Here is a 137,129-nt window from a genome sequence, read left to right as displayed (position 1 = left end):
TAAAAATCTTTTTGTCGTGCCTATCTGCGACTCACCATCTCCACTATATGGTGAGTAGCAACTTTGCTTCTCATAATATTGTTACATTCCATCCTGTATTTTCCATTGTTTGATTTGTACTAAGGTGTAGAGGAGACGACCTTGGGCCTCTTGGTGATTGGATATTGCCTTCTGTGAGTACGGTGTCAAACTTGGCTTTAGGAATAGCCACACGATTGGGTGCCAAATGCTGAGGTCCGTATGATACTGGTGGGCCACCAGTTGTTTTAATATGGTGCACTGTGTTATTTAACACTTGTTTGTAAGCACTTGGAGGCCTAGGCAAAGCGGGAAATTGCTGTAACAGAGAGGCAGACTTACAATCATTTGCTTGTATTAGCTTTATGCTGTGCACTGCCATGAAATCCTGTAGTCGCCGGTTGGTAATGCTGTCAATGAGATGAGCATTTGCCTTGCCTGGAAGTGGATGTAATAAGCCAGAAGATCAGCACCTATTATTGCTTCTGAGCCGTCAATGATGGTGATGTCTGAGATGAAGCTGTGATGCAGTGCTAAATCCAATTCTGTTGAGATGAAGCTGTGACGCAGTACTAAATTGAATTCCGTTTGCTGGGTTCCTTACGTCAATATGAAAAAGTTGTCCAGTGCTGACAAATAGAACTCCATCGGTGCTCTGCAACGATGCACTGAATTTCATGGCAGTATACGTTTTTAAATCAGAACCATTGTCCACCAGATGTTTTTGGCCTGATTTCCTATCGCAGATAAGCAGACACTGTGATGTTGACAGGCAGTCAGCTGCCCATGTGACTGATTGCACTGTTATTTGTGAAAGAACGTGGCATGGTACACTTTTGGGCCTGCTCACAAGCGATGGTACTAGCACTTGGAACACTCTGCATTAGAACACACAGTATTAGTCAATGAATGGCTCCTTGATCTTCTACAGTATCGGCCTGTATCATTTCTGGCAACAGCTTGCTGGTTTGTACAGACAACAAATCAACCTTTGGCACTAGAGAGTCGTTCTCAGCAAATGCTACTGCTGCTGTTACTGTTGTACTGCTGCTCACCTCTGTTACTGCGCTAGCATGAGCAAGAATGATGACTTCTTGAATTCTGTGTGCAAGCTTTGCAGCAGCATGTAATGGCATCTCTGTTTGGGATGCAGCTATCATCTTGACTTGTGGTTGTAGCTGTCTGCTCCAAATGGTGCACAGCAAATTATCAGGAACAGTGCCTGTGCTTACCTTGGTCCTTTGCTGAAGGTACTGTGATGGCTTGTGGTCTCCAGTATCCTCCTGCATCAGCGTTTCATGAATTCTGTTTTCCTCCAAGGCTGCAACTCTTTGAATTAATTCTATCTTGAGCTTCTTGTAAGAATTTGTTGCCAGTGGCACAGTTATGACATCTTGTACTTCTGTGGCAAAGCAGTGATCTACATAGCTCACTGCTAGGGCAAACTTTATTGCATCAGCTGTGATGCCGATGTAGTAAGAACTTGTGCGAACCACAGTACAGGATTATATGGCCATAATGGACTTAACTTCTAAGGTCATCAGTCCCCTAGAACTTAGAACCACTTAAACCTAACTAACCTAAGGACATCACACACATCCATGCCTGAGGCAGGATTCGAACCTGCGACCGTAGTGGTCGCGCCGCTCCAGACTGTAGCGCCTAGAACCGCTCGGCCACCCCGGCCGGCTCTGTCTCTATGTACACATTACAGTGCAAGAAGTACGTAACGCAAAAAGTCAAAGAATAAACTGTCACTGCAGGTGCTGCATGCAGTGTTGCTGGCTGGTGCATAATTAAATCTCACAGCCGCAACAACAACTCACAACACACATAGCAGTGATGGCAATCTGGTGCTATAAATTCTTTGAAAATGTGATGATTTGATTCTCTGTTGTCCGTAGCCTTATTGCTTGTATTTGATGCTTAAATGTTTATGTTCAAGCCTGCATCTCCCAGAACAGTTTACTATACATAAACAAACTATGCATATTTTAATACTACGCAGATCATACGGTTTCAATGTTACAGCAGTGTTTAAGCATTTGTAAAGCATTATAGAATTCGCACTATATTTCTTTCCAATAGTTCCATTTGTTCTCATCTTAAAAACGACCTGACAACACCCTAAAAGTTTTATCTAACATATTACCTTCAGGCGGCAGCAATATATTGCTTGTAATTTTTGTTGTATCTCTAAAATTTATGCTGTTTTTGTGGTTTGTACACACAACAAATCAACCTTTGCCACTAGAGAGTCATTCTCGGCACATGCAGAAATAACTGTATAAAATTTCTAGGCTTCAATAACTCAGTACAGTTGTCTCTTGGAATGTTACTAACATGGTTTGAACATTGTCTTTTTCTTCTTGGTAGCACATAAATTTGTAGTCTCCGCACCTAAAACTGTTGGGTTATTGAACAATGCTATACAATAATGGATACAACATCATTGTTTTTTAGTGTTACTTGATCACACATTTATTAATTAAAACAAATTGATGCCAACTGTCCAGTGACAGTTTCAGTGGAGAGACTAATCATGACACTCATCTCATAATACACTTTTTATGAAAATACAGTCAGTTGAACACGATCAGTGTTAGTGACCATAAAAATTTAGTGTGGCACAAAACAAAAACTTTTATGGACTACAATATTGTAAACACAGTCTGTGCTTGCAACAACCAATGAAGTTGTACATTTATTTCATACAACAATGTAATTAACAAGTGAAGTGATGCGAGAAAGTTAAATATTCCAACTAAGATAATGGAAAGACTTTTCTACATTTCATTGCAGCACTTGATTCAGATGAACACTCCATTGACATGTTAACTGAATACTTTTTATATGAATGCGTGGTGTCTGTTCTTTCGGACATGTCCAGAAGGACACCATGTGGAATCCGCAGCTGCGTTACATTATATGTAAATTGAAGGTGAAGGGGAGGAGAAAGGAAAGCTGATATCAGTAATCCAATTTCCTGTCCACCTACAATTTACATATACCACCTTTTAGGCATCAACTTTATTATATGATTGCGGATACCTACACAGAGATGTTAGTTGACAAAGTTAAAAAGTTTACAGAACTATTTTGTGTACCTATGCTGGGAATTGCCAATTTATGAGTACTGTTGCCATATCTGAAATTATAAATTATATAAATTCTTAATTAGTGGTTTTATTGACTAATGATGTGTTTAGGGCAAAAAAGTATAGTGTCAGGTTTGGGAATTAAATGGGTATAATGGCACAATAGGCAACACTAGTTTTGGATGTACTCAAAATTCAGTGTTAATTACCTGTTAAGTTAATTATTTTCTGAAAAATTAAAACATATTACAGTAAAGTCTCGATTTATCGCTTTCTAATGGTGTATGTCAATATTTCCAAAACTATGGGTTAGGTCAGTTGAAATCTGCTACAACATGCTACAGCAACATTTTCAGTTATTAGTTATTCTTCATTAACATGACTTTTAGAGACTCTAAACATACTACTGTGATTAACATATTGACAATTAACACCTGGATGATGAAGTTTGTATGGTGTACGTTCTGAATAATATTTGGACATATTTGGGCATGTACTACATACATATATTGTGGATAACTAGATTTATATGAAAATTAAGAAAAAAATACTTCGTTATTAGTAGGAGTGCAATAAGAGCAGATGGGAATCTTTTCGCATACTCCATTTCATCGTGAATATGTCACAGAGATATGTCAATTGCACTACAAATTAGCTTCACTACATCTTTTAACCTTTTATCAAAAAGGCTGATGTTTTCTGCAGATAACACTGCTCATGCCTTTTCAAAATAATAAAAATGAATAATAACTAAGAACCTAGTTGGTCATACTTGTAACAGTGTAGAAGATGATAAAAGAGAAGTGTAAGATGCTAAATTTTGTCTTCTACAGATGCACTGTTTTTGTTCAAGCACAGCCACCCAGGTAGCAAGGAACAAGTCTAATGAACTGAACTCAAGAACACAGTTTCTTTGGACGTGAATCACACTCCTTGGTGAAGGCTGAAAAGTCAGACATTGACAATAGCACTGGAATGTTCTCACAGAGATGAAGTCCTTGAGCCTGTGATCGACTGTGGCACTGTGGTGGCTGCTGGAGGCGTGGTTGAAACTAGCTCAGCATGTGTATGTTGATATGGACTGTTTTCATCTGATCTCCAGAGAAATTTTCATTTGTGGGCAAGAGCTGTGGCAACTTGAAGTGCACAACTGTATAATGGCTGTGTGATATGCAGTAGACTGGGGATATGACACAAAGTCACTCAGCACAGGATCTGATGGAATACACATCGTATTCCATACCAGGTTAATGGAACAACTTGGTCCACCTCTAGCATCAGTCTGGAGTAGTAGTGTTCCACTAATCGGTTATATAATGTACCCACCTAGTCTTCAGCATTCCTCTCTAACACCTCATTTCAAAAACTTTTACACTTTTCTTGTTTATATTGTTTCTTGTCCAGGCTTCACAGCCACATAACACCACGCTCCAAACAAATACTTTTTCTGCTATGCATGGTATATGAGATAGCCAAAAAGCACTCACACATCAAGAAAAATGTGAAAATCCTAATACCAAAGAAAGCTTATAAATATTAATAAACTATTATTTGTATAAGTCATGGTTGCAAAGTATTAACATGTATTATTTACAGAAGACTTGAACCACTGATAGAAAATCTGTAGGAGGATCAGTCTAAGTTCAGAAGAAATGTAGGAACACATGAGGCAGTACTGATCCTACAGTTGACCTTAGTAGATAGGTTGGAGAAAGAAAAACCAACATTCGCAGTATCTGTAGATTTAGAAAAAGTTTTTGAAGATGTTGATTTGAATGTACTCACTGAAATTCTAAATTTGTCATGGACAAAATATGTTGTTGTTGTTGTGGTCTTCAGTCCTGAGACTGGTTTGATGCAGCTCTTCATGCTAATCTATTCTGTGCAAGCTCCTTCATCTCCCAGTACCTACTGCAACCTACATCCTTTTGAATCTGCTTAGTGTATTCATCTCTTGGTCTCCCTCTACGATTTTTACCCTCCACGCTGCACTCCAATGCTAAATTTGTGATCCCTTGATGCCTCAGGACATGTCCTATCAACTGGTCCCTTCTTGTAGTCAAATTGTGCCACAAACTTCTCTTCTCCCCAATCCTATTCAATACCTCCTCATTAGTTACGTGATCTACCCACCTAATCTTCAACATTCTTCTGTAGCACCACATTTCGAAAGCTTCTATTCTCTTCTTGTCCAAACTGTTTATCGTCCATGTTTCACTTCCATACATGGCTACACTCCATACAAATACTTTCAGAAACAACTTCCTGACACTTAAATCGATACTCGACGTTAACAAATTTCTCTTCTTCAGAAACGCTTTCCTTGCCATTGCCAGTCTACATTTTATATCCGCTCTACTTCGACAATCATCAGTTATTTTGCTCCCCAAATAGCAAAACTCCTTTACTACTTTAAGTGTCTCATTTCCTAATCTAATTCCCTCATCATCACCCGACTTAATTCGACTACATTCCATTATCCTCGTTTTGCTTTTGTTGATGTTCATCTTATATCCTCCTTTCAAGACACTGTCCATTCCGTTCAACTGCTCTTCCAAGTCCTTTGCTGTCTCTGACAGAATTACAATGTCATTGGCAAACCTTAAAGTTTCTGTTTCTTCTCCCTGGATTTTAATACCTACTCCGAATTTTTCTTTTGTTTCCTTTACTGCTTGCTCAATATACAGATTGAATAACATCGGGGAGAGGCTACAACCCTGTTCCACTCCCTTCCCAACCACTGCTTCCCTTTCATGCCCCTCAACTCTTATAACTGCCATCTGGTTTCTGTACAAATTGTAAATAGCCTTTCGCTCCCTGTATTTTACCCCTGCCACCTTTAGAATTTGAAAGAGAGTATTCCAGTCAACATTGTCAAAAGCTTTCTCGAAGTCTACAAATGCTAGAAACGTAGGTTTGCCTTTCCTTAATCTTCCTTCTAAGATAGGTCGTAAGGTCAGTATTGCCTCACATGTTCCAACATTTCTATGGAATCCAAACTGATCTTCCCCGAGGTCGGCTTCTACTAGCTTTTCCATTCGTCTGTAAGGAATTCAACTTAGTATTTTGCAGCTGTGACTTATTAAACTGATAGTTCGCTAATTTTCGCATCTGTCAACACCTGCTTTCTTTGGGATTGGAATTATTATATTCTTCTTGAAGTCCGAGGGTATTTTGCCTGTCTCGTACATCTTGCTCACCAGATGGTAGAGTTTTGCCAGGACTGGCTCTCCCAAGGCCGTCAGTAGTTCTAATGGAATGTTGGACAAAATGCAGCAAGCAAAATGTTATCTATGATGCAGCGATAGTGATTAATAATAAAAGTCTAGCCTCTGAGTGTCCCACACACTCCATGTCAGACACTGGCCACTGCACCACCTCCTCATGCCAGCTTTAATCGTGCCCTGGGAGCAGCAGGAAGAGGCTATGGCAGTGGCACCACATGATCTAATGTTCTCTGGATGACATCGAGAGACAGTATGGTGCTGGGGTGCAAGACTCAATTCAGTTAACTTGCCCATTGTGTGTAACCGATCCTCTTCTCTGGTTAACCGGCTGCATTGATCTCCCAAAATCTTCTTCTCCGAAGATATGGTGCTGGTTAAAGGAATTTACTAACTACTTTTCTGTTGTTGAAATAATTTATATACTCGTAGAATATTTTTCAGTTGAATCACAATATATTTTCAACGTTTATAAACAATGTCTTCGGCAAGCTAACTCACTCTTTGAACATTAGAATCATTTACACTTCTTCAAAATAGCTTACATGTGTCTCACTTCGATCGTAACCAAGACATAGAGTAATTTGAGAATCTCTAGTCTCAAAATGAGTCCAATTCATGAAGGTCCTTAGGAAAACTACTTTCAACTGTCCACTAGTCTTTCTACAATCATCACAGACATTAAAGAGCACAGAATACTACATAAACTTTTTTTGTTCTTCTTTGCCCATACACGAAACTCTGTGGACAGTACAGCAAGTACTTGTCTGCAGCCGTTCGGCCACCGTGTCCATCTTTTTCGTCGTGACTGTTCTTTTTGACCTGCACATACAAATAAACTCTGCATAGTCAGCTGATTCATTTCTCCTACTCATATCTAAAATATCAGGCGTTCGAAACGGTGGAAGGCTGAGTGATTCTACAATTTCCTCCAAAATTCTCAAAGCACTACATATCCCCCCCCCCCCCCCCCCCCCCCCAAATCGAACATGCAATATTTTATAAAATCATTAGGTAAACTTATATCACATGCAATTCCAACAGTATACATTGCATATTTAGAGTAAACTTTAACTAACTTTTCCTTCATTCTATTTTTACACTAAGTTGACATCAAACTCGAATATTTAATGGTTCTCTGATAAGTTGTCCTATATTTGGGATTCATTAGGACTCCATCTCAGTTTCCAATCGTAAACTCCAGGTGTCACATACCCTTAATTATGGTTGATCTTTACACTACCATTCTGTACTGTTTTCTTTTCCTTTCTTTAGTACCTATCCATTTAATTATCTACAGTTTCTCGTAGTCTGGAGGAACTCTGGGCAAATAAAAGTGTTCTTTCAGACACTCTTAAACCTGACACTGATAGTAGAATAGAGAATTCAAACTTACCAGAATAATGTGTGACTTTTTGTCATGATACTACCTTTTTCCTTTTAGGCACAGTACCTATACCTTACCTACGGGTTGACTCTATGAATGCTTTTCCTCCTTTGGTTTTGGTAGGTATGCCCCTTTTAACTTCTTAATATATGGTACAGGTCAATCCCCTTCTTGGTGCCCCTGTCCGCACAGTATAGGTCAGCCTCTCTTGGGTCTGCCTATCTGCCCTTTCCATCCAATAAATGCTGGGTGCACCCTCCTTCCCTTTCCTGAGTAGGCTTCATAGTTCATTGCCCCAGTATACATCTTTATGGACACCATAATTAAATATTATCCGGTAAAATTAAAATCTATTTCACACTTCATACTCACTTCTTTAATACCTCACTTCATATCCTAGAGTCTTCCTTTACGCAACAACTTCTATGCTTCCAGCATACATCATGCCTACATCCGTTATTCAATATACTTTATGCTTACTTGGGTTATAAGAGTCCCATTATCCTACATGTCGTCACAATATTCAATAGACTGACCCTCTTTAATAATTTCTCCTCTGGCTTATGTCCTCTTTCTTTACTCACGTACCCTCCTGATGCATACTTGATGTAGAATTATCCTAGCTTTTCTGCACTTATGTACATATGTGATATGGGGTCATTATTAGTCCTCTACCTATACATAAAATAGGCAGTGTAGAACCGTCACCAATAAGAACGATAGTCATAGTAGTTCTTACACAACTAAATATTTTTCGGTACTTGCGTATATGTGATGTAGAACCATCATCGCAAACAACAATGTGTGCATATTTTTCTATGTGCACATACTTTCCCCTTACAACACTTGAAAGTTCTCACAACATTTCAGTCTGTACTTTCACTGTTTGCATCTTCGTGTTATGTTGTGTGTATGCTTAAGTGTGTTTGTGTAACCAGATTCTTCAGCCGACTTGCTTGAAATAAGTTGAAGGTTATAATGAACCATGGAAATTGAAAAGGACTTCAGCGATAGAAGTATATGCATATGGAAAAAGGGAAAGATAGATAAATACTCTATAGAGAGGTAAGAAAGGAAAAAGTAGACTGTTGCTAAGATCGAAGAAGTGAAAGAAGATAGCCCCCAAGACAGGAAACCCTTCCCAGCCCTGTTCCCCAGGATCCCTACTTCGCTGGTACTTGAGTGAGAAGCCGGAGGAGGTATGATGTTAAACACCTCCTACAGAACGGACATTCTCAACTTCTCCTTTGAAACCCCGCCAAAAAAATCTTAGCAACCCCTATGGAATGGCAAATGTTGAAGAATCAGTCACACTTGTCTGTGAGGGTTGTCTGAAAGGCATGATATGTGCGTGGTATTAGTCATACTTTCACTTACACTACCCACCCCTTTCAAAATCGATACAAACCCTTCCCATCTACACCACATTACATAAAAGGTATAAAATATTCTATAAAAATAGAAAATTTTACACTAGAATCAAATATTTGTCTAGTTATTCAGTTTATATTATACTTTATATACCTAAAGACAAAGATGATGTGACTTACCAAATGAAAGTGCTGGCAGGTCGACAGACACACAAACGAACACAAACATACACACAAAATTCAAGCTTTCGCAACAAACTGTTGCCTCATCAGGAAAGAGGGAAGGAGAGGGAAAGATGAAAGGATGTGGGTTTTAAGGGAGAGGGTAAGGAGTCATTCCAGTCCCGGGAGCGGAAAGACTTACCTTATGGGGGAAAAAGGACGGGTATACACTCGCACACACACACATATCCATCCACACATACAGACACAAGCAGACATATGTCTGCTTGTGTCTGTATGTGTGGATGGATATGTGTGTGTGTGTGTGTGCGAGTGTATACCCGTCCTTTTTTCCCCATAAGGTAAGTCTTTCCGCTCCCGGGACTGGAATGACTCCTTACCCTCTCCCTTAAAACCCACATCCTTTCGTCTTTCCCTCTCCTTCCCTCTTTCCTGATGAGGCAACAGTTTGTTGCGAAAGCTTGAATTTTGTGTGTATGTTTGTGTTCGTTTGTGTGTCTGTCGACCTGCCAGCACTTTCATTTGGTAAGTCACATCATCTTTGTCTTTAGGTATATTTTTCCTTCATGGAATGTTTCCTTCTATTATATACTTATATTATACTTTTATACACATATAATATCCTCTATTCAGTTCATGTCACCTCGACAGCACTAATTCTCAATAGTACCATCATATGATACTGTCCACTTTCCTCGTTTTTTGTGTTACTTATTATCTGTCGCCATTCATCAATACCTCTACACACAGGTTTGTATGGAAAAACTGGTGAAGAGATTATGTACAAAGACTAACATCTTCTATTAATTTAATATTTCTTGATAACTCTCAAAGAATAGCTTAGGCAAAACTAAGACCTAACTATACTCTGATACTGGGATTCGAGATCCTCACTAACTAGAGCGGAGTTCATGGGTAACTTAAATACTCAAGAACTTCTTCTAACTCTATGTTGATGTTGGGATTTAACACCATCACTAATACAAGCAGAGCGTGCGGTCAACTTACATCTACATCGGGCACTAATTGTTATGGATGTAACTGCGGATATATCAAATCTGAATGCAGCTGCTTTTTTAGAGAGCATATAATGAAACCACTAATAAATTCTTCAGTCCTGACTCGATATGACAACACAATTTATTCAGTTGATTACATAACGTGGACCAGAAGCATACGTAACACCTTTGAGACCACGAATAATGATATGATCACTTATTGATATTACTACGAGAAGCAAGTATGGCCTTGATATTAGTGATTTGCAGCGGCCATTACTTGTCAGTCAAGTAAAGACAAGGATGGAGAAGCAGTAGGATAGTATAACAATGCTTAGTCTACTTTGAGATTTGAAGGGTATTCGGTGCAGGAAAAGTAATCTTGGAAGGAACACCGAAAACAACTCGGGAGCCGGCGGTTGTCACTCCGCCCATTAACACACAACGTTAACGTCCCTGGGAGACATATTGACTCCAACCGAATCCCATGGATCTGATATTAACATCACTTGAGCAAATGCAAACTGGTACTTTTCATTAAATTTTGCGTGAAAGTCTACCCACAACAAAACAATCGCCGCTTTACTACATAATACAACATCAGGTAAAGTTACTCTCTTTTCTACCTTGTCATTGGCAAGTTTGAATTCCTCGCCCAAGTCATCTATGATCTTGTTAGTATCATTAGGTTTGGAAAAAGCAACAGTCACAATGTTTTCGGAGATTATACTCTCGGAGATTTCTTGATCTATGATTAGCTCAAAAGGTTTCGCCAGACTACTTACATTTTTAATGTCAGAGTTGACTATTTTTTCTTCGAAATTTTGTTCTACATTATTTACTCACGAACTGACATCTCGTGTAGTAACAGCTCGTATACTAACACCTGGACTTTTTGATTGCATAATTGATATTAATTCCATAGATCGATCTGTGCTCTCTTTCAAAATATTCATTTCCTGTCTTACGGAATTAAATTTAGCATTACATACATTTTCAAAGAATTTTAATTTCCCACTAAATTCAGATTCTACATTATTACATTTATCTTCAATATCAAATTCTAGTTTTTTAGCTAAATTCCAAATTTGCTCATCTTGCTTTTGGTTAAGGTCAGTAAACATTTGATTCATCTGAACAGTTAAGGAATTACTTAATTCATTCTTTAAATCTAATCGCAGCTTCACCCTGTGCTTCTAGCTTTTCACTTAAAGTAGTACTTATTTCATTCCTCAAAGAGGCAATTGGAGCAGTTGAAGTTACACTCTGTGCTTCTAACTTAGCATCTAATCTAGAATGTACTAAGCCTATCTCCTTTTTTAGAGCTTCATTCTGGGCTTTAATTAAATTTACTAATTCAGACAAGTCTGGCATTTCCCTAGTCACCCTGATAGCTGTGACTGGTTCTGCTAGTTGTTGTTCTTGATCTCTGTTCATTTTACTCGCAGCTCTTGTTATTAAAAAAAAATCACCTATACGTATAATAACAGTTTATCGTTCAACAGTCCATTCAACTTTACAAAATAATTATTGGTTTTCTCTCACCCAGCGTAGAGTTCTAGCTGCGTTGGTGAGCGATGCAATGATGACTGGATGTGTAATCAGCACTGGTGGACAGCAATGTTGCCAGCGATGTCAAATGTAGGTTTCAGCATCGGCACCTTCAAGCGGATGCATAGTCAGCACTGGTGAGCAGCAACTGGTGCAGTTGGCGTTGGTGGCTGGTTACGGTGTTGGCTCGATGTACACGTGTGAAAACTGCTTACTCTCCACACCCAATCTCCCTAGTTGAAAAATTGAGGTCTCCCCTCCAGTTTTTTTCCCGCTATTACTTTCTCAAGTCTTTTACTGCATTGCACTCGCAACTTTCTTCCTCTGGTTTATTGGACTCAATACAACTATTAGAAACAGTTCTCGTATCTTGTTATGTCTGGTTGCTATGGCAACTCATAATATCTTCTTCCCGTTTCTGTTGCAAAATTGCCATTTTATTCAGGTTCTGTCACATAGGTTGCAACATTCTAATGATCTCTGGACGACATCGAGAGACAGTGTGGTGCTGGGGTGCAAGACTCAATTCAGTTAGCTTGTGTGTAGCCAGTCCTCTTCTCTGTTAATCCGCTACGTCGATCTCCCAAAAGCTTCTTCTCTGAAGATATGGTGCTGGTTAAAAGAATTTACTTAAGCTTTTCTATTGTTGGCATAATTTGTGTACTCGTAGAATACTTTTCAGTTCAATCACAATATATTTTCAACATTCATGAACAATAACTTCAGCAAGCTAACTCATTCTTCGAACATTAGAATCATTTACACTTCTTCAAAATAGCTTACATGTGTATCACTTCATTCATAACCAAGACGTAGAGTAATTTGAGAATCTCCAGTCTCAAAATGAGTCTAATGCCCATTCACGAAACTCTGTGGACTGTACAGCAAGTACTTATCTGTAGCTGTTCAGCCACCGTGTCCATCTTTTTCCTCGTGGCTGTTCTTTTTGACCTGCACATACAAACAAACTCTGCGCAGTCGGCTGATTCATTTCTCCTACTCATATCTAAAAATCAGGTGTTTGAAATGGTGGCAGGCCGAGTGATTCTAGAATTTCCTCCAAAATTCTTGAAACACTACATTGCCTGCCCTAACAACTGTGCCTCTCACGGGAAAGGCTGAAAAAGTATGGGAGTGATATCATTTAAACCCAGAGATTAAGTGAAAAATTCATGTATCTGGCATAACCAACAGGTAAGTGAATCTGACAGTTGGCCCATACTGAATGAAACCACTCAAACCAGGCAGTGAGTGGAAACATTCATGTAATGGCCGCAGTAGACAGAGACTTGTGTCAGTTGTTGTTTTGTATAATGAAAGCACTCAAATCCCATCAGTAAGTGAAAACATTCATATAATGACCACAACCGATGGAGACTTGTTTTGATCGGTTGTATAAAACACTTAAACCCAGTGAGTGAGTGAAAACATTCATGTGGCTGGCATGGCTGCAGAGACTAGTTTCATTTGGAAAAACAATTGACTGGCCACTCAGTTGTTGAAAACAGTCGGTTGTCCCATCACTACTTTGTGGGGTCAACATCACATTCAAATCCTAATGTCAACTCTTACCAACTGAAATCAGGACTCATCTGATCAGGCCATTGTTTTCCAGTCATCCAGGGTCCAAGCAATGTGGTCACGAGCCCAGAAGAGGTGCTGTAGGCGCTGTGCTGTTAGCAAAGGCACTTGCATTGGTCATCTCCTGCCATAGCCCATCAATGCCAAGTTTCGTCACACTGTCCTAATAGATATGTTCATCATACATCCCACATTAATTTCTGTGGTTATTTCACATAGCGTTGCTTGACTGTGAGCACTGATAACCACCGGCCACTGCTTTGTCTCTGATCAGAGGTAATGCCTGAAATTTAGTACTCTTGGCACACTCTTGACTTTGTGGATCTCAGAATAGTGAATTCCTTAACAATTTCCAAAATGAAATGTCCCGTGCATCTAGCTCCAACTACCATTTTGTGTTCAAAGTCTGTTAATTCCCATCATGTGGCCATAATCACATAGGAAACCTTATCACACAAAGCACCTGGGTACAAGTGACAGCTCCACCAGTTCATTGCCCTTTTATATATTTTGTACTTTAACTACAAGTCTGGTAGATTTAAAATCTTGCTTTTCTAATGATGTCATTATAATACTGTCATCTCATGACGGTATAATTCATTACATTGTAATTATTTGTTGGGTTTGTGGAGATTTATGTTCTAACATATTTGTGTGTTGTATAAGTAAGAGGCTAAAAATAGCTTTTTAATGAAGGTGCAACATAGTGGCAGAGTGCTGAGCACCCAAGTCAAGTGCAGCTTTACATTCTTAGTGTGCAAAAATCCAAGAAACTAATAAGTGCTCCTAAGTTGTTTATTTGGACTTGATGGCCCAGGAAATCTGTTTTTGAACTAGGCTGGTGGGATAATTGTGTGCAGTGAAGGCTGGGGTGACAAAGGTGGTGTATTGCTATTAAGAATTTGCAGCTGAATGAATGAGTTTGCCCTGAATGCCAAGCCAGTATGGGAGGGAATGCTTGATACGGGAAGGATGACAACTGTCAGTATGAAGTACTGCTGAGCAATAGAAAATTCAGGATCGAATAATGACAATATTATGAAAAGATGTGACCTGTGTGCCTGTTCCACCACTCATGCCATCTGGATTCTTCCCCAGTTTCTCAGAACTTTGCTGTTCTGTGCTGCAACATGTCCTTGGTTCTCACCACCAACCTTGCATTATTTTATGCTAATTTCTTCTGTCTCAGAATTTCTTCATATTAATTACTCCTTTCTTCACTCTGTTTCGTTTTCAACATCTTTCGCTTTCTGACATGTCTACTTTTCGCCATCCCCTTCCCACCTCTGTTACATACAATGCACTTAGCTTTTCTCTCTTATTAACTCAACCACAATGTTTTCACAATAATCTCTGTCTTCTGGTGTAGTCCCCAACAACCAGTCTTTCCTTCTCATCCTGTTCAGTAAGTCTCCTGTGACCTGAGACCTGGGTGACTTTTCTGAACTCTGCTCCTTTTCCTAAACCTCTCCAGCTCCTTTCCCCTCCCCCCTCTTCCTTCCCCTTCAACCCTTCTGCTGGAAATAAGAGCCACTGGCTCCAAAAGCTTGCATAAGTAAAACCTTCTTTTATTTATGTGTTCTCCTGCGGCTGTGCAGTGAATAGATTTTTTATCCATCCAGTTACATAATATTATGAAAAGTATCACCATATAGCAGAGATAGGTTAAGCGTATTCACAGTTGCGAGTATGGACCATGATCAGCTGTATAATGGAATGACAACAGTGGGACTCTAATCCAGATTTTCCACTTACCGTGAGCAGTTGCCTTACAATTTGACTATCCAAGCATGACTCACGGTCAGACCCAAACTTCCCACATTTCATCATCCATGTGTCTAAAAAATGTATTTGTATGTCCTTTACATATATTCCTGTACAGGGAAGACAGTTTACTTTGTATATAGTGGAGATGATGTGTCGCAGAGAGGCACAACATCGAGACTGTCAAGCAAGTTTTGCTATGTGTGTAATGAAGATGTTGAGTCACAGATAGGCACAACAAAAAAAACTGGCAAACAGGTAAGCTGTTGCCCAAAAGGCCTTCTTCCAAATTGGACAAAACACACACACACACACAAAAACGCAACTCACACACACATAACTACTGTCTTTGGTTATCGAGACTGAGTCTGGCCTGGGCAGCCGAAGACAGTGGGTTTGTGTGTGTGTGTGTGTGTGTGTGTGTGTGTGTGTGTGTGTGTGTGTGTGTGGGCGTGCGTGTGTGTGTTCTGCCTAATTCGGAAGAAGGCATTTTAGGTGACAGCTTACTTTATTGACAGTTTTTTTTCTGCGACTCAACATACCCACGATATGGTGAGTAGCAATCTATCCTTTTCATAATATTGAAAGTACTGTTGTTTGTATGTTTAATATGAACAGAAGTGTTGTGCTTAGGAAGTAAAACTTATTTTGACAGACTTATTTACTTACAGTCTGTTGTAACAGTTAATAGCTTGATATTTCTCAGTTGTTACCTCTTTTTTTCATAGTTAGCATAATTTTTTAATTCTCTCTCATTTCCTTATCTAAAAATATTTACATTTTAATGTATCAACATTTTTTGTTTCAGGACATTCAGTGAGAAGCTGTTGGACACCTGGAATATAATGGAGTCCTCAGTTAGTTCAGTTTTCTCGGATATGGTGTACAATTGCAAGGGACAAATAGTTCTCATGCTTAGTGAAAGAGAAGGTCTTATTCAGACATACGTTAATGGACATACCTGTGTGTATGCTTTATTTTTCCTGAAAGATTTATATATTTGTGGCACTAATGAAAGAAAATATTCAGAAATTCTGTCATATTTGAGATATACTTCATATATGGTGTCACTTGATGCCAAAAGGATTGTATTTCTCCCATCACTCAAGAATAAAATGGAAGACATTACTTTTGATCGACTATACTTTGCACCTAAGGTATGGGTTGGTGAGAGACCTCACTGTAGTGCCTCACCGACATACTGGGATATTCAGAGTATTTTGCCTCAACTTAAAATCTCACTCAGCCTTGTGTTTAAACAGACAACATTAAACTTTTCAAATGAACTACATCTGCCACCTAACAACTTGAGACATCAGTTGACAGACGTTTCAGGAAGAGTGATTCATATATTGAACAGTAAAGATGCAGTATTAGCAGTTCAAGTAGAGAATTTGAGTCTTAACATAATTTTCAGTATTCATTTTCTTTATATCAATAACCAGAAATGTGATGATAGCAGAGACATAGCAGATTATGTGCAATTAAGGATGTTACTACATTGCAATGCAAGGAGACTACAGAATGATACTGATATTTTTATGGCAACATGTATCTGGAGTGGAACAAAACCTTCACCAGTTGACATATTTAGTGCTTGTGTTCCCAAAGCTTGTTCTGTAGCCAAACTGCGCAAAGCAGTAACTTACACTGGAATAGTAGTTGAACTTTCACCACCTAATGCAGCACTTCTTTTAACAACAGTTGGAAGAAAGAGAGCGTACGTTATCATAGAGGTTGAAAAGCTAAGTCTACAAGAAAATGATGAACCACTCAGTAGGGATAGTTGCATTGATGATTATATGGATCTTACAGATATAGCTTTCTTCCAAGTTAGGCCTGCAAAAAACGCAGAAGAATTCTATTTTGCTCAGCATGCTTGGCTCCCATTAAAAATGGAAATAAATGAGAATATTTATATGGTGTCTGATGACTGTAAATTAAGAAAAGCAGGAATGTTTCTGGAAAAGGCGTACAGAGACTATCGAGCTGCAGTGGAAATAGTAAATGTTAAAAACAAAACTGCCATTGAAATTGCTGCAGAATGGTCTCAAGGAATAGGAGAAAACACTCAAGAAGATGCTATTATTAAACTAAATGAAATTACACAGAATATGCAGATGGACTCCAACATAACTGATGATTTACCAACATTCTGCAAAAACTCAATTATTAATGATAATGCTGCTGAATGGTTACATGGAAATAAGGAAAACACTGGGGAAGTTGACATTATTAAACCAAATGAGACTACACAAAATATGCAAACAGACTCTAGCATACCTGATGATTTATCGATAGGCTGTAAAAATTCATATATTAATGGCAATGTTGCAGAATGGCTCCATAGTAATGAAGAAAACACTCAAGAAGCTGAGATTATTGAACTAAATGAGATTGCACAGAATATGCAGACTGACTCCAACATAGCTGCTGATTTATCAACAGGATGCAAAAACTCATTTATTAATGATAGTGAGAACAGAGATGATGATGAACTAATTTTCTGTGCTAAAGTTAAGGATAATCAAAATGATGAAGGTGAAGATAATTTGGGAACAGAACAGTTCGAAATAAATACTACACAGTGTATCACTGTTGGAAATAGTAGTTGTGCCAGTAACAATGTGTCTGAAAATGTTGTTATGCCTATGAATATCGAAAACAAACCTGGAAATTTAAATTGGGCAAGTGAACAACTCAAAAACTACGCTGGTGTAACATCTATTTGGGAGTCTTCATCAGAGAAACATCAGCAGTTTTCAGATTTCAGAGATTTAGAAAATGGTCCTGTGTCTTTGAATAATGAAAATGTCCCACAAAAGTTCAGCTGGGCTGATGAAGAGCCAGAAGAAAATGATGTGTCAATATTTAATTCTGAATTTTTACCTAATAGCACTCATTGTTCTCCTGTGAATTCTGAGATCAAAGAAATCAGTGATAGGAAAACACATAATGTTTTGCAGCACAAAGACAGTACAAACAGAACCAAAGTACAGGATCAAAGTAAAACGAACTCAGGTAATGGAGATGAATCTAAAAGGGGTGAGTTTACCACATACAAAAATTATGGTTATAAAATCCATGGAGATGAAAATAATTTTAATAATTTCTTAGATTCATCTCAGAAAAAACTTACAGATGTCTCAGCAAACAGAGAAACCTTCAGATCTTGTCCAACTGAGAAAGTCCACTGTGCCAGTGAGAACCTGAAAAATGCCATGAAGTATTTAACCGACTGCAAGAAACTACATTACCTAGGTGTTCTGTGTCGTATGGTGGCTCTGATGACAGACAACAGAGGTGTACTCCTTCTGGGAGATCATTCAGAAGCAGAATTTCTTACTGAAAGTTTCATTGGAATCTCAGCAGATTGTGTGCAAGCTGGGATGGAAATGAAGTGTGTTGCCAGCTGTTCAGGGTATAAGAAGTTCGTTGCATGGTGTGTGTGGTGTGGAGATAGTACCCCGCCAAAAGCAGCAGAAATTTGTCATTTGTTAGAGGCAACTTCAGATGCCCTCAACACATTGGCAGCAAATGGATTATATGGAAGCCATGTAATTGCACTTGCACCAAATACTGCCTTACTTGCAATAAAGATAAGGAAGCAAGACATACCAGTCCTCCTGACTGGTGACATAACAAACCAACTGGGTGATCTGAGTGTGGGAGACTTTCTTGAAGTTAAGGTAAAACATAGTTGTCCATTTTCTCATATATCTAGTTGATGCTTTCAACTTCACATAGTGTGAAATATTCACTAAGAACATTATACCCAATATATTTAACATATCTGAACCATTTTTAGTTTGTGGTATTTTTACAATATGGATATAAGTACTTAAAAATCCAAATGTGCTAAACACCTATCCCAAACTAGAAAAACTTCTAAGCACATGATTAGAGATAAAAGTGTCAAAAACTTTGAAAATCTCCCTCTCCCCCCCCCCTCTCTCCTCTCTCTCTCTCTCTCTCTCTCTCTCTCTCTCTCTCTCTCTCTCTCTCTCTCTCTCTCTCGAGAGAGAGAGAGAGAGAGAGAGAGAGAGAGAGAGAGAGGGGGGGGGGGGGGAGTTTCAGTCAGTCCAGTAACTCTGTGTACATAATTACACCCTCGCTGGAATTTTTCATTGATTTAAAAATATATGTGTTATTATATAATTCTACTAGTAAGATTTTTATATATTTTTCTATGACTTGCACTTTATTCCTCATCCTCTCCCTCACACCTTAATCTTTACTTTCCAAAGAAGGAACATTTGTTTCAGAAGTACTGGATCCCCCTTTTTTCCTTGATCCTGTTCACCCAATTTTAATCAGCTGATAGGTCTTTATATAAATTGTGGTATTTTATAGACCTCTTCCCAAAATTTCCCTGTTATGACCGAATGTTGTACCATTGCAGTCTGTCAGAGTGGTAGCTTTGCAGAGGTGTTACTAGTACATACAAAACATTTTTACTACACTTCACCAGTCCGGTGCAATCCATGAAACCATTTCATGGTGAAAATGTCAGAGAGAATAGGTATCGTTAAGCATTTTGCACAGAGGCTTGAAAGAAAAAAAATCAGTTAAAGAAGCATTAAGTTAGACATATGAGGGAGAGGGGAGTATTCCCCACCCCCCATTCAGAATTACACGTATTGTTTGGGCAATTGAACACTACTCAGAGAGGATTAAAAATAATATTAAATGGTAGAAACTCATTTCAAGGCATGACCAAACAATTTATTGGGTTATAAGACAAAATTTTCAGGCCTAGTCATTTGTCAAATAACTGGTGATTGGAAATATTTGTCAACACTGATGTTTCTAAGCTCACTGGAGTACATTTTTTTGCGCCCTAAAACCAAAACAAAAACTAAAGTACATTTTAGTGATACCTGTAAAAGAGTACTATTGTCACTTAGGAGTTATAAGGCATTGTAGAATTGCTACCAGGCAGTCATATGACCTTCCACCACTAATCGGCAGTGGAGTCATTTGTGTGTACCAGTTGGTTGCACGGAATCAGCACAGTGAGATGAGCATGCATGGAAGTTTATAAGAATGTTAGAAAGCAGCTGTTGTGTTTGGATGTCCCCATGACCATGTTGCTCAGTTTGTTGGTGTATCAACACAAAACGCACACTGTGACTTGCAGCCATGTAAGAGAGGGTGAGAACATTGGACATAAAAAGATCCAACCTACAGGAACCAGAGACTAGTTTCCCACATTGTTAGTGACAGTCGGTTCCAAACTGCATAGGAATTCATGCTGTCAGCGAATGCAGGTTCTTATCAACCAATTTTCTAGTGAACATTGTAAAGGAAACTGAATTCTGTGGACATTCTAGGCAGTTGCCTTACAAAAGGCCATTGCTCACTATTTCATGTTTCCAGTAGGTGAAACAACACAGAAACTGAACAGTAGATGACTGGGTGCCTATAGCGTGCTCCGAAAAACATTATTTTATCTCTTTCCAAATGATGCATGGCATCCAGTGCACCAGTGACCATCTAGTGCACCAGTGATCCAATGACATGTTCAAGTTGCAGTGTGGAAAGAGTTTAGTTCATGCCAGAGATTGAGCCTACAATATTCTGTGGATCAGTGGCAGTTGCTTTGTAAGAGCACGTGAACACGTAAACTTTTGACACCTTGCAGATTTATCGGTTATTTTTCTTTGATTGCTGTTAAACTTACCATAGATGCTGCAGTCTGAAAGATATGGCACTTAAATCTGCTGCGCTGCTGCCCCTCTAGACTCCTTGAAACTTGGCATCAGGGTCACAAGCACACTTTCAATTGTGCACATTTTAAGGATTTGTGCATGCACAACTCACATGATGAAATTGCCTTATGGGACAAATACATATGGATTTGATAAACAATGTGCATGGTTCACAGTGTGTACAGCTAGCCCTTGCCACTCAACTACATGTTTACGTCAGTGCCAAGAGGTGGTAGCAGACTGCGGCAGACTTTTTTCCCCATTCGCTCTTTATAAATCCTGTTAGATGATAGCACACTCCTCAGATATGCTAATTCACTCACTATATACTGTAGTAAAATTAGATCAGACATCAGTATATGTTAAAGTTGTACTGGTAGTAAGCCTATTTTGTGGGTTTCTGAATGAGCTATACTGATTAAGTTATGGATTTTTTCATACAATAATCCATTTGAGGTGAGGTGCTGAGAATCATAAGGGTCTAAAGCACATTACTGTCATTTGTGAGTCTGTAGCATTTATTCATGCTTCTGAAATTTGTTGATCTTACGGTGAGTCAGGTGTAGCTGCACTGTAGGCCCACATTGTACATATGAAAATTCACGTAAAGCTGTATCACTGGTTTCTCTGATATTCACTTAAATGTGGGATAAATAATGATGTGTTTTAGGCCCTTATGGATCTCGGCACCTCATTTGTATTCTAGTCAAATGACCTTGTTGGTAGACATTACTACTTTAGTTTAATTATTTCCACAAATGGCACCACTTTGTGTTTGGAGTGGGTTGTTTAATGTGCAGGAATCGGCTATCGTGTGCAGTGTAAATATGAACTATATGGAATCTATTTTAAATGCTAACAGAAAAGTGAAGCTGTGGAGACGGGTCACTAGTCATGCTTGGGTAGCTCAGTTGGTAGAGCACTTGCCCATGGATGGTAAAGGTCATGAGTTCGAGGCTTGCTCGAAAGTTTTAATCTGCCAGCAGCACACACTCCACTACAGAGTGAAAATCGCATTCTGGGAATAGAAAAGTAAATTACTAGGAAGAGTTAGCCGCAAAGGAACTAGAGCTTCTGAGAACAGATCCTTTGATTGATAGAGTGATGAAATCAAATAAGTCTGACTACAAGTGAACATTTAACCAGGAAGTGTACTGTTACCACAAATTGCTGTGTTGGCGCTGTGTAAAAATATCCAATTTTCACCCTGGAAGTAAATTTGTGAACTGATACACCTGTTAGGAATCTTGAACATTGTCCAAAAAAATTGAAAAGCACAAAAACTCCCATTTGCACAAAAGTCTGAAGTGGAGAGTTGCAAAAGCTTACACATTATTTGGTTATTGCCCTAAACTGATCTTAATTATGTACAAAACAATAAAATTTCACAAAACAATTATTTCTTTTATCACATAATTTATGCAGCATCATATTATTATTATTATTGGCAGTGGCTGTAGTTGTATCAACTTCTTGATAAGCATAACTGTTATACAGCAGATGCTGTTAATTTCACACTCTCAGATTTATCTGAATCTAAAAATTTGTGAACACCCAGAATGTACACACACGAGACACCACTGCTGTCTACTTTTTTTCATACTGTGGCTTGTGCCCTTTCAGTCAGGTTACGATGAAAGTGAACCAGGATGTTTACATTGACATTTTTCGTGACCAGATGTTCCCTTTCCTTCTGCATCTTCATTATGTGGACACTCCTGTCTTCCAAGATGGAAACAGCTGTGTTGAAAGGGCTGCATGCATATGAGATGTGATCTTACAGTAATGAATTTTTTTTTCTTGTGATCTTACAGTAATGAATTTTTTTTCTTAAAGAATCTTTATTTATTCATCAACATATACTTTGTCCCCTTCAAAGTAATCCCCTCAGATATTATACGCTTGTCCCAGGGCTTTTTCCAAACTTGGGAGCACTTCTCGAACTCACTTTTCATTATGGTGTTGAGCTTCTTTACCGATTCAGTTTTTTTCTCATCACTGGTGGCAAAACAACTCTTCAGTTTCTGGAATAGAAAGAAGTCATAGGGGGCCATTTCTGGCAAGTACTGTGGCTGAAGCAACATAATGGTTTTGTTTTTTGCCAAAGAAAATCAAGAACAAGCATTGAGGTGTGAGTGGGAGCATTATCATGATGCAATTTTCACTAGTATGCAATTTTCACTAGTGGTGGAAATTGTCTCTTTCTTTTGGACTGCTTCACAAAAACGGCACAGAACTTTCAGCTAGTATTCCATATTATTGTCTGTACCACCATAAGGCAGGAACCCATTGTGCAGAATCTCATTGTAATCAAAGAAAACAGTGAGAAAAACCTTCACATGTGATCAAACTTGTCAAATTTTTTTCGATCTTGGCTTGCCATGCAATTTCCATTGGGGTGATTGGGTCTTGTTTTTGATGTCATACCTGTACACTCATGTCTCATCACCTGTTATAACCTTTTTTATAAGTTCTGGATCATCAGCGAATCCATTCAGAAATTCGTGAGTGATGTCTACGCGAGGTCATTTTTAATTGAAATACAACAATTTGAAAACAAACTTTGCTCCTATTCATTTCATGCCCAAAACATTCAAAGAAGTTGCTTGGCATCAGCCAAAGTATATGCTGACACCATCAACAAGCTGTATGTTGGTGATTTTCCAGAACCATTTTCTTTACTTCTTCCATTTTGTTGTCAGTAATTGATGTGCGAGGCTGTCCGAGGCGGTCGTCGTTTCCAACATATTTGTGACCCTCTTTGAAATGTTTATACTACTTGCAAACTCTTCTCTTACTCATAGTAGATTTGCCAAAAGCCACAGTCAACATTTCAAATGTGGTGCTGCACTGTATTCCATTTTTCAAGACAAATATGATGCAAATTCGTTGATACATGGGCATAAAAGTTATCTGAAATATCATACCACTTCATAATTTAACCCTTAAGCGGTTGTGCAGGGTGTTCAGAACACCCCAGTCATCAAAATCGATTTATTAGTACATAATGGATAGGAGTATAACATCATGTTCTTTGGTACCTCTCTAGGACATGACATGAAAGTTTTGGGTAACAATATAATCTACAATGGAAGCACAAGTTCCAAGAAAACATGCAACAACATGCTTTGGGGTGTTGTCGGCACTCCGCCTGACTCTTCATGTTGCAGTGCTGTGAGAAAGCGCACAGTTGTGTTCTGTAGCAGATGCTCAAATTTTGTCACTCTGTGCAGTTAAGACAGCTATGGATTGTTACAAAATAGAACAAGAAAGAGTGCAGAAGCTTCTGAAAGAGGTCTCAGGCAAAAATTTTGAAGGAGAAGGAGAGAAGGAAGAGGAAACAGACAGTTGTGAAGATCTCTCTCATAACAGTGACTTAGAAACGGAGGATGAAGACAACATAGAACTGGAACTGCAAGTAAGTGCAGCGGATAATGAAAGCATAGACCTCATTATTCATCTCCCTGGTGCGAAAGCTATCGCAAAATCTGCGAAAACTGCTGTGGACTGTTTTTTTTTTTTTTATATTTATAAATGACATAATAATTAGAACGATTACATGGTGCACAAATATTTACATACAATACATTGGATCAAATTTCACAAGAGACCATGATGCCAAACCAACAAAAGAGGAAGAGATCAAATCTCTGCTGGGTCTGTTGCTATTGGCTGGGCATTACAGGACATGGCACTAAAATCTGTAAGACTTATGGGACATAAATGGTTTTGGAATTGCAATATTTCATTCAACAATGAGTTTAGGGCACTTTCGTTTCATGTTCCATTGTTTGAGATTCAATGATGTTCGAGGCAGACCACAGCGTAGAGAACTTGATCACCTAGCTATGTTCAGAGAAGCGTTTGAATTATTCATGCCAAACTGTGTCAGTGATTATACTAAGACTGAGTATATGACAATGGATGAACAACTGGTCACATTTAGAGGCAAATGCAGTTTCCGACAGTATATACCAAGCAAGCCTGCGAAATATGGTTTGAAAATTTTCACCGTATATGATGCAAGGACGTAGTATACTTTGGGGATGGAAATCTATGTTGGGAAACAGCCAGAGGGTCCCTTTTCACTGTCAAACTCGCCTAAGGAGGTAGTAAATAAACTTGTATGGCCTATCGAAGGTAGAGGACAGAATGTGAAACTAGACAGCTGAATTTGTGCCATACCACTGGCTGAAGAGCTCCTGAAACAGAAACTTACAGTAGTAGGAACTCTTGGAAAGAATAAGAGGTAGCTCCCTCCAGACTTAGTTTGCATGAGAGGTTGTGAACTTCGAAGCAGCCTTTTTGGATTCAGAAAGGATATCACCATAGTTCCATATGTGCCAAAGAAGAGCAAAAACGTTATTCTCCTTTCATCTTTGCATCATGACAGTGCCATTGACATTAATACTGTGGAGGAAAAGGAACCAGAAATTATTGCAATGTACAATAAGACCAAAACAGGTGTGGACACTATAGATGAAATGTGCGCTACTTATTCAACCTCAAGAAAAACTAGATGCTGGCCACTTTGCCCTATTTTTCCGAATGATTGACATTGCTCGCATTAACACTTTCATCACATACACAAATAATAACAATTAGAGGATTTCCTGAAGAATGTTTTTACGTGATGTCGGGAGGTCATTAGTAAATCCCGTAGTGTGCAAGAGAGCAGCCACTCACTCCCTGCCTAAACAAGTTAGACGGAAAGCCACTAAAATGGTGGGAATTGAAGACAGCAACAATGCACCACCTTCTGAACAAAGAATACTTAAGCCCAGGCACTGCACAGTTTGCCCTCAGAGTACTATGCTCGACGTTTAAAAGTTATTTGTATAAAGCACATGAGAAATGTGTGAAAAGTTTTACGACAACGCATCCCTTGCAGCCAGTGATAGTGACTCATTTCATAAAATGTTTGTATGAGTTGACTGAACAAATGTTTAGTTATATGTATAATGTCTTATACTTGTAATACAGTATGAAGAATAACAGAAATAAATAATTAAACAAAATATTGTAAGAAAATGGGAATCATTGCATATGTTTCAAATCACCCAGTTTAATACTAAAGTAATATTAAATAAAATTATAATGTACTGGGAGATAACATTCTACATAGCCATTTGTGGAGTAAACATATTCATATCAGTGATATGCTGCACAACAATGTCATTATAACCACTTTTATTTGGAGTGTTAGCAACACTCCGCATGACTATTAATGTTAAAAAAAGCCGTGTGACCGCTTAAGGGTTAAAAAACTCTGTTGGAGAAAGCAGTGTTTTGGCCACAGTTACAGTCCAGGGTGGTAATTCTTCTGGAAAACCTCAGATTCTCAGGGAATTACATTTTATGTGGAAAAAAATCCGGAAAAGCTCATGGAATTTCAGGAATTTCATAAAATCCCAGGGAATCCTGCATTTTTAACCTAGAATTGAAACAGGATTGTATTCAGTTTTGTAAATCATAACTCTTAAAGTACTTAATATCTGAAAGTGCATTAATTATATGGATATCTATGTTTAAAAACAGCAGTTAAACTACTGCTTGTGGCTGGTATATAGCTCAGCTGAAAGGAAAGAAGAGTCAATGTTGCAGTATGCCCACCTGCCACACCCTCCCCCCTCCTGCGCTCACTATTAATTTATCAGGAGCTTCTTGACAGAGTCTTCCTTCTCACACTTGTAATTCTCAGAGAACTATTTTTTTTTTTAATTTTTTTTTACAAGAAGGAGGTCAAAACGTTGGTTTCTCCAGCATAGTTTTTTACATTATGGTGCAGTACGATACTTTCATGTCAATTGACTCTGGCCATGGAAGCTTATGCAAATTATATCTTTGATCCATCTTTGTCGAAAGAAAAAATTTCTCGAGTACTTGAAAACATGTATAACCTTACCAAATGTCAACAATTAACTAAATATTGAAAACAGCTGGAAATGCAAACATACATTAGGAACATGTATACCAACAAGATAATTTATTTTTGTTTTGAAAATCGGGTGTATGAAGCCCACAAAATTAAAAAAATTCCCATTACTTTTTGATTACACATCATATGAGCTTGGTTTGATGAACACTCAGGCTCCCTACTGTACCTCAGCTGGCCAGCTAAATTGCTTGATATTAATCTCATAGAAAATGTCTGGGAGTGTTTGAAACAGTGGGAAAAATGTAGAACTCAACATCACCCAAGTTGATAGCTCTTCGGGATGTAGTGTCCAATGTATGACTTCAGATGAGCTGTGGCACACCTCTTCTGGACACTCTGCCTTTCTGAATTCAGACCGTCACCAATGTGTGAGGCAGTGTTACACATTGTTTAGTGCGATGTTTCCTAATTCTTTGCCAAGTGTGCTTCCTCAGCTGCCTGCAGTTATCAGTGATATTTTCATAAACTTCAAATATGCATAGAAGTAGCAATCTGTTTTGTACTCAGATAATTTTGGATATGACAGTTATCTCCATTCTTGCATAACAGCTGATACTTGTCTCATTTAAAGTGAATTTTACGAACTGCAAATGGTTTCAGAGATTATAGTTGCTGGGACAGCAGGTTACTCCGTAGGACTGCACTTTTCATAGAATGCTTTTGATCCTGGAACAGACAAAGACCTGTATAGAAAGAAAAAATAAATGTATAGATCTTTATGTGATGTCACATGATGGGACCACATGACATACATTGTTTTGCAGTAACAAATTCTGAAATGGAAAGAATAAATAAAAATTTAGGTAGTTGATGTGTGGAACATAGAAACACATAACGGCTCAATGATATTATTAGCAATCAAGCTACCACTCATTTTCTAGTTTATTCACACCCACACAACCATGTCTGCAACAACACTGGCTGTGAATGATTACTTAGGCTGTCACAGGTGTGAGAGGCATGTAGTAACTGGGAGGGAGTAAGATGAACATGCCAAGAACAGGGTGGGACAGTAATGACAGGCATGACAGAGGAGGGAGACAGGTGGCTCTGAGGGGCAATTGCAAAATGCGAACTGAAAATGGGGATAGTCATAAAACTGAGGAAGTGGGCATTAGTTATTTATTTATTTTCTTTGTGTTAGTGGTTGTGGGGAGGAAAGTTGTATGAAGAATGGTAGTAGATAAGAAGTGAAGCTAAGGGAATTGGTAAGGATTGGGACTGAGAAAGGATTATTGGTGATTTATGGTCAGAGGGATAGTGAGGACGGAGAATGTGATGGGCTTCTATCTACATTGTTCAGAGTGGCTAGTGCTGGAAAAAAAATGTATACTGAAGCAGCTGTATTGGTGTCATGATGTGCAGCCTGTTCAACAATTTGATGATTGAGTCCTCACGTAGTTACAATTGGCGATAGTTATTCACCCAAGAACAGGTCTTAACACCTAGGTCATCCACAGGAGAATGAGCTATGCTTCAGGAAAGGGAGCAGGATTAATATGGAGTTGTGTGGATGATAAGAGTACGCTTTTTGACGGTTTTTGATGGGGCCGGGTAGAATTTCCTTCATCTCTGGACTCCATGAGAGGTACTTGAAGCCCTGACTAAGATTGTGAATGAGATTTTCGTCAATTTCATCTTACAAGGTAGTAGGAGGAATACCGTCCAAGCAGTTCATCACTACTTTTGAGTTTCTTATTGCCATAGGAAGAGATGGTATGGTAAATAAATAATTTATTTGATAATGTTGGAAACTCCACGAGGCTGTTCATGGATGATTTAGATAAAAATTCACTACAATCTGCGGAGATTTAATACTTCGTGCAGGGCTTGCCGTCAGTATAGACCATGGAATGTATTGCACATAAATAGGCAAAAACATGCATTATTGTGCAGTTAGTTACTTGTTCCATGGATCAAATTCATGATGAATGCTATGATGAGGATTCCCATTCTCATCCCTCCTTCGCCGGTCTCCTCTTGTCCCCACTCTATCTGTCTGCCTTCTGTCATCATTCTCCCTGTCCGTTCATCACCTCCTGCCACTTCTTTGTATCCTCACCACATGTCTGCTCATCTCTTCCATCCCCATTTCTCTGTTCACCTCCTCCTGCTCCCACTCTCCCTGTGTGTCCATCTCCTCCTGCCCCATATCCCTATTTCCATCTCCTCCTACTGACAATCTCCTGTGCATCTCCTCCTGCTACAGTCTCTCTGTACACTCCTCATGCTTGCTCTTCCTATCCATCACCTTCTCCCCCTCTACCTATCCACTCCCCCCCTCCCTCCCTCTCTCTCCCACCCTTCTTTTCCCATCTCATTGTTCATCCACCCATGTCCCCACTCTCTTTCCATCTCCTCCCCCCTCTACTCATCTCCTCCTCCCTCCTCTCTCTCTTTATCAGTCTTCTTCTCCATCCTCTCTCTCTACCCATCTCCTCTCCCAAACCTCTCCCTCTTCATCTGTTCCTGACATCTTTCCCTATCCAGTTCTCCCTGCACCCTCTTCCTACCCATCCTCTCCTGTTCCTTCTCTCTGTCTGTCCCCCTTTATCCCTCTCTATCCCCTCCTCCTACCACTCTCTGTCCATTCCCTCCTCCATCCCTTCCACATCTCAGCCTTCACCTGGCCATGCCCAGTTGTTATGTGTAGTTCCTATAAAACAAGTTTATAAAGCTGGCTGATACTACCCGTACAATAGGTTTGTTGTGCAGGGCACCATATGTATCGATGACTTAAAAACAGTATTTTCGCCACTGACTTGCAGGTTGCCAAGCAAAGCTGATTGCCAAATCAGGCAGATACTACTCAAAAACAATACGCCTGCCGCGAAAAGCAGCTTACACATTGGGAGCTCTGTATCTGTTTCTTGTATCTGTCATTCAAAGCAGGTCAACAAGGGAGGCTGATTCTATACCCGCATAACATGCCTCTTGTGCAGGGCGTCTTATGCGGCCCATATCTCCTCATCCCCAGTGTCAGCCCATCTCTTCCTTCCCAACTCTGTAACAATCACTTCCTCCATCTTTCTGTGCCAACCCCTTCCTCCCAACCCCCCCCCCCACCACCACCAAATCTCTTTGGCCACCTCCTCCTCCCCCCTCTATTCATCTATCTGCTCCTATTCCCCCCTCTCTTTTTTCATATCCTGCTCCATTCTCTCTTTCTCTATCTCCTCTCCCCTCTGTCTCTCCATATCCTTTTCCATCCCTCTGTGTCATTCTCTTCCTCCTCCCTTCTTTTTCCATCTGCACACTACCCTTCTACACATTCCACCTCTCTCCTGCATCTCCTTCTCCTCTCCCCTCTCTCTTTCAAACTCCTCCTTCTGCCTCTCTTTGTACACCTCCTCCTCTCTCTCTCTGTCTGTCACCTCCTTTATTCCTCTCTCCATCTATCTTCTCCATCCCCCTCTCCAAGAACACCACCTCCTGCAAACTTTCTCTGTTCATCTTCTCCCCTGTCTGTCTTCTTCTCCTGCCCCCCCCCCTCCCCCCCACCTCTCCATTCCTTCCTCTACCAGTCTCAACCTTTCCCCAGCAGTGCACATTCGCTCATGTAGCCCCTGCTAAACAGTTTTATAAAGCAAGCCAATGCTACTCCAAGACGTATCTCATGAAGGCCAGCCTACAAGTGTGGAACTTGATGACCATTTCTTGCCCGTGACATGTTGGCCACCCTGAAAAGCAAGGATAGTGCAGACCAACACTTCCCACACAGCACCCCTGCCTATATGGTAGGGGCTGAAAAACATGGTTTGATCTTATCTCTGCTTCTATTGGAGCTAAGAGGCTATAAACAGCATAGTGCTGATATTTGTGAAGTTTGCTATTTGTGTGCCAGATTTGGTTGAGTTCAATCCAGGGATTTTGGAGAAGATTCCAGACATGCAATATGTATATACATACCAGAGTGGTGATTCTTCTGGAAAACCTGCAGTTCTCAGGGAATTACATTTTAAAACTTTTTTGTAACCTTACAGGGAACAACAATCTTGTAAGCTACATAAAATTAGTGAAAAACAGTCTAGATCACAATGGTTATTTTATTTTAAATGATCAGTTTTGGCCTAGCCTTACACCTCTTCAGGATACCACTGTGAAGAATAGAAATTGTGCTAGTTAAATAAAGAAGTCAGTGACTTAAAATAAAGTAATTTATGTTATATAGACCTTGTGCAGGCATGTTCGTGCTATGTTACGTCAATGTCAGTCCATAAGGAACGATTTACACAAATTATGTATCATTTAAAGATACAGTTTATTTAGAAGTGAATAATTATAAAAAAAAAGTAATGCCTACAGGACAGAACAGATTGTTAGAAGTAGTGAGTAGCTGTAATAAGATTGTTTAAAAATTATTTCTTGTAGTACCATCTGGTGGAAGTAATTTATTTAACAAGTATAGTATACCCATTGCACCAGCTATTTAATCAATAGAATGTGTGTTTTGTAAAAAAAATTACCACTTATGATAATTATACAGTAATTACACTATGTTGTGAATAATACAAAATTTAGTAGAATGTTGGCGCACTCTTCTGGCATGAACTTGATAACTATAGATGCCGTTGCCCTGGAGGCATTGTAGTAAGAGGGCCAGCAAACATCAAAGATGTATATCACAGGCTCCGTGTGTTACCATAATGACTGAAGTCGATCGCAGCTGTCAAAAATAATCAGGATAGTGTCTTCTGAAGTGGTTCCAGTAGAATTATTGCTATAAGTTGCCAGCAAAAAGCTATTCATACTCATAATACAAAATTTTTTACAAAAGAATAATAGTACTTGGAAGCTAATAAACTTATTTGTGGTGAAATTACATCAATGTATAAAATCTGATTATAAAATAGCATCTGATTGTACAATAAAACTGGAATGCTAGTCATATTGTTTAATTCAGAAATATTTTTTCACAAAAAACAAAAAATTGTTTGTATTAAACAATATGACCAGCATTCCAGTTTTATTAGGTGATCAGAAGTTATTTTATAATAAGATTTTATACATTGATCATCACATATAATGATTTATTGGCTTCCAAATACTATTGTTGTTTTGTAAAACAAGTCTGCATTACGAGTATGACTAACTTTTTGCTGCCAATTTATAGCAAAAATTATACAGGTGCCACTTCAAATGCATCTTGATTATCTTTGATACCTGCGATTGACTTTGTCGTGTCCATGATACACATCTTCGATATTTGCTGGCCATCTTACTGGGATATCTCCATGGCAACTGTCCATAGGCAGCAAGCCATAAGAGTGTGCCAATGTTCTACTAAGTTTTGTATTGTTCACAACAGATGATAATTATTTTACATAAATCCATTTCTTTAGTCTATACACATGTTCTATTGATTAAATAGCTGATGCTATGAGTATATTGTACTGGTTAAATAATTATTTCTGCGAGGTGGTACTACAAGGAATAAGAGAAATAATTTTTATATACTCACTGCTTTTAAAAATATGTTCTGTCCTATAGGCACTACTTTTTATAATTATTCACTTCTAGATAAACTATGTCTTCAAATGATATGTAATTCATTCCTTATTGGCTGACATTGACATCATACAGCATGAACACCTCCTCACCAGGTCTATATAGCGCAATACTGCCAAACCAACAACAGCAGTTTCAGTGACTGAGGTCTACTGACTTTTCTGGACATTGTCAGCTTCAGCTGATGGGTTACGATGCTTTGATTTTAATAAGTATAAATTACTTTGTTGTTAGTCACTGACTTATTTTTGTAATTAACACGATTTCTGTACTTCACAGCGCTATTCTGAAGGTGGCCTAAGAGTAGGCTGAAACCAATCATTTTAAATAAAATAACAATTGTGGTCTAGACTGTTTTTCGCTGTTTTTATAATTACATTTTACCTTGAAAATTCACAGAAATCTTATGGAATTTTAGGAATATCATAAAATCTCAGGAAATTCTGTGTTTTTAACTGTCACTGGAGTTTGATTTTATTGAATTTAATAAATCACAAGTTTTAAAATACTTACTATATTCAAGTGTGTTAATTGTATGAATATTATTCTATATAAATTATCAGTGATTAAAAACTGCTGTCAAGCTACTGCTTATGGCTAGTGTATCTCAGCTGATAGAAAAATTTAATTACTCTGAATTTCTTATTACTTCCGGTACCTGTGTCTCTTCCTCCCCCATTTCTCTATAATACCCTTCCACCCCCACCCAACACCAACTCACCCCTCCGCTCTAACCCATCTTCTCTTTACACTCCTGCCTGACAAACTTTGCTCTCACTCCAATCCGCCTGTATCTTCCTCCTCTCCAGCTCACGGCCAGTCTCCTCCTCCCCACATCTCTGTCCATCTCCTCCTCCCTCCCCTTTTCTATTCATCTACTACTCCTCCTCTCCCATCTATCCCTGTCCATTTTCTCCTACCCCCCTCTCTATGTGTCCATCCCCTCCTTCCCCATCCTCTCCATCCACCTCCTCCTGCCCCACTTTCTGTCCAGTGCCTCCTACCCCCTCTCCCTACACCACCACCTCCACTACCCACCCAATTCATCTTCTCGTTGCCCCCTCCTTCAACACTCTTCTCCTCCCACGCTTCATATCCATGTCTTCCTCCCACACTCCCTATCCATGTCCTTCTCCTCCCCTCTCTTTCCACCATCCATCTCATCTCTCTCTGTCCATCACCTTTCATCTCCTGCTCCCATGTGTCCAATCCCTCCTTCATCCTCTTTCCCTGTCCACCTCCTCCTCTGTTGTCGCTCCACCCATCTCCTCATTTATCCATCATAGCCTCTGAAAAACAGGCCGATCAAGCAAGCAGTTGCTAGTGCAACACACCTGTTATACTGGGCAGCCCACAAATCATGGGATGGAACTCTGTTTTTTGTCCCTGACATGTACACTGCCCTGCAAATCCGGCTGACACAACACATCTGCCATCCAGGGTATCTTCTGTAACAGAGCTTTAAAAAGTGTTATATACCCCCTACGTTGCTCCTTGCGGGGCAAGATTCATCACACTATGGTCTAGGGGTCTGGGAGGAGCTCTTTCACATACACATAGTGGCCCTTATTGTGTAGGCTGGCCTGCAAAGCAAGTCAATACTATTCCCACAGAATACATCTGCCATGCAGAGCAATTTATATGGCTGGGGCTTAAATAACACATCTGTAAATCGGGGAATTTCAAATGTGTCAGGGAAATATTAGTAAAATTTGAAGAGAGAGAGAGAGACAGGAAAAACCTCATTTTTATCTCAGTAGATGAAATGGTTTGTTTATTGAGATGTCATGCATTGTCGTTGGTTGGGCGCAGCTGAGTACATGCACTGCTTCCCTACTCCCTTATTCCTACTACATATCCACTTCCTACGGCTACCCTCAGCTTGCAGTTGTGGCTGCCACACTAGCCTGCTGACGGGAGGCGTGAGGACGGGAGGCGTGAGGAATGGTTTGTTTGGATCTGATTCTCAGAGGCAACTGGAGACAACGGTCATGGGTGCATGATCTGTGTTCGAGTGATTGTGTGACTGTGTGTCTGCTCTCGTTTTCTGACAAAGGCTATGGCCGAAAATTTAGTTCTGAGTGTGTGATTGTCTTTTCTGTGTGCCTATCTGCAGCTCAATGATCATCTTTACAGTGAGTTGCTGCCTATCCTCATTAGTACTGATTCTCAGAGTATTTGCGCAATTTCTCTGTTGCATAGATTGACCACTATGGCCTCATTTCATCAACGTGGTGTCTGTGACACGTGAATAGCTGGCCACATGAGTGGATTTCCAACACAGGCCTAAACTAGTCTCACTGATCTGTCCACAAGCCAGGTCTGCAGCGATTTTCGTGGTGCTGCTTGGCAGGCCAGAGACCACGAACGATGGGTTTCAGGAAATGCAACTGTCTCACCACAAGTACATTGTACAGTGCGGCATTTTATAGACATTTTATTTATTGTAGTACATTTTGGCACTTCAAAAGTAGTTTTATATTACACAATGTGGACAATAAGAAGAAGAAAATAGTGGCAGTCGATGGTGGTTTGTACACTACGTACTCTCACATTTCTCGAAAGAAAAATCACACAATACCTGTAAAATAATAGACGTAACACAGTGGGTAATAACCAACGATAATGAACATAGTACAGGGTGACTCAAAAATGGAAACGTTTCCACAATCCAATAAAACTAGAAGTCATGAATTAAAGAAATTGCATTCATAGTAATTGAAACCTTAAAACTTTGCCATTTATGAATCATTGATGGCATTTATCATTTTTAAAAAATTACGTCCTTTAGATGGTGTCCTCCTGTATGAATACATTCGTGAAATCTGCTGTTGAGATTTCTCATTGACCACTGCAACATCTCAGCTGGGATACTGTGAATTGCATCCCGAATCCTTTGTTTTAACTCATCCAGAATTCTTGGTCGAGTCGTGTAGACTTTTCTCTTGAGGTAGCCCTACAAGAAAAAATCACAATCAGGTAAATCTGGCAATCTAGTAGGCCAGGGAGTGTTATCGAACCGTGAGATCACACAGTTGCTAAACAATTCTCACACATATGCCATTGATTGTGATGTAGTGTTTGATGTCGCTCCATCCTGTTGAAACCAGGCTTCTTGAATGTTTGTAAAGTTGTTCAATGCAGGTGTAACAAAAGTTCATAACATCTCCACGTAATGATTGGCATTGAACGTTATTCGGTTTCCCTGTTCATTTGCGAAAAAATACGGTCCGATAATCCCATGTGATGAAACACCAAACCGTACTGTCACTTTACTTGCCTGGGAAGGGCACTCATGGACATCATTAGGATTTTTGTTTGCCCAGTAACGGTTGTTCTGCTTATTCACATTACCTGTGAGATGAAAATGTGCCTCATCTGACATCCACAACTCGTTTAGAAATTCATTGTCATTGTTTATTTGTGTTATCATTTGTAACTGGTAATTGTTGTCCTTCAATTGTTGCAACATCTGTAGTTTGTACAGATGAAATTTTAAATCAAGATAAAGAATTCTGCGAACACTCTCCCAGGGCATTCCAACCACTGCTGCTTGCTTATGAATTGAACACTGTGGGCTCCATAAGACAGACTCGCGTACGACATTAATGTTCGCTGGAGAACGCACACTTGTTGGTCGTCCAGTTGGTTTCTGCTTGAGGGCAGGTCTAGTTTCTTCAAAGTTATTAATCCAACATTTTATTGTGTGTTTCGATGGAATGACATCATGATGTCCTAAGTTATAAAAATGTAGAAACTCCCTCTGTGTTACTAACAAACTATCATTGTTTTTATAGAACATTTTTATGGCTAATGCATGCTGTTGTCTGGTCTGTTCCACTGATCCATGATTGCTGAAATGATGGACGATTTAGTCGCTAATTATCACAAAGCTACCTGTCCATGGCTGCCACTACTCATTTCAAACATTCCCGTTATTCTGTGTCACCCTGTAGAAGCAACATTTTATTGGTGGTCACCAATAGTGTTGGTTTACACAACTCTTCCTTGCATTATACATGAAGGGGCCTACTTTTTTCTGAGGTTTTTTCCAGAAATAGTGAAGGTATTTTAAATATGTCTCGCGACTCCAAAGAAATGTGTATTTTTGTCACCAAATGTGTTTCGTTTTATTGAATTAAAATAACAACAGTGGTCTTAATGGAACACATGTATCATTTGGCTTGCTTTCTCCATCTAGAAACAGTTCATTACAAAAGATGTTGATGTTAGTACTTAAAATTTTTGCTTACACGGGGGAGAAATGTGGAAGTCCTTACATATTTTTGAGATCTCAAAATTTCCCAGGGAAAATGCTAAAATGTGTCTGGAAATCAGGCAGTTTTACTTGGGAAAACTTGTGGCAACCCTGTCTCTTCACAATCATTGGCGGACTCTGTGTCACTCCATCCATACTCTGTGTGTTACTGCAGTTAATAACGTCTGTGCACAACGTCTTTCCATGTCCTCAGGACATTCCTGCATGTCACAGTTTTTGGCGTTTGGCACAGGAGAAAACTTGACCTATTGGCATGTGCTTTTATCTTGGCATGTTACACCTGTGTATATCATGTGTGTTGCAGCAGAGGAGTAGCGAAGAGCATTTAGGTCTGTTGTCAGGACTTGCCAGTGGCATTCAGCCATTTTACGCAGTATACTACAATGTCCTGGCCAGATACATAAACAATATAGCATTTATCCATAAGTATAATGGGGATGGAACCATGTAGGTATTTCACAACAGATGGACATAGTGGTACGTACCGAAGCTAAGAGCCTGGCTTATGTCCAGTGACCTCTTTGACATAAGGCACACTTGGGGTGTCTCATCAAAATTCATGTTGTGCACTTGCCTTGATTTGCTGGTGGTCATCACTTCGGAAACGATATATTGTTCTCTGTGGAAGGACAGGGGTGCATGGAGTCAAATGACCATAAGGGGCCTGATGTTTAGGCTAGAATTTTGTGTGTCGAATTTGGTATATTTCAGTCCAGGTACCTGGGAGGATTTCCTGGACATACATACATATTCTTAGCACTATATACAGTAAAACTTCATTAACACGAATCCGAAGGGACCGAAAAATCAGGAGTTCGTGTTAAAAAAATTCATGTTAAGTGAAAAACACAGATTTTAATAAGTATACATGTACTGCAGTACACTAATGTGTAATACAGTACACTATCAATCATGTTATTGTAGACTTATAACACTATAAAGTGATTGTAAAATTACAAGTACTCTCAAATTATGTACATTACTTTCTTGGAAAAAATTCGGTCATGGTTCGCTGACATTCATGGGAATGATAATATTTTGTAATTTCACAACCAATTGTAATGATAGCGTTCGTAAACCCAGCAGTGATGTCAGATGTTGAAGCGAACCGTTCTAAACAGCCCAAGGCTGTAAACATTTCCTGACGGGTAGGTGGAATGGTATCTGTATTCTCTTCCTCTTCACTTACTTCTGATGGCCCTTCTTGCACCTCATTCACAGCTTTCAGCACATCCGATTCCACAGAAGTACATACGGCAACATCGTCCTCTACAGTAATTAATTCTTCGAAACTAATCCCAGGGTTCGTAACATCCTGCAGAACTGTCAATTCATCAGGTGAAGTGGCATCTTCTAACTCGTGGACATCTTCAGTGTTGCTATGTCTCCAAGCTCTGTTACAGCACTTCCCTATATGATGTGGCGATACTGAGTTCCAGGCTGCTGCGATGGCTTGTATTGCATCAAGCAGATTCCAATTTGGGGTTGCACTATTGTTTTCAGCAGCATGAATTGCAGCTCTTACAAGTCGCTTACGATAAGCTCTCTTTATGAGAGAGATTATGCCTTGGTCCAAAGGCTGAAGGCGGCTTGTGGTGTTGGGTGAAAAAAACTGAGCCTTTATGTTGGATAGGTTCAGATCATGAATGTTATGGGCAGTACATCTGTCCAATGTAAGAAGAACATGTCTGTTTTGAGCAACCGTTCGACTGTTGAAACGAAGAAGCCACTTGCAAAATGATGCGCCATCGATCCAAGCTTTCTTGTGTTGAGAGTAGATGTAAGGGAAAGTGTCCATATTTATGTTTTTAAAACAACGTGGTTTCTTGGATTTACTGATAACCCAGGGACAAAACTTCTCACTTCCATCAGCATTACAGCACAGTACAACAGTCACATGTTGTTTGCTTTGTACTCCATCTTTTATCCCCAGGAAGTAATTTGGAAAAAGATCATAGAAAAATCCAGTTTCATCAATGTTACAAGGTGCATTCAAGTTCTAAGGCCTCCGACTTTTTTTCTAATTAACTACTCACCCGAAATCGATGAAACTGGCGTTACTTCTCGACGTAATCGCCCTGCAGACGTACACATTTTTCACAACGCTGACGCCATGATTCCATGGCAGCGGCGAAGGCTTCTTTAGGAGTCTGTTTTGACCACTGTAAAATCGCTGAGGCAATAGCAGCATGACTGGTGAATGTGCGGCCACGGAGAGTGTCTTTCATTGTTGGAAAAACCCAAAAGTCACTAGGAGCCAGGTCAGGTGAGTAGGGAGCATGAGGAATCACTTCAAAGTTGTTATCATGAAGAAACTGTTGCGTAACGTTAGCTCGACGTGCGGGTGCATTGTCTTGGTGAAACAGCACACGCGCAGCCCTTCCCGGACGTTTTTGTTGCAGTGCAGGAAGGAATTCGTTCTTCAAAACATTTTCGTAGGATGCACCTGTTACCGTAGTGCCCTCCGGAACACAATGGGTAAGGATTACGCCCTCGCTGTCCCAAAACATGGACACCATCATTTTTTCAGCACTGGCGGTTACCCGAAATTTTTTTGGTGGCGGTGAATCTGTGTGCTTCCATTGAGCTGACTGGCGCTTTGTTTCTGGATTGAAAAATGGCATCCACGTCTCATCCATTGTCACAACCGACAAAAAGAAAGTCCCATTCATGCTGTCGTTGCACGTCAACATTGCTTGGCAACATGCCACACGGGCAGCCATGTGGTCGTCCATCAGCATTCGTGGCACCCACCTGGATGACACTTTTCGCATTTTCAGGTCGTCATGCAGGATTGTGTGCACAGAACCCACAGAAATGCCAACTCTGGAGACGATTTGTTCAACAGTCATTCGGCGATCCTCCAAAACAATTCTCTCCACTTTCTTGATCATGTCGTCAGACCGGCTTGTCCGAGCGCGAGGTTGTTTCGGTTTGTTGTCACACGATGTTCTGCCTTCATTAAACTGTCGCACCCACGAACGCACTTTCGACACATCCATAACTCCATCACCACATGTCTGCTTCAACTGTCGATGAATTTCAATTGGTTTCACACCACGCAAATTCAGAAAACGAATGATTGCATGCTGTTCAAGTAAGGAAAACGTCGCCATTTTACGTATTTAAAAGCGTTCTCATTCTCGCTGCTGGCGGTAAAATTCCATCAGCCGTACGGTGCTGCCACATCTGGGACATATTGACAATGAACGCGGACTCATTTTAAAACAATGCGCATGTTTCTATCTCTTTCCAGTCCGGAGAAAAAAAATCGGAGGCCTTAGAACTTGAATGCACCTCGTAAACACATCACACGAGGCATACTTTTCCCTCAGTCGGCTGAATTCATGCAACCAGCTGTTCGCACTTTTCATCAACTTTATTTGCTTCACCACAAATTTGTACAGATGAAACTGAATGTCTGTTTTGGAACTCATACAACCAACCAGCAGAACAACGGAAGTCTTCGATGCCCACATCTTTAGCAATAATAAAGTAGATTTAGGTATTCCAAACTGCTCTGCAGTTGCTGTTTTCTTCGTACCAGTCCACTTCATGTAGAATCTTAAGCTTTAACTCTACATTTAGAGATTTTGCTCTTTGCCATTTTCGCATGCTACATTACCGGTTGTAACTGTAGTTTTTATTCAGTATTCCAGCTCAATGCAGCTATGACTAACAGAACACCTGTCAAATTTGGCACTGAGTACGTTCCTAAATGCTGCTGCATACATTATTGAATGTCTTACAATGTGCAGCATACACTGATTGTTCAGGTGATAATCATGGCTACCGACCTACAATAAGTTAAAAACGAGTCAACAATAAGTATAATTAGCTTTGTAGTTACATTTCCTACATTCATTTCGGGAAAAAAAAATTACGCTTTAGAATACTCTAAGGTCAGAAGTTTCTATTACAGTGAAATTTAATTACGCTAGGAACTGAAACAGAGTTCGTAATTCGCCTTAACTGAAATTCGTGTTAACCGATAACACATACCGTAAGAACTAATGTATTTGTGGTGGGACCAATATTTTTTCCGTGTTAACCGTGAGTTCTTCTTATGCGAGTTCGCACTAACGAGGTTATACTGTATATTAAGACTTCCTATTTCCCCACAGCTTCGTATGTGTACATGTATGCCATATATAATGCACACATCTCCCAGCCCATCTCCTATACCATTCTCTTTGCCCATCACCTCCTCACTTCCCTGTCTGTCCATTTTCTCCTACCGTCCGTCAGCCCACCTCCTCTCTTTCTGTTCATGTCCTCCATCACGTCTCTGTCTCCTCCTCCTCCCTCTGTACATCCCATCCTGCCCTCTCCCTACCCATTCCTCTTGGCCCCTCACTCCCTGTCCATCCCCTCCTGCCCCACTCCGTCCATCTCATCCATACATCTCAACCTTCCCCCAGGCTTGCCCATTCACACGTGTAGCCCCTGTAAAAGAAATCAATAAAGCAGACTGGCTTTACTCCCCAACACGTATTGTACAGCTCAAGGTATATGACAAAGGGCTTGGGAACCCTTTTTTCCCATGATGTGTTGGCTGCCATACAAAGCAGGCCAACATTACTCCAACAAAACATGACTGTTGTGCTGGGCAGTCTCTGCTGAGCAGCCTACGCATATGGACCTGGAAACCATTTCGTGCCATCTGTGGCATGTAGGATGCCCTGGAAAGCAGGCTGATAAGTCAGATCGGTATTATCATCACACAACACACCTGTTATGCATGGTAGCCTATATGGCTGAGCTTAAAAATATTGCATGTCTGTACCTCCATAAATACTAGAGGCAGAGGGTCGTCTTGGGGCAAGGAGTTTATGTGCCAAATTTGATCTGCTTTGGTCAGGGGCCTGGAAGTAGTTCTTGGACATACATACAAATTCTCAGTTTTCTATATTAAGATTAGCCTTTTCCTTGTGGCTTTGCTTGCGCACGTGTATGTCTCATGTAATCTGCAGATCTCATGGTCCATGTCATCCTCTCCTCTCTGCACATCACCTCCTTGCCTACCTCCTTGCCTTCCTATCTGTCCATTCCTCCCACCTCTCAGTTCATTTGGTTCATCCCCTCCTACTTCCCTTCCTTCTGTCCATCTCCTCTGCTCTATCCCTCTCTGTCCTTCTCCTCTCCCTCCATCTCTGTCTCCACATCCCTGCTTGCCCCCCCCCACCCCCCTCCCTTTGTGTCCCTATCCAGCTGCTCCTCCCCCCTCTCCCTCCATGTCCTCCTCTATCCACTTCAACCCTTCTGTCCCCCCCCCCCCCGCCCCCCATGTCATGCTCAGCCACATGTATACCCCCTGCAGAATAGGTCAATAAACGACGCTGGTACTACTCCCACACATATCTCATGCAGTGCAGGCTATATGCCAGATGCTTGGAAACCCTTTTTCCCCAAGACATGTAGGCTGCCATGCAAAGTAGGCCGATAAAGCAGACTAACACCACTCGACACAACATGTCTTTTGTGCTGGGAAGCCTACATGTTGGGGACTGGAAAATGGTTTAAGGCCTCTGATGTGTAGGCTGCCCTGCAAAGCAGGTTGATGGGGAAGGTTGATACTATTTCCACACAACACATCTGTCATGCTGGGCAGGCTGTATGACAGGGCCTTAGAAACCACACTCTATATCTCCATAAATATTAGAGCTAGAGTCCCCATGTTGGTCTTCAAAGCAAGGAGCTTGTGTGTCAAATTTGAACCCCTTCAGTTCAGGGGCCTGGCTGGAGCTCTTACGCATATGCACATTCACTCAGCTTTAAAAGTATATATACACTGTAGAGCCAAAGAAACTGGTATACCTGCCTAATATTGTGTAGGGCCCCCACAAACATGCACAAGTGCCGCAACACAACATGGCATGGACTCGACTAATGTCTGAAGTAGTGCTGGAGGGAACTGACTCTATGGATCCTGCAGGTCTGTCCATAAATCCATAAGAGGACTAGGGGTGGAGATCTCTTCTGAACATCACACTGCAGAGCATCCCAGATGTGCTCAATGTCTGGGTGCCAGACCAGGGCCAGCGGAAGTGTTTAAACTTGGAAGAGTGTTCCTGGAGCCACTCTGTAGCAATTATGGACATGTAGGGTGTTGCATTGTCCTGCTGGAATTACCCAAGTCTGTTGAAATGCACAATGGTCATCAATGGATGCAGGTGATCAGACAGGATGCTTACATCTGAGTCACCTGTCAGAATCGTATCTAGACATATCAGGGGTCTCACATCACTCCAACTGCACACGCCCCACACCATTACAGAACGTCCACCAGCTTGAGCAGGCCCGTGCTGACATGCAGGGACCATAGAGACATGGTTATCTCCGTACCCGTACACGTCCATCCGCTCAGTACAATTTGAAATGAGACTCGTCTGACCAGGAAACATGCTTCCAGTCATCAACAGTCCAATGACGGTGCTGACAGCCTCAGGCGAGGCGTAAAGCTTTGTGTCGTGCAGTCATCAAGGGTGCACGAGTGGGCCGTCAGCTCTGAAAGCCCATATCGATGATGCTTCCCACTCTCTACCTTTCTCCTCCCCCTCTCCCTGCCCATCTCCACCTCCCTGCCCATCTCCTCCACCCTCCTCTCTGCCTTTCTCCTCTTCTTACCCTCTCTGCCCAACCCCTCCTGCCCCCATCTCAGTTCAACCTGCCCTCCCCCTTCCCCTGTCCATCTCCTCCTCTCTGTGTCTATCTCTTCATCTCCATCTCTCTCTGACCATCGCCTCCTGCCTCTGTCTCACTGTCCATCTCCTTTCCCACCTCACAATTTATCTCCTTCAGTCCCCCACACTATCCATCTTCTGCCCCCTCTCTTCTACTCCTCTCCTCTGCCCCTGTCTCTGTCTCCTCCTGCTGTTCCATCTCTGGCCGTACTGTGCTGCCCTCTCTCTTTGTCCATATCCTGCTGCTCCCCCTTCTCTGTCCATTTTTTGCTGCTCTCCTATCTCTGTACATCCCTTCCTTCTTTCCCTATCCTTTGCCTCCTGCCCACCTCTGTCTTTCCATCCTCTCTCTATCCATCTCAACCTTCCCAAGCCATTCCAATCTGCATATGTAGCCCCTGCACAACAGTTCGATGAAGCAGGCTGAGATAATCCCCCCCAAGACGCCTGTCATACTGGGCAGCCTACACATCAGGGGCTTGAAGACTGTTCCCCACCCCCACACCAAAAAAACATATAGACTACCCTTTGAAGTCCCACAACACACCTCTCGTGCAGGACAGAGTACATACTGGGGCTGGAAAACCATTTTGCTCCTGATGTGTATGCTGTCTGTAAAGCTGGTTGATATGGCAAGCCAATACCACTCTAAAACAGCCTGTTGGGGGACTCAAACACCATTTCTTGGCTGTGGCCTGCAGGCTACCCTGCAAAGCAGGTCAGTAAGGCAGGCCGATACTATTCCAAAATAAGATGGACAAAAGTCACCTTCCAACACACCTCTATCACCACACTCTGCCTCCACTAGTCAGGATTTCTAGTCTGTTGTTCATGCCACGCCATCCTTCCTCTGTAAAAATAACTGTGACTCAATGAATTATTTCCCATGTTCAATCTTTTTTGACCTTCATTGACTGGAATTATTACCCAGACTGCTTAGTCAAGCACTAACAAATTGTAAAATGGCATTCGTGTAAATTTTACCTAACAGTTTTGTAAATTTTAAAAGCGTAAAAAAAGAATTACGTCATTGTATTTGTCAGGCCTTCTGATTATGAAACTACTGTGATTGCAAGGGTAAAGTTTAAATCGAATTGTCAACATAATTAGTTTTATCTTAATGTCTACAACAGTCATTTTCCTTTTATTACCCCCAAGTTCACATTTAAATTAGTACAAGAAATCTTGACTGGTGAGGGATGAGTGTGGGAGGAGGAGGAGGGTGGATTATTGGAAATAGTTTGTGTAGTGGAAAATTTTTATACTGTTAGTAGCCTTGGAAGTTCCATGACCAACATACTACAAATCCTGATTGGTGAGGGGTAAGTAGTGGGAGGGGCGGGGGGGCGGGGGGGGGTTCGTCTGGTTTGAAGGTCACTTTTGTATGTTCTTGTAGAATAACTCAAAAACCGTGGCCTTAAATGAAAAGGTGTGTATTAAACTACATTAAATTTCGTACAAAAAGATCCTGTTCTTTTTTTGGAGAAATGATAGTTTGTGCATAGCAAGCGAGAAATATGAAAGTCTTGCTCGTGGTTTTTGAAGACCAGATATAACATTGTGGGTTGCACAAAATGACATTGGTAGGGACAGCTGAATCAATCTGACAGCACAAGCAGTGGAGTGTATATATAGTGTGATGGGGCAACATGGAAAACATTGCAGTCATTGTCGTAATGCGGAAACAGAGTGATTTATCTTATGTCCACAAGGGCATGATCATTGGTTTTCTGGCCAAGGGTGGAAGCATTTCTGAAATGGCAAGGTTTATAAACTAATGTAAATGGATAGATAAAAAAAAATCTATTCACCAAGCGGCGGCAAGGGAACATGCACAAAAGGATTTAACTTTTACAAGCTTATGGAGCCAGTAGTTCCTTCTCCTTGCAGAAGAGTTGAACGAAAAGGAAGAGGGGTGAAGGAAAAAGAATGGAAAGGTTTAGGGAAAGGGGTACAGTTCAGAAAAGTAATGCGGAACCCCGGGTCAGGGGAGACTTACCGGATGGGATGAGAAGGAAAGCTGTTCGATGGCACCATCGTTAAAGCATTCCGCCCATGGCAAAATGTCACTATCCAAAACTGGTGCCATGACAAGTGCGGTGTACCACATACCATAGATGACAGGGGTGAATGATGACTGCCAAGATGTGTACAGATAATAGACATGCAACTGTTAAGCAACTGACTGTCCAGGTGAATCAAGGGTCTACCAACAGTGTCTCCTCAAAGAACATTCAGTGAATATTTTTGCATATGGGCTTCTACAGCAGGCACCTGATTCATGCACTTATGCTGACTGCTATTCATCAATGATGGAGCCTGGAATTTGCAAGCCAACACTGCTCCTGGGTGTCCACTGAGTGGTGACAGGTGACATTTCAGATGACTCACGTTTTACACTCCATTAGACAGGTGGCCTTTGTCGTGTATAGCCCTGCAACAATCACTGGGAGAGTTAGTACACTAGAAGGGAGCATTATAATCTGCAGAATGTTTTCATGGCATTTCCTGGATGATCTCATCATTTTGAAAGGCCCACTCGATCGACTAAAGTATGCATCTATTCTTGGAGACTCTTACACCCCTACATGCAGTTTGTTTTTCCTTGTCACAATGGCATCTACCTGCAGGTCCAAGCAAAGTGTCACACAGCATGCAGTGTGCATGTGTGGTTCAAAAAGCACCAGGATCAGTTTACCATACTCCCCTGACCACTATGATTGAGGTGCATGTATGGGACCTGATCAAATAGTGTCAAGATAATAGCCCAGAAAACCTCTGTAGTCTCACCCCCTCTTCCCCTTCAGGAGAGGTGGCTCCACAAACTCACTTTTTATTCAAAATGTAAGCCAACATGTAACTCACCTATGGTTCATGAGTTTACTATTTCATCTGTCATGCCAGTTGCTTAAAATGTTGACTGTGAGGATTGCTACACACCATAAAGTAATTCTGGAGAAATAATACTGTATGTCGAATTTCATCTGGTGTTAATGGCAGCACAGGTCCATCCTAAAAAGCACTTTGTGCCTTTGGGAGTCATCAGTGTTTCCTAACAGACTTCTGCAATCCACAGCTTGATGCTAGAGTGGAGTATGCCATTTTGGAATAGTGCTTTGCCTGCTGAAAATGTACATAATTTGGTTGCCTTCTACAGCAGTTATCTACAGATTCATTGATAAGAGATACAAAAAGTTTTCTTCCACAAAGATTACATTTTGTAATATGTACATCCAGCGAGGAGGTGGAATTTTATATTCTTTAAATTGTTGCCTGCATTATATTCTTTGATCTACTCCTAACATTAATCTGATTAAAACAGAGCACAATGTTTGTCGAACATTCTTCCGTGAATCCAGTATAATTCAGAATTTCTGTATTGGCCTCAGTTTCCATGTGGCACTGGTTTTGGTAAATGCTTGTGTTAGTCTATGTATTACAGTGCTATATGTGTCCGGTAAAAGGGGAACAAGAAAAATCTGTGCCAGTACACAAGTTAATCAAAGAAATGGGCAACATAAGAGTAAAGAAAAGTAATAAATGTACCTAATAATATTTTCTTCCTGGTGTCTTGTGATACTTTGCCTCTGGAATGTCATTTCTTCAATGTGACCTATAGGTCTTTAAACAGATGGTAAATTAGGATATTGCACAATTTTCTTTGTTTAGAGCTGATTCCAGTCATTTTTGTCACTCCCAAATAAGTCTGTTGCATTATCTGTTGGTTCCCTCCAAATCGTGGAGAGACAAAAGGCCATGTGATGTGATCCTTTTGACTACCCCATCAGGATTGTAAAACATGTCAAACAGCATATGTGGGGGACCCAGTTCTTGTCTTGGTTACCAACTTTCCACCCAAAAATAACGTTCATTGCATTTTTTTACAAGAGAATTGAATTTTGTTATTGTGATTTCAGAGTTAATTCACCACAGGTGTAACGATTTGCGTTATTTATGTAGGTACAAGGCATCTCTTCTTCTAAATTCGCACAAATCACAAACCTTCATGTATGTACAGCAACTTATTTCACAAAGTCAAAGCTATCTCACTACTGGAACTGAGCAACAAACATAATGCAGTGTGATGCAAAGTGAGTGTGACACATCCTGGCAGTGGAGGATCAGGTTTGGAACTGAAACTTCCTGGTGCATTGAAACTGTGTGTCAGACCTAGACTCAAACTCGGGTCCTTTCCTACTGTGGGCAAGTGCTTTACTGACTGAGCTACCCAAGCACAAGTCACAACCCATTCCCACAGCTTTACTTCCTCCAAATTTCATGTTTATATTTCAATTGCTTATCAACTGTTAATTACTTCTACAAAAAACAAAAGCAACAATATTATGAAAAGGATTGTTGCTACTCATGACATAGCAGAGATGATGAGTGGCAGGTAGGCACAACCAAAGACTGTCACAAAATAAGCTTTGGGCCAACAAGGCCTTGTCAGAAATAGATGACACACACACACACATAAACACGTAAACATACACATACACATCCAGATGCAAATGCATCTCACACATGCAACTGGCTTCAGCTGCCAGAGACTGATAGTGTGTGTGTGTGTGTGTGTGTGTGTCTATTTTTAACAGAGGACTTGTAGACTGAAAGCTTATTTTGTGGCAGTCAATTTTAAGTTATTTTATTCATAGACAGTACTATATCACAAAAACAGAGCCTGATAAGCAAAGACGGATTTATTTCCGAATTCAGTAACCACTACTTAGCTGAGAACACTTGTCTGTGACAAAAATGCTGTTGAATAGTGTTATTTTTATCTGTAGCCTGGAAGGTTTCCGCTTGCTTCCCCAAAATAGCAGCTTGTATTTCAGAATTGAGTGACTATTTGCAAAATAATAGGTCCTGAGATTGTTATATGAGACGCATTGTGTTAGCATTCTTATAATCAAACATGTCTTGCTCAGATTTCTGTTTATAAAATCTGTAAGTATGTCTCACTTCCTATTCTTTTGTATCTACATGCACAAAAATTTTGCATTCTCTGTTTTGGTGATTGTTCATTTGGTTCAGTATTTGGAATTAGCTGGAGTCCTGTCCATGCAACAGCTTTTTTCCAAGTTTACAAATAAGTTGGTTGCCTCAAAGTAATCTACTAAATAATGTGTAATGGCTTTGATGTTTTCGTTCAGTATTTTTATCGTCACTATTTCCAGTTGTTTACATAACAGCAAAAATGTAATTGGCCCCAATATTTATAATTGGTAACACCATATTTGAACACTGATAGATCTGATTTATGGATGTTAACAGCATTATTTTCTTTAGTATTCTTGTGGTCTTCAGTCCAGAGACTGGTTTGATGCAGCTCTCCATGTTACTCTATCCTGTGCAAACCTCTTCATCTCCAAGTAACTTCTGCAACCTACATCCCTCTGAATCTCCTTACTGTATTCATCTCTTCGTCTGCCTCTACAATTTTTACCCCCCACGCTTCCCTCTATAACTAAATTGGTGATCCCTTGATGACTCAGAATGTGTCCTACCACCCGATCCCTTCTTGTAGGCAGGTTGTACCTTCCTCTTCTGCCCAATTCTGTCCAGTACCTCCTCATTAGTTATGTGATCTACCCATCTAATTTTCAGCATTCTTCTGTAGCACCACATTCTCTTCTTGTCTAAGCTTTTTATCATTCACGTTTCAAATCTATATGTGGCTACACTCCTTAAAAATAGTTTCAGAAAGGACTTTGTGACCCTTAAATCTATACTCGATGTTAACAAATTTTTCTTCTTCAGAAACGTTTTTCTTACCATTGTCACTCTACATTTTATATCCTCTCTACTTCGACCATCATCAGTTATTTTACTGCCCAAATAGCAAAACTTATCTGCTCTTTGTCTCATTTCCTACTCTAATGCCCTTGGCATCAACTAATTTAATTTGACTACATTCCATCATCCTCATTTTGCTTTTGTTGATGCTCATCTCATCTCCTCTTTTCAAGGTACTGTCCATTCCGTTCAACTGCTCTTCCAAGTCCTTTGCTGTCTTTGATAGAATTACAATGTCACGGGAAAACCTCAAAGTTTTTATTTCTTCTTCTTCTTGTATGACCCCTCTATTTACACCTTCCACCTTTCTGCTTTCCCCTCTTTGTTTATGACTGGTTTTCCATTTGAGCTCTTGATATCCATACAGGTGGTTCTCTTTTCTCCAAAGGTCTCCTTAATTTTTGTAGGCAGCATCCATCTTATCCCAAGTGATATATGCTTCTTCATTCTTACATTTGTCCTCTTGCCATTCCTGCTTAGCCATTTTGCACTTCCTGTCGATCTCATTTTTTAGTTGTTTGTTCTTAGGTGTTTGTATTCCCTTTTGCCTGCTTCATTTATTGCATTTTTATATTTTCTCCTTTCCTCGATTAAATTCTTTTCTTTATGTGTTATATTTATGACTATTTTCTATGATGGAAATAGGATTTGATTGAGTCATTGCTGCACCCCCAATACCCAAATTCTCTGTCTTCCTAAGTAACTAATTGATGCTGGTGCTACCAAAAGCCATGATAAATCGGGAAATATGCTCGAAACATGGTCCTGCCTACCTATTCAGGGTTGCGACAAGTTCTGGAAATCGGAGAATATCAAGAAATTTCAAACTTGTGTTTTCACCCAAAAATAACGTTCATTGCATATTTTTACAAGAGAATTGAATTTTGTTATTGTGATTTCAGAGTTAACTCACCACAGATGTAACGATTTGCGTTATTTATATAGGTACAAGGCATCTCTTCTTCTAAATTCACACAAATCACAAACCTTCATGTATGTACAGCAACTTATTTCACAAAGTCAGAGCTGTTCATGTTGAGACCCATAGAACTCTAAATGCTTTTTGTAGTGTTATTTACACTACACTGCTCGATGGTCTGACTGAGGCCGAAATCCAAACATATCAGGTGATGAAAAACATAGATGCCTCCTTAGTGCCCACATGCACAGGTGAGTACATGCGCCACTTCCCGTCCTCACTCATTCTTGCTGATTCTCTCCTTCCTACCACTCCCCTCAGCTTGCAGTCAGTGCCACCACCTCTTCTTGCTATTATCCTAGCAGCTGCTGACAAGAGGCAGGCAGGCAGGAGGAGTGGTTTGTTTGGGGCTGATTCTCAGAGATTGTTGACGCAGCGGCCAGAGATGGTGGTCATGTATGCACGAGTTGTGTCTAACAAGGGAACCTCCCCATCGCACCCCCCTCAGATTTAGTTGTAAGTTGGCACAGTGGATAGGCCTTGAAAAACTGAATATAGATCAATCGAGAAAACAGGAAGAAGTTGTGTGGAACTATGAAAAAATAAGCAAAATATACAAACTGAATAGCCCATGTGCAAGATAGGCAACATCAAGGGTACTGTGAACCCAGGAGCGCCGTGGTCCCGTGGGTAGCGTGAGCAGCTGCGGAACGAAAGGTCCTTGGTTCTGTTCTTCCCTAGAGTGAAAAGTTTACTTTCTTTATTTTTGCAAAGTTATGATCTGATCTGTCCATTCATTCATTGACGTCTCTGTTCACTGTAAAAAGTTTAGTGTCTGTGTTTTGCGACCGCACCGCAAAACCGTGCGATTAGTAGACGAAAGGACGTGCCTCTCCAATGGGAACCGAAAACATTTGATCGCAAGGTCATAGGTCAACCGATTCCTCCACAGGAAAACACGTCTGATATATTCTATACGACACTGGTGACGGCATGTGCGTCACATGACAGGAATATGTTGTCGACCCACCTAACTTGTACACTTGGCGAATGGGTAAAAAGATTGTTCTACCTTGCCCGATTTAGGTTTTCTTGTGGACGTGATAATCACTCCCAAAAAAGTGATGAAAACATAAGAGTTTGTCATGTAAACCGAAAATAAAAAATTAAAATTTTCACTCGAGGGAAGGCTTGAACCAAGAACCTCTCGGTCCGCAGCTGCTCACGCTAACCACGGGACCACCGCGCTCCTCAGCTTGCATATTCCTTGATATTACCTATCTTGCACATGGACTACTCAGTTTGTATATTTTGCTTCTTTTTTCATAGTTCCACACAACTTCTTTCTGTCTTCTCGATTGATCTGTATTCAGTTTTTCAAGGCCTATCCACTGTGCCAACTTATGACTAAATCTGAGGGGGGTGCGATGGGGAGGTTCCCTTGTAAGCAATTGCGTGAATTTGTGTATGCTCTTGTTTTCTGACAAAGGCTATGGCTGAAAATTTAGTTGTGAGAGTGTGATGCTTTTCTAAGTGCCTGTCTGTGGCTCAGCAATCATCTTTATGGTGAATTGCTACCTATCCTCATTAGTATTGATTCTCAGAGTATTTGTGCAAGTTATCTGTTGCATGAATTGATCAGCATGGTCTGGTGTCTGTGACGTGAATAGCTGGCCACAAGGGTGGACTTCCACAATGGACCGAAACCGCAGGCCATTTCTGTGGGTATCTTTAACAGGTTGGGGCTGCCAATCTGGAGCCTATTGTTCCCCTCTAATGTGCTAACCCTGCCCATTGGATCTAGTTTCACCGATCTGCCTGCAGTACGGGTCTGTTTGTGTGTGATGTAATGTGGCGGATTTTTGTGGTTTATCCAAGGACCCAAAACGGTGGTTGCTCTCAGCAGGCCAGATGTCATGGGTGATTGATTTCAGGAATTGCAACTGTCTCACCACAAGTACATTGTGCAGTGCGGCGTTTTATAGACATTTTATTTATTCTAGTACATTTTGGATCTTGGAAGATAATGTATATATTAGAAAGTATCAATGATAGAAGAAGATAATTGTGGCAGTCGCTGGCAGTTTGCACTCTATATACTCATATATGTCTTGAAAGAAAAATCACACAATATCTGTAAAATAATAGACATAACACAGTGACTAATAAGTGACAATAAAAACGTAGTAGAACCAACATTTTGTTGGTAGTCACCTATAGTGTTGGCTTGTACAACTCTTCCCTGTCTTAATACACTTCTTTTGAGAAGTTATTTGTGAGATCAGTGAAGGTATTTTAAATCTGTCTTTCAACTCCAAGGTAACACGTATTTTTGCCACAAATGTGTTTCGTTTTACTGAAATAATATAACAACAGTGGTCTTAATGAAACACATATACCATTTGGCTTGCTTTCTCCACCTAAAAACAGTTCATTACAAAAGATGTTGATGTTAGTACTTAAGATTTTTGCTCACACGGGGGAGAAATCTACCATGGGGCCTTTTGCTGACACGGGGGACATATCTACCATGGGGCTCCAGCCTTTGCAGCATCTTTTACCTTCCATGGTGCATGTCTATCCTCTTTCTATTCTTTTTCCCATCCCTTGTGGAACATGTTGTGTGTGTTTTTTGGAATGTTTTGCTATGTCTGTAGCTGACATAAGAGCAGTCTCACAACTGTTTTTCATTCCTTTTCTTCATCCACCTTCTCCTACCCTTCCTCCACTTTGGCATTTGAGGCTCCTCGTTTTTCTTCTTCCTCCCTGTGTGCTCCTGAAGGCCTGCCCACACATCTGACGTCTAACAGGTGACTAGGTAACGCATGATTCCCTGCCCCAGATTGACAGGTAGGGTTTGCATGTACCCCCTGGTACAGGCCAGGCCCAGGGAGGGGTGATTTCCTGGGTTGCTACCTTCCCAAATTGCCAATTGGTCCCTCTGTCAGGTGTTCAGGAGGTGTGACCTGAGGTGTGAACAATCACGTTGATTGTGAAGATGATTGGCTCATTGCGAGAAAATCTCCCATGATTGCCAGTGTCTCCAATGACACATTCCTTCCAACTGGGGGCCCCCTTCACAAGGTGGAACACCCCCCTTGGCAGGTGCGCCATCTTGTGAAGGGGGCCCCAAGTTCGAAGAAGTGTACCATTAGAGACACTGGCAATCATGGGGGATTTTCTTACAATGAGCCAATCATCTTCACAATCAACGTCTACAAAATGTAAACGAAATCAGGCTAATGATTCAAAGACCCTCCCAGCTGCACCAAGGTTCCTAGCAGTTTCACGTACTGAAGACGGTCAGTCCTTCGCAATGGTAAATCCGTTTATTGTTCAGAAAGGTGTTGATGCAATTGCCAGCCCTGTGAACTCCTGCTCTCATTTATGAAATTGCACTTTGCTTTTGGAGACTATTTCTGATTCTCAAGTACAGCAACAGCTTGCCACTCTGCTTCTCCATGGCTATCCTGTTCATGTCGAGACCCACAGAACTCTAAATGCTTTTTGTAGTGTTATTTATGCTACACTGCTCGAAGGTCTGACTGAGGCCGAAATCCAAACATATCAGGTGATGAAAAACATAGATGCCTCCTAAGTGCCCACATGCACTGTTTCTCTCGCTTTTGATAGAGAGGTGCTTCCGTCTGAGTTCAGAGCAGGCTATGGGGTTCTCACAGTCTGAACATCCACTCTGAACCCAATGCACTGCTATCTATGTCATTGTTTCAATCACACTCAAATGTCTTGTCGTCACTTGGCCAAATGTGTAACCAGTGACAGGGATGCGCACGAGAGCGATTGTCCGCCTCCTTCTTCCTGTTGTATCAACTGCAATGGGGACTATGCCACCTCCTGTCGAGATTTTCCTGTGTATCTCAAAGAGTGGGCTATCCAGGAGATACAGGTAAAGGAAAATGTTCCTTAACCCAGTCACTCGCAAGTTACTGGCTAGTTGCAAACTCTGCGTTCCTTTCTCTGGCACTTATAGTACTGTTCTTGTTACATCTCGCTCCATGAAGGACATGGCCACATAGACGTGTGACCTCAAATTCAGCCCAGTGTTATAGCGGCATTGTAGTCCCCTTGTCCAGCTGTGGAACAAGCCATCAAACTCTCACCTCACAGGGCGAAGTCACCAGTTACGCTACAGGCAGGCCAGAAAGGACACAAGGAATACACCCATGAAGACTTTCTATGTCCCTCCAGCCAACCAACACTTGAGTCTTCCTCCGCTAATTTGAAAGGCTCAAAGAAGTCCAAGAAAGGCAAATGGTCTTCTCCTTCGCTGACTCGAAGATCCTCTTCGGTGGTGTCACCCCATGATACCTTCACCTGGCTAGCCTCTATGTCGCCTGTGAGTACATCATCTGTTTTTCTGCGTTGGACTCTGCAAGCCAACAGCAGAAGAAAGCTGAGACTTCTGTGGACCTCATGCAGCAGAATCCTCCTGTCTCTGTGCCCTATAACAGTGAGGCCTTGCAGACTGGCAATCAGCAGCTGCTGAGATGACACCCCCTTATTTTTTTCCTCATCATGACTCTCCTCCAGTGGAATGTTCATGGCCTTCCATCCAACAAAAAGCATTTACGGCTGCTTTTAGAATGACAGTGTCCACTTGTACTCTGCCTTCAGGAAGCAAAATTGTGTCCTCATCACCGCTTTTGCATTTTTCTTGGTCCATTTTGACCTTCTGCCCAAGGTGGCACTCCACCTCATGAAGGAGTCATGCTGCTCATATGGCATGACGTTCATAGTCAAGCCATCTCCCTGACTATCCATCTTCGGACTGTTGCAGTTTGCCTTTTCCTTCCTCACTTGACCTTTTCCCTTTGTACCATTTACATTCCTCTGTCATTCGATGTCACCAGGTCCTACTTCCTCCAGCTTACTGGGCAGCTACCTCACCCATTTGTACTATTTGGTGACTTCAGTACTCACCATCCCATATGTGTTTCTCCCAGAATCTGTCCGAGAGGTGCCATCTTGGCTGACTTTCTTAATCAACTTATCCTTTTCTGCCTTAACACAGGAGCACCCACGTTCCTTTCAGACTCCTTGCACATCTATACAAATTTGGACCTATCCTTCTGCACTGCACATCTTGGCCATCGTCTTGAGTGGTCTGTTCTTTCTGACACCTACTCGAGCAACCATTTCCCATGTGCTATCCATTTGCTGACTCCTACCCCACCCCCGTTCACACCCAAATGATGGCTTCCTAAGCCCAACTGGAGGCTTTACTCCTCCCAGGCAACCTTAGATGAACACTAATTTCCCCAGTTGTGATGACCAGTTGCAATACCTTACAAACATTATCCTTACTGCCGCAGAATGTTCCATCCCTTGCACTTCCTCTTAACCATGCCAATCCCAGTCCCTTAGTGGACCGAGGAGTGCCACAACGCAATTTGTGCACAGAGATGTGCTCTCCGCATTTTTAACTGTCATTCTATGAATGGCAAACTGCATTCATTACAAAGAGATGGTTCACAGTGTTGTCGCATTTTTCGGAATAACAAAAAAGCTAGCTGGATGTCATTCAGTAGTTCTTTTAACAGTTCCACCCGCTCTTCCTCTCCGATGCCTCTGGGACCAAGATCCATTCTCCAGTTTCCAGTCTGACAGTAGCAGACGATGTCATTGTGGACCCTATTGCTATCTCCAACACCGTGGGCCTCCATTTTGCAGAAATTTCGAGCTCCTCCCACTGTCACCCTGCCTTACTTCATTGGAAACAAGCAGAAGTGGCTCGGGCGATACTCTTCTCTTCTCAGAATCGTGAGTCTTACAGTGCAGCCTTTACTATGAGGGAGCTAGATTATGTCCTCACTTCATCCATATCCTCCACCCCAGTGCCAGACATTGTTCACATTCAGATGTTGCAGTACCTTTGTCGTGCGGGCAAGCACTTTCTGCTTAATACGTACAACCACATCTGGTCAAAGGGCACGTTTCCCAGACACCGGCATGAAGCCACTGTGATACCCATTCCTGAACCTGGCAAAGACAAACACCTTCCTTCTAGCTACTGCTCAATCTCTCCCACCAACTGTGTTTGCAAGGTGATGGAACGTATGACTCATGCCTGGCTGATATGGTGGCTGGAGTCTCATAATTTACTAACCACTGCACAGTGTGGTTTTTGAGTTTGCCATTCTGTAGTTGACCATCTCGTCACCACTTTGTCCACCCATGTCATGAATGGTTCTCTGCAGAAATCCCAGACTGTGGCTTGTTTTTTGATTTGGAGAAAGCCTACAGTACCTGTTATAGGACTGGTACCCTCCACACTCTCTACACGTGGGACTTCTGTAGCTGCATGCTCCATTTCCTTAAAATCGAGTTTTCAAGGCACGTACGGGTTCTGCCTTGTCTGACATCTTTATCCAGGAAAACAATGTGCCTCAGAGTTCCATCCTGAGCATTGTCCTCTTTGCTATCACCATTAATCCTGTAATGACCTGTCTCCCGCTGTGCACCTCCGGCTCCCTTTTTATTGATCATTTTTCCATCTATTACAGTTCATCATGGACCTGTCTCAATGAGCAGAGCCTTCAGTGATGTCTCGATTGTCATACTCATGGAACATTGGTAGTGGATTTCTTTCTTCCAATAACAAAACTGTTTGTATGAATTTCTGGTGGTGCAATTGGTTTCTCCCACCATCTTTACATCTTGGGCCTGTTGCTTTTCCAGTCATTGAAACTACGAAATTCCTGGGGTTCCTGCTCAATAGGAAACTCTCTTGGTCTTCCCACATGTCTTACCTGGCAGCCTACTGTACGCAGTCCCTCAGTGTCCTTTGTGTCCTCAATGGTACTTCCTGGGGTGCAGATCGAACCACCCTGCTCCGTTTGTACCTGTCCCTTGTCCATTTGAAAATAGAATATGTGTGCTTTATGCATCTGCATGTCCATTCCTCTTACGCTGTCTCAATACTATCCACCATCACAGCCTCCGTTTGGCTACTGGCGCCTTTTACATTAGCCTGGTTGAAAGTCTGTATGCAGAAGCTGCCGAACTTCTGCTGTCCTACTGCCGTGACTTTCTCTTCAGCAGGTATGCATGCCATTTGTCTGCCATGCATGGCCACCCATCCTGTGCCTCCTTCTTCGATGACTCCTTTTATCGCCAGCACGGGGCGTGTTCCTCTTTCTCTGTTACCTACTGTAGTTCACTTTTGGCTCTTGCTCTGGCAGATTAACTTCACGTTCCCTGCAACTATCATGGCGAATGTGACCCCTCACCATCTTTGCTACATGTGGTGACTCGTGTTCACCTTGGCGTTCATTCACTTCCTGAGAACTCTACACCAGCCTCATTCTATCGCCTTCAGTTTCACGTCCTTCGCACAGAGATTCACGACAGTACCTTTGTGTATACTGATGGCTCTCAGAATGACCGTGGTGTCGGGTGTGCCTTTGTCGTTGGCACTGATATTTTTTGGTATCAGCTTCTGGCACACTGCTCAGTACTTACAGCATAGCCCTTCACCCTGTATTGGGCCACGGAGTACATCCGATGACACATGATTTTCAAATGTGTCATCTGCTCACTCTCTCTCAGTGCCCTTCATAGCCTCTATGTACTGTACACCGTCATTCCCTTAACTTGCCTGGAAATCAGGGAATTTCACTTGGGGAAACTTTTGCCAACCCTGCTATTGTTTGGAGCACCTTGTACAGGAAAGAAAATACTGTTGTTTCATTGAGTGGTTTCTTGTAAATCCATATTAGGATTCTGTCAGTATTTTGTAATTATTTAAAAAATCTGACAGTCTTTTATAAAGAAGGATTTCAAATATTTTGGAAAATATTGATAGTAATGAAACTGGTCTTTAGTTTGTCACCCCTCTACAGCTTCTTTTTTTTATGAAGGGGTTTTACTTTGTCAATTTTTAAGCAGTCTATGAGGATGCCAGCAGAGGACAGATTTATAAGTTAATTGTTCAGGAATTATGGCTGCACATTTTTATAACTAAATCTGGTAAATTTTCCCGCAGAGTGTTTAGATTTATATCTGTTGGCATATGTCCTGTTCTGTTTGTGGCCTCAGGTGTGTGTAATTTTTATAAGTGATATTTTGCTCAACAAGCTTTTCAGCTCTGTGCAGCTACATCTGTGAATTTGGTGATAACTTGGGAATTTTCATTCATCTGTATATAATTACTGTTATTATTTCATGTTTTTTTTTTTTAATATTTCATAAAGCTTTTACTTTATTAGATCGATTTAGTATGAGTCTTTCACTTTCCAGCATTTTGACACTTTTATTACTTTCCTGAACACTATTTAATACTATCTGAATTACCTGTCAAATTAAGGCATTGCATTAACTGTTTTCTAAATGCTATAGAGACATTATTTCTGAGCATATGATCTTTCTTGTATTACAAGTGATTCAGCTGTTTCTCTAAAGCCTTTTTAACTTTCTAGCTTTAAGTGGAAAATACACACATCAAAAAAAGTTTTGCATCATCTCGGTTACAAGAATTCTGGGACCTGTACAGAAAATTGGAATAGAGATCAACATAAACATCATGCCCGCCCTTTTTATTGTTCATGAGAACAACACATTGCATGTTGTACCACCATACAGTGAGACCATCAATGCAAGAGGATGAGCTACTAGGTATTAGAGGTGCAATCTGCCTGTATTCGTCGTGGCATACTATCCACAAGTTCATCAAGGCACTGTTGGTACAGATTGCCCCACTCTTCAGTGGCGATTCAACATATATCCCTCAGAATGGTTGGTAGGTCAGGTCATCCATTAACAGCCCTATTCAATCTATCCCATGCATGTTAGATAGGGTTCATGTCTGGAGAACATGATGGCCACTCTAGTCAAGTGATGTAGTTATCCTGGGCTAACACCATATTGAATTCCAGCATTACCAATGAAGGATGCCATGAGCTTGTAAGTCATTTTCAGCCAGGTGTGCTGATACTTTTGATCACACCAGCCTTTAGATGTTCATCAGTCAAATAAAAAGAAAATGTAAGTAAAATGACCTTAATTTTATTTCTCAGCACATTACTGTACTTCGTGATTTGCTAAAGTTAATTTTGAATTACCACAAATGACTATAGTTTGCTAGTTATTTGCATTTTGCAGTAATGTATTTTATAGGCTTTGAAGGAGGTTTTTTTATGTCTCCATTAGGAGAGCTGCATAAGTATACAACAGTTTTTTGAATGTCAGTATTTCACATTATTTTTCTCTGTTTAATAACTTGAGCTTTTTAATAGCTTGGAAACTGCTCCATTTTTTTTAATGAAGATGGAGTTTTCACCAGACAGAAATTGCTCTCTGCAAGTTTAGTCTTCCAATTCATAATTTTTTATTTACTTATTTTGGTCCCAAAAATCTTATGTTGTACAGTGTGCAAAAGATATAAGTCATGCACACAGAAATACAAAAATATCGCATAGAAATACAATAATGTACAGTAATAAGCTTTTATAATAAAATTATGTAGTAGCACAGCTCATCAAACATGATGTAACTTACATGTCAGACTTATATGCTGTAGTATTCAAAGTAATACAAATTGTAATACCAACAATAAGTATGATAAAGCTTCAAGTAGAGTTAACATTGACCAGCCTTTAGATATTCATCAGACAAATAAAGAGTATGTAAGCAAAATTACCTTAATTTTATTCCTGAGCACATTACTGTTTTCATGAAATGATAAGCATAATTTATCGTAGAGCACATTGTCCATATTTCTTACCCCAGCTAGGTTCTGTATCAGTCTTGGGCTCATAAAATGTATGTTTGCACTGGAACCCAATTGTGAGCAGACTTATTGGTGCTGAACAAATGCAGGTTCTTACTAAGAAGTCAAAATCTCTAATACAGAAATACAGTGAACAGTTAATATTTTTAAATCACTGAATATTGGATTAGTGGACATTCGAGGAGACATTTGTTGCATTACATTTCTGAGCATCCTCTGGATCACAAAGATGTGACTATGTACTGATCCCTAGAATGGGATGCCATAAGAGATAATTGAATATTGTGAGGGTTCAGTTAATTTGCAAATTACCTCATAGCTGGTCTTCAACCCTGAGAATTCTGTGAACCCCTGACCTGTTGAGTATTATTGTTCTATCTGTAGAAAAATTCAACTTCTACCATAACCAGGATTCATCATCTCTTGTTTAGGGAAAGCTTTTATTATATCTTTAATTACAAAATCTGATCTGAGGTTAATCAACTAGGTACAGCTCATTTTTAACAAACTCCAAACTTCTGAAGAAAAAACCAGGTATTAATACATCAGTAGTTACATCATTATTATAATTTTAGAAAACTAAGATCGGTGTGTACCCTTTATTTTTACTGCTGAATAACATTGACTAATTTTTTCTTATGTAAGTCCCTTATCTGTGCGTTACGTAATGAAGGTCACTCAATCCCTATATTTGTGGAGAAGATCCTTTGCCACCTCTGATTATGCTGCACGTCTTAATGCCAAGTACAAATTTAACGTTCTTGGGACAACAAGGAGCTCTTGCAAAATACCTCAGACAATTATAATAAAACATACTAAACAATGCTTGCTCCTTAATAAATCCTCATACATTATAATTAAAATTTTTAAGTTTTGGCTAAACAAACGGATCCTCTGCTAGTAAAGCTTGTTCATTTATATTCAGAATTGGTACAAGTTTCACCCTCAATCAATGAAATGATTTATCTCCATAAACTTTGGCTTCAAAACTTCTAGGAAGTCTCATATTCCCACACCTCCCTCCCCCTTTATTAATGAACAAGTGTTTAACTATTAAACAGGCTCCACCTATAATATCTTAATGTGAAAATAACATTATTTATCTAGATTGTTGTTGTTGTTGTGGTCTTCAGTCCTAAGACTGGTTTGATGCAGCTCTCCATGCCAATCTATCCTGTGCAAGCTCCTTCATCTCCCAGTACCTACTGCAACCTACATCCTTCTGAATCTGCTTAGTGTATTCATCTCTTGGTCTCCCTCTACGATTTTTATCCTCCACGCTGCCCTCCAATGCTAAATTTGTGATTCCTTGATGCCTCAGGACATGTCCTACCAACCGATCCCTTCTTGTAGTCAAGTTGTGCCACAAACTACTCTTCTCCCCAATCCTATTCAATACCTTCTCATTAGTTACGTGATCTACCCACCTAATCTTCAACATTCTTCTGTAGCACCACATTTCGAAAGCTTCTATTCTCCTCTTGTCCAAACTATTTATCGTCCATGTTTCACTTCCATACGTGGTTACACTCCATACAAATACTTTCAGAAACGACTTCCTGACACTTAAATCTATACTCGATGTTAACAAATTTCTCTTCTTCAGAAACGCTTTCCTTGCCATTGCCAGTCTACATTTTATATCCTCTCTACTTCGACCATCATCAGTTATTTTGCTCTCCAAATAGCAAAACTCCTTTACTACTTTAAGTGTCTCATTTCCTAATCTAATTCCCTCAGCACACCCAACTTAATTCGACTACATTCCATTATCCTTGTTTTGCTTTTGTTGATGTTCATCTTATATCCTCCTTTCAAGACACTGTCCATTCCGATCAACTGCTCTTCCAAGTCCTTTGCTGTCTCTGACAGAATTACAATGTCATCGGCGAACCTCAAAGTTTTTATTTCTTCTCCCTGGATTTTAATACCTACTCCAAATTTTTCTTTTGTTTCCTTTACTGCTTGCTCAATATACAGATTGAATAACATTGGGGAGAGGCTACAACCCTGCCTCACTCCCTTTCCAACCGCTGCTTCCCTTTCATGCCCCACAACTCTTATAACTGCGAATAACATCGGGGAGAGGCTACAACCCTGCCTCACTCCCTTCCCAACCACTGCTTCCCTTTTATGCCCCTCAACTCTTATAACTGCCATCTGCTTTCTGTACAAATTGTAAATAGCCTTTCGCTCCCTGTATTTTAGCCCTGACACCCTTCGAATTTGAAAGAGAGTATTCCAGTCAACATTGTCAAAAGCTTTCTCTAAGTCTACAAATGCTAGAAATGTAGGTTTGCCTTTCCTTAATCTTTCTTCTAAGAGAAGTCGTAAGGTCAGTATTGCCTCACATGTTCCAACATTTCTACGGAATCCAAACTGATCTTCACCGTGGTCTGCTTCTACCAGTTTTTCCATTCGTCTGTAAATAATTCGCGTTAGTATTTTGCAGCTGTGACTAATTAAACTGATAATTCGGTAATTTTCACACCTGTCAACACCTGCTTTCTTTGGGATTATGCTGTATAAATTTTGCTGCTGCCATTGTGCTTTTCTTTTTTTATTTCTAGACTGATCAAAAGTCTGTAGGAAGCATATACAAAATCATGTGTAACCACAAGCAGTTTTACTATTTTCTAGCACTGCCAAATGAACTAGGTAAAACATCAGTGCAGCGGTTAGAAACATATAGTTCTTTTTGTCCTGTTTACTTATTAGTTACCAGGATCATTACTATCTACATTTATACTCCACACCACTATCCACAGCTTTAGTATTTTTCATGCAAGGATAACAGGTTTAAAGATCTTCAATACCATGGACAGCCTCTCTCCCAAGTGTTGCTGTCTCCATGTACACTCCAACTTACATCCAATCATTACTTTTTAGATACGCCAGTCCTTTTGAACCAACCTTTAAGGTATAATCAGTTAGTTCACTCCCCAACACAAAATAATATTTGAAAGGTGCCTATGAACACCCAAATTAGCATGTTTAATAGTCTAAGCATACACCACATGCCACCCCTTTCCTAGGGCTTCCTTTCGAAACATCCTCCTTCTTCACGGCCACACAGTGGTGATGGTACTACAGATTATCTCTTCCCTATGGCTGTCTTTCCTCTCATACTTCCATACTGTACAACATGAGAAGATTTATGATCTCACAAAATCTTTTGACTTGTGTAAATGGTAACTACATCCTACCATAATTAATAAATTTCTGAAGTTTTGCAACATACTAATTATACTAGAAAATTTTTGATCTTATTTGGAGTATTATTAATATTGCTCTTCTCTTATTTGCCAATGAATAGTGTCAAAACCTTGAACACTGTGCATACCTTTGTCCTTTCCTGAGTCTGGGTCAGTTAACACTTTGAAGGATGGGCATCTCTGTAAAACCTACCACATATGTAGACGCTTTGAAAGGATGCTGGTCACTGTGGCTAGCCACATTATTTTTCTCAGTTTACCATTCAGGGTTGCTAGTTCTCTAAACTAACCAACTAATTGTCTACTAAAGTTTCACTAGATGGCAAGAAAATCACAGTAGAGTCCTTCTGCCACATATTTATGACACAAGCTGATATTTCATACATTGTTACTATTGTTCGTGGAAGTGTTATGCATTTCTCTCTGTAGCTCCTCTTTATATGGCTATTTTTGGTAAACAATTGTTCATATTTATGTATTGACCTTCCATACATCTACAAGCATTATTACTTTTTTTCCACATAGAATTTTCTATACTTCGCAGGTGGATTTCTGTGTGTTTAGTGGCGCTAACCAACTCTATTCTTCTCCATCCAGTATATGTTCTTCTCCGTCCAGAATGTCTCACCCAAAAAGAATAACAAAAGAAGAATGTTACCAAATATTATTTGATGTAACTCCTTCTAGTGACACCAGTGTTGACAATGATGAAGGTGATGACAGTGACCCAACATTCGCTGCAGATTGTGCAACTTCTAGTTTTGTTTACGGTTGCGTGTCGAGCAGTAGTGATTCTGAGTATAATAGTGAAAGTGGTGAGACAAATGAAAAACAACGCGGTGCCGCATGCTGTTCCATCAGTGGTCACGATAAGCAGGGGCCAAGAAACAAGTGTTAAGATATGTTTGGTTACAGAGTAACTTGCACCTCAGTGATAATTCTATGGCTCCTGGCAGAAACAGTCAGAATATACAAACAATGTCTGTTTAGAGATCATTTGAACAGGAAATTCCAAGATTGCTATACATCACATCAGAATCTCACTGTTGATGAATAAATGGTTAAATTCAAAGGCAGGTCATCTGTCAAACTTTACATGAGTGAGAAACCTATAAAGAGATGGTACAAAGTGTGGATGTAATGTGATGAATTATTATACAATTTGAAGTTTGATATTTATTCAGGAACAGTTTCACTGTCTCCAGTAGTAGGAATAGGATCAAAAATGGTTCTAAATTTAACCAGTGACTTTCATGGAAAGAAACATATTATTTTTATGGACAATTATTTTACATCATATCATCTGTTCAAGAACCTAAAGTTCAATGGTCTGCGTACTTATGGAACAATAAATCCCAGAGGGAAAAAAATACCGAAACTCAGGGAAGGAAAGAAACTTGAGAGAGGGGAATTCAATTACAGAATTAGCAATGATGTAGTAGTTCTATATAGATGAAAAGATAACAGGGTAGTCAACATGATTTCTATGTGTACACACCATCAGGTGTGTCCACAGTAAGTCACAGGATGAAAGATGGAATAATAACGAATATTACATGTTGCCTTGTGTTGAAAGATTTCAATTCCAGTGCGAACTATGTAGATAATTTTGATCAACTCATGTCAGACTAAGCTACGGGCAGAAAAAGTAGGAAATGGTGGCTGAGATTGTAGTTTCACTTTGTAGACTGTTGTGTAGCAAATGCATTCATTACACTCAAGGAGACTCAAATGGAGCAGTTCTCCAATAGAAGATGTGTAGTTTGCAGTTAAGAAAAATGGCGGTCCGAACTGTGTGGATGTCTTCAGTGTGCAAAGTACGTTTGTGCCTGAGAGCAGGCAAAAACTGTTTCAGAAGATACAACAACAATTAAAAGAAAGTTATATCAAAGTTTTTAAACCAGCAACAGTCAAACTTGTGTACTGTAATGAAGTGGTGGTTAGCTGCAGTGACCACATTTAATACTAATATATTGTTGTTGTTAAGGTGAATTTTTACAAACCTACTGTAGAAAACATGTCACAATAATAAAATTAAAGTGTTACAAGTAGATCAAATTTGAGATATGTAAAGTATTGTTCATACCCCTCTAGAGTAAATTTTTGTGGCATTTACATGACCCTCAAAGAGTTAACATGGCTGCTTTTAGGTGCGGCATCTTGGTTATTAAGAATGGCCCCTCATATAAAGGGGGAAGTTAACTTTTTTCTTTTCACTCTTTTTATGAGTCTTGACTAAATCTAAATCCCTACCTTATAATGTAAATGTATGGATAAAAAAATCTACTCAGCAAGCAGCTGCAGGGGGAACATACAAAAAGGGTTTAACGTTTACATACTTTTGGAGCCAGTGGCTTCTTCTACAGGTAGAAGAGTTGAAGGGGAAGGAAGAGAGGTGAAGGAAAAGGACTTCCTTCTCATCCTGTAAGGTAACTCTCCCCCGACAGGGGGCTCTAGGTGGCTTTGCTGAACTCTACCCATTTCCCTAAACCTCTCCAGTCCTTTTCCTTCATCCCTCTTCCTTCCCCTTCAACTCTTCTGCCAGAAGAAGCAGCCATGGGCTCCACAAGCTTGTAAAAGTTAAACCCTTTTGTGTGTGTGTGTGTGTGTGTGTGTGTGTGTGTGTGTTTTCCCCTGTCACAGCATGGTGAATAGATTTTTTGTCTATCCATTTACATTATATATCTGAAAACAAAGATTCTGTAACTTACCAAACGAAAGCGTTGGTATGTTGATAGAGACAATAACAAACACAAACACACACACAAATTTCAAGCTTTCGCAACCCACGGTTGCTTCATCAGGAAAGAGGGAAGGAGAGGGAAAGACGAAAGGATGTGGGTTTTAAGGGAGAGGGTAAGGAGTCATTCCAATCATGGGAGCGGAAAGACTTACCTTGGAGGGAAGAAGGGACAGGTATACACTCACACACGCACACACACATATCCATCCGCACAAAAAACAGACACAAGCAGACATATCACGTGGAATGTTTCCCTCTATTATATTCATTTACATTATATTATCAATAACTGGTTATTTTCATTGTTATAAATCCCTACCTTGTACTGTAGGGGTGTACATTTCTCCTTTCTCTATTTCTGTCTCTCACTCTTTCTCATTAGCAAATTATTCACATCACTGCTCAGCATCTGTGCACCAAATCACCCTGCAGCCATTCAAGCCACTTCTATTCACTCTCCTACTATTTCCATTGAGGATCCTTTGTAATTGACAGTAGCAGCTCATTTAATACTTTTTTGAATTCTATCACCACGTCTCTCTTTCAAATTCTAAAGGTGGCAGGGGTAAAATACAGGGAGCGAAAGGCTATTTACAATTTGTACAGAAACCAGATGGCAGTTATAAGAGTCGAGGGACATGAAAGAGAAGCAGTGGCTGGGAAGGGAGTAAGACAGGGTTGTAGCCTCCCCCATATGTTGTTCAATCTGTATATTGAGCAAGCAGTAAAGGAAACAAAAGAAAAATTCGGAGTAGGTATTAAAATCCATGGAGAAGAAATAAAAACTTTGAGGTTCGCTGATGACATTGTAACTCTGTCAGAGACAGCAAAGGACTTGGAAGAGCAGTTGAATGGAATGGACAGTGTCTTGAAAGGAGGATATAAGATGAACATCAACAAAAGCAAAACGAGAATAATGGAATGTAGTCGAATTAAGTTGGGTGATGCTGAGGGAATTAGATTAGGAAATGAGACACTTAAAGTAGTAAAGGAGTTTTGCTATTTGGCTAGCAAAATAACTGATGATGGTCAAAGTAGAGAGGATATAAAATGTAGACTGGCAATGGCAAGGAAAGCATTTCTGAAGAAGAGAAATTTGTTAACATCGAGTATAGATTTAAGTGTCAGGAAGTCTTTTCTGAAAGTATTTGTATGGAGTGTAGCCATGTATGGAAGTGAAATGTGGACGATAAATAGTTTGGACAAGAAGAGAATAGAAGCTTTCGAAATGTGGTGCTACAGAAGAATGCTGAAGATTAGATGGGTAGATCACATAACTAATGAGGAAGTATTGAATAGGATTGGGGAGAAGAGAAATTTGTGGCACAACTTGACCAGAAGAAGGGATCGGCTGGTAGGACATGTTCTGAGGCATCAAGGGATCACCAATTTAGTATTGGAGGGCAGCGTGGAGGGTAAAAGTCGTAGAGGGAGGCCAAGAGATGAATACACTAAGCAGATTCAGAAGGATGTAGGTTGCAGTAGGTACTGGGACATGAAGAAGCTTGCACAGGATAGAGTAGCATGGAGAGCTGTATCAAACCAGTCTCAGGACTGAAGACCACAACAACAACAACAACACCAACACCACGTCTGTCCATTTCAAATGTCTATCTGTGCAATTAGTCCAACAAAAAGGCATAGTTAAAGCCTTTCCATAAATCAAGAGTTGGTGAGTCCTGATTTTAGCAGAAGTCGAGTTCTTCTACAGACATAAGAAGAATTATCAACAAATCTGGGGTTCACAGACTTCTCGAAGATACAGACCACGAAGAGATAATTTACGAATTAATTGGACCCTCGCAGCGTACTTATGAAATAAATTGTATTGGTGTTGCAATATCACAAGACTGACCAATGATTAGGAAAGCCTGGGATAAACTGCTCAATCTTTTGAGCAGCTTTTTTCTGAGAATATTCCGTTATTAGTAACTGTCTACCCAAGATACAAGAAATTTTATTTCTTTGACTTGATCTGTTGCTTCTATGACTTACCAATGTGGTCCATATCGGTAGGGTGATTCTTGAAGACATTAAATAGCATGTGTTGTGCAGTTTGTCTGATTTTTAATAGTAGTCTGTTATTGTACAACCATAAAATTAGTGTTTCTGTATGTAGTTAATTCAGTCATCATTATTTGAATACACTGATTTTGCATCAATTTCCTAGTGTATGCCTGTCCTTCCTGAACCAGTATTCATTTAGACACATGGTAGAAGGATTTATTATTTCATGTAAAAGCATTATGTCTAATTTATAAATTTACTACAGAGAGAAAGGACATTCTAATGGAACAACATCATTTTTTGAGGATCACTTAGATGAGCACATGCCAGTACTTTGCTTTGGGTCTTGCAAACTTTTTCCTGATGTTATGTCTTGGCTTAGGGCTACCGTTGTTTTTATAAGATCAGTATTATCAGATACTTTCAAATACTTGAGTTTTTACTGTAAGTAACACATACAGCTTATATGTTTTGTCTTTTTCATCTAACACATCTGATTTTTCACCCCCATTAGCTTGTATTAGTTTTACTTGTTTCTGATGATTTCGCAAACCTCAGTAACCATCTAACTTGCAGAATGCTACAGACCCTAGTCTCTTTAGATGCAAACCATCCATTCTTAGGCAGTTTTCACTTAGAAATTTGTTTGGTTCTTTGAATACTGCTTCGTGTCTATCACATTGTTATTTGACTGGACAATTTATATTGCAGACTCATTTATCACTCTCTGACCTCCCTTTTATAAAGCCGCTGTTTATGAACCTAGATCCCATGTTACCACTTCTGGTTGAATGAATCAGGCTTTTGTGGCATTTATAATTTATTCATTGCTGGTTTTTATTGAATTTGTGTGTGAATAAAGGTTCATCTGTATTTGTGTATGAGTTCAGACTCAGCCCCTGCAGTAGCTTATTTTGTATTTTCAGTGTTTTCAAAATATTTGTTGAATTACTGCACTTTAATTCTAGGTCACATATCAGTTTTGAAGTTTGGGACAGTTACATCTTCCAACAGCAAATCGTCTATTCATAGAAATTTGTTTTCATTGCCTTACATAGTTGCAGAAGTATCTTTCCTGTAACTTTATCTCACCAGCTTCCATTTATATTCATTCGCATATTTTTGGCTTTTTAAGTTTTGCACAACATCAGAAATGCTGGACATGTTTTTTTTCCTTCTTCTTTTTGTGGATATGCATTTTCAAAGCCTTTTTTCTCTTATTAATCTTCCTTTTTACTATTTTAGAGTATTTAATTTTTTGAAGCCTCAATGTCATTCTGAAGTCATAATAACTTCGTTTTTGGATGCTTTTGTATGGTAACATGTTGCAAGTTTGGGGCATTTCACCACATAAAATAATCACTTATAAGTTTTATATGTATTTATGTACACTTTTCATGTAGCCAGTAATTGTACTTGAAACATAAGATGCGTTTCATGACTTGCGTATTACAGTCTCTGCTTTTGCCTTTTTAAAGAGAGTGAAATTCCACTGTATTATTCTATCTGTATCATCTGAAGAAAGAAGCTCAGTTTGCCTAATTAGATTTTGTTGTTTTTTTTTTTTTTTTTTTCCAACTTTTATTTGGTCTGCCATCATTTCTTGCTTTCTGCTGAAGATCTGATATTACAACTGATTTATTTCATGTCACTGGAGAGCTCTTTTGTATTTCGAGAGATAGTAGGACCTACACAATTTTGTCAAGTTTGTTTTACCAATAGTGACAGCTGAAAATAACGACTACAAAAACAGATGTGCATTTTACTGTTCAGTTGTGAACAGGTGGCGATAAGTAGTGGACACATGATCATAGTAATTTTTCAACATTTTTGTGTCACAAATTGCAATCTATCCACATTTCAAGTGTTCAAAACATTCTCCTGAATGTATTTTTCATTCTCCTGAATGTTTTGAAAAGTGTGTGCATGGTTTGTCCAACACACCTTGAGTCTCGACTGAAAACATCAGCATGGAGATGCCTGTTGCGGTTTGACTGAAATGCAATGTAGACAATTCCTTTTTGGAAAAAATCATCGCAGTTTATGAGACTTTGTGTTATCAGTACAAACCTTCCACAAAATGACTAAGTGCAAAATTGCACATGGAGGGTCAACATTTTAATGGCATTACTGACAGCCAAGCCAATGACCCAAGTTGAACAACATTCCAAAGAAGTACTTTTCAGACAGTTTTACATGGTTCAGTGAGTGTTCTGTGCGTTCTACTCAGGTTGAGAGGCACTGAGTAGAACAGTCTTGCAACTTTTTGGACTGAAGGAGGATAAGGAGGATAATTGCATGAATGTTAGTGACATCAAAACAATGTATCCAAAGTTTAAAGTAATTGTTCTTTTCTAAATTCCTTATGTGATTTTTGTGTGTGTGTGTGTTTGTGGGGACGAGGGGATTTTGGTAGAGGACCAAATTTCAGTTAAATGTGGAAGGCAATTTAAGCCCTGGAGAATAATGTGGTACAGCAGTTTCAGTCCATAGTCGTATTGTGTAAAGAAAAGGTTACTTCTTTATGTGGTTTATTGTTGGATGTGCTTGGAATGGAGATTTCTTTGTGGACTAGGTTTTAGAGTGACACTTGTCTGTGAATGCCTGGGCGAGACCTTCAACTCGTACAAGAGACTGCTCATTACTGCAGATATGCTATACATGTATGAAGTGACATTTTAGTATGCAAGAGGAGGTAGTGAATTAGATCTAGATATTCTTTTAAGAGACTTGTGTGTTATGTTTTTATAAACCTGGTAGTTGGAATTATGTCAAAACAGATCCTGCATCTATCAAGATGCGAATAAAGTAGCTCCTCCATCTCATTTCATTAGAGGCCAACTAAGGACTATTTTTAAGCCATCAACTTAACATTACACTTTCTCCTATTCTTCTTCATCTTAGTTATGTATGTTATCTAATTCTGTTACAGGTGAGGAAAGTGCCGTTTGGAAATCCACTGTCCAAATGTTTTTACTGGGAAGCGTCTGAAGCAAAGAGAGGCCTTTCATTTGCTGAAGAACTTATGCAGCTAAAAGAGTTTTCTTATAAAGGGTTCCTCCGAAAATCTATTTATAAAGCATCTAAAACAACAAGCAAAGTAAGGAAACATAGTCAGAGTCATAGTGCTTCAAGTCATCTGCCCCAGGATGTGGATGAAAAAACAGTAAATGCATATGATTCAAAAAATACTCCTAAAATCAAAGACAAAAACTGTGATTCTACAGGTATTGTCCCATCTAAGTCATTAAATGCAATAGAAAAGGCTACTGATAGTGAAAAGAATACAGAAAATAAAGAACATTCTGAGCCCAAGAATGAATGTTCAGCAAAGGAAGAATCTAGTTCAGAAGTAACTGGTTTTGTTGAAAGTGTCTGTTGTTGGTATGCTATGATTTCCTTTGAATTATCTGGTAAAACTGAAAAAGCTCTTTGCTATAAGAATGCATTAATCACTAATAGCAGTTTACCTCTTGCACAATTGCTGACTGTTGGAAAATGTGTCAAGCTAAATATTCAGTTATTAAATGCTCCATTTCAAGGAGCCTGTTACCGGGCTGCAAATGTTGAATTGATCGAAGAAGAGTCTGTTATGAGTAAAACAGACTTGAAAATTAACACCACAGTTACCAAGAGAGTAACCTTTGCTGAAGAAGAAAATATGTCAGTGCGAACAAGTGAAACACAAATACTTGGTCGGACCTCCGGAACAAGAAACACGCTAGAGAACAAAGGGCAAATCGCCAAAGTGAAACCGATGATACATCAACAGTCATCATCAGTTTCATTGAGTCAGTCATTTACTTACCACAACAGAGCATATGCCCAGCCAAGAGAGTACACTCTAATGACAAATAGAGGGGGCCGTCAGTATCTTACAACTACAATTAAAAGCCATGCTGCCAAAATTAAGAGCTACATATCAGAAAATGAAGCTGTGATGGAGACTAACATGTTTGGTGTGTTACTGGATGTCAGGTTCACAAGAAACTTGTTTGAACTTCCCAGTTACAGCAGATCATTAAGTCTGCAAGATTTTCTACGCATAGGACAAGACGTATATTTTGATGCCTGTGTAACACGACCCTTGGAGTCGGATTCTCCCAGCCTTTTCACAGTTGTTGTTAAAGGAGTGTGGCAGGGTAGAAGACAACGAAGATTTAATTCCAGGCGGCTCATACCGCTGCCTGTTAACAGTCCCCGACAATTGCGTGAAGGCCCAGTTTACAGAACAACTGTTGTTGAAATGCGACCGCCATTCGCATTTGTTGTTGAGGTATACCAGCAGATAAAACCATTTAATCTCTTGAGATTAATAGCCTATAAGCTATTTCAAATACTTTTGCTCTGTAATATTGTGAAGGTAATGCATAAAAATGTATGATGTAGAAATAGAATTTTGGATTGGGGACTGAGAAAATTTCTGTTGTTCCTCTGAAAATATAAGTGCTTGGTTGCATATTCTGCTTTTCACCTATAGATTGACTGCAGACCTTATATAGACTAGCCTTTTGAACCTTAATGCTTGCTTTGTGTAAGATAATATGAACAATCTGGCAGCAGCTACCTTAAATGCGAGTTGCACAGGACTCTTCTATGACCTCAGGAGACTCACTACAAAAACTCTGACATACTGTTGCCAAGATCAGGACCTTGCATTAGTCATACTAAGTTTTAGTAGCACTTAAGAATATAACACCATTCTCATATAAACAGTAATTTTCCGGTAATTCATTAACAGTTGAAAGACTTCAGTATAATTAAACTGAACAACCTGTTATTAAGCCTGATGGTTCCTGCATTGTTCATCAAAGCCAGATTTCTGTTTGGGTATAATAACTACATAATCTTAGAACAAACATCATTGGAAGCAGTGTAATTACATTTCATTTGTTTGTGCTGAGTTTTACATATGTTACTACTATTACAGAAAAGTCATCTTATAAACAATGACTGGGAAGACACATCACTACTGAACTTCAAGATGAATAACAAATTATGGATAGGCTGTTGTTGTTGTGGTCTTCAGTCCCAAGAATAGTTTGATGCAGCTTTCCATGTTATTCTATCCCGTGCAAGCCTCGCCATCTCTGAATAACTACTGCAAGCTACATCCTTCTGAATCTGCTTACTATGTTCATCTGTTGGTCTCCCTATACAATTTTTACCCCCTCTCCACACTTCCCTCAAATACTGAATAGTTGATCACTCAATGTCTGGCAACATGTCGTATCAGCCGATCTCTTTTAGTCACATTGTGCCACAAATTTCTTTTCTTCGCAATTATGTTCAGCACCTCCTCATTAATTATAAGATCCATTCATCTAATATTCAGCATTTTTCTATAGAACCACATTTCAAAAGCTTCTCTTCTGTTCTTTTCAGAACTGTTTATCATTTTTATTTCACTTGCATATGGCACTACACTCCAAATACTTCCAGAAAAGACTAAGAACACTTAAACCTATATTTGATGTTACAAATTTCTTTTCTCTAGAAACACTTTTCTTGCCATTCTCGGTCTACATTTTATATTCTCTCTACTTTGGCTATCATCAGTTACTTTACTGCCCAAATTGCAAAACACACTACTACTTTTAGTGTAGTATTTCCTAATCTAATTTCTTCAGCATCACTTGACTAAAATTTACTACATTCCATTACCCTTGTCTTGCATTTGTTGATGTTCATTTTCTACCCTGGTTTCTAGATACTGTCCTTCCCATTTATCTGCTCTTCCAGGTCCTTTACTGTCTCTGAGAGAATTACAATGTCATCAGCAAACCTCAATCTTTTTAATTCTTCTTCCTCAACTTTAATTTTTTTGCAGAAATTTTCTGTAGTTTTCTTTACTGCTTGCTTAGTGTACAGATTAAATAACATAGGGCATAAGTTACACTCTGTCTCACTTCCTTCCCTTTCATGCCCCATGACTCTTGTAACTGCCTCCTGGTCTCTGTACAGCTTGTAAAATAGCCTTTCATCCCTCTGTATTTTACCTCTGCTACCTTCAGAATTTCAAAGAGTGCACTCCAGTTGGCACTGTCAGAAGCTTTATCCAAATCCACAGAAGCTGTAAATGTAGTTTGCCTTTTCTCAATATGTCTTCTTGGACATTTCACAGGTTCAGTATTGCCCCACATGTTCCTACATTTCTCCAGAACCCAAGTAATCTTCCCTGAGGTTGGCTTCTGTGTTTCTCCATCCTTTTGTAAATAATTTGTGCTAGTATTTTGCACTCATGACTTATTAAACTGATAGTTTGGTAACATTCTCATCTGTCAGCACCTGCTTTTTTGAAATTCTTCTTGAAGTCTGAGGCTATCTAGCCCGTCTTTTTTATTATGCACACCAGGTGGAATTTTTTGTCATAGCTGGCTCTCCCAAGAATACTGGTAATTCTGACAGAATGTCGTTAATTCCAGTGACATTGTTTCAGTTTAAGTCCTTCAGTGCACTGTCAAATTCTTCTCACAGAATATCTCCCATCTCATCTACTTCCCCTACCCTTTCTACAATATTGCCTTCGAGTTCATTTCCCCTGCGTAGTGCCTCTGTATATTCCCTCCATCTTTCAGCTTGGTACTTGTTTCCCATCTGAGCTCTTCATGTTCCTAAAGCTGATTGTATTTTCTCCAAAATAAAATATATAAGCTAATACAGATGACTGCTTACAATTTGGTACTCGCATTCAGAGAAAAACATAGACATGCATAGGGTAATACAAAAATAATTAGAATTCCTCTCTTGTGGGTGGAAGGGCTATAATGATGCATTCTCTTGCTAAGTTTCTCTGCTACATAATATTTCAAATCAACCAACTACCTGTTGTCTGCATGGAAGCATCAGTCAGGTTCATTTGTTTTGTTTCAGAAGGGCTGTTTCACTTGTTTAGCAGTTTTGCAGTTGCATAGTTGAAGACATGACAAAACAACATTCTGATAACCAGTTTTGGTCGAAAACCATTACAGGCAATAAGCCATGCTGTTACAAAAACCAAGCAACAATGAAGGCAATGAAGAGCCCTTAATTCCAATGATGGAGAAAGCAAAACAAAAGGGGACCAACATTAGGTCAAAGTCCCATCCACACACACACACACACACACACACGTGCAACACAGCCCCCTGTCGTGAAGGGGATAGTCTTCTTCTATTAATTATGCCCCAAGGTACCATAGGTAACATTACTAATTTCAGGTATTAAAATAACTGAGTCAAACACTGGAGTCTGCAGCTCTTGGTCTCATGGTCGCGTCTCACTTCCCGAGCATGGGGTCCTGGGTTCGATTCCCAGCATGGCCAGGCATGTTCACCTGCCTCGAGATGACTGGGTGTTTGTGTTGTCCTCATCATTTCATCATCATTCATGAAAGTGGCGAAGATTGGACTGAGCAAAGGTTGTGAATTGGTACGGGCGCTGATAACCTCGCAGTTGAGTGCCCCACAAACCACAGACCACACATTAAACACTGGAAAATCATCCTGAATTATTGTGACCATAGGATGGATTTATCCTATGCAACTGTGCTGTTCATCTCACAGCACTGAGTGTTGGCTAAGTTTTGGCCAAAAAGAAAATAAGTGTGAAACTTCCTTTCAGATTAAAACTGTGTGCCAGACCAAGACTCGAACTAGGGACCTTTGCCTATCGTGGACAAGTGCTCTATCAACTGAGCTACCCAAGCACGACTCATGCCCTGTCCTCACAGCTTTACTTCCGCCAGTACCTCGTCTCCTACCTTCCAAACTTTACAGAAGCCCTCCTGTGAATCTTGCAGGACTAGCACTCCTGAAAGAAAGGATATTGCGGAGACATCATGGCAATGATGTAATTCTCTCCTGTGAGGAAGTGTGCTGGTGAGAGCACTACTTCTGCACTAAGGGACATTGGCCTTGAGTTGAGGGAGGCTTCAGTATACATGAGCACAGTCGGTAGTTGTTACTAAACCATGCTGGAATGGCAAATACTTTTCAGAGACATCTTTTGATTGAACTGATAATTCTCTCCTACCACCATCCCCACCTGGCTAGTGGTACATATTACTAGCAGAGAGTGCCACCCATAGTTCCATTATCTCTTTGTTGAGTGTGTGAAATATTTGGACATTGTTACTTTTGATCGAGTGCGGAATGCTGCATCTGTCAATAGATATTTATAGTGACAACAAAAATCAATCCATTGTTGCACTGTGGATGAGCTCTGAGTGAATGGCTCTAGTCAAAGTACACATGAACAGTACAACTTTAGCATCCAGTGGCCTTGCAAAGTCAATATCAGTGCCTTGGTAGGGCCTGTGAGGTGTTACCTCTTTGGGTGTGTGTGGAACTTCTGTTCCTTGAGCGGTGACACCCATGCTGTTTTGCATAGGAGAATAACCTGATGAATAACCTTCTTTATGGTATGACCTGTGTGTAGTATCCAGAAAGAGGAATGAAGCTCTGAAATCAAAATTCTAACCCCAAGATGATGTATAAGGGGCATTCAAATGAAACCCAGTCACTAGTGTAAAGTAACGGTAACAATTTTATTTACTCAAAAATGTAGTTATACACAGTACACATACTCAAAAATAGTCGCCAAAACTGTTGGCAAATTTATTCCAGTGCAAAACTAGCCGGTCGATTCCATCCTTGAAGAAGGCTAGTAGGCTGCTGTCGGATCCAGTCCTGGACCCAGTCACACACTTCGTTGTCCGTTGCGAATTCATGTCCGTGAATAGCTTTTTCTAGAGGTCCAAATGCATGAAAGTCACAATATTGTTTTCATCGCATTTCTCAAAAGTTCAAGTGTTGATATATGGGTTGTGCCCACACTAATACCCAGTAACCGATGTATCTAGTCCATGGTGATTTTGCAGTTGCCCAAGACTAAGGCATTCACTTCTGCAACCATTTCCAGTGTGATGACACGATGAGCCTGTCTAGGATGAGCACCCCTCAAGGAATTGATTACTCCATTCCACAACACTTGAACGACTAAGACTGTACTCACCGTATACAGCCTTCGACCGTTGATACATTTCATAGCCTCCTACTCCCTCCGCTGCCAAAAATTGAATCACTCCTCTTTGTTCCTGCATTCTCGCCTGCATGTTCGGTAGTGGACGATAAGTTGTGTGACCACGTTCTCTTCGGCATGAAACCACACTGGTGCTATGCAACACCAAATGGTGCGCATGCGTCAGTCTCTTTACCAATAGATGGCGCCACCATACCCGCAGTTGAGTGGTGCCAACTTATGTGTAAGGCAAAGGTAGACGCACTGAACCTCATAAATGGATGTGAATATGTAGGATTGTTTCTGTCCAGCATAAGTGGATGTCATTCTTCAGTGATTGATTTGGCTTAATGCAGATGACCATTTGATGCAACTGGTCCTCATCCAAAAAAGAATTGCAACTTAATTTTTGATCCATTGGGTAAGGGATGGTTTTCCTTCAAAGCCTTGATTTCCAGGGGAAAAAAATCTGTGATCCAATAATGTAAAACTGCTGCCATTTCGTCCACTGTAAATTCGCCGTGCAAATGCACCTTGTCAATAAGTTTCTTTTTCAGATGGAGATTGTAGACAGTGACTTGCAACAGTTTGCAATAGAAACTAAATCTTTGAGTATCCATCAGTGGCTGGGGTGTCTTTGTAAAGAGGATACGTGGATCTGGGTGTGATTCTTTAGTTTTTGGTTAAGAAACAGGTGTGATATACTTGCAATATTTATTTGGCCAGGAACTGGGCTGTTGTGAAAGCTGAGGCAGCCCATGCCACCGCATGTCCATTGTATGTAAGGTTTTATGCATTTTTCGTGTTGACAGTTGATTCATAGGATTGTCTTTACGTAGACAGTATCTACACTGGGATAGTGATGTGTACTTATGAATCTCTGTGTTTCTTTGCTGTACAAAAAGTTTTCTACATATTTGGACTACCCATTAACCAAGCAAGTGTCACCATGGAGCTAGCCCAAAAAGTGGACCACACTTTTGTCTTTCTTGGAAGCTTTATAGTAATAACATAGAAGCCTCATCCCCATTAATGTTGGCAGCAGTACCAGTCATGGTAATGTAACCCTCCTCATAGGTGACAGTCTGCTTACACTATTCATCAGTTTGACATGGAAGTCACTATTTACAATGCACCTGACATACACCACATCATATACTAGCTTAGGAACACCAAATAAAACATGGATGCAGGTTTTTCCATCTTCAGAGGTTCTGATTTATCTTTGTATATAAATGTGTGATAGACTTGGAAGGGCTGACATCCAAGTGCACCAGTGAATGGCAAGATGCTGAAAAGGTGTTCATCCCACCTTGACCAAATAGCCAAGCATATTGAAGTAAAATTTTCACCATCATGGATACTGGGGCCACTGAGCCAGGGGGCCATAAAAACTAGTTACTTGTAGCAAGTTTCTTTTGGTGGTTATTGCCTGTGATATTTTACCAGTACCGTCATACTGATCAACACAACATCTTCCATCTGATTTCCATAATCTGAACAGTTGCTTAGAGCTTGTCACCAGTTTTTAACATAGGCAACTGGAATTGATTCATGAGAGAAATTAGTTGATAGTAAACAGACTACATTTAAGCCCAAAAGGAAGTATTTCATGACTGCCTCAAGATCTTAGGATCCAATAATAGGTGCTTTTTTGGCATTTGAATCAGTAAATAGTTCTTCTTCGGTCACTGATTGCCTCATTTGCTCTGTGGTGATGGTCTCTGGACCAGAAAAACCTCATCTGGTCTCTGTCATCTGGATGGAGAACAAACTGTAAAGAGGCCTTGATAACAACTGTGACAACAGCGAAGTTTTTTATATGAAAATGTACACATACTGCTGTTACTTCAGGAAGAGGGTTAGAGCCCCTGTACAAGGCATCATTAATAGAGGGAAAGCCATTTTCATGAGAAGATGTGTCAAATATAACTTGTTGCTTGATGCTTCCATGTACCTCATCATTGTTTGATGGGGCAAATAAAAAGTAAGTGTCTGCTGAACTTTGGGGAGGAGCCAGTTCAATGTGCAACTGGTTGAAGTATGGAAATTAGAAGGGTGACCCATCACAAGAACTTTACACATTGTGGGAATTCAGTAGAATGCAATGTGGTACATGTTGTGTGGGTCAGGATGAAACTTTCAGTAAAATATCACAGACAATAACTACCAAAAGAAGCCTGTTAAAAGCAACCGGTACTTTTTATGTCCCCTGGCCTTAGTGACCTGAGTATTCCTAATAAGGAAAAGTTTGTTTCAAGATAACTTTGTTACTTGGTTTAGTAGGATGGGATGAACTTCTAAACAGGGGCACACAGTAAGAAACAGAATGAAGAAAGGAAGAGCATTTGTCTCATGCAATAAAGGTCACCACAAGTCACTCTGCTGCAATGCAGAATATTCTACTTCGTGAGATACTCCTGCCAAGCACAGTTCAGTTAGAAATGTGAATACCAGATGTTTAGGATCATTTACCTTCAGACAGGCTGTGTCCATTTACCAGGTTTCACAAGCTTGTTTTAGATGGTGGCAGCCAGTCTAGCTTCATCAGAAGATTACTGATTAACAGTTTGAAACTGAAAGTTGTCATGATTCGTCCATTGTCATCCTATGCCTTGAGTATTCATTTGCCACACTGAACTCGTGTCAGCTGGTCCACCTGATAGCTCAAGCAATTGTGCTCACATTACAGTTACCACCTTTGAGAGATCTCATTCATTTTTGAGATATCTGTCAGTACCTGAGGAGTTCAAAACGCAACAAATTTGCAATTCACAACTGATCAATCCCACAGAAGGATACAATGATCTCTCCACTAAACTTGTAACTAGACCATACCATTACTGGAAAACTGTTAAAGACACTCGCCAATATGTGATTCCCCATTACCAGCTTTACTGCCTTCGAAATTTGGCTGGATCCTTAGTGCAACCTAATCAACCTGCCATTCAGTCAATCTTTCAACAACACAGTGCCAAGCTTTTGAGATTTAGAGACAATAGGAATGTGCAGCAATCTGCAATAATCAATGTGTATGAGGAATATCACACCACCTGTTCTATCGAGATTCCCTGAAGGGTAGACTCTTTCCCACAAGAAGTGGCAAATGTTATTCCAGATAACATATGTAAAGCTGAGAAGCACTTCATCATTTTTCAGAAGCATCTGGAGAAGAACAGCTTCCACAGTGCTGCTTAGGACACACAGAAGTCAAATTACATATGAAATGAATACATTGAACTGGCTTTCCCCAAAACTTGGTTGACACTTCTATTTGCCCCATCAAATACTGATAAAAAGAGACTTGGAAGCATTAAGTGGCAAGTTTTATTTGATGGATCTTTGCATGAAAAGGGCTATCCCTCACTTAATTGTGCCTTGGAAAGAGAGCCTAACATTATTCTCAAAGTAATTGCAGTACTCAAGATGAGGACAACTTGATGAGGTAGTTCCAGTACAGAAACCATCACCACATAGCAAATGAAGTGCCTGCAGAGCGTGAATGCACTTATTGCTTCCTATAAATGCTGAGATTCCAAATTCCTGTCTGTGCTTTCCTCTGATTTCAGCGCCAGAAAATGTGTGGTAGCAATTAGAAAGTGATATAAATTCACCTCAACATAACAGCTTTATTTACACAGAACTTACAGATCATGAGTTACATAACACCTTTAGCTACAAATGCAGAGATACAGATACAACTGCAAAATTTTCTGGAGTCACATCATGCGTAAACCACACACTTCCTCTTATTTGCTGTTGCACATCCCTTTAAAAGTGTGGAAGAGAGTTGTGAATAGAGTTCTTATTGACAACACCCTTAAAAACTTCTGAGAGAACTACAGGAGTGTCAGGCACATTTCCTGCTTATGCATTAATTTTAACTTGCTGCTCTGGTGTTCAATTTCATCCACTCACAAATGTTGGTTGTGGTAATTTGCTATATCATAGTTCCCAAACACTACCACATCTGTAAAGAAGATTGAAGACAAACTAATAAATTGGCGGTTGAATACCCTTCATGTGGTCCTATGAGATGACTCACATTCTACATTGATGTGTGCTTCCTTGACAATGTGCAGAATACATTCTCCATGGTCAGGTCGTGAAAGAACAGTGGACTATCTTGACCCACCAATTGTAGTGCCATCATGTCCGAGTAGCATGATGATAAACAGCAGCAAGGATTATATGACATGGGTGTCGTCTGCCACAGTTGTATTTTGATATGACTGTGTAGCCTTACATCCTTTTATCATTCAAATCGACATATACAACAATTCGTGTGTGTGTGTGTGTGTGTGTGTGTGATCTATTGTTGACAAAGGCCTTAATGGCCAAAACTTTATTTGTGACAATCTCTCTGTTGCGCTTATCTGCGACACAGCATCTCCGCTATATGGTGAGTAGCAACTTACCTTTTAATAATATTGTTACATTCCATCCAAGATTTTCCATTGTTTGAAGCCCATGAATGGCTGCAGATGGTCTTCAAGCAGCTGAACATAGTCATTTCCAGTCAATGGTTGGTTCATTTGAACTAGAGGACCCAGTCCATTCCATGTAAACACAGCCCACACCATTATGGAGCCACCTCCAGCTTGCACAATGCCTTGTGCCTTGTTGACAACTTGGGTCCACAGCTTTGTGCGGTCTGTGCCACACCCGAACCCTACCATCAGCTCTTACCAGCTGAAATCAGACTCATCTGAACAGGCCACAGCTTTTCCAGTTGTCTAGGATCCAACTGATAAATGGTCATGAGTCCAGTAGAGGTGCTGCAGGTGATGTCATGCTATTAGCAGAAGTACTTGTGTCGGTCATCTGCTGCCATAGCCCATTAACGTCAGATTTTGCCTCACTATCCTAATGGATACATTGCTCATACATCTCACATTGATTTCTGTTGATATTTCATGCAGTGTTCCTCATCTGTTAGCACTGACAAATCTACACAAATACCACTGCTCTTGGTTATTATGGGAAGGCCACCACCCACTACATTGTCCGTAGTGAGAAGTAGTAATGCCTGTAATTTGGTATTTTCAGCACACTCTTGACATTGTGGATCTCTGAATATTGAATTCCCTAATGATTTCTGAACTGGAATGACCCATGCATCTAGCTCCAACTATCATTCCGCATTCAAAGTTTGTTAAAGTCCGTGTCACATTGGAAGGCAGCCCAGTTTTCAGCCATTCTGTGTATCCCCCTCCACTAGCCACTGTCAGCCAATAATATTCATTCTCTTTACGAGTGGCTAGCAGTGACTTACAGCTACACAATGAGAATCTCACTCCTACATGCTGCACTGTTGCCGTACTTCGTGACAACTGAATTATTCATTCAACTGTCAGTTTTTCTGTATTTTTTTCCTTGTAGCAGTATAGGTGTGAATGCGTATCTGTAATAAGTGTAAGTGATGGCAACAAATGTGAAGTGCTTCATAGGCAGGCGAGGTGGATTATTTACTGCATTTATAGCTTTTTCAAATGTGAACTTGAATTAGGTCTCCTGTTGTTGACATTTGAAGACACAAGAATGGACTCCAGAACCATGTGGTGCTTGCAAGAGAATTGTAAACAAAAGTGTGAGAGCTGTAGGAACAGTAAAAAAATAGAAGTGACAGTGGCATTGTGATGTAGATTTTGGAACAAAGAAATAATATTTCTTAGTTTTAAAGACTCGTGGGTTAAGAAATGTGTTTGTCAACATATCAGTTGCATACATAGTAAGAGAATTTCCTAGCCTTTTTGAGTAGGACTTTGTATCCTTTGAATTATGCAGACTATAATGTTCAACATATTGCCCAAGGATAAGTTAAGCTTCTCCCACCATGTCGTATGCTCTAACAGCACACGACAATGCAGCTAGATAAATTTATCAGAAGTCCAATATTTCCACATGTAAACCCCTGTCATTTTCAAGGCACGTACTGGATAAGGCCCTAAAATGACAGTAACTGTTACTTGTCGAGATATCGGTGGATTTCGATGTTATCGGTGAGATTCTCTGGAGTTATTCGCAGATGTCGGTTAGTTGTTCACTTGTTCAGTGGATTATAAATGTGGTCCCTGACTGGGATGTCAAACAAATTAGTTTACACTCATAATGCCCATTAACAGTGAAAAATATGACAACTTACTGACCATTTTTACAGTAGTCTTTTCATTAGTCTTTTTTACCACTAAGTCTTTTTTTATGCACAGTGATTACACTTAACTACAGTCAAACACATCAACATACACACCTTACACACATTTTTAAAAATCGTATTGAGTAGAAGCAGTTGTCAAGCAAATATAATGATTTTGGTTTGTGCATGAAGTTAATTTTGTTGTTTATTAAATTTTTATTTATAATACAGTTCAAATCACAACAAATGATAATTATTGCAAGCAGTTTCAATGTTCTTGTCATTAGACAATCGCCGTTTTGAAAAAATTGTACTTCACTTCTTCACAAAGCTGTGTCAGCTGTTCTTGCCTCCCGACTACACGCAGAATAAATCTGTGGAGCAGTGGATGCAACGTCGTCAAGACATGAATTAATATTTCTCTGATGACTGATCGAAATTGGTTTTAGTATTTACTATTACCCTCATAAATTTGAACATACAATAACTATACTATAGGCAAATGAGCCTGACCATTGTCCGCAGCAACGCAGTTCAGCAACGTGGACTTTGTTTGCTCACTCTCTGCTGCTGTGCATGCACAGTTCTCATCCATTGACTGCTCTGCCTCTATGCACAGAAGCACCATGTTATGTGACACAAGCTATAATTCCCGTCATGTGGCCATAATCACGTCAGAAACCTTTTCACATGAATCAAATGAGTACAAATGACAGACCGCCACAGTACAAATGAGAGACCACCATGCACTGCCCTTTTATACCTTGCGTATATGTGCACATCGCTATCCCATGACTTTTATCACCTCTGTGCATATCGTTTGAGAGTTATTGGCTCAGGTGGCTTTGTTCCAGGTGATTGCATTTAGTTTTTATGCGCATTTCCTCAGTCTTATGTGTTGCATGTCATGTGAATTGATGATGATGGGTGTCTGGGAACAATGTGTGTGCATGAACTTTGTTTCAGACTCAGAAAAGCCGCCACCTAACACATGTCATGTTGAAGGAAGCATTTTGGGAAGACGCCTTTGGTCACAGTCAGATTTACGACTGTTTGAAATCTTTTCAAGGTGGCAGACTATGATTTTTATTTAGGATGTCCATTAACTGGCATTACACCTGAAAGTGTCACTGCCGTTTGGAATACAATGCTGGAAGATTGCACACAGACCATCCAGGATATATGCGATGTTGTGGGGCTGTCTTATGGGATACATCGGAGGATTCTGTCTGAGGAAAGTGGTGCAAGGGCAATTGGTTTCTTCATCATAATAATGCGAGGTCATACAACACTGCGTTGATCATCTGGGAGTTTCTGGTGAAAAACAGAATGACAGCTGTTTCTAATCTGCGATATTCACCCGACCTAGCAGTGTGACTTTTTGAATTCCTCAGAATGAAACTCAAGTTAAAAAGGAAAATATTTCACGCAGTTGAGGAGGTTCAAAGTGGTATGAAACAGACTCACAAAAAATGTGTTCCAAGGGGCTTTCACTTGTGTATCAAGATGGCGCATAAGCGAATAGCCCAAACATTGAAATCTGTGAAAAACTTTGGGCCGATATCTGCCTCATAGAACCAATGTCAGTTTTCAAGCCACTCAGCTCGTCATCAAAGCATCTGTAGAATACTAGCTCATCGTCAAAGCAGCTGTAGAATACTGTGTAAAGTAAGAGATGCATCACCCTCAGTTGCTAAGATTTAGTGGCAGCTGGTGTAAGTGAGCTGAAAGGAGAGTGGCAGAATGAATGTCCACAGAGGGTGAACAGTAACAACATAATTATAAATGGTGAGTTTGAAAAAAATATTGCATTCATAGTGTCTTTCAATTTACCAGTAATTTGCTAGAATATATAATAGCAGGATTTCTCTGTTTAAGGTTTAGCTGGCCAATCCTAATCATCTACATTGCTGTATGTGCCAACACTTGGTTGTATCACCCTATGTGAGGTTAATGGTTTACAGATGCACATGAAAACGGAAGATAATATACATCACCTCCATTTCGTGCAAGCTGCTCTGGTAAACAACGGGAGTATAGAAAGGCAAATTTACAGTGAGGAGGAATGGAATGTAAAGAAGTTGGAAGATTATAAAGCAGCAGTCATATGCAGATTGATGATAGTTCAGAGGCTGTAACACTATCAGTCTTTTCTTATGCGTCTCTCATCAAAAATGCTGGCGCCAGAGTAGGCTGCTCAGTACAGACTGACTCATTTGACGGTAGTATGAACATGAATAAACATGTGTACATGCAAATGTGGTTGTGAAAGGAAGAGTCCTGAAGTCTCCTGCAAGCAAACATCATCCAAAGACAATGCAGTATTTTCACAAACTGGCAAAGCTACTCAGCAAAAAGAAGAGAGGAATAGTGTCTCTCCATTAACTGCCTCCATGCAAGAAGTGAAATGAAATGCACTGATCAGTGCATACAGTCATTGTAGAAAGAGTGACATGGTTGAGGAAAGAACTAAAGGTGGTGTAGCTGTGTCTGTTGAGGGTATTTTCACAGCTTGATCTGTCTCTCACAATATTGGTAGGTGCCATCTCCGTTCATGTATCATAAGTGGTTTCAGGGAGAATCTCTCACCCCTTGACAACCTGACTCATCTGGAAGTGACAATTTAGGGACTTTCCTTTGCATGCAGTACTTCAAAAGTATATTCTTCTACGTCAAAAATACTTATGGCAATCTTATGATACAACATCCTAAAGTTTCTGTGGCAAACTCCCACTTCAACCTTTCTCAAAGAACCATCTTCCAGTTATCACATTGGGTGTGCAGTTTGTAAATCTGTACAACAGTTCACTGTTCTACCTTGTGGTGTGCTGAGCATTGCTTTCTTTGCTGTTTTGTAACATTACAGTTAGCACAGAAAAAAAGACCCGTGAAATACTTCCTATTCATTGATGGTTTCATGATTTATTTCCCCCAATATTATAATGGTAACTCATCAGTTTATAGTTTATAGACTGGAAAAGAGAATCCTGCAAATAGAAGCTTAGTATTTTTATTAGGAAAAAAAGGAAGACAGTATGTGAATTGTATCTGCAGTTGGTGAAATTTTGATGCAGTGTTGTTGCAACTTAATGGCTTCATTTTTAATTTTGACAACACTGTGAAATTTCTGGGTTTCTTATTCAATGCAAATCTCACCTGGATTTGTTTTCATTGGGAACAGAGTGATCCATGGCCATATCAATGAGATCCAAGGTAGGAGGAAGGGCTGCACCAGTCATGAATTTTAATATTTTTTATTGCAAATCAATTTCATCTGTTTTGTAGCTATCTTCACTGATACATGAATAAAAGGACATAATGAGACTCGGCATTAAAATATAAATGAAAACTAGGTCACAAGTACATCAGCTTGTAAACTGTAAATTTACATACCAGTAATATTCAAGTCATGATGACTCTTCATCAATAAAATCGCACATTGTATCACTTGACATTAGAGGTAACAAACAGTTAAACTTGCTGTTTACATTTCCATGCAGTTAATGTCATAAGTAGCAAGCTCAGTTTAACTGTTTGTTATCTTTAATGTCAAGTGGTACCATGCGTGATCTTATTTACAATGAGTTGTCATGACTTGGATATAATTTTACGGAAATGTATGGTATACGGATTGATGTATTTGTGGCCTGGTTTTAATGTATATTTTAATGCCTGATGCTCATTATGTGCACGTAGCACTGAATATAGCAACACAATGGCTGAAATGGATCTACAGTAAACACATTAAAAGTTTATGATTGATGCTGCCCTTCCCCCTATCTTGGCTCTCACCTGGGTTCTATTCCAGAAAAAAATTAAGGTGAGAGTGTTGAAGGCCACGAATGTCTTGAAGAGCTTCAGCAGGAGAATCTGACGACGAAAGAGGTACTGTCTATTTAGATTAGATTTACTTTCATTCCAATTGATCCGTAGTGAGGAGGTCCTCCAGGATGTGGAAAAACAACAATACATGACAAATATTTACAACTAGAACAAATAAGCTAATGTACCATTCCACAGGTCCCAAGTGGAATGATCGTCATTTTTTAATGAACACTAAGAGTCATTTTACAAATACTAATGCACTGAATTTAAAATAAAAAAGTTTTTTATTTATTTATAAGGTAATAAACATGTAATACAACTACTGTAATACTTATTTACAATGAACACATTACTGCACTGAAATGGTGCAGAAGTTAGATTATACTTACACACACACACACACACACAAATTTTCAGTGAACACATTACTGCACTGAAATTGTGCAGAAGTTATGTTGTACTTATATACAAATCAGTTGATTTTACTAAGAAATTCATCAATGGAGTAGAAGGAGTTGGCCACCAATAAATCCTTTAGGCTTCTCTTAAAATGAATTTCATTGGTTGTTAAGCTTTTTATGGCTGCTGGCAAGTTATTGAAAATGTGTGTTCCTGAATAATGCACACCTTTTTGTACAAGACTAAGTGACTTTAAATCCTTGTGAAGATTATTCTTATTTCTAGTATTGATTCCATGAATTGAGCTGTTGGTTTGAAAAAGTGATATATTTTTAATGACAAATTTCATTAAGGAATAAATATATTGGGAAGCTGTAGTTAGTATCCCTAGTTCCCTAAACAGGCTTCTGCAGGATGTTCTTGAGTTCACACCACATATAATTCTTACTGCATGTTTTTGTGCCCGGAAAACTTTAGCTTGGCTTGATGAATTACCCCAAAAAATAATCCCATATGACTTTATGGAATGAAAGTAAGCATAGTATGCCAGATTTTTCATTTTTATATCCCCTATGTCTGACAAAATTCACATTGCAAACAGAGATTTGTTAAGACGCTTCAGCAGTTCTGTGGTGTGCTCCTCCCAGTTGAATTTATTATCAAGCTGTAATCCCAAGAATTTAACACTGTCCACTTCTTCTATCTTCTTGTCATCGTATGTTAGACATATACTCTTGGGACACCCCTTACAAGTTCTGAACTGCATGTAGTGTGTTTTTTCAAAGTTTAGTGACAAAGAATTGGCTAGGAACCACTGATTAATGTCCACAAATATTTTATTGGCTGATCTTTCTAAGACCACACTTGATTTGCTATTTATTGCAATGCTTGTATCATCGGCAAACAAAACAAACTTGGCATCTGGTAATGTTACTGATGAAAGGTCATTGGTATACACAAGAAAAAGTAAGGGCCCCAAAATGGAACCTTGTGGGACCCCACATGTAATTAGTTCCCAGTTGGATGATGCCTGATAGCTTGATACATGTCTATTTCCTAATAACACCCTTTGTTTCCTGCCAGAGATATAAGATTTGAACCATTTTGCAGCATTTCCTGTTACGCTATAATATTCTAGTTTACTTAAAAGGATATTGTGATTTACACAGTCAAATGCCTTTGACAGATCACAAAATATACCAGTTGCCTGCAATTTTTTGTCTAATGAATTAAGCACATTTTCACTGTAAGTGTAGATAGCCTTCTCAATATCAGAACCTTTTAGAAATCCAAACTGTGACTTTGACAGTATGTTATTTGAGATAAGATGGTTATAAAGACGACTGTACATTACTTTTTCGAAAATTTTTGAGAATGCTGGCAACAGTGAAATTGGACGGAAATTTGATGCTATTTCTTTATCTCCCTTCTTAAACAGTGGCTTAACTTCAGCGTATTTCAGCCATTCAGGAAATATTCCACTGATAAACGACTGGTTACACAGATAGCTTAATATGTTACTTAGCTCAGAATCACATTCTTTAATTAACTTTGTTGATATTTCATCATACCCACTAGATGTTTTTGATTTTAAAGATTTTATGATGGACATTATTTCTGTTGGGGTAGTGAGGGTCAAATTCATATTATGGAAGTTACTTGAAATGTCTGGTCTAAGGTAATCCATAGCAGCATCTACCGAACCTGACAACCCCATCTTTTCAGTAACAGTTATAAAATGTTTGTTAAAAAGTTCTGCAACACTATACACATCTGTCACCAATGTATCATTTACTCTTAATGCTATTTGTTCCTCTTCATGTCTGGTTCTACCAGTCTCCTCCTTCACTATATCCCATATTGTCTTTATTTTGTTATCTGATATGACTATCTTTTCCTTGTAATATATTTGCTTTGACATCCGTATTACAGTCTTTAATATTTTGCAGTATTTCTTATAATGTGCTATAGCATCAACATTGGAAATGTTTCGGATTGACAGATTATTTTTTTCTCATAGATCATTCTGACTAGAACATACTTGATTACTGATAAAGTGTTTACAGATCTTCTCAACTGTTTTATTTGAAAATGTTGAAAGTACAATTAGAACTGCAATTAAAAATTATAGAACAAGGCTTATTGCTGCCCTTTGTGTAGAAGTTGGTGAAATGCTTCTAACCTTTTTGATGCCATATCCTCAAGTGAGTTGCAACCAATGACTTCATGAAATATTTTCACAAATGCTGTATTTCACAAACAGTAAATATAGCACATAGTAATTACAGCAATTATCAAACTTAACAAGCTCTTTACCACGCTAGATTTTCAACATTGGTGCGGAGGCTGTTGTTAGGAGGCTACCAGAAAACCCATGCAACTCAGCCAAACTCATTATCAATTAAAGCAGTCCATCTGTAAAGAATCTACACACATACTGATGAACATAGTAAAGAATTATAGTTGATCGTTGGGAAAATACTCATTGCCTTCTCTGAAAACTACCTAGCACAGATAGTTTGGAAGCCTGCCTTGATGGAAATATAGTGCATCTAATGTCAACAAATATACCTGTCCTCTTTGAGGATCTTCACATTGCAGCTGGTGTCAGGTGACTGTGAGGTTGTTGTACCAACTATGATTACCAAAGTATAAAGGACAACTGAAATCAGTAGAAAGATTTATATATTCAAGAAACTAGATAAACAAGCAGTTGTGTCACATTTTATGAGAAACTTGAAAAGTCCATCTCTAGACAGGTGCATATACAAGAACCATGGCTGAAGTACAGAAAAAACAGTGGACCATAGACTGGACAGATATGTATCTTGTAAAACAGTTCATGATGGAAGGGATTCTTTATTGTATATGGTCACTGCCAAAAGAAACTACCGAAGAAACAGAGACTAGTGCATGGGAGGTGTAAAACAAAGTTAGGGCCAGAGGTAGAGAGATGCTACAAGAAACGGGTTTGGCTGACCAGAAGGCAGTGCATGATGCCTTAAACAACTACTTTAACAGAATATTAACAGACACTTGTGAATTTCATGGGAATTGTAATTAAAGACAGCAAAGCAAAAGCAGAAATGTTGAACCCATTTTCAGATGTTCATTTATGAAAGAAAATCTAAGAGTATTGCCCCACATTATGGTGCCATTACAAAAATGAATGAAAAAGTTCTCATTGCCTGCTGCATTAAAAAACTGTTGAAATTGCTGGACTGGAATAAAGCTCTATTGTCAGATAGATCACTATTATAAAGAATTTGCAGGCTATAATAAAATGTAGATCCTTGGACAAATTACTGGGCCCACTATAAAGAAGAAAGCAGATCTGTATACAAACATATATGGTTTTTAAAGATGAATGTGTATGTTCACATACTAGTGTAAACTTTGGCTATTACTTCATTGTCATGCTGTATGCAACAGAAATCCACAAAGTTCACAGATATGTGTTTATGCATGTTGACATCAAAATGGAGATCCTTCGTTAACCAACAGTAGGCTCTGTTATACCAGAATGTTTCTTGGATTCTTTTGTTACAAAAATAAATTTCTTTTTCAGTAAGTGTATATCTTACGACAGTATAATAATAATAATAATTTTATTGTCATTCGGCCATTACAGAAATAGACAACGTCATATACATACTAAAATACAATTAATAGTTTGAAAGAAACAACAGGTTTCTTGTTAACATTATAGTATTATATTACAGTTGATAAATTCTCTTATGTCATAGAATGGGTGGAGGACTAGCCAGTCATGAATTGTTTGTTTGAATAATTGTTCAGGTAATTCTTGAACAGATTGAGGAAGATTATTAAATAATTCGTACCCCATGATTTCGTAGCTGTTGAGTGACTTTGACAATCTGTGGTAAGGAATATAGAGGCACCTATTCCTTCTTCTATTGTGGCTGTGTACATTTTCTCTGGTTTTTGTGTCTGGTAATTTCTTCTTCGTATAAATTAGAACATAGTATATGTACAAGTTTATAACTGTCATGATTTTCTGTTCACAGAACAATGGTTTACAGTGTGCCTTATATGCAGAACCAGTAATTATCCTAATAGCTATTTTTTGCAGTATTAATATGTCATGTACACAGCTAGAGTTCCCCCACAAAATAATTCCATATGTTATTATACTTTGAAAGAATGAAAAATAGGATGTTCTAACATATTTTTCAGGAACACAATCCATAAGTCGCCTTAACAGGTAAATAACTCTTGACAATTTACCACTAATATATTGTACATGTTGACCCCAAGATAATTTATCATCAATGTATACCCCCAAAAATTTGACATAACTTGGATCATCTGACAGAAGCTTGTCTCTAAGACTACAGACCATCTGCTGTGTTTAGTTTTCATTCAGCAGGAATCCATTTGCCTTGAACCAATAGGATGCTTGGTCAATTGTCTTTTCTGCACAAGTTTAACTACACATCTAACAACATCAGTAGACAGATAACGTAAACCGCAAATATCAGGTGTAAGTATAAATGCGTTTATCAAATTACTTCCGGTCATGAGGAAAACTTTGCATTAATTGCAATTATTTTTCTATAATTATATGAACAGTAACCTCTAATATAATGAAGCAGTGGACCTCATATGTTCATCCAGAATCTCAAAATCGTGGTCTTTCACTTCCACATTTAAATTTTGAGGATAGTTAACAGTTTGTTGAACCACTGTAGTTAGTTCATCCAAAAAAGAAATCTTTTGTAATAAGAATGATTCCACTATGATCTGACTTCAAAACTCGTGAAATATGGCTTTAGACTCTTCATTTATTTTCTGTTTCAAATATCTGACAGAAACATCATAGATGCCATCATACATCTGGTGATATTTTCCAAACCTGTCTTCTAAATTATCAGTCTGCCTTTACAAGACAGAATGTAGCTCTGCACCTTTGTATGGATTCAGTTATTACCCAAATCAATGGTAGCATCAATTATGTGTGTAGGGTCATAATATGTCTCTGTGCTCAATCCACATAGTGACATTTTTTGAGACCACTTGCCTAGCCACTGTGAAAACTTTTGCATAAAACTGAAAATATGGGCAGAATTTAGTGTAATTGGCTCCTGATATCTGTTCTTCATCTTTTGTCCTTCCAGCAAAGGTTTTATACTGACATCCTACCACTTGCAAATCAGCTCAGTAAGGCTGTACATCTCTAGTGCTCAGGGAGTTTATTGGGAGCAAATTCGTTAAGAACAAAGGCTGTAGAAGAATTACAAATTTTGAGAGCAAGTTTAACAAGTGCAGTGAGCTACAAAGATTTCAGAGTCAATGTTTTACCAAATTGTAATAAGTTCCTTTTTTAAGCATTTACTGTCTTTTCAGAGACTTGACAACTGCACTGCCACCAGCTATTTCAAAACTAAATGATGGGAATTTTATAACTTGCTCGCTCTGATTCAACCAGTTGTTATGTACACACATTAAAATATGGACACTGTAAGAAAAGATGCACTACTGCTGATGACAACTGCTTTGCTAGAAATGGGGATGTTCAGTTTTAATCTTTATCCCGGGAGGATCAATAAAATATGACATGGCCTTTCTTTTACGTGAGCTACTGTCAAAAAGCAGCTCCAACAAACTGAGATGCTACTTCCTTCGTGTTACTGATGACTCTCCTAGTGCATCTGAACAAAAAATGTGCTACAATGGTTTAGGTGCTAAAATTCAGCTCCATTATGATGCTGTGTTTGCAGGCTGTAAATTATGAAGACATTTGCACTAGGTGCATATTCAGTACCAGAATGTTCTTGCCCTACAATATTACCACCATTATAATTCAGCTGTGACTTTCACTGTATTTCATCAGTAAGAAACAATTCTACCCTATCACCAGCACCGAGCATTCAGACATTTATGGTCTAATAACCAACAAAATATGATGTATTCTGCTTTGTTATGGCACTTGCAGAAAAATACTACACAGGCATGACAGTGTTAGAAGGCTTGGTAACATTAACACAGCAGTACTTCATAGAAATTTGTGTAAGTGTGATGAAATTGGATGAAGCAATTAACACAAGATTATCATTTCTCACATATATCTTGTCTTGATATTGCTAAACAAGCTAATTTGCTCTAAGGAAAGTTTTACACTTTCTATCTTACCTGGCAACTGCAATGAAATATTTTGCAGTAACATATTCACAGGCCTGCCCGGTTAACTGTGCATTCTAATGCACAGCTTTCCGGATTGGGAAGGAGCGACTGGTTCTCGGCACAAATCCGCCCGGCAGACTTGTGTCGAGCTCCAGTGAGCCGGCCAGTCTGTGGATGGCTTTTAGGTGATTTTCCATCTGCCTCAGTGAATGTGGGCTGGTTCCCCTTATTCCTCCTCAGCTACACTACCTCGGCGATTGCTGTGCAAACAAGTTCGCCACATACGCATACACTACCATTACTTTACCATGCAAACGTAGGGGCTGCACTCGTCTGGTGTGAAACATTCCCTGGAGGGGGGGAGGGGGGGGGGGCGCTCCGGGGGCCGAACCCTACAATAACCTTGAAAGAGTGGTTCGGTGTGGGGACTACGGTAGTCATCGTGGGGTTGTGGACCACTGCAACTGCGGCGGGGATGGAGCCTCTCCATCGTTTCTAGGCCCTTGGTTAACATACAATACAACATGTTCACAAGACATATATCTTATTTAGTACTACAATCATCTGCACAGCTAAACCTCATACTTGTTTCTTCAAGTCTCGAGCTCTCTAGCAAATCATTTCAGTGTTTTGGCCAGATGAATGGCCATATTAGCCAGAATACAGAAATAACAGTATATAATACTACATTCATGGAAGTATTTTCATTTTATAGTCTGATGAAAACTTCAAGGTATTTTCTGTAGGATTTTCAACTTGAAATTTAGTTTGTGTCATCAGAGCACTTTCCACAGGATTTTTTGCTTGGAATTTGGTTTTTGCACAGCCCTTCCATTATAGATGAGCTGAAAACTGTTCCATTATAGATGAGCTGAAAACTGCAATTTTAGTGTTTTGGTTTAGTTCAGTTTAGTTTTTTGCATATTCCATGGATCATAATTGTGACTTCTCTCTTACGATGTGGAACAAATCAGTTTTACAATTATCATACACTTTCTCATTGAAAAACATGGCCACATGTCGAATATTTACATGATTGTTCTAAGCTGCTCCTTAAATGCAAGCATACGCACGCGTGCGCGTGTGCACACACACACAGCATTTTATTACACATTCAGAAATTCGCCTATGGAGTAGTAGTCAAGAAGGCAATGCTATCAGTTTTTGTTTGAAGATAATTTAATTTTGTTCTCTATTAAATTTGATGATTTTTATGTATTTTTTGTAAACAGTTCATCACAAAAAGTTCTTGGAGGTGATAGAATTTACTTTATCTGGACTGCGAATCTTGAAGAAATTTATTATTCCTTAACTCTCTCAGTAACCATATTACAGTATGACCATAATTTACAGTATGACCATTAATCTGACAAAACTTATAATTTATTACTTTGTTTACGTTCTGCTCCAAGGAACTTACCATAATTTAATAACATATATAGATGTACCTACTTCATTTTGACTAAACAAACAATTATGAATTTACACTCTTGTAGGAAATGTTCGGCCATGAAAAGATATTTGTGTTCAATCGTGCATTTCGGCCTGATGGTGAACATGGAGATAATATGTTAGCTAACCAAAATATCACACAATATGTACAACCTGGGGATGAAGTACTAGTCACAGTTTATCGTAATTCTCCAGAATTTCACTATCAGATTGAGTGGAGTGCTCGGGATGCGTGGCCTGCTAGAACACGATTTACAGCACATCATCAGAAAGGTACTACATACTGTTTGTTCTTAGTTGTAAATTAACTATATTGATCATTGTGCTATTTTTGTCTTTTTCAATGTTTAGTGCATTTTGCAAGGTACACATGCAGTGCTGCGGGGCAATTGGTATGGTTGAAAATGAACAAAACAGTGTAGACAATTTTATTGTTTCAACAGTCTTATGCTGTTCATTTTATCAACTGTGTGTATTTTATCTACAGGATTTTTATCGAGATATGTGTATGTGGAGAATGCCTTTTATGCTTTGAATTCATGTAATATAACATGGCAGTTTTACCACAAGCTCCATAAGATCAGATGATGGCAGTATAAGACTGTTGAAACCTGTGGTCTTGGAACAATAAAAGTGTCTACACTGTGATCGCAGCATGTGAAGTGTGTTCGCTTAGTACCTCTTTGAAGTACAACAATTCACATATGGTTGTGAAATTGTGTGTTGGGGGGGGGGGGGGGGGGGGGCAACTGAGAGTCAAAATTATGACCAATAAATAAATAAAAAAATTGAGATCATTAAAGTCTCTGCACCAATGAAGATCAGAAGATCTTCTCAGGCAGTTCATGCTCACATTATATAAGAAGATAAAAGAACTCATTGAAGGATTACTTACAATTGTCACTAAAGGTGGTAATGGGAACTTTAGTAGAACACATGAAGTAGAACAATGACTTTGCAGTTGGGAACTTAATGTGTCATAATCATAATAACAGAATGCAGTGTGAAGAAGAACAAAATGCTTGATCTTGAACACATTCTCCCAGAAGAAAACAAATAGCAAATATACTTGTTAGTTTCACATTCCATAGGTCATTTGCACGATAAACTGTAATGATGTGCAGTGAGGCATTTTTCATTCACATCACAAATTAATTTGTAAATTGCTGAACATTTATAAGGTGTGTTTTTGTTAAAAATAGGTGGAGTTGTCAAGGACATTGGCTGTGATGGGCATTGATTTAAATCTATGGGAAAAGTTGAAAATTTGTGCCAGACCATTATTCAAACATTGGTCTCACGGACTACCATAGCATGCCTCTTGTCAGACCTAAATTCTCAACTTATCCACATACTACCAATGTAGTGCCCTTTGCCAATTATCCTCACGACTCACAGCATTTTGCTGATTCCCATAAGAGTTTGAGGCTGGTGTGCATCTGCTCTGCAGAGAGATCATTGGGCATCCTCGCCGTAATTCTGTAATTGTATATGTGATGTCTGTTCGTTCGATCTGTTTTCAAATTTTACTTTGCTGTCTGACAGGTATTTTACACTACTAGGTCAATTATCAGAAATTTTAGTTGCAGCATTGTGCACCCCTTGTGAAGACAACCTTAATGTAGAGTAATGAATGTAATTTTCCCTTCTGGTATGGTAATTATATATATCATTGTCACTTTTGAGCTGCAGTGGATTAGTTACAACAAGCTTCATGAGGTGACAAATATACTATACTATGAAGCAGCAGACAGAATGCTCAATCCCTTAGATGTCCAAAAGATTCTCATGGTTGAACGCCACAAATTATACTAACAGCACATTTTCGAGTAATGAAGACTTCCTTTCTTAAAGATGAACTACCCCCGAACATTTTTCCATGTGACATTATGGAATGAAAATATGTCATCTTGCTGATTTCCTTTCTCTCCCAAGTTTGGCAATGATTCTAAGTGCAAATGTAGCTGAACTAAGTTTTTAAGAGTTCCAAAATGTGATTTTTTACAATTTAAATTCTCATCACCATGGATACCTAAGCAGTTTTAAGTTTCCACCATATTTATAATTTCCTCACTGTGCGTTACACTTATCATTGGTGTAGTACCCCTAGATGTGCAGAACTGCATATGTTGTATCTTTTTAAAACTGATGGTGAGACCATTCACACAAAGTCAGTCAATGGTACATTTAAGAACATTGTTTACCATTTCTTCCTGTTTCTGTATGTATACTTTGATTGATTACAGTACTAGTGTCACCTGCAAAAAGAACTAATTCTGCTTGTTCTGTATTAGACATTGGATTGCTTACATAAGTGAGGAATGAATAGTGGGCCTAAGATTGAGCATTGGGGAATTCCATATGTGATTTTTCCATGGTCAGAATTATGTTCTGGCACTATATTGGTTGAATCACTAAGTACAACTTTCTGCAGCTAACCTCCCACACCAACAGGAAATATGACATCAAATTTAGATAGAAGAGATACAGTACTGAAAGAAAAGGTATGTTATTATGGTTGACAGCAGAGTGGGATGAGCATAATTCAAGCCACCACTCTCCAGTGCCTCATCTGAACTTGTGGAAGTATTTAAATGAGCAACCTCTAGACAACAACACACGAATTCTCATGAGGCATTGGTGAGTGGTGGCTTGCCTCATACTTGTCCCATTGTGTCCATAAAAATAAAATACCTTTTCTTCAAGATTGTGTCTCAAATTTCTAAATTTGATTGATATTTCTGTTGGTGTGAGAGGTTAGCTGCACCCTGCTTTTGGCAGGGAGTTTTGCACTGAACATCAGAATAAATGTCAAATATAATTGTGTTTTGAACCACTTGATATTTACAGGTAAATGCCAGGCTACAAAAGTAATAAGTCTTGTATTGGCACTACAACTTTCTCTTGTGGCACAGCCCTTTCCCCTTTCATTACCCATAGCTTGTTAACTCATTTCAGCCAGTTGCTACCCTCAAGTTCCTGATGTTTTCTCCCATTTGTGAAGGATGCACACTGGCACTTACATTATGCCAGGTGCTCCTATCAGACCCGTACATCTTAACAATATCAGGGGTAGACTGTTTGCTATCATGGTCTCTAAATGTTGTATGTTAGGTTAAAGTTAGATATAGTGGGAATTAGTGAAGTTAGGTGGCAGGAGGAACAAGACTATTGGTCAGGATAATACAGGGTTATAAATACAAAATCAAATAAGGGTAATGCAGGAGTAGGTTTAATAATGAAGAAAAAAATAGGTGTGCGGATAAGCTACTACGAACAGTATAGTGAACGCATTATTGTGGCCAAGATAGATACGAAGCCCATGCCTACTACAGTAGTACAAGTTTATGTGCCAACTAGCTCTGCAGATGATGAAGAAATTGATGAAATGTATGATGAGATAAAGAAATTATTCAGGTAGTGAAGGGAGGCGAAAATTTAATAGTCATGGGTGACTGGAATTCGAGAGTAGGAAAAGGGAGAGAAGGAAACATGGTGGTGAATATGGATTGGGAGTAAGAAATGAAAGAGGAAGCCATCTGGTAGAATTTTGCACAGAGCATAACTTAATCATAGCTAACGCTTGGTTCAAGAATCATAAAAGAAGATTGTACACATGGAAGAATCCTGAAGATACTAGAAGGTATCAGATAGATTATATAATGGTAAGACAGAGATTTAGGAACCAGGTTTTAAATTGTAAGACATTTCCAGGGGCAGATGTGGACTCTGACCACCCTCTATTGGTTATGAACTGTAGAGTAAAACTGAAGAAACTGCAAAAAGGTGGGAATTTAAGTAAATGGGACCTGGATAAACTGAAAGAACCAGAGGTTGTACAGAGTTTCAGGGAGAGCATAACGGAACAATTGTCATGAATGGGGGAAAGAAGTACAGTAGAAGAATAATGGGTAGCTCTGAGGGATGAAGTAGTGAAGGCAGCAGAGGATCAAGTAGGTAAAATGACGAGGGCTAGTAGAAATCCGTGGGTAACAGAAGAAATATTGAATTTAACTGATGAAAGGAGAAAATATAAAAATGCAATAAATGAAGTACGCAAAAAGGAATACAAATGTCTCAAAAATGAGATCGACAGGAAGTGCAAAATGCCTAAGCAGGGATGGCTAGAGGACAAATGTAAGGATGTAGGGGCATATATCACTAGGGGTAAGATAGATACTGCCTTCAGGAAAATTAAAGAGACCTTTGGAGAAAAGAGAACCACTTGTATGAATATCAAGAGCTTAGGTGGAAACCCAGTCCTAAACAAAGAAGAGAAAGCAGAAAGGTGGAAGGAGTGTATAGAGGGTCTATACAAGGGCGATGTACTTGAGGACAATATTATGGAAATGGAAGAGGATGTAGATGAAGTCGAAATGGGAGATATGATACTGCGTGGAGAGTATGACAGAGCACTGAAAGACCTAAGTCGAAACAAGGCCCTGGGAATAGACAACATTCCATTAGAAATACTGACAGCGTTGGGAGAGCCAGTCCTGACAAAACTCTACCATCTGATGAGCACGATGTATTAGACAGGCGAAATACCCTCAGACTTCAAGAAGAATATAATAATTCCAGTCCCAAAGAAAGCAGGTGTTGACAGATGTGAAAATTACCGAATTATCAGTTCAATAAGTCACAGCTGCAAAATACTAACGCGAATTCCTTACAGATGAATGGAAAAACTGGTAGAAGCCAACCTCGGGGAAGATCAGTTTGGATTCTGAAGAAATATTGGAACACGTGAGGCAACGTTGACTCTACAACTTACCTTAGAAGAAAGATTAAGGAAAGGCAAACCTACGTTTCTAGCATTTGTAGACTTAGAGAAAGCTTTTGACAATGTTGACTGGAATACTCTCTTTCAAAATCTAAAGGTGTCAGGGCTAAAATACAGGGAGCAAAAGGCTATTTACAATTTGTACAGAAAGCAGATGGCAGTTATAAGAGTTGAGGGGCATAAAAGGGAAGCAGTGGTTGGGAAGGGAGTGAGGCAGGGTTGTAGCCTCTCCCCGATGTTATTCGCAGTTATAAGAATTGAGGGGTATGAAAGGGAAGCAGTGGTTGGGAAGGGAGTGAGGCAGGGTTGTAGCCTCTCCCCGATGTTATTCAATCTGTATATTGAGCAAGCAGTAAAGGAAACAAAAGAAAAATTCAGAGTAGGTATTAAAATCCATCGAGAAGAAATAAAAACTTTGAGGTTCGCCAATGACATTGTAATTCTGTCAGAGACAGCAAAGGACTTGGAAGAGCAGTTGATCGGAATGGACAGTGTCTTGAAAGGAGGATATAAGTTTAACATCAACAAAAGCAAAACGAGGATAATGGAATGCAGTCAAATTAAGTCTGGTGATGCTGAGGGAATTAGATTAGGAAATGAGACACTTAAAGTAGTAAAGGAGTTTTGCTATTTGGGGAGCAAAGTAACTGATGATGGTCGAAGTAGAGAGGTTATAAAATGTAGACTGGCAATGGCAAGGAAAGCGTTTCTGAAGAAGAGAAATTTGTTAACATCGAGTATAGATTTAAGTGTCAGGAAGTCGTTTCTGAAAGTATTTGTATGGAGTGTAGCCATGTATGGAAGTGAAACATGGACGATAAATAGTTTGGACAAGAAGAGAATAGAAGCTTTCGAAATGTGGTGCTACAAAAGAATGCTGAAGATAAGATGGGTAGATCACATAACTAATGAGGAGGTATTGAATAGAACTGGGGAGAAGAGGAGTTTGCGGCACAACTTGATAAGAAGAAGGGATCGGTTGGTAGGACATGTTCTGAGACATCAAGGGATCACAAATTTAGCATGGGAGGGCAGCGTGGAGGGTAAAAATCGTAGAGGGAGACCAAGACATGAATACACTAAGCAGATTCAGAAAGATGTAGGTTGCAGTAAGTACTGGGAGATGAAGAAACTTGCACAGGACAGAGTAGCATGGAGAGCTGCATCAAACCAGTCTCAGGACTGAAGACCACAACAACAACATCATGGTCTCTAAATACTGTATACCTTCCTTATGCCATTGGCAATACTAGCTAAAGTTTTCCAAAATAGTAGTTGGAGTTAAATGCCTATTTAATGAATGACATTCCAATTTAAGATGTAGAGTGTGAGTTTTTTTCTGAAATGCTAGTCCATCACATTAAGCAAGAGAGCTTGTGTAAGGTTTGTAAAGTAGGAGAATGGTACTGGCTGAATTAAAGCTGTGGGAGTGTGTCATGAGTCATACCTGGGGAGCCCAGTGGGTAAGAGCACAGCCCATGACAGCCCACAGTCCAGGCCTAGGTCCAGTCTAGCAAATAGTTTTAATCAGTTAGATTAATTTAAGTAATTTAGTTAATACTACATCAGTGATCTATACTGATTGTTTTTTAATAAATTGTGATATATATCACTGTTGTTCCAGTCATGACTTCAAAATTATATTACACTTTCACTTATCACACAGGGTCAGCAGCTGTGCTGTGGTGGATACACATATTCCTGTCAGATCACCAAAGTTAAGTACTTTCGAGCGTGGTTGGCACTTGGATGGGTGACAGTTTGGGATCATGTGCTGTTGACCTACTGGGGTGCACTCAGCCTTGTGGTGACAATTGAGGAGCTACTTGACCCATTAGAAGGTTCTCCAGGTCACAAAATCTGATTACAGCAGCGAGAGTGGTGTGCTGACCCCATGTCCCTCCCTATCCACATCTGATGATGCCATTCAGATGAGGATGACATGGCAGTTGGTTGGTGCTGTCAGGCTGCCCAAGGCCTGTTCGAAGGAGTTTGCTAATTGCGGAAGTCATTGTAAAGCTACTTGTGCCCAATAGACAGCTGTAGTGTATCCTGGAAAGTTACTTACTGTGACTAATATTCCAGGAAAATATAAACACTGAGGTATAGAATTTGGCAACATGTTAATTACAACATCTTAGGTTTCTTCTCTTTGTGACAGGATGCAGTCACACAGTATTGACTCCACCTGAATGCTCACTTTGAATATTACTTCTCTGCCTCTGATCTCCTGATCGCAGTCTATTGGGAGACTTCCCATTGTTTTGTATAACTGGGAAGATATTTCAATCTTCCAATCCAATTATGGACTCCAATTTTATGACAGATGTGTTTTTTTGAGAGTTGCTAACTGGTATTAATACAGAGGATAGGCTTGCAGTGTCAGTACACCAGTAGCACTTCAAGGATGTTGCCTGTGGTCAGTTTTGATGGTCCATTGTTATCTGTATTATGAGTTTGTTTTCAAGAACTATACATTTGTTAAATTGTGAATTCAGTGCTTTGTCCTACAAGCCAATGGAAGCAATGATAAAAAAAGTATGATATATGTCAGTGAGAGAATTCAGGACTGGTATGTTAGACTGATTCAAATATTAGTGCAGTTAAAATTTATCATATGGAATTTCTACAGAGTTGGCTGTCAGTTGACAGGGGAATCAGGTGTTGATAAGGTTGGATGGAACATTTTTTGTCAGTAAGAAGATCCAGTTTTCAGCTAGTATCACTTGAATAAAGAGTCAGGTCGGTGCATACTGACATTTTTTGGTGATGGTAGCTGATTTGTATTTGTTTATGTTATTAGTTATGGTACATACAGACATGATAAAGGTAGTGTGTAGAGCTTTTCAGTAGGACATTAAAGAGAGTTTAGATGCATAACAGTATGTATTTTGGCACCTCTTATCAATTTCAGCCACATTTCAACAATGTAATGAGAGAAATTTCTCATTATTTATGGAATTATTTATTATAACATCAATGCATGCCACATTATGGAAGATCAGACAATGGAAACTCCAGACAGCAATATCAACACTGTAGGAAAAGACAGATTGCTACTTACCATAAAGAAGACACATCAAGTTGCAGACAAGCACATTAAAAGACACTCAAATACAGCTTTCTGCTGCAGCCTTTGTCTGTAAGTGTCTCACACACACACAAAAGCAAGTAAGCACACACACACACACACACACACACACACACACACACACACACACACACACAACTGCCAACTCCAGCATCTCCAGCCTGATATGCTGGGTTTGCAAGATCTGAGCCGTCCTTGTGAATTTATCTATTTATCTTTGCCAACCCATCTTGCAAAACCTCACATGCTGATTCAATGATCCAGGGTGTAGTGGTCCAATTAGCTCCCAATCCAGACATTTGCACTGCAGCCCTCAAGCTCAACAATCCTTTCTTGGATGACATACTGAAAATCGCACACTCTTTAGAGATCACGCAGGCAACAAATGAATGTCTTATGGCCCGCCCCCCAGATCGCTGTGGTTCAACCACCACTGCAGGGTGGAACTCTAGACAGCCTTCTTTCCAATGGCGTTGTCCTGATTCGTCAATTTCTGACTTCTTAATGATCTCTGAGCAACCAGTTCAGTCATGTCAGTGCAAGCAGTTTGGTCTGCCTTATCCTGACTGTTTTGTGAGGCATCAATGGTCAGACTGCCATGATTGTTAGGCACACTGTACCCATTGCGGGAAAGGCGCACAACTCCAAACTGTCTGTCGTGGGCCATCAGATCAGTGTAACCCCACTTCTAACTCCAGTCATGGGACGCTGCATTAGCTTATGAGCTTCAGGCCGTCATTCCCCAGGGCAATCCTTGTGCCCCAAGTTTTTTATTGATCTCATGATGGTTCGTCAGGATGTTCATTTCCAAGTCAACACGGGAGCAACTGTTTCCCTGCACAATATCCTGGTATATGCTCCTATGGGTTACTCAGCATTGGCCCCTCTCTCTCACAAGTTGATTGCATATGGTGACAGCTATATTCCCATCCAAGGTCAATTCACCACTAAGGCCACCTACAAAATGGTTAGACAGCAATTAATGCTGTATGTTGTTAACAGTCATTCCTCTGGCAACATTTTTGGCCTGGATTCTTTCTCATTGTCTGGATTCTCCATGATGGACAAAGTTCAGGTCAGCTCAGACACAGTCCCCCTCCATGAACTTTGTGCCTCATAAGCATCTCTGTTTGAGTCTGGATTGTGGTGTGCCACCGATTTTGAGGCACAAATTTCTTTACACCCAGTTGAGGTGCTCTGTTTATGTCATGCACTTCCTCCTCCAGTCTCCTTAGAGGTTGCTGTTGACCTCAAGGTCGATCGCCTTCACAACGCAAGAGTCATAGCAACAGTCAAAACTAGGGCTTGGGTCACACCCCTGGCTGCAGTCTTGAAGCCAAATGGTTCCCTCCAGCTTTGTGGAGATTTTAAGTAGATGATCAATGCCCAAGCTCCAGTGGAAACCTACCCCATACCACATCAAGAGGGCATCCTCTCAAACCTCATTGGAGGTGAATGTTTTTCTAAAACAATCTCGCTAATGCTTACTTACAGATATCTTATGCTCCAGCGATCTTCCAGAGATAACTTGATCCATTAATCATGTTCATCCCAGCTTGTGCCAATTACCTGGATGACTTTTGTCACGGGTACTACACGCTAAGATCACCTATGTACCCTCTTTACTACCGTGCATGATACGGGTTCAAGTGCTGTCTGTACAAATGCCAGTTTTTCTAGGATTAGGTGGACTACCTGAGCCACTTGCTCACCAAAGACAGGATTCAGCCCACTGACCATAATGTTTCTGTTACTGACTCTCTCCCACATCCCCAAAACCTCCAGGGGTTGCAGGCTTTTTGGGGAAAGTGAATTATTATTCTAAGTTCCTTCTGCAGGCAGCACACATTATCTATCCCTTAAAGCAGTTGCGGAAGAAAAGTGTTCTGTTCCAGCGGTCAGTAGCCTCGTGAGCAGGCCTTCACACAGCTGAAGCGCATGTTACGTTCTGCATCCTGCCTTACCCTTTTTCCCCACTAAGCCTGCTTGTTTTGGCTGCGGATGCTTCTCCCTATGGCACTGGTGCAGTGGTGGCACATCATAGTGATGATGGTACAGAGCAACCCAAGGCCTATGTATCCAAAACATTGATGCCTGCCCATTGCAGTTACTCTTAGATCAAGAAAGAGGCTTTGGCAATCATCTTTGCCGTGAATAAATTCCATGTGCACCTATTTTGGTCCTGGTTTACACTCATTACAGACCATAAACCGCTTGTAGCACTCTTTGGGCCACACTCTCGGCTTCCAGAGTGGATAGCCCAGAGGCTCCAGCATTAGGCTCTCTTCCTTAGCTCCTACAATTACACCATCAAGTACAAGCCTACTGTGAAATATGCACATGCAGATGCTCTCTCATCTTTACCCTCAGGACCAGACCCAGCATTTGGCCAACTGAGCTCTCCTCTTTTCCACATCAATGTGCTATGACAGCACGCCTTGGATGGGTTTCCCATTACCAGTACTCATGTAGTGGCAGATGCACACCGCAACCTTATCTTGCAGCATGTCTCACTCTATGTCCTCCATGGGTGGCCCCCTTGTTTTTTTGAAGTCATCTGGTCCTGAGCTCCAGGCCTGGGCTCACCTCTCTCATTGTTTGTTGGTTGTCTCCAACGTGCTCCTGCTCGATGCAGAGGCAGGTACCCACTGTGTTGTCATCCCAACTTCCTTATGCACTCACATCTTGGAACTCCTTCATTGCAGGCACTGGGGTATGTCTTGGATGAAAGCCTTTGCCAGGCGAAATGTCTACTGGTCAAGACTGAACAGGACGTGGAGGCTATATTGCACTGCTGTTCTGCCTGTGCTGAACATCAGGCTGCTCCACCCTTGCTTTTGGCAACTTGTGTACTCACTATCATCCTAGGGATCACATTCATCTAGATTTTGCTGGCCTCTTCCTCAGCTCGATGTGGTTTATTGTTGTGGACACTTATTAAAACTACCCCTACGTGGCCAGAATGGCATCTACCACCAGAGTGGCCACGCTCAGTACCCTTCTGCAGATAGTCATGACTGAAGGTCTCCCACGCACCATCGTCACTGACAGTGTGCCCCAATTCACTTCTATGGCATTTGAACAGTTCTCCACCACTAACAGCATCGAGAAGACTGGCCTGCTTGCTTGCGGTACTGATGGAACTTGAGGTATTGGAACTGTTGTGAATTCCTTGAAAGACAGTGCAAGTAGGTTTGAGAAGGGAGCCAACTTCTTAAGTAAGAAAAACGTCTGGGGAAGCCCAAGAAAGGAAGAGCAACCATTGGAGAGCGTCATCAGAAACCCGAAAACCGGTGAAGTCCTGTTTCATCTGCTGCAAATACGTATCCTAATCCTCCTTGATATTGTTAAACGGTGGAAATGTGGGTGGACGGGATCTGTCTAGGAGGTGACCACAGTCCAGATGGATTGTGATCCTTGTACATGTTATTCGTTGGACAACAGCTGAATCTCCTGACACAAAAGGTCCATCTGCTGATGGAACCGCTGTTGCAGTTGCTACTGCAGGAGCAGCTGTTGCTGTTGCTGTTCCACAAGCTGTACAAGTTTTGCTTCCATAGTGCACAATTATCCTTTTACCTCATCACCAGTTCTGGTAATCGGAATCTGACACGATCAGGGAACGCAAGCCGGCCAGCTGAAGGCGTTGATGGTGATTTGCCAAAACCCGCAGAAAGACAGCTATGGACAACAACAGCCACAAATGCATACAGCAGTGTACAAGTGTGAAGAGTAAACCAACTCAAGAGCCTAGATGTAGCGAGACCAGAAACCAACAACTATGTGTATGATGAACAACACAAGAGCACAGTTGGAACGTGACTGACTTAGGAGCTGCTGCACTGCCCCCCACCCAACCCCCACCCCCTCCGTGATTGCTGATAGACTGGCACGGCAACTGTAGCTCATGCACAGCACTGTTGCAGCGAAAGCAGCACTTGCAGGTTATAGGGGCTCCACCTAGCAGCTGTCATCCACATCCATGCCTTCTGGCAGACTGTCCAAATTGTCATACAGGGATGACAGACATCTCAAATTGTTTCCAGAATGAGATTTCCACTCTGCAGTAGAGTGTGCGCTGATATCACACTTCCTGGCAGATTAAAACTGTGTGCCGGACTGAGACTCGAATTTGGAACCTTTGCCTTTTGCAGGCAAGTGTTCTACCATCTGAGATACCCATGCACGACTCACGACCCCTCCTCACAACTTTACTTCTGCCAGTACCTCGTCTCCTACCTTCCAAACTTCACAGAAGCTCTCCTGCGAACCTTGCAGAACTAGTGCTCCTGGAAGAAAGGATATTGCAGAGACATGGCTTAGCCACAGCTTGGGGGATGTTTCCAGAATGAGATTTTCACTTTGCAGCAGAGTGTGCACTGATATGAAAGTTCCAGGCAGATTAAAACTGTGTGCTGGATCAAGATTCGAACTCGGGACCTTTCCCTTTCGCAGGCAAGTGCTCTACCAACTGAGCAACCCAAGCACAACTCACAACCCATCCTCACAATTGTTCTTCCACCAGTACTTTGTCTCCTACCTTCCAAACTTCACAGAATGCAACTCACACAGACATGACCACAGTCTCTGGCAGCTGAAGCCAGTCTAGCTTGTGTGTGTGTGTGTGTGTGTGTGTGTGTGTGTGTGTGGTCTATTTTTGACAAAGGCCTTGTTGGCCGAAAGCTCATTTTGTGACAGTCTTTTTCTTGTGCTTATCAGCTACTCAGCACCTCTGCTATATGGTGAGTAGCAACTATCCTTTTCGTACTATTGTTATATTCCATCCTGTATTTTCCATTGTTTGAGTTCTTACAAATGTGCTTCATGGGAGGTGAAGAACTGGAGACAGATCAAATATGCGTTTCTGTAACAGGATTAAGGCTTGTTGTAGCACTGAACCTTCAAAGAATGTTACACAATCACAACTTGTTCTGTGTTCACATCTAAAAAGTTGAACCATTGTCTATGACTTTTTGTATACTTCTTACTTAGGTAGAGTTAAAAATTTCATCTGTATGTGTATGAAACTACAGCACAAAATTTACTACAGTTACAGGTCAAATACCTGTGAAATGTGTACTCACATTTGTAAAAACACTTACACACACACACACAAGCTAGTACATAATTAAAAAGTATGTATTTTTTGAAGTCATGAAGCAATACCAGAGACAATGGATTGAATATCTAGATCATATGGCAAACATAAGAATCACTGAGCTTATAGATCAGTAAGTACCAGACCAGTATGATTCATCTCCTCATCAAGTGTGAGGAAATGGAACACACCAGAAGGTCCAAGCCTTCTGGATGATGGTGGTGATTTTAAACATTATGTATTAGTTTTCAAAGGCATTTGCCATATTTACACTTAAGAGGGCATCAGATTATTGTCTTACATTATTAGTAGACATCTACATCTACATACATACTTCGCAATCCACCATACGGTGCGTGGCAGAGGGTACCTCATACCACAACTAGCATCTTCTCTCCCTGTTCCACTCCCAAACAGAACGAGGGAAAAATGACTGCCTATATGCCTCTGTATGAGCCCTAATCTCTCTTATCTTATCTTTGTGGTCTTACTGCGAAATATAAGTTGGCGGCAGTAAAATTGTACTGCAGTCAGCCTCAAATGCTGGTTCTCTAAATTTCCTCAGTAGCGATTCACGAAAAGAATGCCTCCTTTTCTCTAGAGACTCCCACCCGAGTTCCTGAAGCATTTCCGTAACACTCGCTTGATGATCAAACCTACCAATAACAAATATAGCAGCCCGCCTCTGAATTGCTTCTATGTTCTCCCTCAATCCGACCTGATAGGGATCCCAAACGCTTGAGCAGTACTCAAGAATAGGTCGTATTAGTGTTTTATAAGCGGTCTCCTTTAAAGATGAACCACATCTTCCCAAAACATTTCAAAAAAGCTTCAGTTTCTAATTACTGTATTAATTTGTTATATATCTAGTAGTAGATGCTTAACAATATTAGGAGTATACTTATTAACATAAACAGAAACAGTTTGAAGCTACTTTGATTACAGATAACATCCTCTGTTCTAGCAGATTTTCAAAATGTTGCCCAACTGATATGTTGCTTCGTCTCTAATGCCTTCATGTCAAGAACACTGAGTTTTTTGTCTTGGAACTATAATAAAATCCAGAAACTTCTTTTCTCTTGTATTGTAGAGGATCAGATATTTTGACACACCTTTCTGTTCCTCTCTAAGGAGACAAAACAACTAATGTCGAACACAATTTTGTGCAATCAGAGTTCCTGTTGCCGACAGTATATGGCCTATCAGTTTTGTAGGCTTAATACAAGAGATCTGAAATTATCAGATGCTAATTGGAATGTTTAACATCATGAGCAGGGTGTATATTCATGTTTCATAGCAATGATTTTTTTAGGGTTATTCTTTTTCTTAGCTGATTCTTACTCCAGAACATATTTGTATCATGAAAAGCATGACTGTTTCATTTTTTGATTTGTGTTTATGGTTGGTTGAGGTGGTTATTTTTTGTAGCTGAATCTTGATCTAGAATTTTTTGTATACCATTAGTGAATTAATATTCTTGAAACAGTGTCTTCCATGAGCCCCTGTGAAATTTCAGGTGATTGTATGATTTCTGTTAAAAAACTTGTCGATAATACATTGATAATCTATTGTATTACTGGCTGTAGTCGCAGTTTATAGCACTGTCTGTGGCAAGGTGTCCATGTGACATGCTCTCAGCAGCTTCTTTTCGAGGGAATTTGTTGATCAGTTCATTAAAAGAAGTAGTAGATGGAAAATTTGGTTTGTGTCAGCTTTCTTTTCCATTTTGAGTGTAGGTGTAGACTATTATTCCATTCTTACATTCAACGTGATCACTACAAATATCATCATCACTGAGCTGTTACTGATAAAGACTGGCCATACAATTTGAAAGACAGAAATGTAAGTCAGACATGATCTAATTTCATGTGTTTTGTGAAAAGGCACAGCACAGGGGGTTATTATTGGAAATGTTATCTCATTTTGTAATGTTTTTGCACATTTTGCTGGTAACATGTGTTGTGAAACCTATGTGTTTACGTTTTTCTGTACAAAATGATATGTTCCTCTGTTGGTCACCCTCTTGTTTCTGCAGACTGATGTATTTAAATTGTTTTGAATTATATACTTAGATTTATTCTGTAATTTAACTTTTACTGTGTTTCAGGGAAGGTGGCATTCATTGAAGAGACATGGGGATTGTTAACTACTTCCTTTGAAGCTGTTATGCTTCAGAATGAGAACATATATCGCCAGGGACAGCCCCTTGTGATTAATAACTTAAAGGAGTTCATTAAAAAAGGTATTTAAAATTAGATATCCAAGAAATTGCAATGTGAGAGCTTCTTGAATAATTGAACATTCTCTCCACTGTATCTTAACCTCCTCTTTGTTGAAAAGCACTGTAAACACATTCAAATTGGAGATCCAAGATCCACCGTGAGGTATGGTTGGTTAGGATTTCTTAGCAAGTTGAATGTAGACAGGAGAATCACTAAAGATGCATTTAGACATTCTTCCCACACCCCATATGTGAAAAGAATGGGGAGGTTCATCAAATCAGTATTTGTATTGAAGAACGCAACACTAGCATTTTTTATATACAGTGAAAAACATGTGCATGAATGCCTACTTCCATAGCTGAGTGTAGATGAGCTCCCATCTTGATTCATGATGGTGGAAGAAATTTTACATTAACAGTAACTGACCAGCAAGAGCAAAAAAAGTGTGCGCATACAGACCCTGAGAACTTAAATTTTGAAGTGTTTATTTATAAAATTCTATAAGATGTGCAAGGTGAATCTTCTTGGTCATGGAACTAGTCAGTACATAGTTTCCAGAATGTTGATTAGAAAATATATAAACAAAAGAGTTAATGAATTAGTTAAACACAAAAAACATTTGAGAGACACTAAGGTGACAAAAGTCATGGGATAGCGATACCCACATTTATAGATGATGGTAGCATCATGTATGCAAGGTATAACAGGGCAGTGCGTTGGTGGAGGTGTCATTTGTACTTATGTGGTTTGTGTGAAAACGTTTCCAACATGAATATGGCCTTACAATGGGAATTAATAGACTTTGAACACTGAATTGTGGTTGGAACTAGATGCTTGGGACATTTCATTTTGGAAACCACTAGGGAATTCAGTATTCAGAGATCCACAGTGTCAAGAGTGTGCTGGGAATACCAAATTTGAGGCATTACCTCTAACTACAGATATTGCAGTGGCCAATGATCTTCTCCTAGTGACCAAGAGCAGCAACATTTACATAGAGTTGTCAGTGCAACCGTGACTTCCATTACCTCACTGTAAATATTGCTTTACAGCTGCAGCAAGGAACTCATGTATGGAAGAGGAGTGTGCCACAAGAAAATATGTATCTATCAACTTGTATTTGAATACATAGGGTCCATTACTAAGTTTTTTCAGTTCTGTTAGATGCCTATGTAAATCTGCTGAAAATTGAACATCTTTATTTATAATGCTTAGGGAAATATTATCCAAGGGCACATTATTTTTCTGTCTAGTATTCTCTTAGTGAATGTTCCAGTTCCTTTTGGATGAGTCGGTATTGTCAGCAAAAGATACCAATTTGGAACATATGTAAAAAGGTGGCAGATTTAGAATTCTGAGACAGCTGAACTGTGGGCTATACAAAGTTTGCATACTGATATTGGAGAACAGTCTGACCACAGTTTTGTGGGCTAAGAATATTCTTGGTGAGTGCAGAGAACTGCTGCAAAATATAACACAACAGTGTGAAAGTAGGGGGGGGGGGGGGACGAGCTTTCATGTTGCTGTGTCAGAGACAGAGGGGATAATTATTGTAATGAATATAGCAGTATTCAGTTTCTGCAGAATGTCTTGAACATGAACAGGATGCCTCTAAGAAATAAAGGAGACCACATTCTGCCAGAACTTTCCTTACTACATTTATACTTTAAAGAAAGTTTTCTAACTACCCTCAGTCTTAAGAATTTAAAATGGTTGACAACACTCTTTGTTTGGCCATCTTTGTACAATAAAATTTCAATTTTACAAGTGTTCCATGCCAGAAATCATTTACAGTGTGTATTATTGCAGTTACGCATTAATCTGTTCTCTGATAGCTGTGTGCTGATGCTACTTAGTATGATATTCCATGTATTTTAAAATAGTATTTTGTGTCGCATACAAAGAGAAAAATATTAGAATCATCTGTCATGTTTAGTGGCAGACAAAAGTGGCTGACAAAAAAAGTGGAGTACCCTGGATACATGTTATTGGAGGTCAGTGTAACTTTGCACACATACATACCATCAGCAGATATGTAAATGGTTAGAGTTGCAATTTTCTGTGACAGGTATAATGGCCACCAGAGTGCATTAGTGCTGTTCATGTTTAATGTTGTTACCAGGCCTGGTGCAGTGTATAAGCGACATGAACAGCATCAGTCGTTGAGTGATCACTGTGAACGACTCAAAGATGTGATGTATTTGTGTGAGGTGGAGTTTTCTGTGTCTGTCAGAGTATGATTGGGAACTCATTATGGGTCTCCATTTGGCAGCTGGTTGAATCATGCAATATTGAGATTTATGGGGGATTCAAAAGTGACAGTGGACTGATGTTGGACTGCATGGTGATGTGAATGCAAACATACTTGTCACGGTTCCCCACATGAGACCACTGCAATGGAGGATCAGTGTATTGCATACCAAGCACATCATAACCACTTCACGTTGGCACCTGCCATCCCAGAACAAGTAATGGACTCCTTGCAACATTCTGTGTCAAACTGCACCATTGGCTGGAGATGAGCGATAGCCAGATTAGGGAATTATCGTCCCATGCTAGGCTGCCATTAACTCCATAACACAAATGGCTGTGTTTGGAATGGTGCTGTAAACAACAAGAATGATTGCTGATAGGGATGGTGTCGCATTGTGTTAAGCGATAAATCGTGGTTCTGCACTACTTCGCATGACCGTTGTCTGTGATTACGGCAGCAGCCTGGTTAGACGTCTCATTCTTTCAGGTTTTTGGAGAGGCTCAGTGGTGTTACTCCTTGCATTGTGGTGTGGGAAGCCATTGGATATGACTTCAGGTTATGGCTAGTAATTACTTACAGAGAACTGACGGAACAGTGGTACGTCATGGAAAACAAGCATTCTCATGTGTTATCCCTCATGTAGCAGTGTTGTGGGCCATATCAACAGGACAATGCTCAGCCACTTGTGACATGTGTCTGTATGAACTGTCTGCGCCACCTTAAGGTATGCCTGTGGCCTGCAAGGTACCCAGATCTGTCCGCAGTGGAACTTGTTTGGAACAAACTCAGACATCAACTTCATCCCAGTGCCATTACCCAGGATATCAGAAGCCAGTTACAACAGTCGTTAGTCAACTTGTCTTGGGATAGGATAAAACAACTTTATGACACCTTCTGCAAATGAATCAGTGTTTGCTTCCATGTCAGAGGCATTGCAACATCACTCTGGTAAGTGGGCTCGTACTGCCAAGTTCTTTGTAAATCTGAATCGATTTTGCAATCACTGAGATAACATCACAACCCCTTTCAACCCATGAAGATTCATTTTGTTTCATCCTCTCCTTCTGGAAGCTTCACTTTTTTGTCAGGCTCTGTATGTCAAGAAACGCAGTGGAGTCACACAGACTCTTTGTCATCCTCACTGTATGTGACCCCAGCCAGATTCCACCTATTCCCTTTTGTTGACATTGGAGCACAGCCTCCTAATTCCTAGTTTCCAGGTACGAAGTGAATCATTATTGTTCGTTTTCCAGATTTCCGTATTGTGCCAATTCATTCAAGAATATTGCATGGTTCATACAAAGAAATGTCTTTGTTAAATCAAAGCAAATACTTGCTGTCCTCAACCTTTCATTTAGCTGTGATAGTGCCTCACACCCAAAAAAATAAATTGTGTTTTCTGTGGATACTACTTTCCTGAAGCCAAACTGCAAGTCTCAACAGCAAATTGTTTGTACTGAGATGTGCCATTACTCTCTTACACAAGGGGCATTCAATAAGTAATGCAACTCTCCCCCCCCCCCCCCCCCCCCCTCTCCTCCAAAAGTGGGTTGGTTTTATTCAGCATTCCAATGCACCATATTATTCCTCACTCTTCTGGCTGCAAATCCTCTTCTTCAACATTATCTCTGTTAAATGCGACAGCCATACGCCACCTTTCTGGGAGGACCTGTATGCCTGCGTGGTACCACTGTACTGGTTAGTGTCATAGCCAATGGCTTGCTGCATCAACCTCCCCTTTATCCACTTATTGCTTCCCATGGAGTGCATACTTCATTGGCCAAACTGATGGAAGTCAGAAGGTGTGAGATCTTGGCTGTAGGTTGGATGAGGAAGAAGAATCCAATGAAGTTTTATGAGCTCCTCTCAGGTGAGACTTGTGTGAGGCCTTGCATTGTCATGGAGAAGCAGAAGTTAGTTTGCATTTTTGTGACGACGAATAGTTTGAAGTCATTTCTTCAGTTTCCTGAGGGTAGCACAGTACACTTCCGAGTTGCTTGTTGGACCATAATGGAGGACATCAAACAGAATAATCCCTTCAGAGTTTCAGAAGACCTTCACCATGTGTTTGCAGGCTGAGGATGCGGCTTTGGACTTTTTCTTCAATGGAAGGGTGGTGTCTTATGTTAGCATGTATACTGTTCATATGGTCAGTGAACTGATGCAGCCCTCACTGCCATGTGCCCAAATTGAAAAAAGTATCATCAACATACCTGAAGAAACAGGCGGACAGATGGGGCTCTGTTCAACACTTGTTCTTTGAAATCTTCCATGAGAAGAATATCTACAGCTGATGTCAGTCGCAAGGCCATGGCTGTTCCATCAGTCATTTCATAATAATTTCCACCATACAAAAAATATACAGTCCTCAAGTTGTATTGAAATAATTATAAAATTTCAGGGGAGAAATGAGTAGGCAGTAATTTTAATGTATCTTCCACTATTACCTTTATAAAAAGGGAGACCACGTTGATGCTGACCTTGACTTCACTTGGGTGTGTACTCGCATGTTTTATGATATTTATAGCCCTTTCTGAGTTCTTAATATGGTGTCTAAAGTGGCCAGCTGTAAGTATCAATAATTTAATTAAATACTTTGACAGGCTGTATGTTGGAGAGCTGATAGCACTAACAATTGGTGGTCTTTCATTTTCGTTTGTTGTAGGAAAACTATATAACATGTGTGGCCTAGTACTCTTGGCCTTAGGTTCTTCACAAGTTTGTCAAAAAGGCCAGAGTTCTTTAGTAGCCACCCTCCCTCCCCTCTCTTCCTGCTAAGTCCCGATGTAGGATCCTGTTTGAGAATCCAGTGTATGCTGTCTTCCAATAACAGACCCACTTTCTTACAATTGATTGATTGATTTTAACAGGAGAGCTAAAACAGCTTAGGTCTGACCCACCACTGCCCACACCAAAACTAGGTTTATTGTGCGGTATCGCTCCCTGTATATCTAGTAAAGCCAACCAGTGTCCTTAAATAGTGCAAGGAGCCCCTCTACCAGTTTTTTTGTTAAGACACAATTTCTTCAGGTCTAGTTGTCCCAAAGATTCTTATCTTTTACTCTCCAATGCCATGCATTCAAAGATTAGGTGTGATGCAGTTTCTTCATCTTCATCACAGATCCTACATTTAGGGTCCTCTTCCATTATACCCATTGTATATAGGTGTTTTTTGACGTTCTCATGGCTGGTCATCAGTCCAGACATGAGTTTGATCTCTTTCCTGTTCAATCCCAGGATTACAGAGCTTCTTTTAATACATGGCTTGGGCATCATTACCTTACCATGTTTTTGTTTATGGACCTTGGTCCAATATCCTACGTGCTGTTTCCTAAGTCAGTTCCGTAGTCCTAATTTGATCATAGCCTTGGTGATTGTCAAGACAGGTTCCGGTCCAATAAATGGAGTTGTTGCCCCCAACCTATCGGCTTGTTCATTGCCACAGATCTCTGAGTGGCCAGGGACCCACACTAAGTACACCCTATTGCTTCCCCCTAGCTCCACCAGAGCCTTGTGGCAATATGCAACAATCTTAGATCTTGTTGCGGGAGCTGCCAATGATTTCAGGGCTGTCTGAATAGATGTAGATGCTGATTGCAGTAATTTCGGCTTCGGCTTGAAATACAGAGGCCAGTTTCCCTAGAGAGATACTGTTCTCCAGTCTTGGCTGAACCTCGTACAACCCTGCCCCAACATCTTGATCTGTTTTCTACCCATCGGTGAACCAAACGATGTCCCCCATACGGTGTCGAACTGTTTTCTCCCATTGATCCCTGCTTCCAACTATTATGTTGTAAGGCTTGTCGAAGCAGTTGGAAGTTATTATATAGCCGGTGAGCATTTCCCCAGCCATACCTATATTTACCTCACTCACTATGTTAGTGTGTGATTCTGGATATCTGAATGAGACCCAGTTTTGGCCAGTTTTAAGTCTGTATGCCCCAGCTGCTGCCTCCATACTAACCCAAAGGTGAAGTGGAGGCATATCCCGCATGGCTTCCATTCCAGTAGTTGGTGTGCTGCTAATTGCACCCGTTATGGCTAAGCAGGCCAATCTCTGCACCTTAGCAAGCTCTTTAGCAGCAACCCGCTGTTCTATCTTCTTCCACCACACTACAGCCCCCATAGGAAATCCTAGATCTAACCACTGTGGTGTATATCCAGTGCATACCCCTGGGGCTTAGGCCCCAGTTTTTGCCACAAGCCCTTCTAGTACTCACTAAAGTGCTTTTTGCCTTGGAGCAGATACTCTTAATATGAGGGGTCCAAGTTAGCTTCTGATCCAAGGTTAACCCTAGGCATTTCACTGTCCCCTTCACAGGTAGAGTTTCATCGAAGAGCTTTAGATTCCAACTTGCATGCTGAATATGTCTCTTCGTAAATGGCACTACAACAATCTTCTTAGGATTAACTCTCAGATCCTGTTTAATGCACCATTTTTGCTCAATTTCCAACCCTCCTTGTGCCATATTCCTGACTGTGTCAGTGTATTTGCTAAGTATTACTATGACAAGGTCATCTGCGTATCCATGGCAGGAGCATTGTCTGGAATTTAGTTTCTCAATGAGTTCGTTCACCACTAGATTCCACAATAAAGGAGACAAAACTCCTCCTTGTGGGTAGCCTCTAGTGGTCTTAATTACCATCTTTTCATTCATCACGGTAGCCTCTACTTTCCTTCCCCTAAGCATGGCTCTGGTCCACCGACATATAGTGGTCCCCAGGTCATGCACCTCTGCTGCCCTTACCATGGAATCGAAGGTCATGTTACTAAAGGCCCCCTCGATATCCAGGAAGATGCAGAGGGCTATTTCTTGGAAGTGAAGTGCTGTGCTTTTTCCACCTTCCCAACGAATTGGTGGAGAGCTGTCTCACATGATTTACCTGGTTGGTATGCATGTTGGTTCAGGTGTAGAGGGACTCTACTTAGCCTCCTCTCCCCAACATATACATTAACCAGTTTTTCCAATGTTTTGAGAATGAAGGAGGACAGACTGATTGGTCTCATGTCCTTGGCCTTGATATGATCAATTCTCCCTGGCTTTGGAATGAAGACAACCTTCACTGCCCTCAAAACATTGGGAATGATTCCTACTGCTAAGCTAACCCTGAATAGCCTGCATAGAACTATTATAAGCTTTCCTCCATCCTGTTGCAGGAGAACTGGAAAAATTCCATCTGGGCCAGGTGACTTGAACAGTTGGAATGTTCCCACAGCCCACACGAATTTGTTGAAGTTCACACACTCCTTGGCTGATTCCCAGTCCTCTCTTTGAGTGCCTGAGAACTGTTGGCTCTCAGGGGTCACATACTGGTCTGTGTTATCCAGCAGAGCATATTGAGGAAAGTGAGTTTTGAGGAGCAATTCCAGTGTCTCATGTGCTGCCTTTGTATATTCCCCATCCTCCTTCCTCATCGTACCTCCTGGATTAGTTGGTACTCTAGTGAGAAGCTTATGAAGTCTGGCTTGTGCAGCTGTGCCTTCCACTTCCTCACAGAATGCCTTCCAGGATGCCTCCTTTGCTTGTCTTATTGCAAGATTGTAACTGACAAGGGCCTCATGATATTTAGCCCATTGTCCTTTACGTCTCACAATATTAAACAGTCTCCGTACCTGTTTTCTTTGCGTTTCCAATTTGTTATTCCACCAAGGAACACTCCTATTTGTGCACTTCCTGGTGATTGTGCAGTTGTCCTGATATGAGGTCACTATGGCAGAGGTAACAGTCTCTGCTACTTCCTCAAATTCTACTGGCTTCCTTATCGTGGTTTTAATTCCGATAAGCCTAAGTCAAGGTCCCTCCTATATGTCTCCCAGTCTGTTTTCCTGGGATTTCTATAAGTCATTGTCTGTCTGATTCCCATTTCAACCTTGAATTTGATGTACACATGGTCCAATGAGGATGGTTCCAACACCACATGCCATTGTTTGACATAACTACACATCGTCATAGAACCAAATGTTATGTCAATTACTTCTTCCCTTCTGCTATTCCTGAATGTAGGTTCATTGCCCCTATTCAGGACCTCGGAGAACTGTCTTCATAAGGAAGGTATGCTGAGGCCAAAATAATTTCCCTCGTGATACCTTCCTCACATTGCTGCATTTTGATGGTCACTAAGTCCCTAGAGCAGAAATCCATCATTGGCATGAAAGAAATGCAATTTCTAACATAGATGCATTCCTGGAGTTTCTTAGATTCCTAGCATAGATTAGCTTACCTCCAGTGCCTCCGAGGTCCGATACATCCTCTTTGTATAAATAGGGTTCTTGTATCAGGGCCACGTCCACTTCCTGTCTCCGCAGGCAGTGGTTCAGGGCAGCAGAGACCCCTTTACTGTGCTGCAGATTAATCTGCAGCACTTCCAGGCTCCGTATTACTGCCATCTTTGAGGTCTTTGAGAACCCTGATGGTGACCTGCAAGAACCCTAAAAACAGTTTCAGGTCCTGCTCCCGCATTGCCTTCACCAACTTCCGCCACCAGGTTTCGTCCTTCCAGAGCAACCTTCTGGTTAATCACTTTCCAGTCTTCTGTTGGGACTTTTGGGTTCTGGGCCCCTATTTTTGCAAACAGAGTCTTGGGAGAGACTTCCTTAAGGATTTTGGGTACCCATAATGATATCTTTGTGGTCTTAAGAAGCTCCACTGCCATCTTGACCAGCAGCTTTGCATCTTCCCATGAGGATATCATGGGCAGCTTGTCCTTGAGCCATTCTACTGTGTGCACCCCCTCACAGACAAAAATGAGTGCACCACGATCTAGATAGACCCTCCAGAAGTTGGAACCTGGGCCAGATCCCCCCCCCAATCTTTTCGAAGAGGGCCATCTGTACTAGTTCCTCCTGCTGTGAGGTGATGGCCACCAGTGGATAACCTACCTGGATAACTGCCATCCTAAAAACTGAGACTGCAGTACTATAGGTCTGTTTCCCTATTTCTTGCCTCGGTTTTTTCTGGACTCACTTATCCAGGGGGAGGAGGGAGCCTCTGATTCATCCCTTATCCGCTTACTACCTGTCTTTGCGTTGTGGGGGTCTGTGTGTCCCCTTCAACCTGAGACAGTTTTTTCCTGGGGTCTTGGGTTCTAGTCCCTTTACTTCCCTCTACTTGTGTTTAGGAAGCCATTCTTTTCCTTCCTTTTTCCTCTGTTCCCTAAGTAGCTTCCTCCTTTGGGCCCCAGACAAGCCTTTGATCTTAATCTGGTCTAGCTTCTCGGTTACAGTTCCCACTTCCGGCTCAGATCCAGACCCTGATTCAGTAGTGGAAATGCCTTCCATCGGTTCAGTCCCAATGTTTGGGTATCTGAGGTCTCAATTTGCCCCTCAGTTTCTTTTTCTGTAGTCATACCCATGTTGGTCCCATGAGATTTGGGGATCTAGAAGGTCCACACCACGAATACCCCATGCGGTGTAAGGCTAGTTACTCAGGGAGGTCGCCTGGTATCCCTGAGGCTCTGTTTGCGACACATCTTCCCGTGTGCCACGCACCTCTCAGCATGGATCGCATCACACCTTGTGTTGTGTCAGAGAATAGGGTAGGACTAGGAGTGGATGGGACATTGTGGGGCACTCGTAGTCTGACCCATCGGCTGAGGCCTTTTTGGCAGTAGGTCCTTTACCTTCGGCACAGCCCTCAGCTTTTCGTGGATACACAAGCCTCTCCACCCGCACAGACAGTGCTTCGTCAAGGTGGTGTCCCCTGGAGAGGCTCTTACGATAATATGTAGCATTTAGGATACTGTAGACTTCCTCTTTTTGTCCAGTCAGACAACTAACAGTAAGTTTTTCCCTTTGAGATTGGTATTAAGTGTTGTTTACTACTTTGCAATATGATTGTGCCTGGATTCCTTTCAGTATTACTATCTGTGCATCATGATGCCATTACTAATGCTTTTCATACTGTGCCCACAACTAGAGAACAAAGTATGAATATATTTCTATAATTTTTTTCCTCTTTCCCCAAACTCTGGTTGGAAAGTACATTGTGTGTACCAGGTTGTAAGATTCGCATAAATCCACTAACATTCTTCTCTCTGGATACTCAGTCAGAAAGTTGATATTGGAGTTTCCACACAAAAGCAACTTTGTTATTGTTCAGAACCAAACCTAGCACAGCTTTAAGCCTGGAGAAGAAAGCTATGATGCTAGGAGATCTGGAGATGACTATAATGCATTTTTTTTTCTTGGAAATTCAAACTGTCCTGTATATCCTTGAAATTTTTGGCCCTTACACAATGTTTTGATTACATTTAGCATAAATGGTTACTCTTTCCTTCTGTAATAAATTGATTGTGTAAATCCTGATAAGATGTACTCCCTCCAAAGAACACCTTAGTAGTTCTTTACTACCTTAAGGATGCCCTGAAATACTAATAATGTCAGTGAGAAGATGTATTAGCAGTTCATCCACTTTACCTCTAATTTCCCTTACATTCTGATGAAATAAGTTTACTGTAACTTCTGACTTGTCTTCTCCATTTACTGAACTAACTTTCACCATTAAAGGAATACCTCCTACCTGACTTCTAACTAAAAATGTCTTGCTTTCCTACATGTTATTAGTCAGACTTGCCCTTGAATGAGCCCAGATCCACCTACTGTAGTCTCACTTACAAACTTAATCATCCAAACTTTCCCAATCCAATTCAGTGTAGGCTTGACTAGAATAGCCCAAGTGCTGGACACTCCCAGCTGTCACCACAAAAATGTGTGTCTTGTCAGCAGTCAACAGTACCTTCTCAGGTCTCATATTAACTTGCCTCATTGCACTGTCAAATTGGGATGGATTGCAATGCTAGAAGAGTTGAATAATGTGATCTGGGTTTCATTAACAGTCCTGGCCAAGTCACTATTTATAACCTAAGCTCAGCCTCCACCAAGACTATTCTCAGCCTCTCCCGCTACACACTAGCTGATCCTCTTTAGTCCAGTCCGTATTAGCCCAGCAATCGGTTTAAAAATGCTGGTGACTTGGTACTCCTTGCCTGATGTGTCCTGCAGCTGAGGGGCTGCACCATGCCCATTCTCTTCTTTTTATAGCTCCTCTCTAACTAGGCTTCGTAACAACATTGGATGTCAGCTGCATCTTATGTCCTCCTATAACTATTAGATGATCCTATCCACATGACTCTCACAGCTGGCTAAACGTATTCTCAATATTCAGAAATAAATTATTTCAGAATTAAATTATCGGAACACATTCTCTTTCTAATGGCCTTACTGACAACTGCCAGTTACCCACTTCTCCACCCTCTCCCTCAGTGGATGGTGATGAATAAGTTGGATGAAGTCTATGTTGAAGTATTCAAGAGATGTAAGTTGCTTTTTGGTTGTAGCTTGATTCCATCCCTTCTCTTATCTTCATTGGTAACAGCAATCCTTAATGTAATGAGTTACCTGAAACTTTACTCTTCATCTGTATTTTGTATGCCTTACGCCAAAGGTGCTAATATTAAAAAATAAAATAAAAAATATTTCTAATAAGGATGGTCGAGCTGCTTGCTGATGTCTCCCAAGTAACAGGTCCTGATGTCTTTCCTTTTAGTATGAAAGCTTGTACTCTTAGCATAAATTGGAAACTGTTAGAGACTAGTTGCAAATCCTTTTTAATTAAAAATTCAGCTGTAACTGATGAAGAGGTTTTATTCAATCTGTATTAGTTATCTTGGGCAAAGAGACTGAAATTATATTTTCTTTGTTTTCTTTTTGTTGCAGGGGATATTATATGTTTTAAAATGAGTCCAGTGAATCCAGGAAACAGGTACCCTGGGAAAACTACAGCTGTGTTTTTGGAGTGCCAGTGCTGAATAAATATTTTAACTTAAAATTTAATTTCTTCTTTGCAACAAAATGTCTTTTTGTAAATGTGAACAAACTGGGTTGGTGTTGGAACTAATTTGTTCTTAAAAGATAAGTTAGTTAATGTTACAAAATATTGATTTAAATCTCTACTTCAGGCTTTATTTTTTATGCTGTGGCTTAATTTCCATGTAAATAAGTCATGCAACGCGTAGGCAGGACAACCATGTGGCAAAGTAGATAACATACAATGAATACAAAGCTACATTTCCCTAACACTGTGGACAGGTATATGTATTCACAAGGCAATGTAAAAACACCAGAGAGACATATATTCCATTTGGCTACTATGTAATCCTACCTACACATTTATATCCTGTAACACCTATGTCATGTGCAGTTTTTATAGTGAGTATGCTATATTGTATTCCTATCAAGTACGTGCAGGATGCTTATCAAGATCATATCTTTACATTACTTTCTGCTTGACACACAATAAAATTTTAATAGGTTATTTAAGAGGCTGCCTAGTTCAAATACTCCACATTACTGTAAAAGGGGTAATTGGGAATAACATTTCATAAAGAAGCATATACAGACAAAATATTCAGGAGAAGGTAACGTATGCGACAACTTACCGAACAAAGAAAAATTATCAAATGTAACACATGTAAAGGCAATGACAAAAATCCAGACCTTCATTGATATGTAAGCTCATCACTTCAGATTGCATTTCTATTGAAAACATTAACCGTAGGGAGCAATGCTGTACAGAACAGTTGGATCACAGAAGGCAAAAGAATTCTGTTCTAGAAGAATGGGCTACTACATAAAATGTATAAATTGAAAAAGTCCAGACCTGAATCAGACATAATTATTATTAAAAACATACTAAAAATATTAAGGTAAATATTATCACCAGGATTATGCATACGTGTAGCGACACGGAGCATTGGAGACAAACACCAATGTCCAAAGGTGTCATAGCTCACGATCGGCAGCCTTCCGAGGCTATTGGCATCTCCCTGTAGAGCTGTATCTCATATAGAGGGGTGATCAGAAATAACCCAGAAAACTTGTATGGGTATTGCAGGGTAGGTTGTTCTGAGAAATAGTTGTTAAGAAAAAGTTTGATGTAGTGTGCTAATTGTGATTTTGCATAGAATTTAGCCAATCAGGTCATCGCGTGCATAAATTCAAGCAGTCTGACACTAATTGTATCAGCTTATGTTGTAGATGAGGGGAACAGAAAGAGTGAGTCAAGAAATGAGCACATTTTACTGTTAACTTGCATTAGTTCTTGCTTTCAACCAGTTCTGGATGTTTGATTCCATGCTAACTGGAAACAGCAATCTGTGTTTTTAAATGATTACTTCTAATGCACATTCTCAGGAACAGGTGCAGTCCTTAAAATTTCCCTATCAAAACAATTTGCCCTATTATTTTTGAAAATCAGTGAGTGTAAACTGACTTAAATGTGCTAAAATGCAGTTAACACACAAACATCTGTTGGTCCATGAGGTGCCACTCATTCAGTTGCTCATTACCAGTTAAAATTGCCTTTTTCAAAAGTGTTTTTAAGTAGCAAATCCTAATCATTAACATTTTAATAGTTTTTGTGAAAGAGTTGACAGAAAAGTTGATCACAAATATGTACATTTATTCTTTCAGTAACAGCATATACAGTGTTTAGTAATTGCTTATGATTTCACCCAACAAAATTCCAATAATGTGTAACTCTTTCAACATAATTATGAAAAATCAATCAATTTCATACTTAGTCAATACAATGTAATAAATACATATATAAAGCAATAAATCTGATGTTTTCTCAAGTTGGTAATGTAACAAAAAAATAATTGAGAATGTAAAGTAACATTAATTTTTCACAAAAGCTGCTCAAGGTGTTATTCTCCAGCTTGTTTGCATGCTTTGCAGTGCTGCATCATGGAGTCCGCAAGTTTTCCAGAGGTTTTTATGATTTCATCAATCTCCACATGTCTACTGGAATAATGAAGACAGTTTACTTCACATGCCCCACAGATAAAAATTTAAAGAGGTAAGATCTGGTGAATGAGCTGGCCAGGCAACTGGACCACCTCGGCCAATCCATCTCTACAGATACGGTGCATCTAAATCCTCATGGACCCCAACAGCAAAGTGTGGCGATGGTGGAACTACATTACTTGATGGACCATCAGAGGAACATCTTCTAAATACAATGGAAGAATGTTTACAAAGAACACTAAACAAGTCCATCCATTTAAAAGTGGAGGAAGTAGGATAGGGCACAACAAACACTTGCTTACTATACCTACCCACGCCAAACTGATGCTTATACAATGTATTTTCGTAATTCCAAATGTGGTTGTTTTAAGAGTTGAATGGCACTTCTTTGATGAAATATGCCTTGTCTGTCCACAGCACCATCCTTCAAAATCTAAATTTTCAGTGCTTTAGGTTAAGTAACAATGAATATTGATTTCGAGAAAAGTGGTCCTTTTCCATCAAATCTTACACTTTCTGAAGGTGTTGCAGAAATAGGTTTTCATCATGTAGTACATCCAATACTACAGCATGTTGTGAGTAACGACGCCATTCTGTAGCTATACTGAACCCAGAAGATGCGTTACATTCCAAATGATCTGTTACCTAGATGCTATTCATGATACTTTTACCTTAAATATTTTCTTGTACAGTCTCCTTTCCAGAATTCTCTTGATTCAGTGGACTTCCTATGCAGTACCACTAACTCTTACCCTGTGACTTCTTCTCCATCTGCAGAGAATCGAGGGCTGGAAGAGAGATTTACATACTAATGGCCATTAAAATTGCTACACCACGAAGATGACGTGCTACAGACGCGAAATTTAACTGACAGGAAGAAGATGCTGTGATATGCAAATGATTAGCTTTTCAGAGCATTCACACAAGGCTGGCACTGATGGCGACACCTACAATGTGCTGACATGAGGAAAGTTTCCAACCGATTTCTCATACACAAACAGCAGTTGACCGGCCTTGCCTGGTGAAACATTGTTGTGATGCCTCATGTAAGGAGGAGAAATGCATACCATCATGTTTCCAACTTGGATAAAGGTCGGATTGTAGCTTGTCACGATTGCAGTTCATCGTATCGCAACATTGCTGCTCGCGTTGGTCGAGATCCAATGACTGTTAGCAGAGTTTGAAATCGGTGGGTTCAGGGGGGTAATACGGAACGCCGTGCTGGATCCCAACGGCCTCGTATCACTGGCAGTCAAGATGACAGGCATCTTATCCTATGGCTGTAACAGATTGTGCAGCCATGTCTCGATCCCTGAGTCAACAGATGGGGACGTTTGCAAGACAACAACCATCTGCACGAACAGTTCGACAACATTTGCAGCAGCATGGACTATCAGCTCGGAGACCATGGCTGCCGTTGCCCTTGATGCTGCATCACAGACAGGAGCACCTGCAATGGTGTATTCAATGTTGAACCTGGGTGCACGAATGGCAAAACGTCATTTTTTTCAGATAAATCCAGGTTCTCTTTACATCATCATGATGGTCGCATCCATGTTTGGCGACATCGACATTGGAAGCGCATATTCGTCCTCGCCATACTGGCGTATCACCCGGCATAATGGTATGGGGTGCCATTGGTTACACGTCTTGGTCACCTCTTGTTTGCATTGACGGCACTTTGAACAGTGGACGTTACATTTCAGATGTGTTACGACCCGTGGCTCTACCCTTCATTCGAACCCTGCAAAACCCTACATTTCAGCAGGATAATGCATGACCGCATGTGGCAGATCCTGTACAGGCCTTTCTGGATACAGAAAATGTTCGACTGCTGCCCTGGCCAGCACATTCTCCAGATCTCTCACCAATTGAAAATGTCTGGTCAATGCTAGCCGAGCAACTGGCTCGTCACAATACGCGTCACTACTCTTGGTGAACTGTGCTATCGTGCTGAAGCCAGTTCCTGCCCAGTCACCGAAGCTGGGCCCAGCTAGTACTTGGATGGGTGACAGTTTGGAGAAAATAAAATGGTTTTCAGGACAGGCAAGTCACTGAAGTGGCGTCCAATAGAAAGACTTCCACCAAACGGTTGTGCCAGAGGACTGGATCCATAATTTCTGTCAGAACGGTCACGGTTCATAGTAACTGATGGAAAGTCATCAAGTAAGTCAGAAGTAATGTCAGGCACTTTGAAGGAAGTATTATTAGGCCCTCTGCTGTTCCTGATCTATATAAACGATTTAGGAGACTACTTAGATTGTTTGGAGATGATATTTACCATCTTGAAAAGTCATCAGATTATCAAAATGAATTGCAAAATGGTTTAGACAAATTATATGTATGGTACGTGAAGTGGCAATTGTTGTTGTTGTGGTCCTCAGTCCAGAGACTGGTTTGATGCAGCTCTCCATGCTACTCTATCCTGTGCAAGCTTCTTCATCTCCCAGTACCTACTGCAACCTACATCCTTCTGAATCTGTTTAGTGTATTCCTCTCTTGGTCTCCCTCTATGATTTTTACCCTCCACGCTTCCCTCCAATACTAAATTGGTGATCCCTTGATGTCTCAAAATATGCTAGTCAAGTTGTGCCACAAACTCCTCTTCTCCCCAATTCTATTTAATACCTCCTCATTAGTTATGTGATCTACTCATCTAATCTTCAGCATTCTTCTGTAACACCACATTTCAAAAGCTTCTATTCTCTTCTTGTCTAAACTATTTATCATCCACATTTCACTTCCATACAAGGCCACACTCCATACAAATACTATCAGAAACGACTCCCTGACACTTAAATCTATACTCGGTGTTAACAAATTTCTATTCTTCAGAAACGCTTTCTTTGCCATTGCCAGTCTACATTTTATATCCTCTCTACTTTGACCATCATAAGTTATTTTTCTCCCCAAATAGCAAAACTCATTTACTACTTTAAGTGTCTCATTTCCTAATCTAATTCCCTCGACATCACTCAACTTAATTCAACTACATTCCATTATCCTCATTTTGCTTTTGTTGATGTTAAACTTATATCCTCCTTTCAAGACACTATCCATTCCGTTCAGCCGCTCTTCCAAGTCCTTTGCTGTCTCTGACAGAATTATGATTTCATCGGCGAACCTCAAAGTTTTTATTTCTTCTCCATGGATTTTAATTCCTACTCCAAATTTTTTCTTTTGTTTCCTTCACTGCTTCCTCAATATACAGAATGAATAACATCAGGGATAGGCTACAACCCTGTCTCACTCCCCTTCCCAACCACTGCTTCCCTTTCATGCCCCTCGACTCTTATAACTGCCATCTGGTTTCTCTACAAATTGTAAATAGCCTTTCGTTCCCTGTATTTTACCCCTGCCACCTTCAGAATTTGATAGAGAGTATTCCAGTCAACATTGTCAAAAGCTTGCTCTAAGTCTACAAATGCTAGAAATGTAGGTTTGCCTTTCCTTAATCTATTTTCTAAGATAAGTCGTAGGGTCTGTATTGCCTCATGTGTTCCAACATTTCTACGGAATCCAAACTGATCTTCCTCGAGGTTGGCTTCTACCAGTTTTTCCATTCGTCTGTAAAGAATGCGTATTAGTATTTTGCAGCCGTGGCTTATTAAACTGATAGTCTGGTAATTTTCGTATCTGTCAACACCTGCTTTCTTTGGGATTGGAATAATTATATTCTTCTTGAAGTCTGAGGGTATTTTGCCTGTCTCGTACACCTTGCTCACTAGATGGTAGAGTTTTGTGAGACCTGGCTCTCCCAACGCTGTCAGTATTTCTAATGGAATGTTGTCTATTCCCAGGGCCTTGTTTCAACTTAGGTCTTTCAGTGCTCTGTCAAACTCTCCACGCAGTATCATATCTCCCATTTCATCTTCATCTACAGTCTCTTCCATTTCTATAATATTGTCCTCAAGAACATCAACCTTGTATAGACCCTCTATATACTCCTTCCACCTTTCTGCTTTCCCTTCTTTGCTTAGAACTCGGTTTCCATCTGAGCTCTTGATATTCATACAAGTGCTTCTCTTTTCTCCAAAGGTCTCTTTAATTTTCCTGTAGGCAGTATCTATCTTACCCCAGTGATATGTGCCTTTACATCCACTAGCCATCCCTGCTTAGCCATTTTGCACTTCCTGTCGATCTTATTTTTGAGACTTTTGTATTCCTTTTTGCCTACTTCATTTACTGCATTTTTATATTTTCTCCTTTCGTCAATTAAATTCCATATCTCTTCTGTTACCCAAGGATTTCCAGTAGCTCATGTCTTTTTACCTACTTGATCCTCTGCTACCTTCTCTATTTCATCTCTCAAAGCTACCCATTCTTCTTCTTCTGTATTTCTTTCCCTCATTCTTGTCAATGGTTCCCTAATACTTTCCCTGAAGCTCTCTACAACCTCTGGTTCTTTCAGTTTATCCAGGTCCCATCTCCTCAATTAACTCTAAATAATGAAAAGTGTGAAGTCATTGACATGAGCAGGCATTACAATGAATCTACTAAATTTTGGTTACACGATACATCACACAAATCTGAAGGTTCTAATATCAACTATATACTTGGGGATACAATTATGAATAACTTGAATTGGAATGATAACATAGATAATGTTGTGGGAGAAGCAAACCAAACACTGCGATTTATTGGCATAACACTTAGAAAATGCAACAGGTCTACTAAAGAGACTGCTTACACTATGTTCGTTCTGTCTTGGAGTATTGCTGTCGGGTGTGGGATCCTCATCAGTAATGATGGCTGGAGGACATCAAAAATGACCAGAGAAGGGCAGCTCTTTTTGCACTGTCACGAAATAGTGGAGAGAGTGCCATGAATATGATACACAAATTTGGGTGGCAATTATTAACACCAAACCGTTTTTTTGTAACAGGATCTTTTCATGAAATTTCACCCACAAATTTGCTCCTCAGAGTGTGAAAATATTTTGTTAGTGTCCACCTATATAGGGAGAAATGATCATCATAACAAAAAAAAAAGAGAAATCGGTTCGCGCTCAGAAAGAGTTTATTGTTTGTTTTTATCACACACTGTTAGAGAGTAGAAAGTAGAGAAATAGCTTGAAAGTGGTTCGATGGTCACTCTGTCAGGCTCTTAATTGTGAAGTGCAGAGTAATCATGTAGATGTAAATGTAGTTGCTAGTTCCCATATTCTTGGGCAGGAATGTTACTATAAAGGTTGAAATAGAGTATCATGAGCACATTTTGGTGCACTTTTGTGTTAAGTTCCATATTTACAACTGTATTTTTAATTATGTATGTTAGCCGAGCGGTCTAAGGTGCTGCAGTCATGGACTGCGCGGCTGGTCCCGGCGGAGGTTCGAGTCCTCCCTCGGGCATGGGTGTGTGTTTGTCGTTAGGATAATTTAGGTTAAGTAGCATGTAAGCTTAGGCACTGATGACCTTAGCAGTTAAGTCCCACAAGATTTCACACACATTTGAACATTTTTGAATTATATATGAAGGTAGTGTCTGTTCTTGAAAGAACAGTTACCGTTGATGACCATGCATTTTTTGTTAGAATGAAATGATAATTAAATGGACACCCTAGCTGCAAACAGGCGTCGATATACTTCATTGGGGACATGTTGAAAATGTGTGCCCCGACCGGGACTCGAACCCGGGATCTCCTGCTTACATGGCAGACGCTCTGTCCATCTGAGCCACCAAGGCACAGAGGAGAGTGTGCCTGCAGGGACTTATCCCTTGCACGCTCCCCGTGAGACCCACATTCCCAACATGTCCACACAACTACATTCTTAGTGCGCCTAATAGATGTTTGCCCATAATACTCATTACTCGTGGCAGATTAATCTATCAAGTCCCGTAAGAGTTTGAGTGTAGCGTATGCGTTCGCACAAGAAGGTCAATAACCGGGAAGCCATATTTTAACTATATATAAGGTACTATCTGTTCCCGGAAGAACCGTTGATGACCATGCAGCTTTCGTTAGAATGAAATGATAATTAAATGGACACCCTAGCTGCAAACAGGTGTTGATATACTTCATTGGGGACATGTTGAAAATGTGTGCCCTGATCGGGACTCGAACCCGGGATCTTCTGCTTACATGGCAGACGCTCTATTCATCTAAGCCACTGAGGGCACAGAGGATAGTGCACCTGCAGGGACTTATCCCTTGCATGCTCCCCGTGAGACCCACATTCCCAACATGTCCACACAAGTACATTCCTAGTGCGCCTAATAGATATTTGCCCATCAGTACGATTTAGTTGTGTGGTCGTCACATATATCATGTTGTGAATGTGGGTCTCACGGGGAGCATGCAAGGGATAAGTCCCTGCAGGCCCACTATCCTCTGTGCCCTCGGTGGCTCAGATGGATAGAGCGTCTGCAAAATAAGCAGGAGATCCCGGGTTTGTGTCCCGGTTGGGGCACACACTTTCAACATGTCCCCAATGAAGTATATCAACGCCTGTTTGCAGCTAGGGTGTCCATTTAATTATCATTTTATTCTAACGAAAGCTGCGTGTTCATCAATGGTAACTATTCTTTCAGGAACAGATACTACCTTCATTTATAGTTAAAATATGGCTTCATGGCTATTGACCTTCTTGTGTGAACGCACACGCTATACCCAAACTCTTATGGGACTTGGTAGATTACTTTGCCATGAGTAATGAGTATGATGATCAAACATCTATGAGGCGCACTACGAATGTAGTTATGTGGACATGTTGAGAATGTGGGTCTCACGGGGAGCGTGCAATGGATAAGTCCCTGCAGGCGCACTATCCTCTGTGCCCTCGGTGGCTCAGATGGATAGAGTGTCTGCCATGTAAGCAGGAGATCCTGGGTTTGAGTCCCGGTCTTGGCACACATTTTGAACATGTCCCCAATGAAGTATATCAACACCTGTTTGCAGATAGGGTATCCATTTAATTGTCATTTGAACTGTATTTTTTTAAATTGGTAAATAGCACTGGGGAGCGTTACTGTGCTGGAAATTGATGTTATTTCATGGTGATGCTGTTGCTCAAGTGAGATACAGACTTAGATTGACAGTCTCAGAATGGTGGAGACACTAAGGGGATGGTGTGGGAACAACATGAGCACACTGTACCATTAGGGGAGGGGAGATGCTTTTTTGGCCATAAATTACCGTCGTTATGATAATGGTTATCCGTTTGCGCTAAAAGCATTTTACCATTAACTAACAACTGGGTAATCGTGGACACAAGTGCGCTACTCGGGCACCATTTTGCCTATAAATTACGGTAATTGTAATGAAAATTATAGATCATTAATTGTAGTTACAACACAGTTATTTCCCATTAATTATATCCTACATAAACAAAGTGATTGATTTGTTTACATATGGGGAACTAGGGCAACTGACCGGTTTGTTTACATAACAGAACAATGTCTGCCATTCGGTTACCTTCCATTCGGAAAGTGGTTGCACTCAACGACAGTTATATTGACTTGTAAATTATAGATTGCAGCAATGAGGTGTTCTTTTATTTTGTTATTATTTTTTTATGCAGATCTAGATTTCAGCTAGAGGCTAGCCGTTCCCAATGCACTATTATTTTCGCTCAAAGCATGTAAGTCCCTGTTGATCGGGCTTCACCCACAGTTCATTGAATACTCAAAAAATTTAAAAAGGATGACTGATTGCTGCAATCTATAATTTACAAATGTCTGTCATTGTCACGAAACATGCCTATATCCGCTATTGGCCTCGTCTTTGAAGAGCAGGCAGATGGGCATATTTCATCGTTAAGCACCCTCAGCAAGTACTACAAGAAAAAGGACCATTTCCGCGAAAACTCTATCTAGGTGCTCTTTTCCTGCTAACGAGAGCCCTGAGATGACTGCCGACGTTACGAGACTGCTAAGCGCTCCAGAGCCCGTCACTACTGCTGAATAATCGGATACTTATCACTCCCAGCAAAATGTACAAGTAATTATTGTGTAAGCATGACAGAGTTAAAATAAAATCGCAAAGTGGTATATCACAGTACGCTATGTTTCTCATTTTGGGATTTTGTGAGAAAGGCTCTTCACAACACGGAACATCTTTATTGTAAGGTCTCTCGTCATTGTTTCTTGAGCATATCAGTCACTCACATTGATTAGACAAGCCTGTGACGAATAGTGCATTTCTTCTTCGAATCTTGTTTATCTCTGACTTCAGTCCAACTTTCGACAGGATAGAGGACCAGTGAACTATACTCAGGAATTGGTCTAATAAGTATTCTGTAAACTATCTCTTTTCTGCGTATTAGACTTCCTTGGAATTCTTCCACTAAATGTAAGTCTGTCATTTGCCTTCTCCACAGTTAAATGTACGTGATCATTCCACCTTAAATCAGTCGAGACAGAAGCTCATAGATTCCTGAAGATTGTGGCTGGTTCCACTGACTAAACACTGACCTCTCAATCAAAAGGTGCTGGATCCTTTCACCTATTCACGTGCATTACATTACATTTATTAATTTTGAGAGTCAGCTACCAAACTTTGCATCAGGTGCTGATCATCTGCAAGTCTCTCTGCATTTTATAGCAGGTTTCTAATGATATCACCTCACTGTAGATACTTCATTGCCTATGAACAGTCTCGTAGGGATACTTAACTGTTTCACTAAGTTATTTATATTCTCTGATTTCCATTAACATTGCAACACGAGGAAGGATAACAAAAAAACAAAATTTTACTTGCTTTGCATATGTGGCACAGAAGGAAGAATAGATGACTAAATTTGTAGGTGATTTGGGGTACGCAGGCTCAGCTACTTAGTGCACAGGGTTGCTACCACTGACAGCAGCAGTGGTTCTAACCTGGGTGAGTAATGGGATGAATTGAGTTTGGATGACAGATATGAGGATGTCACTCCATGCTGCTTCAACTGTTTGCCAGAGTTTGAAAGTTTTGATGGTTGGCCAGTGGTGGTGTATCAGTCTCTCTGTAACGAAAGACTGGGTGTGTTCAGTGGGTGAAAGACCCGAAGAACGTGCTGAATAGAGCAATAGTCGAACACATCCTGTATCAAGGTAGATCAGGACAGATCTTGTAGAAAGGCAATGCCACTGCGACCTCGACAAAGGACAGAACCATCGGCCTTAAAACCCCAGGACTGTAATGGCTGCTGTCCAAATTAGAGGCTACATCAACCATAGGTAGTAGTTGAAATGGCTCTGAGCACTATGGGACTTAACATCTGAGGTCATCAGTGCCCTAGAACTTAGAACTACTTAAACCTAACGAACCTAAGGACATCACATATATCCATGCCCGACGCAGGATTCGAACCTGGGACCATAGTGGTCGCGCGGTTCCAGACTGAAGTGCCTAGAACCGCTCGGCCGGCCATAGGAAGTAGTGTTGTGCAGTTAGTGGTATCCCACATCATCATGCCAATTCTGGGAATGCATGACGACAACTAAATGCAGCTTGGCAACGTTCATTCTCCTCAGAGCCACCAAACATCAATACATTCATTGTGATTCTTAATGCAGACCCAGGACTAACCTGAAAGGATGGTGCCACTCCTCCGTCCAGTGGTGTCATTGGGTAGACAACAGTCAGCGCGCATCTCATTGTTGCCATATCATGGGAAGCTGCCATGCCCTCCAGCTGACAGTCAATAGTCTTCTAGAGGTCGTCATACTGTCCTTGTTGATACTTGTCTAACAGCAACAAGCCCATTTCCTCACTCAACATAAGCGACATGGCTTTATGATCCTGCAAGGCCATGTATATAATATGTTTGTTCTCTCAGAGTCTAGTTGCATGGGGCTGTTCAGAAATTCATTATGACCTTCCAGTATCCATCAATTCGCTATCTGCATGACAGTCATCTAATCCTAATCAATGTATGAGTATTGAGTAACGATAAACCATAGTCTCGATCCCGCCACTGACAAGTTACGACACATTTCTGTACAAGTAAACCTTTCTTACACGAGGAATAACTATATCTTCACAGAAAAAAAAACAACATTCAAGTCCTATTTCTGAATGAGAAACCAGCTGCCGAACCTTTCCTTGTTGCATGCTACCTTCACGGTGCTGCAATTTTGATGGCCTGGTTTTGTCATGAACAACAGTGGCTTTTATCACGTTACCTTGAGTAGTGACAGAATATACCTTCGCCTCTGCCAAAGCCTCTCCAGAAGGAAGACATGCGAGGGATAGTGTTACACTTTTGTTTATCACCTCGAAAAAATAAAGGTACATAATTAATTTTCTGTTTGTCCCCATACACACGTAGCATGCCACTAGAAGAGCCAAAACAAAATGGCACAGCCTTTGGGTAAAGTGGAGTAATTTGTTTTCTGCATTTAAAGGGGGAACAACACTGCAAAAATCATTCATGGATTGGTTTTCAACATATTGGATGACTTTTGAACATGAAAAAAGTCCCACCCGCTGTGTTCGACGAATGCTCACACTGCTTCAAAAAGCCTGCAAGACCGAGGTAGCAGTGGAAATGTTGCAGCTGTGTCAGGCCAATCCAGAAGACTTAATTATCGTGGACGAGTGTTATTTTGAGCAAGCTTGCATGAGATTGTTATCACATATGATATCAAGTGGAAAATTACATTGGCGACTCAGACAACAGACTGTCAACAGTTTCTTAGACCAAGTTTGTAAATAGATCGACGTTAATAAACAGTTTATCTTGTCCTTCTAAACATAACGATATTTTGTACAGCGTCACAAGGAAAATATTCGGATCTTTCCTACTCAGCTTACTGGGCTGTGTACAAATAAAAGGTTTTTATTTTGCAAAACCAAGTCACCTACTACAATTAGTGTAATGCCTGTACCTAGTACGTGTCCCTGGAACTTTTTCATCTTGTGACTTATCATCACCTCTGATGGTGCTGGATGTACCCTCATACGGCGGGAGGAGGGAACACGTAACAAATCCAGGAACATATTCGTTTTGGTCCAGATGTTATGATATGAGGAAGCATAATGTTAAATGCCTACTTGCTACCAAATATTTGAACATGGTACTCTCACCAGTCAACATTATTATGACACTGTGGGACACCTTCCCCATATGCGTCTTTTTATGGATGAGATTGCACGAAGCCATCGAACAGCTCAAGTGGAGGAGTTCTTGGAAGAACAGGATATTTGACTAATGGACTGGCCTGCCAGTTTCCCCGAATTGAATCCCATATACACCTAGCACGTGTGGGAAGCGCAGCGGTGATGTAGATGTATTACCTTTATTATTTTTATTACCAATTCTATGTCATTCACCAGCCACAACTGGACAGACAGCATCAAGATACAGTATTATCAAAATACATGAATACAACTCTACTATGATAGTAATTTAATACTGCAAGACATATTTAAGTTATAAATTAGATTACAATAATATCACAACTATAAAATAGATACAAGTATATAATGAAATTAAATATAACGGTTGCTGTTGGAGTCATGGAACTGAGCTGCAGCTCAAGTAAACACTATGCTGTTACTAGAGAAGACTTCTTCAATATTGTAGAAGGGTTGCTCTTTTAGTTTACACAAAATAGTAGTTTTAAACTGCTCCCATGGTAAAGACTGAATGTGATCAGGTAGGGCATTAAACAATTTTAGGGCCACCATTGGTAAGTTGTTTTGTGTCTTTGCTAATCGAACGCCTTGGCATGTCGATATTGTCTTTGTTGCGACTGCTGTATTTGTGAACTTCATGTTTCTTTGTGTAAATATCATCGTTTCTCTTTATGTGGAAGAGGCAGTTCAATATATACTGGCTGTAAACAGTCAGAACTCCTAACTAGGTGAAAACTGGTTTACAGTGGTCTGTTTTTTTTTTTTTTTTTTTTGCTTGAAGTAATGATCCTCATTGCTTCCTTTTTCAGTAAAAGCACATTCTTGCAGCGTGCAGAATGGCCCCAAAACAACAGCCCATAACTGATGTGGATGTGGAATATTGCATAGTACACAGCTAGAAGGTATTGTTCTGGTACTATACTTTTCAGTTTCCACAAAAGGTACAGGACCCATGAAAGTTTGGAACATACATGTTTGGTGTGCTGTTGCCAGGTTAATTTGGTATCAATGAGAAAGCCCAGAAGTTTAACATCTGCTGTATTACCCCAGTGCTCCAGTATTGCTGAGGCTGCATATCATTCTCTGAGATTTTTCTTCATTAATTTTCATTTTGCTCATGATAAATCAGGCCTTAGCTTCATTGAACAAGACTTCTGGTTGTTGGACTGCCTGTTCAACATTCTCTCCTTTTGAGAACAAGGTTGCATCATCTGCAAGATGTACCCATTGTAGCCTGTGTCATTTACGAAGATAAGGAACAGAAGGAGCCCTATTACAGATCCCTGTGGCACACCACGCTGTAGCTTCTTCTCACTTGAATCAGATCCTTGCATGGAGATAATCTGTCGTCTGTTTATCAGGTAGGATTCAAGAGTTTGTAGGACAGATCCCCCTATACCACATGTTTTTAGCTTTCTGAGCAGGGCCTTATGTGATATGCAGTCAAATGCCTTACTAAGGTCACAGAGTACTATTGCAGCACGTTCAGATGCACCGACACCCATCCAGCAGTTATCAGCTGCACTCTAGGAGAAATGGAATGCTCTACAATATGAACTTAATAGTGTTGTGGGTGCAAGGAAGAACGTTGCAGGGCATGCACTACCATTCGTTGTAATCAGACACCCTAATAAGAACTATTATCTGCCTACTTTAATGTCTAGAGGACTATCATGAATCACAATGACTGTCTTTGAATAAAAGTGTCATTTCCGCTCTTCTCATTGCGTATTTGTTTCAGTTACTTTCTGTATTGTAATGCAGCATTTCTTTCTACGTATGGTCCAAGTTTCATCAAGCAATGTTCCTTGACAGTGACATGCATGCGAAAGCTACATTCAGTTTCGCAGAACCAGTCTACGTTGGGCTGGAGACATAACATTGTGACATTCGGCGGTTGAATCTGAATGGGTTAAAGTATAAAACAACTATTCATCAGTACCTTGAAATATGGCAGACAAACAGAGTGCCTACATCTTCATCTACATACTTTCTTCACAAGCCACCATACGGTGCATGGCAGAGGAATCCTTTAACTACTGCTACTCACTTCTCTCCCCGTTCCTGTCGCAAATGGAGCGAAGGATTAACGATTGTCTCCATGCTTTTGTATGAAGCCTGATTTCTGCTATCTTGTCT

At 40.1% G+C, this 137,129-nt stretch overlaps 1 protein-coding gene and 1 non-coding gene across 2 annotated transcripts; one reads left to right on the top strand and one right to left on the bottom strand.

Moving 5' to 3' along the window:
• The first annotated feature begins 18,359 nt into the window (after positions 1-18,359).
• On the top strand, positions 18,360-123,232 carry LOC126148548 (uncharacterized). The gene is made up of 5 exons (XM_049915763.1): positions 18,360-18,863; positions 70,654-71,997; positions 94,722-94,950; positions 109,757-109,891; positions 121,841-123,232. The coding sequence occupies exons 1-5, from the start codon at positions 18,396-18,398 to the stop codon at positions 121,930-121,932; spliced, it is 2,268 nt and encodes a 755-aa protein (XP_049771720.1). The 5' UTR covers positions 18,360-18,395; the 3' UTR covers positions 121,933-123,232.
• Positions 123,233-129,542: 6,310 nt separating this feature from the next.
• On the bottom strand, positions 129,543-129,616 carry Trnat-ugu (transfer RNA threonine (anticodon UGU)). The gene has a single exon. It is a non-coding gene; the product is annotated as a tRNA-Thr (tRNA).
• Positions 129,617-137,129: the final 7,513 nt, after the last annotated feature.

Source organism: Schistocerca cancellata, chromosome 2 (assembly GCF_023864275.1).
Source record: "Schistocerca cancellata isolate TAMUIC-IGC-003103 chromosome 2, iqSchCanc2.1, whole genome shotgun sequence".
Lineage (NCBI taxonomy): Eukaryota > Metazoa > Arthropoda > Insecta > Orthoptera > Acrididae > Schistocerca > Schistocerca cancellata.
Note: the sequence above shows the minus strand (reverse complement) of the source record. Positions and strands in the feature narration are given on the sequence as shown.

What these genes read in the sequence shown, in the direction of transcription:
- LOC126148548 (XM_049915763.1), top strand. Translation starts at nt 18,396, where the DNA reads ATGAAGTATTTAACCGACTGCAAGAAACTACATTACCTAGGTGTTCTG. An exon ending in CATTCGCATTTGTTGTTGAG is followed by an intron (nt 71,998 to 94,721) that starts GTATACCAGCAG and finishes ACACTCTTGTAG; the next exon opens with GAAATGTTCGGCCATGAAAA. An exon ending in TACAGCACATCATCAGAAAG is followed by an intron (nt 94,951 to 109,756) that starts GTACTACATACT and finishes ACTGTGTTTCAG; the next exon opens with GGAAGGTGGCATTCATTGAA.